The sequence below is a fragment of the Mytilus edulis genome, chromosome 1 (assembly GCF_963676685.1).
Source record: "Mytilus edulis chromosome 1, xbMytEdul2.2, whole genome shotgun sequence".
Taxonomy (NCBI): domain Eukaryota; kingdom Metazoa; phylum Mollusca; class Bivalvia; order Mytilida; family Mytilidae; genus Mytilus; species Mytilus edulis.
Genome location: NC_092344.1, coordinates 37,213,123 through 37,357,301, shown reverse-complemented (window position 1 = coordinate 37,357,301; position 144,179 = coordinate 37,213,123). Strand labels below are relative to the sequence as shown.

General features: G+C 31.1%; 6 protein-coding genes across 7 annotated transcripts; 3 read left to right on the top strand and 3 right to left on the bottom strand.

Moving 5' to 3' along the window:
• Positions 1 to 1,265: 1,265 nt before the first annotated feature.
• Positions 1,266 to 7,984, bottom strand: LOC139513256 (collagen alpha-1(XII) chain-like). Its single transcript, XM_071301628.1, has 4 exons — positions 7,978 to 7,984; positions 7,189 to 7,761; positions 5,860 to 5,901; positions 1,266 to 1,710 (listed from the first exon to the last, which is right to left on the bottom strand). Exons 1-4 carry the CDS (start codon positions 7,982 to 7,984, stop codon positions 1,520 to 1,522), a joined length of 813 nt encoding a protein of 270 aa, XP_071157729.1. The 3' UTR covers positions 1,266 to 1,519.
• Positions 7,985 to 26,948: 18,964 nt separating this feature from the next.
• On the top strand, positions 26,949 to 30,032 carry LOC139512189 (piercer of microtubule wall 1 protein-like). Its single transcript, XM_071299606.1, has 4 exons — positions 26,949 to 27,074; positions 27,730 to 27,829; positions 28,651 to 28,784; positions 29,653 to 30,032. The coding sequence occupies exons 1-4, from the start codon at positions 27,057 to 27,059 to the stop codon at positions 29,719 to 29,721; spliced, it is 321 nt and encodes a 106-aa protein (XP_071155707.1). The 5' UTR covers positions 26,949 to 27,056; the 3' UTR covers positions 29,722 to 30,032.
• A 1,148-nt stretch (positions 30,033 to 31,180) lies between these two features.
• LOC139512178 (transmembrane protein adipocyte-associated 1 homolog) lies at positions 31,181 to 47,130 on the bottom strand. Its single transcript, XM_071299597.1, has 11 exons — positions 47,004 to 47,130; positions 45,394 to 45,603; positions 44,983 to 45,115; positions 44,207 to 44,296; positions 43,701 to 43,773; positions 38,212 to 38,291; positions 37,193 to 37,336; positions 36,035 to 36,095; positions 35,005 to 35,107; positions 32,284 to 32,364; positions 31,181 to 31,776 (listed from the first exon to the last, which is right to left on the bottom strand). Exons 2-11 carry the CDS (start codon positions 45,588 to 45,590, stop codon positions 31,506 to 31,508), a joined length of 1,233 nt encoding a protein of 410 aa, XP_071155698.1. The 5' UTR covers positions 45,591 to 45,603; positions 47,004 to 47,130; the 3' UTR covers positions 31,181 to 31,505.
• Positions 47,131 to 47,162: 32 nt separating this feature from the next.
• On the top strand, positions 47,163 to 61,235 carry LOC139512173 (protein artemis-like). The gene is made up of 14 exons (XM_071299585.1): positions 47,163 to 47,328; positions 49,549 to 49,600; positions 50,503 to 50,587; positions 51,435 to 51,494; positions 52,109 to 52,164; positions 52,523 to 52,627; positions 53,589 to 53,802; positions 54,003 to 54,104; positions 54,547 to 54,807; positions 55,283 to 55,406; positions 55,751 to 55,946; positions 56,642 to 56,953; positions 57,389 to 59,320; positions 61,090 to 61,235. The coding sequence occupies exons 1-13, from the start codon at positions 47,220 to 47,222 to the stop codon at positions 58,989 to 58,991; spliced, it is 3,279 nt and encodes a 1,092-aa protein (XP_071155686.1). The 5' UTR covers positions 47,163 to 47,219; the 3' UTR covers positions 58,992 to 59,320; positions 61,090 to 61,235.
• Positions 61,236 to 71,620: 10,385 nt separating this feature from the next.
• LOC139512151 (beta-TrCP-like) lies at positions 71,621 to 123,848 on the bottom strand. Its single transcript, XM_071299554.1, has 14 exons — positions 123,741 to 123,848; positions 99,715 to 100,452; positions 98,355 to 98,420; positions 92,298 to 92,442; positions 87,495 to 87,655; positions 86,403 to 86,493; positions 84,038 to 84,102; positions 83,326 to 83,451; positions 82,709 to 82,798; positions 81,272 to 81,360; positions 80,789 to 80,867; positions 76,842 to 77,035; positions 75,739 to 75,796; positions 71,621 to 73,039 (listed from the first exon to the last, which is right to left on the bottom strand). Exons 2-14 carry the CDS (start codon positions 100,408 to 100,410, stop codon positions 72,896 to 72,898), a joined length of 2,004 nt encoding a protein of 667 aa, XP_071155655.1. The 5' UTR covers positions 100,411 to 100,452; positions 123,741 to 123,848; the 3' UTR covers positions 71,621 to 72,895.
• LOC139512159 (ragulator complex protein LAMTOR5 homolog) lies at positions 123,799 to 140,731 on the top strand. Of its 2 annotated transcripts, none has more exons than XM_071299566.1 (4): positions 123,799 to 123,923; positions 127,761 to 127,822; positions 129,579 to 129,696; positions 140,509 to 140,731. In XM_071299566.1, exons 1-4 carry the CDS (start codon positions 123,814 to 123,816, stop codon positions 140,570 to 140,572), a joined length of 354 nt encoding a protein of 117 aa, XP_071155667.1. In that variant the 5' UTR covers positions 123,799 to 123,813; the 3' UTR covers positions 140,573 to 140,731. The 2 variants fall into 2 exon arrangements, with proteins under 2 accessions (XP_071155667.1, XP_071155674.1); XM_071299573.1 differs by lacking the exon at positions 123,799 to 123,923 and adding an exon at positions 124,790 to 124,839.
• Positions 140,732 to 144,179: the final 3,448 nt, after the last annotated feature.

Genomic DNA, 144,179 nt, shown 5'->3' with positions numbered 1-144,179 from the left:
TTTCTGCTTTTTGCGAGCTGACGAGCGAAGCATTTTTCAACTGATTTGTAAGAAAGAATGCAAGAAGATAACTAACGGCATAATGTATACCATTATTAAAATTATATAACATTTTTTTATTCTACCTTTTTATGTATTAAATTGAAATATATTACAAATTGCTGGACAAAAACTTGTATTCATATCACCAATAATTGAAAACGCCTCTCAACAAAATAAAACCAAATAAAAAAACAACCTGAAACAACTCTGCTTCTACTGCTACAAAGGTGATACAAATACTACCAAAATGCTCGAATTACATTTTTTCTAATATAAAGGAAAAATAATAGATGACGAATACTCACCTGTGTATTGCGTAGTCTATCATACCATTATTTTGACATTGATTGCTTTTTGTGAATAAATTTTAATGTGCGTTCTCAAAATGTACCTTTCGTAAATTCTGCAAATGTTTTGAAGAAAACTGAAAAACAATCAGGAATTGAAATTCTCAACGCCGTATTATAATCTTATAAAACTTTGAATTTTTCGAAACACTAAGGATTTTCTTATCCCAGGCATAGATTACATCTTTTTCATTTTTAGCCATGGCGTTGTCAGTTTGTTTTAGATTTATGAGTTTGACTGTCCCTTTGGTATCTTTCGTCCCTCTTCTTTTACATTAGCTGTATTTGACACAACTTTTTGGAATCTTGAATCCTCAATGCTCTTCAACTTTGTACTTGTTTGGCTTTATAAATATTTTGATATGAGCGTCGCTGATGAGTCTCATGTAGAAGAAACGCGCGTCTTGCGTATTAAATTATAATCCTGGAACCTTTGATAACTATTAACGGTACGAACAATCTATTGCAGTGCGTATTTGCTTGTTGCACTCTTCTACTTATTTTATATTCCCACTTCGTTTATGCATTGTGATAGTGATAGATATAAGAATATGTGGTGTAAATGCCAATGAGACACCTCTCTATCCAAATCACAATATATAAAAGTAAACCATTATAAGTCAAAGTATGGTCTTCAACACAGAACCGTGGCTCACACCTTACAGCAATCTACAAAGGGTCCCAAAAATTTACTATGTTAAAACCATTCAACGGGAAAACAACAGTATAATCTATATACAAAACAAGTAACAAGAAACACCAACAAACGACAACTACTGATTCCTGAATGAGGACAGATGCAAACAATTGTACATTGTAAGTTTTTTTTTTCATTTATTTTCATTTTTTGTAATTGTAAGTTTATACGGTGTTCATTCTTTCGCCAAAACTAAATAAATTGATGACTCCGATATTACTCAAATATATAATAAGCACATATCTATCGTTAAGCTGACATTACGACATTCTATTCTAATTATTTCTACTTTTATATTGATATGAGAATTTGATTTAGTGTTTATCAATTTTCAATTTTTAACATGATTGTACTTGTTTTTTTAGACAAAATAAGAGCTTGCATGCATAATAAATATACCCATCGGTATAATTGTACATTTGTATGTTAAATTTTAAAAATCCAAGTCATTAATTGTCCTTCTTGGCTTTTCGGCTGCCGTTTTTTCTTTACTTGATGCAGAAGATATTTTTCTTTTGTTGCGCTTTTCTGTCGAGACTTTCAACTTTGTATACCAGCATAACTTAAACATGAACCCAAGAATGAGGCAGCTCCCAAATCCTATTAATATCCAAATCCAAAAATCTGTAAAAGAGATCGTTTTAGATATACCTGACAATAATTGAAAATTAAGAACAAATTAGCGCAAAACTGTATTACGTAGTCAGTTATGTAAAAGAAGGAAGATATTTCTAATTATGAAATGCACCGCAATTGCACCAATGGTTTGACTCTTTACCTAATATTTCGAAGTATGTCCAGTGTACGATGTTTTGTCGATATTGTCAACATCGCAATGTCAACTTTATGGTGTCGTTATTGTGTTTACATTGTATCCTATCAATATGTTCTATACCTTTCTGTTTACATCGTTCACATCGTATACATCGGGATGTTGACAATATCGTGTCGACATCGTGTTTATATTGTATATATATATATATAGAGTCTATAGCTTTCTGTTTACATCGTTCACATCGTATGCATCGCGATGTTGACAATAACGTGTCAACATCGTGTATATATAGAGTCTATACCTTTCTGTTTACATCGTTCACATCGTATACATCGCGATGTTGACAATATCGTGTCAACATCGTGTTTATATTGTATTTATATATATAAAGTCTATACCTTTCTGTTTACATCGTTCACATCGTATACATCGCGATGTTGACAATATTGTGTCAACATCGTGTTTATATTGTATATATAGAGTCTATACCTTTCTGTTTACATCGTTCACATCGCATACATCGCGATGTTGACAATATTGTGTCAACATCGTATTTATATTGTATATATAGAGTCTATACCTTTCTGTTTACATCGTTCACATCGTATACATCGCGATGTTGACAATATTGTATCAACATCGTGTTTATATTGTATATATATATAAAGTCTATACCTTTCTGTTTACATCTTTCACATCGTATACATCGCGATGTTGACAATATTGTGTCAACATCGAGTATATAGAGAGTCTATACCTTTCTGTTTACATTGTTCACATCGTATACATCGCGATGTTGACAATATCGTGTCAACATCGTGTTTATATTGTATTTATATATATAAAGTCTATACCTTTCTGTTTACATCGTTCATATCGTGTACATCGCGATGTTGACAATATTGTGTCAACATCGTGTTTATATTGTATATATAGAGTCTATACCTTTCTGTTTACATCGTTCACATCGTATACATCGCGATGTTGACAATATCGTGTCAACATCGTGTTTATATTGTATTTATATATATAAAGTCTATACCTTTCTGTTTACATCGTTCACATCGTATACATCGCGATGTTGACAATATCGTGTCAACATCGTGTTTATATTGTATATATAGAGTCTATACCTTTCTGTTTACATCGTTCACATCGCATACATCGCGATGTTGACAATATTGTGTCAACATCGTATTTATATTGTATATATAGAGTCTATACCTTTCTGTTTACATCGTTCACATCGTATACATCGCGATGTTGACAATATTGTATCAACATCGTGTTTATATTGTATATATATATAAAGTCTATACCTTTCTGTTTACATCTTTCACATCGTATACATCGCGATGTTGACAATATTGTGTCAACATCGAGTATATAGAGAGTCTATACCTTTCTGTTTACATTGTTCACATCGTATACATCGCGATGTTGACAATATCGTGTCAACATCGTGTTTATATTGTATTTATATATATAAAGTCTATACCTTTCTGTTTACATCGTTCATATCGTGTACATCGCGATGTTGACAATATTGTGTCAACATCGTGTTTATATTGTATATATAGAGTCTATACCTTTCTGTTTACATCGTTCACATCGTATACATCGCGATGTTGACAATATCGTGTCAACATCGTGTTTATATTGTATTTATATATATAAAGTCTATACCTTTCTGTTTACATCGTTCACATCGTATACATCGCGATGTTGACAATATCGTGTCAACATCGTGTTTATATTGTATATATAGTTTCTACACCTTTCTGTTTACATCGTTCACATCGTATACATCGTAATGTTAACAATATATTGTCAACATCTTGTTGTTGTTGTATATACATTTTTTTTTGTTCTTTTTAAAAAAAAAAGTTAACATGGTTAAGCAGTTAGTTATATAGTTAAAATTGTTTTCCATTTTTCATGTCGGCGTCTTTTATTGTTAACTATGCCATATAAACTTTGCTCAATGTTAAAGGCCATACGGTTATCTATAGATGAGCCAGTTGGTATGTATGTACTGGAAATTTTACTTATTTGCAATCATACCACTTCTTTTTTTATAAATACCTTTCTGTTTAAATTATTCACATAACAATGCTAACAATATTGTGTCAAAATCGTGTTGATATTTTATATTAAGTCTATTGTACGTATATAAACGTTAAACTAACTGCATTTGTTTGCACCTGTCCTTAGTCAGGAATCTGTCGTTCAGTAGTTGTCGTTTGTTGAATTGTTCATACGTGTTTCTGGTTTCATGTTTTTTTTTACATTAGACCTTTATTTTTCCTGTTCAAATAGTTTTACACTAGTGTTTTTTGTGCCTTTCATAGCTTGTTACTCGATAAAAACCAAAACTCTGTATTAATGTCAAACCTATAGGGGTATACTTATAAAAGATGTAACTTAAATAAAAAGTTGTCTCATTTGAACCTTATACCGCATCTTCTTATATGTATACATCGCTATGTTAACGATGTCAACGATGTAAACAATATATAAGAGTTCAAAAAATGTTAACGATGTTCAAACGACATCGTTTTAACCTTGTAAACATCACGATGTTAACGATGTCAACGATGTAAACAATATATAAAAGTTCAAACAATGTCAGCAATGTTGACACGACATCTCGTTTACATTGTATACATCGCAATGTTAACGATGTCAACGATGTAAACAATATATAAGGGATCAAACAATATAAACGATGTTGACACGACATCGTGTTAACATTGTAAACATCGCGATGTTAACGATGTCAACGATGTAAACAATATATAAGAGTTCAACCAATGTCAACGTTGTTGACACGACATCGTGTTTACATTGTATACATCGCAATGTTAACGATGTCAACGATGTAAACAATATATAAGGGTTCAAACAATGGAAACGATGTTAACACAACATCGTTTTAACATTGTATACATCGCGATGTCAACGATGTATACATTATATAAGGGTTCAAACAATGTAAACAATGTTGACACTATATCGTGTTAACATTGTAGATATCGCGATGTCGACAATATTGAATAAATATCCTTCACTGGACATGAATGAATATTTCAATTAATGGGGGTCATTATTACACAAATCGACATTTGACGCATGTAGTGCAAAATATGAGTTTACGTATCGGTTTTTGAACGAGTTATATCTGCATCCCTAAGTTTGAGAACTATTATAAGGTATAACCGGTATTATCGCTATTTTGTGCATTTTTCCTTTGATCTTTTTTTTGTAATAATTTTTCATATCATGCTACTCGCATGAGATGGAAAATTATCGCTAGAAGCTAAGTAAGCAATGAAATTGACATGAAATTGACAACGTGTTCATAGGTAAAATAGCGATAAAACAGATTACTATTGTTCATCTCAACTTGATTGCTTTTCTCGCTTTTGCCTTACCGGCTCAAGCGAGAAAATCAACATCGTTGAGATTATCAACGATAATCAATAATTATTGATTTGACATTGAATTTTCATCTCACTAGACCATGTATTCCGAAGGTTTGTGTTTGGAGTTTTGCTTTCAAAATGTAATAAAAATACAATTATAAAATTAAAAATACCACGCTCATAATTTGGTACGCCATACGTGCGTTCCGTCTACAAAAGACTCATCATTGACACTCGAATAAAACAAAGGTTTAACAGGCCATTTATAGTACGAAGTATTAGACGATTGAAAACCTTTAACATAAATGTGTCGGGTTGTTTTTGGAAAATCTGTAAAAATATGAAGTGAATGCAGTTTTGATTTTTATAAATATTCAAAAGAACAGATTTAGATACGTTAATCATCTTGCTGCTCTTAGAACAATCATTTAGTGTATCTATGAAACTGCACTTGAAATTGCAACAAAAAGAAGATCATATGCTGAATGGATAAAAGACAACATTAAGATGGATGATAAACATTCATAGATGAATTATCTTCAATGATTTCATATTAAGTAACTTTTCACCTACCGATTTTGCATAATGAATAAAAATCTGTATCTTCTAAGGTATCTAAAAATAAAGAAAACACAATTAATTATGGAAGATTATTGTTGTAAATGCAAATGTCATTAGTGTAGAAATTTTACCATGGTATGCATGCAAAAGTTATACCATATCTGACAGCAATGCAAAACTCGAAAAATCAATCATTTTTTTAGTAACATATTTTGACGTGATTGTGTTATTTCATTTTTGTGCATATAATCTAGGGGTGAATTAATGCATATGACCCCGTGACTCGAGGATAATACGAGATTAATCTCCTTATCCAATATATCATATGCGACTAAGTATTAAAATTATACAGAACTCGAAGGTAAATGAAAAAAAGGGAAAGTTCATACAAACTGGCAAAACAAATTACTCGACTATATCAACTTACGAAAACAGAAATAATGGAATATAACTGTCATATTCCTGGCTTAGTAAAAAGTAAAATCACATAAATACTGAACTCTGTGGAAAATTCAAAACCGAAAGTCCCTACCAAATGGTAAACTCAAAAGCTTAAACACATCAAATGAATTGACATCAACTGTCATATTCCTGACTTGATACAGGCATTATTTTATGTAAAACTCGTTAATTAACCGGGTTTGTATAGCTAGCTTAACCTCTCTCTTGTGCGACAGTTGTTAAGGATGTATTCTTCTGACATTTCAGTCTCGTTTAGTCTCATTGAAATCTCGTTCTGGAATTATTTCCAAAACTTGTGATATAAGTGGAAAATAGCAAAGAATTTGATAATTATCATAATCAAACTTAACTCTGTGAAAGAATTGTGTATTTCCAATAAGTAGTTTTTGAGTAATGCAATTTTCAAATTTTATTACTAATCAAGTCAGTCTTTTTGAGTGAAATTTTGAGAAAAATGGGGGAGGGGTAAAAAAAATGATTTTACCAGAAACATAAACATCTCATATAACTTTTTCTTTTCAAATTTCCTAGATATGTATTTTTTCAATCATTTATAACAAGGAAGTTGAAAAAATATAAGTAAAAGATGCAGATGAGATTTTTTCACTTATTTTGCACTTGATAAAAAAAAATGTGTCTTTTATTTGTTGTTACATTAAAACATAAAATCTAGTTTTCATAATTGTGAGGTTTCCATATCTATTTGATAATGATTTGTTTCAAGCTTTTGTTTTTACATAGCAGTATACACTTAATGCAACATAGTCGTGCAGTTATTCACGAAATACCTAAAAACTGTTACTTCTGTCGCTAAAACTGATGATATATAATTAAATTGTGTACTGCGTAAAATATTTTGCGTACATAAACATATTTTACCTGATTTTTTCTGACATGCAGCATTTTGAATTTGCGTTTCTATGGTAGTAAGTTTGTCAAAATTTTCAACCTTAACTACATTCTGCTTGTCGCTTGCAATTCTTGTTATTTCAAGTATGTCTACACCAGAGCCAATTCCGACGGAAATCACTTGTGCTCCTAACAGATGAAGTTGTTCTGCTGCTTTCTTTGTCTGATCTGGGATCTGTGACTTTCCGTCAGTTAAAATAATTACGATTCGTTTTATCTTAGACCGTCCACCATTAGCAAAAAGAAAAGAATTTTGTGTTACAAATTCTAGTGCTAAGTGAGTATTCGTGGCTCCTATTCTGTACTTAATATTATCTATCGCATTTATAAGTCTATGTTTGTTCGGATATTCATTCAGAGTAAATTCATTGTTAACTGTATCTGAAAATGTTACAACACTAAACTGAGTTCTAGTGGGACCAATAGAAAACTTGTTGACGAAGTCTTTAACGAAGTCAATCTGTTTTTTGAAATGAGAAAGTCCAACACTTCCAGAGGAATCAAGTGCAAAAACTATATCCGCTTTCAGGTAAGCTTGGCAAGCTTTAAAATAGGAACACTTTATTAAAACAAATAACTATTAATATAACATTCAAATTATCATCTTTCTATAAATAGGATTTCAAAAACATTAAATATTTTGTAAAATCATTTGCAATTCAATTAGAAACGGGGGAAATTTTGAATAGTTTATGGAGTGTATCAATAGCCGTAAGTTAGATAAATACTCCTCGCATACAAGTGTCGTGTTCTATGTACCGGGCATATCCGCTATCCCTTGTTGACAATTTTATATCATTATTTCAAATGATAGCTGTGCTTAATTTTTCTTTTCTCTGCATAAATCTAAGATTGCTACCAATTTGGTTGATGTAGACATTTCACTATTGCTTGAAGTTTTTTTGTGGTTTTAGTTCATGTTTTAATAGATATTTTTTCAATATTGAAGATGGAACATGGTTATTTTTAGCATTAACCACATAAATCCCGCTGAGCGTTGATATTCGTGATACGAAAATTCATAGGGATTCTTGCTTTGGAAAAATATGAAAGTCATGAATACGACTGTAATAAAATGTGAGAGTCCTATTAAACATAAACTGAAGCCTAGACTATACTAGAACAAGGTAACATAGAATAAAAATGCATTCAAGTGTTAGCTAATGATGAATGTGAGCATAACACATGTTTCTAAAATAACATTCATCATGAGGTTGATATATAAAAAAAATCTTGAAACCATATGGATTCTTGCTTATGAAGAAATTTAAATGTTATGAAAAGGACTGAAGTTAAATATGAATTAAAAGAACTATTAAAAAAGAATCTGAAGCCTAAACTAGAATAAGTGTACATTACAATAAAATTGCGCTGAAGTGTTAACTTATGATGTAAGTGACCATAACAAATGTTTCTGGAATAACATTCACTAGGAACGCTCGATATTAAAACAATCTTTAAGACTAACATGCATAAAAAATTTTGAACATGTAAACAAAACGAACAATTAAAAAAATACAAATAAAATGTCACTAGGAATTAAAAGTCAGCAATCACTAAGCCGCAACACAAATATATGAGATCAGCGCCTGAATTGGAAAAAATGAAGTATGAAATAATTACCGAGATGATTATATCTAAAAACGAAACAATTTATTTGAATATTAAGGACACCTAAACTCGTGAAAACTAGTACTACATAAATACATTTATAATTAACTAGTAGCTGCATAAATTCACATAAATACTGCTAAACTAACTTACTTTGTTCTGAAAAACGTAAAAGTGTAATTAAAATAAAAATGTAAAAGGTCCACATGCTTGCGTTAAACCAATCAAAGAATTAACATTTGAAACGAAAAGTCAGTATATATATTTGACTTTATGAAACAAATGTATGTCGTCATATCGGAACGAAAGATATATTTAAGCATCTTGGAAGCCCCGGTTTTAAACTAAACCCTTAATTAATCATACCAAGGTATAATGAAGATGTAGCATATTGTTAGTTTATTATGTTTATTCTATTTATTATGACTATGTCCAATGGGAAAATTAATGAAAATGTATTTAAAGTGATAAAGTATTGATTTCAACTTATTTTGAGCCTTGTCCAGAAAGTAATTGGACTTTAAAGTTATGTTCTATATATTTTCCGACTTTATGTGAACATTAATCATTTACTTTCTATACAGGGAGGGCATAACAGAAATACACTATTAAAACAATCAAAGTGTTCATGACAGCGAGTTAACATATCCAAATTAAAAAACACGCAATAAAAACAAACAGCAATGATGTATTATACAACATTCTAAACATTATAATTTATAATTGGTCAAATTAATGTCCTGTTTAATCTACTCAGTGAACATGTGTAACAGAAAACAAAATATACAAGTATATTAGTTAGACTCAACTAAACATAACACGTTCATTGAATGTAAAACAAATCGAGAGGGGACGTGGGTTGAGTTGTAATGGTCAATCGAGACAAAGGGCAGAACAATCAGCAAATTATAAAATTAAATACCGAACCTCTTACTTACAAGAAAAATCCCTTATGATATACACAAACAAGATAAAAGATTTCTTTAAATATTTGACTGCTTCAACTTGTCATGAAACTTAAATGTTCTATTTGGAACATTTTATCAGATGCTTCAGTGACGCCTTCAATTTTAAAACTTTATAACCATAGTAGTCATTTTAATCCATAAAATATTTATTGTAAAAAATTACGAAACTTAATTCGATTTTGTAATATCAGCTAAAAATTAATTCAAAAGTCACCCTGAAAATATGAAATAATGAGAGTTATGGGTATATGATAATGAGCGTCATGAATTAGTCTAATGTTGACACTACGCACGACTGTCGTAAATGTTGTTTACGTCATGTATCTATGATGAGTATTTGACACTGAACGTTCAGAAACCAACAGTCAACCAATATGTGATGGGTTTGTTAATGCCACAGCAATCGAATAACATAAAAGAGGAGAGAAAGATAACAGAAGGACATTCAAACTCATAAATAGAAAATAAACTGATAACGCCACGGCAAAAAAGAGTGCCGTGTAGTGGTTAGTGCATCGGACTACTAACACAGTTTGAAAATTTCAGGAACTCAATTTCCGGCTCTCCCTTGACACCATCAGCGAGTATGGTCTTGAGGAAACGATGATAGTCCGTCGGAAGGGGACGATAAATGGCTGACCCGTGTTAAGAGAGAGCCATATCTCTTGCACGTTAAAGACACCCTTGTAGATTTCGAAAAAGAGTAGGCTAATGCCGCTACAAGACAGCACTCGCACCTGCAAAGTGGAAAGGGATTAATATAAGTTGCAAAACTTGTTTCCCAATCCACTATAAATAAATATGTTTAAACTAAAAAAAAGAAAAGGACAAACAGACATATCAAGACACAACATAGAAAACCAAAGACTAATCAACACGAACTTCATCAAAAACAGAGGATGATCTCACGTGCTCGGGAAGGGAAAGAAGATCTTGCTCTATATGTGGCACCCGTCGTGTTGCTCGTGTTATTACAAACCCGGTAAATAATATAATTTGGTAGGTCATATTAGTGAAAAGAGAACGGGATTGTAGTTACAAGATAAGGAACATATCCGATATCATTTGTGAATCGGATATTCCGTAACGATCAACCAACTCGTGATGGAGTCCGTAAAATTAACGAAGAATTTTAACTTCACCATTTGGAACTCTTGGTTTAATAGCTCCTTTGTGAGCAGCAACCCTCTATCAATGAAATCATGGTAGGAAATACAAGCCCGGGAATATCGTATCAATTTCGGAAATATTATACTCCGTTGCTGGAATATTGCTACATAGACATGGAAAATTCGCAACTGGGAGGCTGAAATCATCTATTTTGCCGTAAAGTTTTGTTTTCAATCGACCATCATTGTCAATGTATAGATGTAAGTCAAGATGTGAGGTAGACTTCACTGTATCTGTTGTATCCTTTATCTCTAGTTCGATGGGATAGATACGTTTAACATATTCATCAAATTTTGAATTATTTAGTGAGGGAACATTATCTATATAGCGGAAAGTAAAGTTATTCACCAAAAGGAGAATTGCAGCTAATGTAAACATAGTTCGTAATCAAACGAACTAACAGCAATTATCTGTTAGTTTCGTATGATATGCGAGTTTCAGAATAATGGAAGAAAATGGCAAATTGAAAGAACAACACCATACAGAAATCTCAAGATCTAGAGAGTCGAATCCTTATTAGATTTATTTGAAGAAACGCATATACTCCCGACGGATCACCAGTTTCTTTTTCACAAGAAGTTAATCGTGTTGTATATGGCTTTTCAAAATTCGATGCCACGAACCTGTTAGTTATTTTGCGTTAAAAATTAAGAGGACGGGATTGGTAAAACGACAATTTGAACACATCTGTTGATGTCTTTTGCAGCTATATGCTGTACGCATGCTTATTCCACTGAAACTTTTAATTCAATAGTAAAATGATTGTAGAGCTCTTTCTGAAGCGCAATTGTTTGAAAGAATGGAACCCGGTGTGATCGTTGGACATCTTCTCGTGTTATTATTTTTCGTTTATGGCGTGAATTCAAATTTTATAAACAAAATGTACCGATTAACATTTTCTGCCTTCAACTTTTAATCTTAATTTGAATGTTATCAAGTAATTGACATTTTAAGTCGTGGAATAAATATATCAGATACACATGTGTGTATTTAATTTAAAATGATAAACAAAATTTTCACCATAAAACAATAATAATACTGATTTTCAACTAATCGTTGCACTAAAAACGAGACATCAACTTTTACTATATCATAATTCAGAGATAAAAATATCATTAATACAATTTTACTATAAAGCTTTTGAATCATTCCTGAATCCATAATTGAATCTACAAATGCATGCTCTCGTCGGCTGGATTTAGTGTTGTTAAACAGCATTTGGTGGCATATATATGGAACACCTTGCATATCACCTATTTGTGTCAGTCGCAAAGGATTGTTACCATGCAGTCACTATAAACGCTTTTTATGTTGCACATATGTTGCAATTTGCATCAATTAAGAAATAATTCATAGCAGCCGTAGATTTGTTTTCATTTAACCATTGGTTGGGCATTTATATAGACAATAATAGTGCATTGACTTGACATATCAACGATATAAGGATGAGGCTTAGAAACGGAGAAATGCGAGGCTGTGCCGAGCTATTTTCCCGTTTCGTGCAGAATCCTTATATCGTTGATATGTCAAGTCAATCCACTATTATTGTCTTTATACTGCAATCTAAAACAACATTTTCAATGGTTGTTTAATGCGTTAAGTTTATTTATTTGATTTAAATATTGGGAAAATTCCCTTTAAAAAGGCCTCATATCATGCTCGCGGAGAAATATACAACACAATGAAATGTACATATTTACCTGTTGAAACTCACAATCGATGGTGAACGAAATCGTTTGAGTATGAACTTAAATATCAACCATAAGCATGAAGCATAATGATTTATAGGTTACAAACAAAAAATATTAACAAATGAAATATGTTTTTTTCCAATAACTGCAAAAGAAACAAGGTTGGGTCTATGATCCACGCATCGTTGTATGCATTGGAAACAAGAACAGGTTGAAGAGGTCGTATGAATAATTAAATATTATTTCGGCATTTTATATTTAAATATTCATGAGGAAAAGTGATATCGGGTCAGTGACTGTATATGACATAGAAATATACAGTCAACGCATTTTGACTGCTCAAATAGAACGAGTGCAGTATAAATTCGATTATATTACCCTCGATGCCACTGCTGATCTTTTCAATTCAATTTTATGGAAAAGTGAGCAGAAATGCATATGAATTATTTTTTTACCTCTTGATAGATATATGATTTTGGTTTCAGGAAAGATATCACTGTAATTGATTGAACTTTTCCTTTGGACCAGATTTTGGAGACTTTTGTGAAATGTTCAGCCCCCTTTTTTGCAATATTTTGTATCAAATAAATGCAGATTGTTTCCATGGTTACACCAAAAGGATAATATTTCACCATTATAACAAATAGAAATCAAATCTATGGAGGATTCTCTTTCCATAAATATACACATGCATAGCACAAATATCAAGTCTTATTTGTCAGAATAGAACGGAAAGAGGGTGTTTAAAATTCATGATTGTCAATTTTAAGTTTTTTTCCAAACTGTGTATAGCTACCTAATGAACATATCTGATATCATCTGTGAAACGAATATTCCGTAACGGTCAACCAACTCATGATGTAGTTCGTACAATTTATGAAGGGATGATTTCAAATTCACCATTTGAAACTCTTGGTTTAATAGCTCCCTTGTGAGCAGAAACCCTCTATCAAGGAAATCATGATAGGAAATACAAGCCCGGGAATATCGTATCAATAAGGAGATACTAGTATATACTCCGTAGCTGGAATGTTGTTACATAGGCGTGGAAAATACACAACTGGGAAGCTGAAATACTCTTTTTTGCCGTAAAGTTTTGTTTTTAATCGACCATCATTGTCAATGTATAGATGTAAGTCAAGATATGAGACAGACGTAACTGTATCTATTGTATCCTTTATCTCTAGTTCAATGGGATAGATGCGTTTAACATAGGCCGTGTTCACATTGACCTAAACTCGGTGTTGTGTAAGTGTAAGACCCCGTTCACACTAGCATTTTTTTTTTAATCGATCTAATTTGAATTGATCTAAATAAAACCAGTTAGCTTTCTCTATCGGTTTAAACCGATCCACTGCGTTCACACTACAATTAAAAACGCAATCGATCTAACCTTTTTAGCCGTAAAACTGTAAACATTGTGTATAAATAGAACTGATTTATTAAATTCATCTATTGATACTCTGACACACACACACTTGAAAAAAAATGGATAAAGTTATTGTTTCTCCTGAATCAGAAGTAAACATTTTGGTACAGGTGTTTTCTTTAATTTTGAAAAAGAATATCTGTAGTAACGAAGTTATAACACGAAGAAGTATTGCGGTTCCTAAAAAGAAAAAGAAAAATCATCATAAGAAAAGAAGACACATATTTCGCAAATCTATGCGATGGCGAAGACAAAATGTTTTCAGTTTGTTTTAAATGTTTGTAAACAGAGAAATATGGGTTAAATAACGAATCTCTGAGATAGTTTTGGCGCTGTACATGAGCATACGTTTTTTTCGATTCAATCGTACTAGTTTAAACCGATCTCTGCGTTCACATTTAAAGTAAGATCGGTTTACTTTAGATCGATTCAAACTAAACTACCTCTTTTGGTATTTTAGTTTAGGCCGATTGAAGATCGATTCAAAGCGTTCACATTGGCCCTTAAATCGATCTAAAGTGAACCGGTCTAGTTTAAATCGATAAAAATGTCCTAGTGTGAACGGGGTCTAACTCACACGTAAACTAAACACGATTACGTTCCCATTGATAACACTCAATGTTAACATGTAGTGTAAATCATGTTTTGTCTACATGCAGTCAATAGGCAATGTAAGCCTTGTGTAGTTTACGTGTAAACAAAACTAGGCATTTAAAACTTAAATTTTACCAAGTATATTAAAGGAAGGAACGATTTTTGGATAAAATTGATATTTATAAGTTCTTTACAGAAATATTTGTCTCAACTTGATATATTTATTTATTATAAAAAACTTTACATAATTTTTCAACCCCTTACATGTATGAACAGTCAAAGCAGCATCATTGCCGAACACATTATCGTTTGAAAAGGTCTTCCTGAATTGACTGGACGTACACGGAAATATTTGCCATTGGTCTTTATTCCGAAACAACTATTTGCTCATAAATAAATAACTAAAAAAGTGTGAGGTAAATTGTATTGTTTGTCGACCCTTTGTCTAGTATCTCAGATCCGTTAAAACAAACTTAGAAAAAACATGAACTTCTCCCTTTTTTCCTGAATACTTGGAGAAAAAATACCATTTGAAAGAAACAGGCAAGATAAAAATGTAGTGATCCTTAATATCTCAATCCTTTTCTTCGTCTGTAAGCACGCTGCTGCAGCCTACATTTTAATGCGGCGGTAATCGAGACATATTAAGTAAATTTAAAGTACTACAAATCGTCAAAACTTCAAAATAGGGAGGGGGTATATATTTTTTCAGAGTCAGCGATTTTGTTTATCGCGAGCGTTTTTATTCAGTATTTTCGATGCCAGCAATCAAATATCTTTTTTTCAATATTTAACACTGTAATTTATTGGGAAACTCTGGATTCAGAATATTTTTTTTATCATCTCTATGACCAGAATATTTTTTTTTCTGGTAACGGTATATTTTGCAGAAAAAAATCCATTCTCCTTTTTTTTTTAAGTCGGTTGGTTGTTCCCTAAATGCTAAAAAAGTTGTCCGAAAAATTTGCATTCGGTTCTACGTAATAAACATTTAAATGACATAAAGTTTACAATGTGAACAACTCTTATGCACAGGTAATTAAACAAGGTTTATAGATGTGAAACCAGTGTACATTACATTAAATTAAATGTTAACATGTTTACTGTACATGGCGTTTGGTGTTAACACGGCCTCAGTCACCAAATTTATTATCATCTATATAGCGGAAAGTAAAGTTATTTACCAAAAAGAGAATTGCAGCTAATGTGAAAATAGTTCGTAATTAAACGAACAACTCTTATGCACAGGTAATTAAACAAGGTTTATAGAGGTGAAACCAGTGTACATTACATTAAACTAAATGTTAACATGTTTACTGTACATGGCGTTTGGTGTTAACACGGCCTCAGTCACCAAAATTATTATCATCTATATAGCGGAAAGTAAAGTTATTTACCAAAAACAGAATTGCAGCTAATGTGAAAATAGTTCGTAATTAAACGAACCAACAGCAATTATCTGTTAATTTCATACGATGCGTGAGTCTCATAATAATGGAAGAAAATGACAAAATAACAAAAAAAACACCATAAAGCAATCGCAAAAATCTAGAGAGACGAAATTTATTTAAAGAACGCATATACTCCCCACGGATCAACAGTTCCTTCTTCACTAGAAGCTTATCGTGTCGGATATGACTTTTCAAAATCAAATGCCACGAAACTTATTGTGCGTTAAAAATTAAGAGGGCGGGATTGGAACAACGACAATTTGGACACATCTGTTAATGTCGTTTGCAGCTATATGCAGTACGCATGCTTATTCCACTGAAACTTTTAATTCAATAGTCAAATGATTGTAGAGCTCTTTCTGAAGTGCAATTGTTTGAAAGAATGGAATCCAATGTGACCGGTTGACATCTTTTCATCTTTTTTATTTTTCGTTTATGACGTGAATTCAAGTATTATAAACAAAATGTACCGATTCACATTTTCTGCCTTCAACTTTTAAACCTTAATTTAAATATTTATAGAATAACTAATGGAAGAATTCAAATACAGAAAAAAATATTCAACGAGTGACCGACAACACATAATTCACGAATGCGCGTAGCGCATGAGTTAATTATCAGTGTTGCTCGGTCACGAGTTGAATATTTTTCGATATTTGAATTCTTTAATTAGTTATTCTATTTATTACATTGGCAAATGGCTTTTTTAAAAGAAATTAATGTAAAACATGTAAGGAACTATATCTTTTTTCTATGCATTCACAATTTGTTTTGATCCGCCGTTATCGACGTCTTGATAACGCCTATTGTTGCATGACGTCAGAGAGTGAAATAATCACGTTTATTTCACATGTGAAATTATCGGTTTTTATTTAACTGGGAAATCAATGTAATTCATTGCAACCAATGTAATAATATCAAGTAATTGACATTTTAAGTCATGGAATAAATATATCAGATACATTTGTATGTATTTAAGATATGATAAGGATTTATGTACACGTTATGAAAGGTCAATAATTCTACAATTTTAAACAAAATGTTCACCATAAAAACATTAATAATACGGATTTTCTACTAAATAAGGTGTTACACGTTACACTGAAAACGAGGCATCGTTTTTTCCTAAATCATAATTCAAAGATAGCAATATCTTTAATACAATTTTACTATAAACCTTTTAAATCACATCTGAATTGATAATTGAATCTACGGATACATTCCTACGTCGGCTGGATCTAGTGTTGTTAAACAGCATTTGGTGGCATATATATGGAACACCTTGCATATCACCTATTTGTGTCAGTCGCAAAGGATTGTTACCATGCAGTCACTATAAACGCTTTTTATGTTGTACATATAATCCGTGACAACCATAAAACCATTGGATAACCAATGGTATTCAATGGATAATACGACGAAAAGCATTTTGTATTTGCATCAATTAAGAAATAATCATTTAACCATTGGTTGGGCATTTATATTCGATTATGTCACCCTCGATGCCACTGCTGGTGGACGTTTCGTTCCCGAGGATATAACCAGCCCATTAGTCAACACTTTGGTGTTGACATGAATATCATTAATGTAGTCATTTTTATAAATTTCCTGTTTACAAAAGTATCATTTTTTTCAAAATTCTATGGATGTTCTTATCTCATGAATAGATAACCTTAGCCGTATTTGGCATAACTTTTTAGAATTGTTGGTCCTCAATGATCTTCAACTTTGTACTTATTTGGCTTCATAACTATTTTGATCTGAGCGTCATTGGTGAGTCTTGTGTAGACAAAACGCGCGTATGGCGTATTAAATTGTAAGACTGGTACCTTTGATAACTTTAAAAGAAAGTTTTTAATGGGTTTGTTTTTTTTTTTGTTTTTTTTTTATAATTGCAAAGCAGGTAGCCGACCTTTATGATCCTTTTCACGATCATAAATAAATAGCACCCCATCTTTCAAGATCTGATTGTGGTTTTTTGTTTTGTTTTTAAATATTTCCATTTTGCTAAATTTTGATGACATAAAACACAAAATTAACTTTTAAGAACAATTTTTTACAGTAATAATGAGCGGTTTTTAAAGAGAAAAGCAGTTTATGCATTCAAAATTTGAAAACAAATCGTGTTTGTGTACATTTTTTTTTCTTTGAAAATTTCGATGATCAATAAGCCTTTGTAGATTTGTAAAAAAGGCAGCAGTAGTATACCGCTATGCTTAAGTCATAAATCGAGAACGATAAAACAAATCTAGGTTAACAACTAAAACCGAGGGAAACAACACACCAACTTTAAGTGGAAGACAACGAAACAACAGAAACACTTAAGTGCAACAAAACATAAACGACAATGCAACACGCACAGGAACGAACTATAAGATAACAATTGCCATTTTCCTGACTTGGTTCAATGACATTTTAAGAAATAATGATGGGTTGAACCTGGTTTTGTGGCAAACCAAACCTCACGCTTTTATGTCAATGTCAAAAATAACACTAAGCAGCTGACAACATTGACTGTCCCTTTGGTATCTTTCGTCCCTCTTTTACATGACAGGAATACAGTACACATTGATGCAAAGACATAGAAATACACAAATAAACAATACAAAAGTATATTTCGACATAATAATCACAGAATAAAAACGAATACGTAAGACAATAACAATCAAAACCAAGGAGTAAACAAAGACTCACAAACACCAAAGGACATTTACATCAACAGTTATAAATAATAATTAAGAAACAACACAAACTCCACTAAAAACCGGGAGTGAAATCAGGTGCTCCGGAAGGGTAAGCATTTCCTGCACCGTATACGGCACCTGTCGTATTATTTTTTGTTCAGTCGGTAATGATGGAATATTATTATGACTGAGGAAAAATATCAGATATGATTTCTGACACATTTTTGTCATGATGGTCAATCAGTTCATGATGGCGACCGTAAAATTTCTTGAATGATGACCTTAATTTGATTGATTCATTGTCCTGTCTTAGCAACTTTTGATAAAGCAGTATTTCTCGTTCAACAAAATCAGCGTACTTTGAGCTAGCTCTAGAGTAACGTATCAATTGAGACACATATACTCCATATGTTGGTGCCGCTGGGATGTTTCTACACAGAAATGGAAAGTTGACAATAGGAAAATTAAAATCATCGCGTTTGTCATAAATTTTGGTATTCAACCTAACATCAGTAGTCATTTCGAGAAAAAGGTCTAAATATGAAGCAGATTTATCTGTGTCGGAAGTATCTTTAATTTCAAGTTCACTTGGATATATTAAATGTAAGTGATAACTGAATCTATTATTATTGAGCGACAGTACATCATCAATATACCGAAAGGTGAAATTAAAAAACGTGGCTAATTTCTTTTCTACTTTCTGTACAAGCCCTTGGATAAATTCTGCTTCATAGGAATATAAAAACAAATCTGCAAGCAGAGGAGCGCAATTGGTATCCATTGGGATTCCAATAGTCTGTGGGAAGACCAAACCTCTAAATTCAACAAATATGTTGTCAATTAAAAAAAAAAGTCCAGCAGGGCAGTGATATTCTCGTCGTTATATTTGTTCCTTGACTCTGTATGATTTTTCACAAAGTACTCTGAATTCCAGCCCAAAACTAGATATTTAAAACGTCAACACAACATAGAACAGCACACAAAACAGCACAACAGAAGCACGAAATGACCGTCACACGACTGGATTAACGCCACAAAAGTGACGTAAATTTCCACATATGGAGCAGGATCTGCGTACCTTTCTAGAGCACCTGAGATCACCCCCAACTTTTGTTGGGGTTCGAGTTGCTTAGTCTTTACTTTTTCATGTTGTATCTTGTGTATAATTAATTGTCTAGTTGTCTTTTTATTTTTAGCCCTAGCGTTGTCAGTTTATTTTCAATCTGTGAGTTTGAGTGTTCCTCTGGTATCTTTCATCCCTCTTCTTTTACAGGTAAATTTCAAAAAATTGGATGTAAATCAAGATTAGGTTGTAATTATTTTATTTGATGTATTTTATAATAATTACAAGAATATTTATATGGAATTGTGTTAGGAATTGAATAATTAGTTGTATTATCTAGCTATGTCAGCATTTCTTCTAAATCAAACTGTAAAACAAATACATTGTACATGTATAGTTGCTTTAAACTAAAATCGTATAAATGAACTGGGTAATTAATTATCATTACTTTTACATACGAATAGAAAATAACAACTGTTGAAAATTTAGAATAACAACTGCAAACGATAGGACATTTATCGATGTCCGATTAGAATTACAAATACAACATCATAACTAAATGCATGTTAGATAAGCAAATACCTCAACGTGTCTTAAAACAATGCGAATTCACACTCAGCAAAGCAGTTATATTCGGGAATAGTCTTGTTCGGTCCTTAAAAGACCAGACGACGTAAATGTTAAACAACCATCTAAAACGCTGTAAACATGTCCTTAGTTAGTCAAGACACAGATACATCGCATGGATCATCCAATTCGTGATGGTGTCCATAAAATTTACGGAGTGTCATTTGTATTTTTTCCTCCTCATAACTATGGTGATCTTTATTCCTCATAACTTTCTTGATCTTTTCTCATCATAACATATGCATGCAGAAAGTTTTTCTAATTCTAATTTTCTAACAGTGTAATTTTAAAACGTGATTTTCCTCGTATAACGATCATAACGTTGAACCATTTTGATAAACAGTGTGTTCTCGATAAACAGAACGACAACCGTGAAGATATCAATTTGACCAATTTACTCAAGAAAGCTTTTCAAGGCATATCGATTTTATAAGTCGTTTAACACATATCCATGCAGAATGTTTACTTCAACAAATTAGAAAAAAACAGAAGCTTGATGTAATAGCCGTTATTTGCGAATCAAAGCCACCTTTCATAAATAAAATAATCAATAACTGGAATGTCACTTGACTACAAACCGAAAATAACTAAATATGTTTGTTCTAGTACTGTACACTAAGACAAAATAAGATAATCGTATGTTATATGGAACCGACCTTGCAAGAACTGTGTAGCCAGTCGTTAAAAACTTCCATTTGTTCGAAATAAAAAAAAAGTGTTTCCTAATATAGAAAAATGACCAAGTTATTGATATTATTTCTTCATTTTTAACTTTTACGAAACGATTTATGCTGCGTAATTTTGTATTGTTCATGAATTGAACCAGTCTAAAAATGATATCACTGCTGCTTCATATAACCAAATAATTTTAGTCCACGATGCTATTACATCTTTGGAATTCATTTTGCCAATATAAAATGTAGGAAGAACACGATCAAAGTTCTTGTTTTTGTAGATATAATATCTACGTAGTCCTACAGTATCTGAAATATACAAGCTTAATAGTTTCTTCTTAATTTGGTAATGCATGATAATTCTAAAATTTGGTACAATTACACTGTGTCCATCTCTGCTTTGTAAACAATACCCTCCGTCTCTAAATATCGTTGCTTGTCTACATATAATGCATTCAAATCTAAAATCTTCAATGAATTGACCGTTCTTGTTCCTTCCTAATCCAATTTCGAACAACTGTGTTCCAAGTTTCAAACCGACAATATGTGTAAACTCGATGTTTACAATAGTATATATATCCTCGATTGAAGCAACTGACAATAGAACGTCATGAATATATCTGTTGTCTTTTCTGTCGTATAATTGAGTATAGGACGTTGGTCTGTTTGAAAACGTTTTGTTATCAGCAGAAATGTATAAACTTGGATGAAAAGTAGATCTATCGAACTGGATATCATCGTCAGTAGACAGAGACATTGAGGCAGATATTTTTTTTTTCGTTCATGCAAGGCAAACCCTCCAAACAACGAAGACTCTATCTTAACATTTGTTAATTTGTGCAAAAGGATGTTTTCAATGGTCTTAGATATAAATGATATAGTTCCCTTTTCTGGTTAAATTTCAATACTGAATTTTCCTATAATATTATTAGAATTTTCCTCGGCAACAAAAATCTGATGATAAAACACTTTGGGTACCATTATTGATGAATAGACAAACGCTATGTTTAACTGGGCAGCTGCGTGCAGTAAGAGCAACAATACTTGTATCATCGAAGTATTTTGTGTTAACACTTCCAGTTGTTATACCAAATTCAAATAGGACTAGAAATTTGTAATACTCTTCTTCTATGAAATGCGTTTGAAATTTCACAGTTATATCAAACTGATAAGATTTGTCATTTCTAAATTCTCTGTCCAAGAAAACACCTTCATATTTGAAAAATCTATAACTGAGCCACACGTTAGTGTATAGGAAACAGGAATTGTTCAAACTGTTTTGTCGTCAAATGATCTGCATACAAATAAGCTTTTCGGTTTTGTATTAAAAGTTGTATTTCCAACTAAGAGTATAAAAATACTTCTTTAATCTATAAGTCATTATAAAAATAGTGACTTATAAACAATATGAGAATACACATAAAAACACATGCATAGTTTAAAGAGATAATGGAACTAGTGATTACAACTGGTTCTATTAAACACTGGTGGTAAGCGGATGGTCGTAACGTGAAGTAACGGTTAGTCGAAAAAGGGAGACAACTCTAAAGGTCAGAATTTTTCCGATTTTCTTGCAGTATAAGGTATATTTGAGCCAAACCACTTTTCTCTTACATACTTTCGTTAGTACGTTGATATTAAAATAAAATTTGATGCATAAAATCATTCGAATTTTCGTAAAATAGTCATATGAAAATTCGAGAATGATGGTCGTAAGGCAGCAACCATTTGATTTTCTGGGGGGCTATGGTTTTTTTTGGAAAAAAAAGTTTGTTTCCAGGTTTTGGTGAAAAAAATAATTTGTTTTGGACCCTGAGTAAAAAAAATTGTTTGTTTCACCCTCAGCTGCCACTATATGTAATGCTAAAATTAAAAGAAAAAAATTGTCTTCGGTTTGTCGCTAAAAAAATAGATTGTTCTTCGCCGAAGGCGAAAAAAAAAGTTTGCACAGGAAAAAAAAACCATAGCCCCCCCCCCCCCCCCCCCCCCCCAGAAAATCAAATGGTTGCTGCCTAACTAAAACATCAAAAATGTTTAGAATGGTCGTATGGTAAATCTGTGATGGTCATAACTCTTTATTAACTATGTCAGAATACACCTTATCGCTATTTGTCCGCCATTGCTGGAAATCACACAGGTTCCCGTAAAATTTTGACGTCATAAAACAAAATGTCTGACGCCACAATGGAAAAGTGATTGTTGTTGACGTCAAAAGTTCAAGCGGACGGGTCAGCCGGGAATAGCGATAAGGTGTATAAGACAAGACAAGAATTTTTACGATATGTCTTTTATACTATGAATATATTATATGATACATTTGGGAATTATTATTTTACCTACAACGTATTATAAAGCAATTTCGGTCCGTGTAACACTTATCAATTCAAAATTTTTAAAAAGTGGGATTTGGTGAAATTTCAAAATTTTCACCAAATAAAAAAAAGGGGGGGGGTCAGAAGAGCGGTCCCTGTAAAGTGCGAAATGGAAGAAAAGTGGACCGAATCGAACGAAACAAACCAAAATTAAATAAACCTTCACTGTTACTTAAAAGATCATGTATAAAATAAACAAAAAGTATATAATTGTAAGCGGTGAAATTCATAACAAAATAAATATTTCTCAGTAGTAGAGAAACACAGCTAGTTATGATCAGTCCTAGTTTGGAATTTAAAAAAAAAGCACGAAATGTATCAAATCATTTTTTTCTTTCTACAAAATAAAGGATTTAAAAAAAGCGTGTTTTTTTCTCTAAACAAATTGGACATCACATGAAATAACAGTATTCTGATTATTTTTTTTATATAGATTTTGCATCTATTGAATTAAAAACTCTTTTTTGAGGATGTACTCAGGTGATATAAAAAAAAATCTACAATTTAAAATTGATACATTAAGTCGGAATAGCATTAGTTATGAATCAAAATAAGCTAAAAATATTAATAGGTTATGTAGGTCGTTATCAAGACTAGACCATACCCGCGATATCGCGGGTCCATACCTGAAGTTAAGCTTTGCGCCTAGATGTTTATAATAACAATGATAATTCGTATTGTCATTTGGTAAAGACAAATTGATTATAAATTGCACAGTTATTCCCTGTACAAACTTAAAACCCTATTCAGTACAGGAGAAACATTAGTTGCAAAATTCGTTATTGATATCTTAAACATTCGTACACAAAATGTATCTGTTACTTAAAAAAAAAATAACTTTATGCAAAAATGACAGTGATAAATAACTTCCATAGAAAATAATAGATCTTAAATAAAAAAAAAAAAATATCAAAGTGCTTCATAAGCCTATGGAGGCTGGCTGATATTTGTATTGGAAATTGTATAACTATGTATATATTCAGGTAGCAATACACAGTTAGGAGTTTAGTTTCGCATTTTGGCCCCTGTGGATTTTTTAAATAGGACAGATGAGTGCTAATTTAGCCTTCAAAGATGGTTTTTAAGTGCATCAAGATTATTTTTACATGTTTTATGGCCTGTTTTCTGTTTGACAATCCGTATTTTCATAGCTAGAACATACGAGAAAACTAACGACCTATTTTATGTACCAAAAAAAAACGACAAACAAAAATGTTACACAGTAACAAACGACATCCCCTGAATTACAGGCTCCTGACTTGGGACAGACACATACATACAGAATGTGGGTTGGTTAAACATTCTTACCCTCTTCTAACCTAGGACAGTGGCGTAACAGTACAACACCAGAACGAACTGAAAAAGACTTTATTCTTTAGATGAATGCAAATAGAAATATATCTAACAAAAAACACAGAGTGGGCGTGACCGGGTACTTATGCATCCAAACGACAATAAGGTAAAGTAAAGATCGGAGAGTAAAACTTTATGTTTTTACTTATCTATAAATCGAATATACGAAGTTTGAAATAAACATATTTTATTTATGTCGAGTTTTAAACAAAATGTCTTTCTATGCGTAAGTTTATGTAATTATCATGAGTATGTAAATTGTTGAAGCAAAATTAACTTACGTCTACGATATGCAAACATTCAACTGTTACCGATTTGTTGTTAAATGTCCTTCAAAGAGAGAGGTTGTCCGATGAACTTGTCTGAATATAGTCGTACAATATAAACTAATCAACCTTTGTATCAACTAATATCAACTTAGTCAAAAAAAAAAATAACATCCATATCTTATTTCTATGTTAAAAAAAAATTAACTTCTCCTCGTTTGTATACTAAATATAGTAATTGCTCTCGCAGTTCTATCTTCTATAAGTTAAAATTCTTAATAAAATTTACTAAAAAGGTAACACCCCAAAAGAGAAGAAAAACTTCCTTGAAATATCTAGAAAACTAATTATTAATAACAAAACTTTGAAATTTTCGAAAAACTAATGATTTTCTTATCCCAGAAGTAGATTACCTTAGCCGTATTTGGGTCCATAATACTCTTTAAATTTAGACTTGTTTGGCTTTTAAATTGTTTGATCTGAGCGTCATTGGTGAGTCTTATGTAGACGAAACGCGCGTCTATCGAATAAAGTTATAAATCCTGGTACCTTTGATATCTATTATTATAGGTTTCGAGCGAAAATGCAGCCAGCAAAAAAGGTGGCCAGATTGTGTACCACTCTACTACTTACATGGATTGTAAAAAAAAACCTGGCATATGTAAAAAATTATATATATAATCATATACATCTCTTTAAAATCATTTTGATAAGTATGAAAATATATAGAAAACTGTTTCAAGCGTTAGCTGCAAAATTCGAATCCCCGATATAATTACAGAGACGGAGACAAAGACAGAGACAACCACGTGCTATCGTATAACGGCGATTTCTTTTAGGTCTGTACGTTTGATTTGATTTCATTGATTGATTCATTGTTGACATACTTTTCTTTTCTTTTTTGCTAATTGACAATACTTTTAAAATGCGTAACCCATCCACAGCTGAGGTCGGATGAATACGTTTTTGATTAAGTTGCATATTATGCAATTATAAATTGTCTTGCAAGCAAATTATACATTTACGACATTTTAAGCTTATTTGATGAAAGTGAATTACACTGAGTGACTGCATGTTGATAGCTAAATACTATTTCATAATTCGCTTTTATAAAAGTTTAAAACAAAGAAAATTTTACAGTTTATTATAAATGTTTTGTCAAAAGGTAGCTAATGCCTCTCAGTCAAGTACAATCATATAAATAGGCTACCTAATATAAAAAAAATTCAGTGTTGGTTATAACTACTTTCTTATTTTCATACACCTTTGTGATCGTTATACGCGAGTACACGATCACTAGTAAAATAATGGTATAGATTACCAGAGGCGGATTTAGTAAAAAAAAAAATGGTTGCTGGAGCAGACCCTCTCTTAGGCAGTCAGTGGGCCCCCACTTACGAAAAATTCTGGATCCGCCAGTGATTACATTGTAATTAGATAAGCGGATATAAAAAAAATATTTTTGTGTTGCTTTAAACATTTAAAATTATTTGTACCAATAAAGCAAAAACGATAAGGAAAATCTAAATCTGTATTTATTTATTTTTCCAGAATCGGCAAACATGATATGTAGAGACTGTAGAGGACCCCCATAGAGAGTATGTAATTTCAAATAAATGATATTAGGAAATTTTGGTATTTCAATTTTAATTATGAAGATTAAAAAAATAAGAAATACTGTAATTAACAAATTCCCAACGAAGTTTTTCGTGGGGACAAGAAATTACATGTTTTGGAATGACTGTTTGCGATATTCCTCAGAACGCACCTATGATAATATCGGAAGCGGAAGTGTTAGTCGTTAGCAACATACCTTAACAACAACAGTTTAACAAGAGTATATAGTTGCAAGATAAATAGATACCAAATTATCAAACAAATAACAATGGCAGACACTCAGCAGGTAAGAAAAATCTTTAATTTCACAAAAATAATATTAATAGACAATTTCCATCATATATTTATTTAAATGACTTTTTTGTCAATTTTGAAAACCACAAACATGAATTGTTACATATTTTAGTTGTCAATAATTAAACAGTCAGACATGTCAGATATAATGATGGAGTGTTTAACGACCTCGACTGACTTAACAGATGTTCATTATCTTAATCTATAAAAAAAACCTAAAACTACAAAGTACAAGGTCTCCTAAAGTGTACTGTCCATGGTTCTTATATTTTTTCTGCATCATCTGCATGCTTCCTTCTAATTTATGATTGATGATTTTTTTTTAATGGGTTATTTTTGTTTTCAATTTCAATATATTTATAAATGTATATTTGGGGTCACATTTCCTTCCAAACAAACAGTGTAAACAGAATGTTTATATGGTTAATACTAGTCCAAATAATTATGACGTCTGGCAAGGCTATTTTAATTTTTTTCTGGGACGCCTTCCTACGTTATAGGAAGGCGTCCCAGAAAAAAAAATATAATAGCCTTACCAGACGTCATAATTATTTGGACTAGGTTAATACTAAATACAGTTGACAGTTATAATACAAGTGAACATGAAATTCAGAATTTACAGTGTTGTTTTTTTTTTCTTTTCTCAGGAGGCTGTAAATATAGGACCGGGAGGTGTCCCAGACGGAGCAAAAACTTCAGAATACTACAAAACAGATGAACATTTACCACAGAGATTTGACAATCCTGGTTAGTAAACACAATTACAAATGCTACCCATAATGGAGAAACATTGTTTGGAAAAAAAGACACAAATACAATTGAAAATAATACTTTATATACATGTACGGACTAAAGGTTGAGTCATGGAGTTTATAAGTGTCTGTAAAATTTTGTATTAATTCTAAACACACAAAGGTTTCATATCAAAATTTGAAAATACATTTTTCAATTAGTTATTGATGAAGGATTATGAATACATGCATATAGAATAAACTTTGACACAATATAGGATTAGAAGAATTTAAAAAAAACCATCAAATTAAACAACACTATGTTATTTAGAAAGAAGTAATCTAAGGAAATGAAATAGAATTACAAATTCACATAATATGTATTGATTTTTTTTAAATGTTACCATAAATTTTCATGAATGTGTCTAAATCAGCTGGTCATTTAAAACTTATTGTTACACCATTGAATGCCTTAATCCATCTTGTTATTATAATATGTATTTGTATAAGGTTAATTAACGTAATTACCCTTCCTGATTAAATTAACTAAAATATCATTTAAATGCATTCTTGAAATTAGTATCACTATTTTTTGACTTATGGTTATAAATTATCTTTCATTTATTTTTATGGTCAGTTTTATATATTTAAAAAAAAAAAAAATAATTCATTCATATACATTTTGGTGTGGATAAAGAAAAACAAAACATGAGTAGCCAAAATAAAACAAATTCACAATTAAAAAAATGCAATCTTAATTTAAAAAAAGTTCTATTGATGTATCTAAATATGTTGACAAAGTAAAACATATAAAGAAATTTTTCTTATTGATTACAGGATGGTTCCAAGGTTATGGAGGTAAACAACAACATCCAATGTATAGGACGAGTGGTCAAGACTATGGATCACGAGTACCAACAGTACACAATATGCCTAAAAGTTTTCATGGACGAACACAAAAATTCTCAAATGTAAGTTACTCGGTTGATTATGTTACAAATTCTTAACTTTGTTCCATGCTCCAAGATAATGCAATGATTAACTTTACAGATTAATTTAATCTAAATCATATTTCAATTAAAAAATTATTTAACCATGCTTTAGTACAAAAACTACACGTGTTGAATCTCATTTTATATAAGTTATACAGATGATCAAGGTGTTTTCTTGTATAGAGTTACATTAAAAGAGACATCACATATAATTAAGCACATCACCAAATCTATTGTGTCTAAAAAAACTAGATTTTGTGTCAGTCTGAAAGAAAAAAAAGCTTGAAGTCATAATGTTAGGAGCCTGTAATTTCTGCATAATTAGCGTAGCAATTAACTAACTCATCATAGACTCCAGTACTAGAAATCAGAAATATGGGAAGGTGTTTTTAAGTCTAAGTCTGTAATTTTGGCAACAATCGGCAGAGTTGGACCAAGCATAAAAATCAATCTGTTACTCCATTTAGAAAACTCACATACCAATAGGAGCTCAATAAATGTGAAAGTGTTTAGAGCAAAAGTCTGTAACTGTACATGTATAACTATTCATTACAGTATGATAGGCAAGGGTAAAACTCTATGACCCCAACCTTAGTCAGTAGGGCCAACTAAATTAATACATGTACCGGCAACCTTTGTTCTGTATACATGTACTTTTACAGTTGATAAGAGTTAAAATGTCAGTTACATTTGTATGTGTATTCAGAGATGTTTTAGAACTTCTAATGGGATAAATATCAACCAAATATAAAAAAAACAAACATTTTTGTTCCTAATTTTAAAATTAAAATTTATTCATTTTTTTATTACACAAAATAATAATTGTTTTAACCTTTATAATTTTCAGCATCTAGGAAAATGTGGAATGTACAGGAACCACTCAATGAACACTGCTTTGGACCAGAGTAAAGTGTGATAATATTTATTCTAGACAAAAACAATATTTGTGACACTGTAAAAAATTGTTGTTATTGAAGTGTAAATGAGTGAAAATTATATTCTGAATGTAAGGTGTGTGAATGTGTGTGTGGAAGCAACAGAGGTAACAGTGTATGCAAATATTCCTTGAAACACTGGAAAATAACATCATGTTGGAAATCATTTTAATTCAAAAGAGAACACTTCTCAATAAATCTTTGTACAATTGTCAGTTATATACTGTGTGGTGTTTTCTTGTATTGTTGTCTTGTATATCTTACAGAACCAAATAAAACTTGAAAAAAATAACTTTTTTTGTCATTTTAAAATAGTGTACTGCGTCAATGTTAGCTCAATCATCGATTATCACCAAGTGAAAGATTTGTATTGTAAATAGATTTGCCTATTTAAAACTTTGTAGGTGTTTTCTTTTGCTTCCTGAGAAGTGCAAGACCAATGTTTGAATGTCAGTGTATACATCTTTGGTAATAACATTTTTAAAATAATGTTGCATGCACACATTTTCATTTGGCTTTCATATCCTTTTGCATTAATGACATGTAGCATTAAAATTAATATAAGAATAGAATAAATTAAATGATAACAGGAATCACCCAAAATACTGGATACAACATTAAACTGTTGACTCAACACAACAGTCATGTGATAAACCCATAATAATCAATACCACATTTGATTGAATCAACAATCGACACATGAGTACAAGAGTCATGTGATAAAAAAACAGACAAACAACATCTACCAATGCAAGGTCTAGATAGCCTGTCTTATTTCCAGCACAAGTTGTGTTAGGTTAAACCAGTTTTACTGTGTGTTTGTTTATTCAATTATAGGTATAGGTAGGGGGTAGAGATCTCACAAAGTATGTTTAACATAGCCACAATTTGTGCGCTTGTTCCCGAGTCAGGAGCCTCTGACCTTTGTTAGTCTGTATGTGTTTTTAATTTTTGTTCATTTATATGTTAAATTACTTAAGAATCATGTCCATTTTCATTGGACTAGTACACATTTTTGTTAAGGGGCCTGTTAAAGCCTGCCTCTGAGTGCAGGAATTTTTTGCTGTATTGGGCTGTTTTCTGCTCTTTGGTTTAAACGGTTGTTGTCTCTTTGACATATTCCCCATTTCCTTTCTCAATTTTATTATATACACACAAATCTCTATAATCTAGACCCTACTTGTATGTCATAATAACTAAAACACAATTAAAACCTAAACAGTGCAACCACCAAGAGGATGACCACTAATTTGATAAAAAGTCAAATTTATTATATTTCTATTTATTGCCTACTACAATAAATGTTTTATGAAATAACTGTGGCCAAAGTTACTTTTGAAGCTGGTAACACTCTGCTGATATGCATTTCATTTGTTTTAAGGTCACCAAGTGATTAGAATAGAACTTGATTTTGACTATAAGAAGCTCTCAACAAGTATACTTTTAAATATATATTTATTACAAATTCAGCATCACAACATTTACAAACAAAATCAGTATTAAAGCTTCAAAATTGTCTGTCAGTTTTTATCAAGATAACATTTGTTTACAGATGAATCATATTATACTGAAATTTAAAAAGCCAATAATATTGCAACTATTTTGATTTGAAGAACCTCAGGAGTATTATTTGGAAAAAAAGCCCAAAACTATTAATATAAGTATATATCTAGTTGCCATTTGTGAAAACTACGAAAGCCAACATAATTCAAAATGACTGGATTCACTTGGATTTGCGTTAGTGGGAATTCATGACAATATAATACTATGCATTTGCTTGGTACAATGAATTTGATGGAAAACTGGGTGGTCCAAAGTCCTCTGCTATTGCATTCATTGAATTGTCAATCAGTTGGTTCTGAACACTTGTACTTAGAATATTATGGCGATCAAAATGTGTACTGTCATAACTTCCCACAAAACTATCTGTGTCTTCTGCTTTCCTGTTGGCAGCATACGGCATACTAACATTATCGTCTTCTGCTACTTCATCTTGTTGATTTTTATAGGAAAACAATATTCTTGTCTGAGATGTTCTGAAAGGTGTAAATGTTAATCAATTATGTATATATCTACCATAATTAAAACATCCCATACCATACTTAAAACATCCCATAGGTATAAACTCACATTAATTATTCATTTTGCATTTTCATCAATAAAAAGATAGACATAAATACATTTGTGTTCAAAGTCAGCCCAGTTTCATTCTTTCATGTATAATATTTGGTTATGTTTATGAACTATTATCACTTTTCATAATGTTCACAAGAAAATTAAATCATATTTAGCATGTTTAGCTGACCATGACAACCACTAACTTTTCAAAACTTGAAAGCATGCCAATGATAATTTTCCTTACAACACCAATAATATTTAAAATGTAATCTAGTATGCAAACCCTTGTTTCTTCGGAATCCTAATCTTAGTGAACTTCATAATATTTCTTATAATCTTATAAGATAACTGGTAATTGCAATTAATTCTGTGGAAAATAAGCCACATTAGACTGATGAGCTTAAGCGGTTCAACATACAACATACCTTAAAAAATTATGCAGGAACACCATGTAGACTAGAGGTGCAAAACAGGTAAAATAAATATAGGCAGTCAAATCAACCACACTGAAAAATTGATAAGACATATTTATATATGTGTGAACAATGTAGATACTGTAAACCAACTTATTTTCGCGGATACTTTATTTCGCGTTTTACCCTTTCTAGCCCACTTCGCGGCAATTTAATTTCGCGATTTTGTAATTTACCTAATGTAGTTTAATAATGAAAGATCCAAGCTTTACATATCCGCGACGATTTATATTCGCGTTATTTTTCTACTCGCGAAAGTCGCGAAAATAAATCGCTCGCGAAAATAAGTTGGTTTACAGTAATGTGAATAATTTTTAATACAATGATATACATGTATATGTATTTTCTTCTTTCTTAAAATTTTTCTTTATATAATTGGACTTGCACAGTTTTATATTGAAATTAATGTGTATATAATTACAAGATCAGTCTACTTGGCTGAGTGGTCTAGAGCTCTGGACACAGTGCAGGTGGTGTTTTCTCTATATCCTAAGAGCATGAATTTGAATCCCGGCCAAATTTGCAGATTTAACATTGTTTTGCGGATTTTAAGAATCATTAAGAATATAATATCTATTTTTCAGCTGTGTTTCACCTTCACTGGTGATCTAATGAATGTATCTGTCTTGGAGTTGTCACTTGTTAAGATGTACTTATATATTTATATTATATGTATATTTTTTGTTTCAAATTTATATCAATGCAATACATAATGCTGCGTTTAACTTCAACAAATAGTATTTAAAAGAGGAAGAGCCTATACTGATCAAAGTGCAAAACTTGAAATATGTAAAACATGCACAAATCTTTTAAATTATTTAAATTACAAACGAAAGTGAACCAACGCCTGGTGAATCTGTGGTACCGTAGAGTTCCTAAAGTGGATACCTAGGGTATGCAGGGTCGTTATGATAAAAACATAAAATGTAGAGAGTCTTATAACAACAACACTTTAAGGACTGTGGCAGAAATTTTATTGATTAGCACAATGAGCTTTCACTTTCAGTTTCAGCTGCTATTTATAACATTACTTACCATAGTAACATTCTGACGTTTAAATTTTTACAACCCGATGATTTTATACTTCAGCATGATATTATGTATTGTTTTCATACTGATGACGGTGTCCTAGGCACTGAAACATGTCAATCAATAAAATTTCTGCAGCAGTCCCTAAAGTGTTGTTTTTATAAGACTCTCTACATTTTAAATTAATTGTATAATGGACTACTATTGGGATTGAATAATATGAATTTCCATACATGTATATATATTTCCAATTTTGTAGTAAAAGGATATTTCAATTGCTGTCATATTTATAATTTGGTTATCTGGTTCCTGAGATGGCAGGACCAATATCAAGCAAACCATGATAAAACATTCCCTCCATCCCCCCAATAATTTTTCTTTTTAAATAAATTGATTTTTACTGTTTTGTTTATACCAGTCACTGCAGTCAGTAGTATGATGTGATTTGTTTCAATTTTCACAGTCATAATTTATCATTTACTATAATACACTATACCTAAGTTAAAGTTAACAACTTGAATTTCTTATTTATGATTTACAACAACATATAAAGACACAAATATTCATAGTGATACATGTTTTCCATTCGTTTGATGTGTTTTGAGTTTTGACTTTGCCATTTGTTTATAGTCTTTTCATTTGAATTTTACTCAGAGTTTGGTATTTTGTTATTTTACTTTTACAGTGACTTGACTGTTAGTGTTGCTCTCCACCAATTGCAACTCATTCAAAATTTTGACCAAATTGCTATTTGTTTTATAAAATCAAATTGTTCAACTGGTCAGAATATTGAACAAATTGTTCAGTCAAAATGTGAAAGTGCAAGGTGATAAAATAAAATATACTTACAATCCTATAAGACTTGTACTCCACTTAAATGATGTTATTACTAAATTTGTCTATCAATCTGTATAGTTATATTATAGCCATTACCATACTAAAGGTGAACTGTTTTATTTTGAATTGCTATAAAAATGTCCAAACTAAGCTTTTATATAGTTTTTCTTTCGAAAAGGATTTTATATTTATAAGAATCATATATCATTTAAAATAATACATCATATATTCAGTAAAATACGTGTGAAATAACAATATGCTATTGATAAGTTTCCTTGGGGAGATAACCTAAAATACTATTCTTTTGAATAAAGATTTTTTGAAACCAAAAAAGATTATCTCCCCTTCCTACAAACATATTGCAATTTCACAAATATTTTACTGAATATGAAATGTTTTTATTCACATAATGTGTGATTCTTATGAATATAGAATACTTTTCGAAAGAAAAACTATATAAAAGCTTAGTTTGGACATTTTTATAGCAATTAAAAATAAAACAGTTCACCTTTAGTATTGTAATGGCTATAATGTAACTATACAGATTGATAGACTGATTAGGTAATACCATCAATAAAGTGGAGTTAAAGTCTTATAGGATTGTAAGTATGTTTTATTTTATCACCTTGCACTTTCACGACTTGACTGTGGTTTTCTACAGCAGTTGGTTCAAATTTCTGACCAGTTGAACAATTTGGTTTAATAAAACAAATTGCAATTTGGTCAAAATTTTGAATGAATTGCAATTGGTGGATAGCAACACTAACAGTCAAGTCACTGTAATACATGAGAAAATATTAAACTTACCACATGCCATTGACTATATTTTTATACAACAAGCCACTTCCAACAGCCTGTGTCAGGTTTAACATGGCAAGAAAAAAACAATACCAATAAAAGGATTTCTTGGCTGAAATAGAATTTGTCATCAATGAATAATTTAATTTTGGATGTAACACATGTTCTGATTGGCTGACGTTATTTAGTTATGAGCCCATAGACATAATTTAGTCATGTGACCGTGACGTCATCAACGGTTTTTCATGGTTTTCTACGGTTTAAAATGGAATTTAGAATTAAATTATAAGAAATGACTGTAATATTTTTTATCTGTCTATTCGAAATAACATAAAAAATGTGGTGTACACTGTTAAATAACCCGCTACACGCGTTATTCAGTGTGCACCAAATTTTTTATGTTATTTCTTCATAGACATAAAAAAATATTACAGTCATTCCTTAAATCAATTTACAGTACATTGTACTTATTATTTTGTATACAAATATCTGAATTTAAAATCCAACTTTAAATTTCTTATCTATAAATAATTAACATGCAGAATTATTTTTTTTATAATGAACACTGAATCATATTTGATGTGTTACATTTCCACGATGCAATAAATGAATATTTGAATTAAAACTTTCCCTACAATTATTCTTCATAAACTGTGCAAAGGAACTCATTTGAATACTTTTGATTCATTTATTTTCAAATAAATTAATAAAAACAAGAATGTGTCCCCAGTACACGGATGCCCCATCCGCACTATCATTTTCTATGTCCAATGGACCATGAAAATGGGGTAAATTCTCTAATTTGGCATTAAAATTAGAAAGATCATATCATAGGGAACATGTGTACTAAGTTTCAAGTTGATTGGACGTCAACTTCATCAAAAACTACCTAGACCAAAAACTTTAACCAAAACTTTAACCTGAAGTGGGACGCACGGCAGACAGACGAACGAACGGACGAATGGCCAGACGCACAGACCAGAAAACATAATGCCAATAAAACAGGCATAAAAATGCATAATGAATACATAAAACTTACGTGGAAGAGCCAGCTTCTCTTTCAACGAAGTCCACGGTAAAATAAATATACATGTATACACCTTTAAAAGAAATAAAAGGTTAACAATTATGGAAACAGATTTTCTTTTGTATAGTAAAGATAGTTATAAAGATTTTGAAATAATAAGAAGTGCAAAAAAAGTTCTATTATACTGCATGAAAACCTCGTTTTTTAGAAAAACAAATATCTATTATTAGCTAAAGCAATATACTGTTATTTACAAATCAGACCATAATGGTTATGGAAACTTTGAATACACCAAACCTGGTACTGGTAAAAGAGCTGTTCCTTTGCTTTTTGTATGGTTTATTGCTGTGCATGTACTGATTTTGTGTCTTGTTTGGATACCCTATATCCTTTTTTTTCAATTATATATACCTTTTTTCAAATTACATGATTGATTTTCATTGTTTAATACCACTTTCTACACTATTGGTTATATCATGCTGGTAAGTTTTTATTTTAGAAAAAGTATCAGAAGTAAAGCAGACTATTTTAAAGTGGTAGAACTAAAAAGCTTTACCTATTAACACAGATAAATTGTTCTTTTACTGCTTTATTTTACTGTTATTGCTTATAAATTCAGTTCAATATATTGGTTTTTTTTATAGGAGGAGGGCATAATGATTTTTCAAGTCAGTAACATGATAATATTATGGGTGAATGAAGTTTACAATGAAGCTCTGGTCACATCATCTTGAAACTTAGCACACATGTTAAATATGATGTACACTTTTTAAAATGCATGTCAAATTAGGGTTTGGACCCAGATTTAGTAGTTTACTTAAGGTGGTACCCAACACTTTCACTAAAATTAATTTGGCTCGTTTAATTTTCATAAAATTTTGTCAAAGTATTTACTTTGAGACTTTAATAAAAATATAAAAATTTAAAAAATTTTGAACCAACAGTTTTGTCAGAAAAAATACACTGGTTATATAGCAATTTGACAAACACCAATTTTGATCATTGAGAAGCTTAATATTTCTTTTACAACACAACGTAATTAAAGCGTTTAGCTAACTTTACAGAGTTATCTCCCTGTAGTGTTAGGTACCACCTTAACATAATGTAAATGCATTTATTTGCAATGTTTACCTATATCTTTTATTCATTAAACAAACTATCTTCTCTTACCACAAAAAAGAATAATGAACTAGTCAGCCAAAAGATCATGCCTCCATGTCCAAATATATCATAATCTATTGCTGTGACATTTATGCCTTGACCTGGTTTCTGGACATGGAATTTAGGATCCGGACTTGTGAATTCTAGTGTACCCTGAATAATGTACAACAAAACATAAGATAGTTTTTTTACATACAGTAGTTCCAATGATTGATCATAGGATGAACTAGTTACATATGATTAAGGAATTTGATTTAATTAATCAATGGTTCAAGACGAAACTAGCACTCCCATGTTAGTGAGGAGTGGTTAAGTTTTCACAAAAATGTTTGACTTTTATAATCTTTTTTTCCAATGTCAGAAGCTTGTAATTTAGTTGTTTGTGATGACTGCTGTCTGTCATATTTGTTTCATTTTTGTTATCCATACATCAAGTTGTTGGATTTCACTCTTGTTTTGTATTTTGCCCTGTTGAGGTCTTTTTAATCTGACTTTACAGTAGGGGTTATTGTAATTGTCCAAAAAAAAGTTTGGAGATCAATAATTGCTGTAATCCATGTCATTTTGGACTCGGGTGGATGATTGTCCCATTGAAAATTTTCCACTTTCTCCTTATTCTTATACTATAATCTCATATTGTGACTTTTTCTTTATTGCACTAACAACTGAAATCATGAGCTTTCTTGTTTTTCCAACTGTTTCAAACAAAAACTGAAATAAGAATGCAGTAGACTGGAGTCACACTGCCTTATCCATCATTTTCTTTTTCGTCAAAAATGTCTAACATATATTTTAACTTTTATTCAAGTTTTGTTTAATTTATCAAATTGAAACATAAACTTATCAGTTTTAAGGAATTTCAGTCAATTATGACAAAGACGAAAATTTAAAATGGTTTCAATTTGTATTTACACCATACAACATTTTGTAAAAAAAAATAATAAACATTTGAAATCATATTTTTTTTGCTTTTTTTAAACACCAATTAAGACTTGACATTAGTTAACTGCATAATGTATATTTTATACCTGTGTAACTGAATAAATCAAAGCAATACATGTAGTTGCTAGCAAAACTCTCTGGATGCTTTTATTACTGTCAAGATGACCTGAAAAATTAAAATTTACTACATATACAATTTTTAAGCACACAACCAAAGATATTCATTATAAGTTAAGGTTGATTTTTTTATGAATATAGATAAAAACCAGCTTTATATGACTGCAGAGATCGAACCCTGAACAGTCGGGACAAGTATGGACACTACAATCAAGCTTGATATAGCTCTGAATTTGGATTGTGATTAAATAGTTGATACAGCATAGGTTTCTGACACAGAATGAATGTGGTCAAATAAATTTAACAATTTTTATTTTGCTTTTGAGAAATACACTATGCTGTTGAAAATTAATTGAAGATATTTGAAGAAATATTCTTTTTAATTTCTGAAATTTGAAATGAGAAAAATTGTACTCATACAGTCATGGTTAAAATTAATATTAATTAATTGTAACTTCTAAAAATAGTTTTACAGCTAATGATCTCAAGACAATAATAATTTCTTAATTATAATATGTATTTAAAACACAGTATTTGATGTTTCTAGAAACAGTTTAAAAATTTTATACTAGAACTAGTAAACAAATAGCAAAGAGTACCAACATAATGAAACAAAGCTGAAGAAATTGTACTGTATTAACCATGAAACCCTTGTTTTTCCCCTTTTTTGCCTCTAATTCCTAAACAGATTGAGTCATGACATATACTATAACTCCACAACTCCACAACTCCAATCCTAACCATTCTTTTGTGGTGTGGAAAATTGTGATACAATTTCAGGCAATTTTATACACTGTTCCACAAGTTATTGTCTGGACACTAGAAAAAAATGTTTATTTGGGCCCCTTTTATACCCCTTATTCCTAAACCAAAGGACCCATAACCCCCAAATTCAATCCAAACCTTCCTTTTTGTGGTTTCAAACTTTGTGTTTAAATTTCAAAGATTTATATTTACTTATACCAAAGTTATTGGCAAATTTCCAATTATGCTAAAATTATTGGCAAACTTCCAATTATACTGAAGTTATTGGCAAATTTTCAATGGAGTTGATTAAGTACTAAACTTGCATATATTGGCAAATTACAAAATACAAATATTTAAAAGCAGTGTCAATTTGTTCAAACATTACTTGTGAATTACCTCCCTTACACTGCTTTCAAATTGTCTTTACTGTCCTTTAGGCCACGGTTTTTTAATTTGTTGGTTTACGGATTTTCTCCATGAAAAAGTCGGGTTTATCGGTCGGAAAAAAAAATCTTTCAAGACAGAAAAATGTGCAAAATAAATATATTTCACCTTTCTAATAATGTTTGTTATGCTATTTTGTCATCATTTCTTAAATTTTAGTTCGATAAAATATTTAATGCTCAGCTGTCATAAACATCGCATGACATTGTCTTATAATTTTCCGTTAAAAGGGGGGGGTGCACGGACAAAGACGAAATTAAATCGTCACTTCACTAACAAAACAAGAGGCTCTCAAGAGCCTGAATCGCTCACCTTAATTCTTTTGGTTAAATCTCTCATCAATGATTATTTTGGCTTTTCAATTTATTTAAATGTTTTTTGGATCGTCCTATTTTCTTCAAAAGCCAAAAAAAATAATCATTTTCTCCTATGTTCTATTTTAGCCATAGGAGCTATGTTTCTTGACATACAAGGAACTCTCACCCCATATGGAATTTACTGACCCCATATATACCGTATTAGGTCTATAATTTATACTAGATACTCTGAAACTCATTTAGCCTAAGTTTGGCTGAAATTGCTACAGCAGTTTCAAAGGAGAAGATTTTTTAAAGTAAGTCAACATGATGAACAAATTGTGAAAAAAGTCTTTAAAGGGCAATAACTCCTTAAGGGGTCAATTGACCATTTTGGTCAAATTGACTTAATTGAAGATCTTACTTTGCTGAACATTATTGCTGTTTACAGTTTATTTCTATCTATAATTATATTCAAGATAATAAACAAAAACAGCAAAATTTCCTTAAAATTATCAATTCAGGGGCAGCAACCCAACAACAGGTTGTCTGATTCATCTGAAAATTTCAGGGCAGATAGATCTTGACCTGATAAACAATATTACCCACGTCAGATTTGCTATAAATGCTTTGGTTTTTGAGTTATAAGCCAAAAACTGCATTTGACCCCTATGTTCTATTTTTAGCAATGGCGACCATGTTTGTTGATAGATCATAACTTCGGATACAATTTACAAACTAGATACCCTAAGGAACATTCAGTTAAAGTTTGGAAGTATTTGGCCCAGTAGTTTCAGAGGAGAAGATTTTTGTAAAAGATTACTAAGATTTACGAAAAATGATTAAAAATTGACTATAAAGGGCAATAACTCCTAAAGGGGTCAACTGACCATTTCCGCCATGTTGACTTATTTGTAAATCTTACTTTGCTGAACATTATTGCTGTTTACAGTTTATCTCTATCTATAATAATATTCAAGATAATAACCAAAAACAGCAAAATTTCTTTAAAATTACCAATTCAGGGGCAGTAACCCAACAACAGGTTGTCTGATTCATCTGAAAATTTCAAGGCAGATAGATCTTGACCTGATAAACAGTATTATCCAATGTGAGATTTGCTCTAAATGCTTTGGTTTTTGAGTTATAAGCCAAAAACTGCATTTGACCCCTATGTTCTATTTTTAGCAATGGCGACCATGTTTGTTGATAGATCACAACTTCGGATACAATTTACAAACTAAATACCATAAGGAACATTCAGTTAAAGTTTGGAAGTATTTGGCCCAGTAGTTTCAGAGGAGAAGATTTTTGTAAAAGATTACTAAGATTTACGAAAAATGGTTAAAAATCGACTATAAAGGGCAATAACTCCTAAAGGGGTCAACTGACCATTTCCGTCATGTTGACTTATTTGTAAATCTTACTTTGCTGAACATTATTCCTGTTTGCAGTTTATCTCTATCTATAATAATATTCAAGATAATAACCAAAAACAGCAAAATTTCCTTAAAATTACCAGTTCAGGGGCAGCAACCCAATAACAGGTTGTCTGATTCATCTGAAAATTTCAGGGCAGATAGATCTTGACCTGATAAACAATATTACTCCATGTCAGATTTGCTCTAAATGCTTTGGTTTTTGAGTTATAAGCCAAAAACTGCATTTGACCCCTATGTTCTATTTTTAGCAATGGCGACAATGTTTGTTGATAGATCATAACTTCGGATACAATTTACAAACTAGATACCCTAAGGAACATTCAATTAAAGTTTGGAAGTATTTGGCCCAGTAGTTTCAGAGGAGAAGATTTGTGTAAAAGATTAATAAGATTTACGAAAAATGGTTAAAAATTGACTATAAAGGGCAATAACTCCTAAAGGGGTCAACTGACCATTTCCGTCATGTTGACTTATTTGTAAATCTTACTTTGCTGAACATTATTCCTGTTTACAGTTTATCTCTATCTATAATAATATTCAAGATAATAACCAAAAACAGCAAAATTTCCTTAAAATTACCAATTCAGGGGCAGCAACCCAACAACGAGTTGTCTGATTCATCTGAAAATTTCAGGGCAGATAGATCTTGACCTGATAAACAATATTACCCAGTCAGATTTGCTCTAAATGCTTTGGTTTTTGAGTTATAAGCCAAAAACTGCATTTGACCCCTATGTTTTATTTTTAGCAATGGCGACCATGTTTGTTGATAGATCAAAACTTCGGATACAATTTATAAATTAGATACCCTAAGGAACATTCAGTTAAAGTTTGAAAGTATTTGGCCCAGTAGTTTCAGAGGAGAAGATTCTTGAAATAGTTTACGACGACAGACGACGGACGCCAAGTGATGGCATAAGCTCACTTGTCCCTTTGGGACAGGTGAGCTAAAAACAGAGAATCCCTTAGCTCTTAATCAATTCCAGAAAACTTACTGAATAATGATCTTCAAGCACGAAAACTGGTATTAAAGGAAGAAAATGTAAAAACGTCGTACGAAAATATGTTTCAACACAAGTGTCAAAAACGTAATAGACTCGTCCAGTGGAAAAACGAGAACATCGGGTAAATCTGTTGTCATGCATTCCCGTTTTTTATCCAAATGGACGATATTTTTTTTTATTATCTATGAAACAAGAAAATTTCCTATGATCTGTTAATATTCAGTACTTTTAACTTGATGTCTTGAACTTCCACCTGTCCACATTTGGACAAGTCTATTTCTATGAGATGATGCATCTTACGGACTGAAGACAAATAAGGGAAACGAACTTATTGTGTAATTGGTTTTAAACACAGGTTTCGTTCCTCAAACTTATTTCCGCAAAAGACATTTCAAGGTCAGTGATAATTGATTTGTCTATTTTTAGAAATGTAAACTAGAAGTTTTATTTTTTCACAACAGAAAGTGTTATCAATGCTTTTAGTGATTAATGCATTTCTTTCATATTTTAATTATTTTTCAGGGAAAATGAATTTGTAAGGGTTGGCGGGAATAAAAAGCATGAAAAGTCAATTTTATTTTTATTCTGGAAATCGGCGAAATCGGGTCGGCGGATCCGTAAACCAACAAATTAAAAAATCCTGGCCTTAACCTGAAAAAAACCCTTGCTTTTCCCATTTTTCCCCAAAATTCATAAATGGTTTGAGCCATAACCCCCAAAGTCCATCCTAACCATCCCTTACTAGTATGGAATCTTGTGGTATAATTTCAGAAAGATTCATACACTTTTACTCAAGTTAAGCTTCCTTTTGTGGCTATAAACATGGTATTAAAATCTTATTCATTTCTTTTTACTTATAGTAAAGTTATTATCCGGAAACCATCTGTATTCGAATGACGCTGACGACGATGACGCTGCCAATTTGATACCAATATACGACCGCAAAAAAATTTGCAGTTGTATAAAAAATGCATATATAAAAACCTTGCAGATACCAAACAGTAAATCCAAAACATTAAAAGATTGCAACACTATAAAATATTTATCAAAAGTTTTTACAATTTGCTTGAAAAGAAGATTGTTACAGTCAACTAAACAATTTTAGTTTCAAGAGTTTCAATGAGTATGTAGCTTAAGGTAATATCTTTGGTTAGTAGCTTGAAATCTGAACCGTGAAGTCACTGTTCGGCTAGGTGAACTACCCTCCTTTAAGAGTAGACTAGTCAGACAGATAACCAATCTATCTGCCTGTAGGAATACACTACTTCGAAAGGAGGGCAGTACACCTTACCTAACAATGACTTCATGGTTCAGCTAGCAGGCAAGCTAACCAAAGATATTACCTTTAGCTATATACTCATTGAAATCGGCTCTAATTGAAAAAAGTGGAAACTCACTATAACTATTTCTCATTTCTTGTCATGAATTCACATTTTTATGATAATTATTAAACTGTAACTTTCAGTTGTCAGTAATTTAAAAGTGTATTTCAGCATAGGAATATACAAATAAAGAGTTTACTTACCAAATGCAATTCCAAATATAACAATGGACATTTCCATTGCCAACAGAAAAAATCTAAGTATCAACCATATTGCCTGCAAAAAAAATATCATACTTCAGTTATTACAATTTTCAAAAAAACTCTATGAATATGATTGAGTTATCTCCCTTTTGTAATTTTTGTTGTGGCTTTTTTTCAGGTGAGTTCTAAAAAATTTATCTCAGTTAAATGGAATCAAAAGCAAACTTTGTGTTACAAGTACTTGTCTATCCTTCAAATTAAAATAACATTAAAAGAAACATATTTAGAAAAGATAAAGGGGAGATAATTCAAATTTTGAAAAAAAAATAATCTTTTAAATATACTTTTACAGGTAAATATTACTTACATCTTCAAGTGAATAAACATGACTTCCATAAGAATGACCCCTTACTGTTTAACTGAGATAAAAAAAGGTCTACAGTGTTTGTAAATAAATTAAAAAAACATGACTTGCATAAGAATATACATTGTAAATATAGGTGTACCTTGTCTGCATTATCCCCAGCAGGGTTTGCAGCGTTTACTGTCATTGCTACAATACATCGTAACACACTAATAATTGCTACTGTTAAAACCTGGAAAATAAAATAAAATAAACATATATCTTAATACTGTGATAATAACTATTGTCTGAACTTTAAACTACATGTATAAAATACTACAAAGAAACATTGCGAGACCATGACAATAGTCAATAGTACGATTGTTTGCTTAACTTCATAAAGAATAGTTTTAATGCATTATGATATTTTTGAAGCAGAAATACAACTTGCCTTTATATTTTGATAGTATAAAATGACAAATTTAAACAAAACCATGAACTGAACTGAAGATGCATGGCCAATAAACCTGTTCACTGGTTCACCAAATTTTGGAAATTGTTGCTATTTATCACATTTGGTTTCCTAATTTATTTTTTATTACCTATCTTAAAAAGTTTTACATTTTTCATTTCAGGTCCTCAATTAGCTTGCTATATATGCCTTATAAGTTTTGGCTATTTGCTATTCGTTGAAGGCTGTATGGTGACCTATATTGGCTAATTTCTACATCATTTAGTCTCTGGTTGAGTGTTATCTCAAACTATTTCTTCTTATTCTTATATAAAGTCCATCGGATTGAATAAGTTTATGCCAGTTCTGCAAACAATGACAAATATTATAAATTCACTACGTAACCATTCTCCTTAAAATAAAGCTGGACAAAACACTGTTTACTTCAGACAGGTTTCATTAAGAAGATCAATAACTATTTTACATACCATAACATAGAAAGCTGTGAAAATTGGGCTGTCTGTGCTCCTTAGTTTTGTAATGGCAGTTTTCATCTTCCAAATAAGGAACATTAGGAAAAGGGCATTTGGCCCTAAAATGATCAGATCCCATATTCTTATGCTGCAATAGAAAAATTTGCTTTTATATATAAATAATGTCTACACAAAGAAAACATTGTCAGGCAGTCTTGATTTTTCATTACTACGTATTAACCTTGTTATACTTTTTTTTAGTATTTTTGACTTTATTGTGTCAATTCATAAATGGGAAATACAAATACCAATACTGTGTCTATTATGAAAATTCTCAGCCTCTTTACAGTTTTAAAACAATTAAGCACTTTTCCTACCAAAAATTATAACTTTAGCCTGAAACTAGTTATAAATTTATTCATGTACCTTGAATATGAAATGTCATCATACAATATAGCCTGACATATAGGTTCACTGATCTCTACGTCAGGTATATTTGGTCCGTATGGTGTGATGGTAGTTCCATTACTGGACAACAGCTTTAACACATTGCTGTTAAACTTGTTCAGTTGATTGTGTTCTGGGCTTGACTGGGAGAAATGGACTGTACCTGGATCGGACATCAATAAACTCAATCTGTAATTGTAATATCAAAATGACTGCTTGCAAAAGTATTCATTGAGGATGGCTATAATAAATGTACACATAAGGGAACAAAACACTGTTATAAATATATGTATACACTTATTAACATGAACATAATTTGCATACATGTTCATTTGTATATATACACATTGTATATTAATCTAAAGAAAACGTTCAAGTAATTTACATTATGTAACTAAGTCAACTTCCTTGAAGGATGTGATTTTATATTCTTTATTCATGACTGTACATATACAAGTACTATTAATTTTCTTTAAATTATCTCTTGATACATGTATATAACTAATATATTTTTCTTAACAGACCTACCAACTTTATATTCCTATCAGAGGTGTTTACTTGACATGAATTTTGAAATTCTTTGTTTCATAAACTGAACACCTCTTAACATTTGCATATGAAGAGGGTAGTAATGGGGGTACCTTCAAGACATATTATGGTAAAATTTTTTGCCAAATGACGTTAACAGTAATTTTTAGTGCATAACAATAAAATGTACACTTTCTTTTAGACAATAAAAAAATCACCTGAATTTGATTAATCACCCTATTTTTTTCCCAAAAATATAAACAGTAACGATATTAATGTGAGACTTCTGACAAATCACGATAAGGATATTTGGATGAAGTAAAATTTTAACCAATTTGACGCTAAGGGTAAGACTAAGCTGAAAATGACCATTTGACGCCTGACGTGAAATGTCTCTATTTCCTTAAATTATCTCTACCAGGAATATTCATTTCTTAATTTGGCGTATAAATATTGGCATATACGCTTGGACTCAGTTATGCTGTTTCACACATATATATCTAGATTTCGCGCCTTTTCTCTTTGTCGAGAAAAATTTACTGATCAAATCGACATGTATATTTTGCATTCAAGATATGTAATTAAATGCAGTGATTTAACATTTTCATATTTGTAAAGAGATCATTTTTTCAGAGATCCAGAGACCATGATTTACATGACCAGAGTTGTCACGTATTAAACTGATCAGAACAATTTCTCATCCCATGCTTTTTGTTTTATTTAGGTATTATTAAGACACTTTTTATGTTCGTATGAGTAGAGCGAAGAAAAACATAAATAAATATTAAACATGTATTTTATGGGATCCGGTATGATTTTATTTAATGGCAGACAAATTTGCATACAAGTATACTTATCTCTAGTTATGAGAAAAAAAGGTAACTTTTAGAAATGGTCTGGTTAGTACACTGCTGAAATTGAAATTTGAAAAAAGGGGTGGAGTGTTGTCAATTTTAACACTAACATTTTAATGATTTGTACTAATCTTTTCAACTTATTACAGATTTCTCTACATATGCTATAGGTGAATTTTCTTCTATACACAACAAGGACATCCTTACCAAAAAATAGAAACTACAGGAAATAGATAACTAAGTAAAAATAGACATTTGCGTCAAAATCATTAATTTGTTTTTCTACTTGCTCATGAACGTGCTTTACAAGTAACGTATTTGATCCATATGTTTCAAACGCTCAAGAGATGTGTAGTATTACACGCGCGATTGTTAGAGTGTGGAGAGTATCAAGAAGAAAAGTGCACATTGCAGAGTTGCACTATGAGTTGTTTTTGTGGACAGATGCGAGAGTATCGCAATTTGTCAATCGACAGATTTGATGGGAGAAACTTGAAATCCAAATGTTTTTTCCTCTCACACATTCACGAGGGTAATAATACCAGACCATATGTACATTGAATTGTACAGTTGTAACAACATAATCACTGATGTGAATCAGGAACATAAAAAAAGGAACATATACATTATGTATATTGACAAATTGCCAGTTTGAATCAACTATAAAAGCCATATTTAAAAATCCAGTAGACTATATGATTGCCTGTATTTAGTTTAAGGTTTATGTACCCTTTTGTACGAATTTTTCAAACCTCAATTGTATCAAAACTAAAGATATAATAAATAATAGAGATAGGTCATTTAGTACATGTTCCAAGGGGAAACTTGATGCAAAGCATTATTTTTTACTGTTTCATTGCATTTGATAGAAAAAGAGGACTTTGTGGCAAATAAATCAAGATTTTTATAGAAAATCCACAGCCTTTAATACAGAGATTTTTGTTATAAAATTTGAAACATAAATTACTCACTTGATTTTCTATGATGTGCTAGTGTTTATTTTTTACAAAAAGTTCTAAGTAACCTGTAAATTCCAAAACACCTCGTGCTGAGTCACTAAAGTCGAGCGCACCCTAAAAGGTGTACTTGATTTTGGCCATATTTATACTTGTCTTAACCAATAACTACATTTATAAACTTGTTTTAAGGAAATCAATGCTAGCACTGCATGCAACAATCCTATATCTATCAGTCATCAAATTGCCAAATATGAGAGTACAAAGATAAAGGCTGTGGATTTTCTATAAAAATCTTGATTTATTTGCCACAAAGTCCTCTTTTTCTATTAAATGCAATGGAACAGTAAAAAATAATGCTTTGCATCAAGTTTCCCCTTGGAATATGTACAAAATGGCCTATCTCTATTATTCATAATATCTGTAGTTTTGATACAATTGAAGTTTGAAAAGTTCGTACAAAAATGGCTACAGAAGGGTACATAAACCTTAAGGCCAATGCAAGCTGTTAAAGGGGATGAAGTTAAAAGAAGCAGTACCTGTTGTTTCAAATTTGAATGAACCGATATATTTATTACAAATTTTATTTATTACACTATTAGTTGTTACCTTTTTGCTATGGTACAAAAATCAACCCCAAAAAAAATCGATTCATTTTGGCCCCAGATTACTCTTAAAATGTTTATATCATTGAAAAAGCTCCAAATTATCTCCTGTTCAAAATTGAAATATCTTTTTTAACTCATCAGTCAGACAGTGGCCAATATTTTTTTATTATTATTTTTAAATTAGCAGTACTTAAACTTAACAATTGTAAAATTTAGACGATTTCTGAAATTTAGTTCTTTTTTTATTTCGATATTACCTATATTTCTCCTATTAGTTCAACAGAAAAAAGTACCTTCACATAAACGCATGCTTCTTTGGAAATTAGATGAACAGTGACCCCATTTGTTTTCTTTAATTTTTCTATTAAGTATATGATAAAGTTCATTTATGAAAAAAATATTAAAATCATATATTTAAAAAAAAATCAATTTATAACCACAAGTCCCCTTAAAGACAACTACTGTCATGGTTCTTATTAGGTTTCCTGATTTGTGTACCATAGATCTATAAATTATAACAAAAAATATCACAAAGACCATAAGAGATAGTCCCTAAACACTGAAAAACAACTAAATTATAATTAACATATACATGTATCTTACGCATATAAAAAACAGAAGCAAAGGGACATTCAAACTCATTAGTTGAAAATAAACTGGCAATGCCATGGCTTAAAAAAGATGAACACCAACAGATAAACAACAGTACACAAAAAACAATATAAAAATCTAAAGACAGAGCAGCATGAACTTTACCAAAAACTGGGGGTGATCTCAGGTGTTCTGGAAGGGTAAGCAGATCCCCTGGGTGATAAGACGTGCCACTGGAATAAGTCACCTTTTCAAGCTTGAAAATATATGAATAGGTTGTGAAAACTATCCAAAATTTATGATACGGTCAATAAAGTTCCATAACTTCTTCGTCTGTCATCTTTCTTGGTGTTTCCGACTGTATTTTTCATATTCCACTCTTACATTACACACTACTTAAAACCCAAACAATATGGGAAAAGGTTACATATTTACCTACAAAAAATATGAAAAGGTATACATTTTTAAAAATCTAAATTATGTGAAAAGGGTGGCGTAAAAGAATAAAAAAAAACATTAACTGAAATACATCCAAAAAAGTCTATACCTCTAGCTGCTATACCTCTTTATATTTTGTGATGATTTCTAATTTTTTAGATCATACTGTAGGATTAGATAGACCAACTTTTCTTGAAATGTTACAGGCCAGGTGAGTGTAAATATATATTTATCTGCTAACTTTTGATTTCAATAATCTCGAGAATTGCAGCATTATCCTATTCTCTGTTTTTAGACTTTGATTTCCTTTGTTATATTTTGTATTTGTTGAATTGAAAAGGAGGTTGTGCATTAGTCAAAAGTCCCATAAAATACTAGGACATGTAGGAAATGAAAAATATTTTAAAATGTTTGTAACATTAATTTAGAGGCTGTTATAAACAATCTTCTCAATGAACTTTGAAGATATGTTTAATTAAAACCGCATACTTTTCCCATAAATTGCATTCATAATGTTCAATAAAGGGAAACATTTAACGTTTTTTTATAAGAAATCTGTTCATTTTTCTACAATCAAGGTATGAAATGATTTTAAATACCATTCAAAACTAAAAAAAGAGTTAAAGATCAGTTAATGTAGCATTATTTGAGAAACATTGTTATATACTGTAAATTTAGAAATTATTGCAAGGTTTTTATTATTGCGAATAATGCGACAGAGTTGTAAACGCAATAATTAAAACTCGCATTTTGTAATATCTTAACTGAATTAAGCATGACTTTTCTCAAAATCGTAATAATTAAAATCGCATTTAATTTAAAATGACAAAATCGCAATAATAAATGAACGCAATAATTTCTGAATTTACAGTAGTCTTCTTGTAAAACTATGTAAGACAAATAAAATCAAATGACATTACTATTTTTGGTTTGAATATGAAAATTTCATTATTGTTGTTATCATAATTTATATATGTATATTGTATTTTGCTTTTGAATGTGTATTGTAAACTTGTATTTGTTTTAGGGCTTTAGTAGAAAAATAGACAAGCTCTGATTGAATATGAATTACCCTCTTTAATAAATGAATTTATTTTTAAAATTTAATTTCAGTTCTGATGTATTTCTGTACTGTTCAGAAGTTACAAAACTGCTCTTACTAGAAAAACCAAAGTACAGTCATTTGGAGCATTATGTGGTATGCATGTTTAGATTTATTTAAGCTTTATATTTCAGGTATAGTTTGAGAATTCAGCATTTATTTGTTGTTATTTTTTACCTTTATGTTTTGTGTTATTTGTAACTTCAGATTGAGAAAAAAAGTTTGTTACATTACATTCAGTAGGGACCTTGGTGCTTAATTAGTGTTCACTGTAGTTGATTAACAAATATTTCAAATAATACTCTTTATATTGTCTATGCAATATAACTTCATTGCATTACTAAGTCATTTATTTAGCTGTTTCATGTGTTTGTTAGCATGATTATATGTTTCAAAGAGTTATATGTATATGTACCTGTTCCTAAATAGAAGCTGTAATTAAGTGATTATCATTGGTTGTTGTATGTGCTATTTTTTTTTTTTTTTTATTGTTTCATAATAAATCAGGCCATTGGTTTTCTCATTTGAATTGTTTAACATTTTGTCATTCCTAGGCCATTTGTAGCTTATGATGAATGACCTGTTAATGAGCTTATTATATCCTTAATGTTTTTTTTGCCTTTTGTGGATAATTGTCTCATTTACAGTACTTTCACAGAGCATCACAGAAGTCTTTAAATTCATTTACTATGACAGTGTCACCAAATTTTGATTGCAAAAATAATGAACTTCTTGGTAATGTGGAAAACACCTTGTATATCACAGTTCTGTTGTTTCTGCGTATTGTATAGAGTAAAATTTAACACTAATAAAAGTCTATACTAAAAAGCAAAATAAACAATCTCAATTTATTTCTTGATTTGAAACTACTACAGATATATTTTGAAAGAAGTGGTACATTATTTGTTTGTGTTATGAGTATATAAGATGCATTATTTTTCAGAAAGTATTACCTATCGATGTGCCAAATAAGGTTTCAATTCCCCAGCAAGGGTCTTGCAAGGTAAATTAATCATTTATCAATTACGGGTCCAGTGACCTCATTTTTTCTTTTTCTTAACTGAAAGCATACGATTAAAGCTATCTTCTAACATGTTATCTCTAAATTCTATGATGTAGTTTATACTTTATTGCAGAAAATTGGGTTTTCCATGCATAATCTATACAAAATCTGTCAATTTTGAACACCGTGTAGCGTGAAAATAAGCCCCATGACCCATTCTTTTTTATTATTTTTTTTTAAAAGCATGATATAAACTACATTTTGGCAAATTATTAAAAAAATTTATGGATTATAATTTAGACACCCCATCTACCTAAGGCTGTAAAAATTGTATCTGACTGTAGTAAAATTTTATCTATTTTTAAAAGATAAAAGAATCATGACAATTAAAACCTTCGAATTCATATGTTCAACAAATAACAAATTTTCAATGGATTTTTCACGCAGAGATTAGCAAAACCACAAAATCAAATGTCCTCCTCGAAATTACAAGTTTTCCTCATTCTATGAAATTGATACCCAAGAAAATAAATTATTATATAGTACACCATTGCATATTGTCACGTAATCTGATAGGCCAAACCTAAAAGACAGTGCCTTGTGATTATTTTCAGATTGGTTCTGTTGAAGTCACCCTGATTAATGCATCTCATTGTCCTGGATCTGTTATGTAAGTATCTTTGATTCTAGTCCACTCCATCAACTATTTTCAAATGCTTAACTTCATCCATGTTGATACATATATATATTTCAGTTTTTACTCAAAGTTTGAGTTAACACTTTTGGAGTTTTAACTTTTTTTCTGGTTTATGCTTGCTCAAATGGTCTTCCTAAATGTTGATCTCAGTTTTTATAATAAATAATAAATTTTTTCTCTTTTAAGAAATTGTGTATTTTTTTTTATTTTTCAAAAAGTCCTTATTTTAAAAAAGGGTACATAATTGAATTCTCATCAAATTTAGAAATTAAAATAAAATTTCATTTAGATTTGAAGTCTGAACAAGCTGATATTCTTTATGATATTTCAGGTTTCTGTTTGATGGACAAGAAGGTATATGTTTATACACTGGAGATTTTAGATGGGACAGTCAACAAATTACCAATATCCCAGCTCTTCATGACAAAAATGGGAGGTAAGAACAGACAATAAAGAAACATTCAATTACAGAGGCCTAATTATCCCTCTAGTATATTTTGCCTCTGCTTTATTAAAAGATGGTATCTGTAAATTCAGAAGTTATTGTGATGTTTTTATAATTATGAAATGTGTGACAGGGTTATAATCGCAATAATTTAAATTTGCATTTGGATTTAAGTCAATATGGCAAAAATTCCAATTGCATTTTAGTCTAAAATGGCAATAACAAATGCCTGAAATAATTTAAGAATTTAACGTATCTTGTTAAGAGGCTTGAAACAACTAATTTATAGAACTGGAAAAATTTGTATACTGGTATGGCAATGTCTTTGTCCTCATCATTGTTGTCCGAAGACATTTGGTTTCAAGACAATGACTTTAGTATAAGTGTATGGAATCTCTATAATATTATGACACAAGGCTTCATACCAAAATAGGAAGGTTAAAATTGATTTTTGGGGTTATGGTCCTAACCATTTAGGAACTTATGGCCAAGAAGAGTCTAAAACAATACGTACTTAGTATGAATGGCATATTTCTAGACAATTTTAATTAGGTTTGATTCAAAGTCTTGATTACTTGGGTTTCTTATTATGCTAGCTGAATCTAACCTTGTATTTAGATTTTGGGCCTGTTTTCTTATTCATCAATATTGAGGTCCAACAGGTTCAAAATTAAACTTTGTTTGATTTCAATAAAAAATTGAATTATTCGATTTATTTATTTATGTAGATTTTGCATATTGGACCATAAAGGTAAATGTCTAATTTTAATTTTTCTAAGTTCTTAGACCACATATATTAGCCAACGCACACCTATATTCTATTTTATTTTAAAATAGACTAATAACTATACAGTGCCATATTCTAAATGTAACATTGTGCTGATCTTTGTTTTATTTGATAACTTTATTCAAATTTTATTATTTGAGAACATTTTTTTTTTAATGTTTTCAGTGTAAAACATATTGACAGCTTATACATAGATACAACATTCTGCCATGAGAGCTCTATTTATATCCCTAGTCGTGAGGACAGTGCTAATGCTGTTTATAATTTGGTCAAGGAATGGATAGGAAAAGGACCAAATTATGTTGTACATTTTAAAGCACGAACTCAGTATGGACATGAACATTTGATGAAGGAAGTCTGTATAAAAACTGGGCATAAGGTAACTTGTCAGCTACTTTAATAGTTTTATCTCATAAAATCAAAGGAAATAAAAATTAAATCTGTGTGGCTTATGAGTATTACATTCCAATGTTATAATAGTTCCATTTGCTTCTAAAGATATAGATTTTTTACTCCAAGATACAATATAACACGTACAAAAATGAAGAGCCTGAAACATGTCAAATATTATTTTTTTAGGTGTATGTCTCAAAAGAGAAATGTGAAATATATAAACAAATTCCAGATCTTGAAGATATTTTCACCAGTGATCCCTCAGAAACACCAGTACATGCCTGCAAGGTAGGTCCAACAAAAATTTTAAACTCATTTTAGAAGTAAAAGTTCATGTTTCTTTTTAAAAAATATTTATCTACTTCTAACTACAACAATAAAATGAGAAAAGCACAAGTATAGAATACTGTTTATCCTGTTTGTAAGTAGTTCTTGCCAGAAAGAGGCAGTTGGGAGCCAATTTCAGTAGCTGCTTAACAAAATAAATCCATGAAACTATCCAAAATATGTCTCTTATAGTTTTCATTTATTTTGGCCTTTGCATATTTGATGAGTAAAGACTGCTTTGACAGAAAGCATAGTTATATGAAGAAGTCCCATTTTTGGTCGTACTGAAATGCAATCATTCAAGACATCAGTTTACAAATTTATTTATTCTTGTTCTAAGGAATACTTACACTGTTTTCAAATAACAGTACAAGCTCTTAAACAGTGTTTGTCATTCTTTCAGGGGAAATGGCCATCAGATAGTCTACCATGGGGTAAGCCAGCTGCAGAATTGAAAGTAATGGTGATACTTCCATCCACAATGTACTTTACTATGTTGCGGAACTTTGATCTAAGTCATATTGTAATTAAAAAAGGATTTATAAACAGAGTATGTTATTCATTTCATTCGTCATACACAGAGGTCAAAGATTTAGTGACCTATCTTCAGCCAAAATTTGTCAGACCAAATGTGAAGCCAATGATGGATGAGACTATTATGAAGGTAGGTAGAATTAGGTACACAACTTATCATCCTCAAAATGACAGAAAAAAAGTTATATGATTTTTGACCTGGTTTTCATAAGAAAGATCTGGTTATTTATTTGTTGAAGTTCGGCAGGTTGGTGGCTGGTAACAGTGTCCATGCTATATATTTACTGAATGAATGGGAAGAAAGCAACCTTTCTGCTAAGGAAAGAACTTTGCTTGAAATTCAAATAAAAACTAAGTGTCTTCAGATTTTGTGGATTCATTTGGTTCATGTTATAATTAAGTAACTATTTAACAACTTTAGGAAAAACTGTATACAACAATGGCTTTTAAAATTTGGAATGTGAGTTATCATTGTGGAGAAATCTATTTTGTCAAAGTTTCTGCATTTTTGAAAATGAAATAGTACTGAATTTACAGTTTATTGGATCAAAATGTATATTAATTATCTATGTAAAGGATATTATAAATGCCTATATGTTTTACAGGTCCAAGGACGTTTGAATGAATTCCTGAAATTAAAGAACAGTAAGAATATATGTGATTCTCAGAAACCAAGACTACTTGGAAAACTCAGAAGGTCAAAATCCACAAAGAAGAGGACAATTTCAGGTAATATCTAGCATTGTTCTTATAAAGTCCCCCAAACTGTGTAGGTGATACTACTACTTTTCATTAATATTTTGTCTTTAAATAACCTTATATATAAAAATAAGAAGAGGTCACAATAGGAAAATTCCAAAGAGCCCAGGAAAATTAAAATATCATAGTTAAATTTCGACCAATCATTTGCAGGGAAAAGATTTTTCACTATTTAGAAGATACATTTTTCTAAGATAGATCAAGAAATGTGAAAATAGCACAAAAATAAGAGAAATAATAAGCCTATTCATATTAAGTTGTAGGTTATATACTGAACTATTCAAATTATATTATGTTTTGCTACCCTTTTTTAGAAAATTCAAGTGATTCAATTGACCTGAATTTTGGCACCCCAGAAAAGGTTTACCCACCTGCCAAGAAATCAAGAATAATGAGTGAGGCAGAGACAGATGAGGATGAACACAGTTCTTATGCAGGTAGTAACAGAAGCGACAGTGAAATGAGTGATATCTGTGAACTTAGTGGACAGGAAGCTGACCAAAAAAACAGGTAAGAATCTATTATTTTATTAAAAAAAATTTCATTAAATGGAAAAGGGTTTTCAATTTTTGATTCTGCCAATCTAAAATATATAGCTTCTAATTGTATAGCTGTTATTATTGCCTCCACTTCAAGGAAGGAATATTGCTTTGTCTCTGTATATCAGTCTGCCTGTATACATATGTCCATCCATTAGACTTATTATCAGGAACTACAATCACAGATTCCTGAAATCTAGTATCGAGCTTAAAAAGGGCAATTTAATATTGTTATATTGTGTACTGTCTTTTGTTACATTTTGGTACTTTGATATTCTGTAATATAAGACAAATATGAGATTTGAATGGCATTTTTTCTTTTGAACTATGGATAGAATCTTCCTAAAATTTGGTGTCAATCTTTATGTAAATACTGGTTAAAGTTTGGATCATTTATGAATCCATTGCTCATTAAATTCCTGTTGAATGTTTATGTATTCTAACACAGAAATTACCATTATGAAATATTTCTGGCCTTTTTTTAAAGTATCAAGCTATATGTGAGCATGCTTTATTGTTAGATGTGCTTTTACTTTCATGGCTAATAAACTTCTTGTGTAGTTTACCAAATACCTATTGCAGGGGTACCATAAGTGAAACTAGACCCAAAAAATTTGTATCCTTTAATCTTTACCTTTGATTTGAAATTATATTATATTTTTCTAGACCCCAGTCCTTGTCACTACCAGGACAAAGTCTTTTAGATGCATTAGATGAGCATGAGTTCCAAGAATCTCAAGGCAGTAAATCAGATGCTTTAGAGTGCAGAGTATGTATAGATGATGATGATGAGCAGACGACAGCTGTAGTTGTACCAACAAATACACTGGAAGCTGGTGAATATAAAATAGCTGAAGAAGAAGCTAGTGATAACAGTGAGGGTGACACGTCTGGAGCAAACAAAGATGATGTTGTAGACAATATAGACTTTGATCATGATACTACAGATGATGTTCAGGAGCCACCCTCAGTATCCAGGTACATGTACATATTTTTAACAATAGAACTCATTATTCATCAATGTTTTTTTTTAACATGGGAAACATCGGAATAAGATTAAACAGTAAAACAGTGTAAAAAACACTTGCAAAAGAGCAGTAAATGAAGTAAAAAATATATCAGTACCAGTAAAAGATTTTCTAAACGTTTCTTAGTCCTGAACATGCATGAAAAATTTGCCACTGCACCATGAGCAACCAACAATTAATTATCCTTTTTCCTGATATGTTTGTTTCTTTTTAACGAATGAGTTCTTTGAATGTAAACTGTTTTAAAAAATAAAATTTGATGTGTTTTGAATTCTCTTTTGAATGTGAACATTATTATTATTATATTATGAAGAAGACATTGTATGTAGTATTATAATAAACTGCTGTATTTATGCTGCTTGATAGTTAATATTAGTTTTGATAGATGTGAAACTCTATCTACCCCAGGGCAGAGCTTACTAACTGCAGTTGATGAGATGGAGGCTGAGGTCAATGAGAGCGGGGACAGCATTATCAATTCTAATCAGCCAGATAGATCAAATTCTAATGGAAATGGCAGGTGTAAAACTGAACAGAAAAAAGATAAGCCAGATTCTAGTCAAGATGACAGAATCAACACTTTAAAGAAAAATGATGAGCTAGATTATTGTGAAGATGACAATCTGAAAACTGATAAACAAAATAGCTTATATGCTCTTGAAAATGATAGATTAAACATTGATAGGAAAGAAAATAAAACAATTATTATTGGAAATGAAAGAGAAGACACTAAAAATATACAAAATGGATCTGGTTCTTATAAAGACAACTTTATCAACTTTTTAAAAAATGGCAATAAAAATTCCAATGAAAATAGAATATCTAAATTCAATTCTGATTCAGAGAAAGAGATTGATAAAATGCTGAGCAATGAGAGGGAAAGTGAATCATATGTTTGTTTAGAAAGTAATCAAAGTTCTAATAATAGATTAAATACAAGCAACCATGAGGTTGATATAACAGAAAATAAATCAAATGAAGTTGTTACAATCATTGATAGTAGTTGTAGTACAGTGTGCGAAAGTCTACCTCAAGAAGTAATTGTCAATGAACACAATGATGAAATAACCAATCTAGAATCAAACTCTAAAAGCAGCAGGAATAATGAGAAAAATCAAAAAGAGATAAGTTCTAGCTATGATTTATTTGGTTCTGATGAAGGAAGTGATGTTGATGACAGTGACAACGAAATCATGATCACTGAGGTTTGTAGTGATACATTTAATAGTGGAAACAAAAGTGAAAAGGAGGTCAGTAGTATTACTACAAATTCATCAAACAGCAAGGAGAAAGGCAACAAGGAGGAACTATTGGTTAATAAAATGAACACTGTTACTAATTTTGAAACAAATAAGGGATCAAAACAGATAGTGGATTCAAATGGCCGTTACAATGATTGTGTTGTTTTAGACCTGGAATCAGAAGATGAGGAGGAAAGATCATTATTATCAGGAAAATTATCTAGAAGCAATTCATTACAAAGCAAAGATTCTGTGAATTGTCAAATAAGCTCAATAGAAAAATGTGTGACAAAAGCTGTTGATAAATTGTTTAGTGGCAATTGTCAAAACACAGCTATTGACTGCGATGATTTATCGGATAGTGAAGAAACATTACCTCCCTCAGGAAGTCAGCAATCTGATGCAAGCATTGAGACATTATCTCCCTTTGTATCACCAGTCAAATCTAAACCTATTGTGGGTCCAAGGTCATTAGATTCAATGTCATCTGGTTCCCAGTCTAAGAAATCTCCAATGAAGAATCAGAGTATAAAACCATACTTGTCACCAGTAAAGAATCAGTCACCACAGAAAGTTGTATGCCAGATGGGTGGTATGTTTATTATGAATAATGAGAGTGATAAGGGGGAGGAGTCAGCAGAAAGTAGTATGATTGATTTGACAGCATCTGATGATAGTGATGATAACAATGATGACGACAAGAATGGCGCTGATGATTCAACTCAGGATTATTATGTTATTGATTAGTTACAGTTTAATTGTAATAGATTTGTGTCATATGTTATGATTGAATATTGCAGATTTGTTTCTTCAATGAAGAATGCTGGGAAGGGGAGATAAGGTCATTTGTCTATCCATCAGGTTTACAAAATTGCAATTAAAGCATAAATGTGAATGTTTTATGGTATAAAAAATTAATGAAGGCACTTAAGTTTTATGTATGAAGTTGCAAATATTTTCCTTGTTTAAAATAGTTAAAAGTATTTTATCAAAATTAATGCCTATCGCACCTCCTGTCCAAAACTATGAAGTTTGGAATTCTATTATTTTAAATTGATTTTATAGAGGAAAATATTGTTAAAGCAGATTTTTAGCTCACCTGGCCCAAAGGGCCAAGTGAGCTTTTCTCATCACTTGACGTCCGGCGTCATCGTCGTCGTCGTCCGTCGTTAGCTTTTACAAATATCTTCTTCTCTGAAACTACTGGGCCAACTTTTACCAAACTTGGCCACAATCATTATTAGGGTATCTAGTTTAAAAATTGTGTCCGGTGACCCGGCCAACCAACCAAGATGGGCGCCATGGCTAAAAATAGAACATAGGGGTAAAATGCAGTTTTTGGCTTATAACTTAAAACCAAAGCATTTAGAGCAAATCTGACATGGGGTAAAATTGTTAATCACATCAAGATCTATCTGCCCTGAAATTTTGAGATGAATCGGACAACCCGTTGATAGGTTGCTGCCCCTGAATTGGTAATTTTAAGGACATTTTGCTGTTTTTGGTTATTATCTTGAATATTATTATAGATAGAGATAAACTGTAAACAGCAAAAATGTTCAGCAAAGTAAGATCTACAAATAAGACAACAAGACCAAAATGGTCTGTTAGACAACAAGACCAAAATGGTCTGTTGATTTCTTTAGGAGTTATTGCCCTTTATAGTCAATTTTTAACCATTTTTCGTAAATCTTAGTTATCTTTTACAAAAATCTTCTCCTCTGAAACTACTGGGCCAAATTAAACCAAACTTGGCCACAATCATCATTGGGGTATCTAGTTTAAAAATTGTATCCCGTGACCTGGCCAACCAACCAAGATGGCGGCCATGGCTAAAAATAGAACATAGGGGTGAAATGTAGATTTTGGCTTATATCTCTGAAACCGCAGCCTTTAGAGCAAATCTGACATGGGTAAAATTGTTCATCAGGTCAAGATCTATCTGCCCTGAAATTTTCAGATGAATCTGACAATCTGTTGTTGGGTTGCTGCCCCTGAAAAGGTAATTTTAAGGAAATTTTGCTGTTTTTGGTTATTATCTTGAATATTATTATAGATAGAGATAAACTGTAAACATCAATAATGTTAAGCAAAGTAAGATTTACAAATAAGTCAACATGACAGAAATGGTCAATTGCCCCCTTAGGAGTTATTGTCCTTTACAGTCAATTTTTAACAATTTTCATAAAATTTGTAAATTTTAACTAACATTTTCCACTGAAACTACTGGGCCAAGTTCATTATAGATAGAGATAATTGTAAGTAGCAAGAATAGAGATAATTGTAAGTAGCAAGAATGTTCAGTAAAGTAAGATGTACAAACACATCACCATCACCAAAACACTATTTTGTCATGAATCCATCTGCTTCCTTTGTTTAATATTCACATAGACCAAGGCAGTGATATTGTTGACTTTTTTCAAAACTACCTCTACCCTTTTTTATTGGGAAAATGTGTGCAGTTTTCCTCAAATTGGGAAATTTAGAATAAACCATGAATTTGACTGAAACTTTTACCCTTTCAAGAGTCAAGTCCTGCTTTGGAATGAGACTCCTTTTTGTCAGTAATGATACATAGTTAGACCCTCATATCTGCACATATAGTCATTTTAGGCATGAAAAATGTATAAATGAGTGTTTTTCAGTTTGAATTCATGCACATTTACTACTGAGACTGCTCTGTTTGGGGAAAAAGTGGTCTTTTTGGGAATAATTTTAAGCCATTTTTTTTCCAAATTGGGATTCTTCTCCAGGGGAAAAGCCTTCATTCTCCACTAATTTAAGGCAAACAATATCACTGCAAGGTGAGCGACACAGGCTCTTTATATTTTTTTAGAGCCTCTAGTTTTATTCCCCACTTTCTTGAAAAGACCAGACAAATTCGGTTTGGTTCTTTATCCTTAAAATAAAACAATAAAATAACAGGGGTTGCCATGAGGCTTTTATATATTTTACTCTTGAATTAAAAGCAGATTATAAAATGAAAAAAAACAAGAACAGCAAAAACAGCAAAAACTTTCCATAGAATAATTCCTCACTGTTATGTCATCAGTTTTTTTTCTACAAACTAGGGTCTCTATGACTTTCTGCAAAATGATGAAAGTTATGGTCCAAAATATATATTTATATTTCATGTACCCTTGCCAAATAAATTAGTCACTTGAGAATGGAATTTATGATACCTCTGAAGTTATCTCAATATTATTCAGCAATATTAATATTGTTTGTATATTTATATTTTTGTATGAAAAATCTAATATATCAATTCAGACTTTTATATTGTTAAAATGATCTCAAAGGTTTATTTACTTTTAATGAAATAAGTATATATGTATAGATTCAAACTGTAATTTGTTTATGTGGTAATTTTAACCAAAATTGTACATAAAGTGAATATAAATATTGGAAATGTCATAATCTTGGAATCATTGTTTAACTATTAGAAATGTGTCAAAGTCATTTTTTAATTATCATAAATGTGTCACAATCAGATGTTTGTAACTACTCTATTTTTGTTACTCATTATTTTTAACTAGTTCATATTAAAGCCAAACCAAGTAAACTTTTCCTCCTTGAAAACAACCTTGAGTTATGAGAACCAGACAATAACTTTTACTTGGCCTTGAGTGAAATTTACTGTCCATAATTGTCTATAATAAATTAGGCATAAATTTGCATCACACTTACAGTGACTTGACTGTTAGTGTTGCTATCCACCAATTGCAACTCATTCAAAATTTTGACCAAATTGCAATTTGTTTTATAAAATCAAATTGTTCAACTGGTCAGAATATTGAACAAATTGTTCAGTCAAAATGTGAAAGTGCAAGGTGATAAAATAAAATATACTTACAATCCTATAAGACTTTAACTCCACTTTAATGATGTTATTACTAAATTTGTCTATCAATCTGTATAGTTATATTATAGCCATTACCATACTAAAGGTAAAATGTTTTATTTTGAATTGCTATAAAAATGTCCAAACTAGGCTTTTATATAGTTTTTCTTTCGAAAAGGATTTTATATTTATAAGAATCATATATCATTTAAAATAACACATCATATATTCAGTAAAATATGTGTGAAATAACAATATGCTATTAATAAGTTTCCTTGGGGAGATAACCTAAAATACTATTCTTTTGAATAAAGATTTTTTGAAACCAAAAAAGATTATCTCCCCTTCCTACAAACATATTGCAATTTCACAAATATTTTACTGAATATGAAATGTTTTTATTCACATAATGTGTGATTCTTATGAATATAGAATACTTTCCGAAAGAAAAACTATATAAAAGCTTAGTTTGGACATTTTTATAGCAATTAAAAATAAAACAGTTCACCTTTAGTATGGTAATGGCTGTAATATAACTATACAGATTGATAGACTTATTTAGTAATACCATCAATAAAGTGGAGTTAAAGTCTTATAGGATTGTAAGTATGTTTTATTTTATCACCTTGCACTTTCACGACTTGACTGTGGTTTTCTACAGCAGTTGGTTCAAATTTCTGACCAGTTGAACAATTTGGTTTAATAAAACAAATTGCAATTTGGTCAAAATTTTGAATGAATTGCAATTGGTGGAGAGCAACACTTACAGTCAAGTCACTGTAACAGAAACTTGATGTTTGTTCATATATATAATTTTAGTAGAAATTATTTACTGGTTTCAAGAAGAACAAAAAAATCATCTCCCTTGTAAGGTTTTTGTCTTCTAGCTATATATATAGGTGAAATAACAAATCACTTTCAAATTTCCTTCCCATGTAATATTTTTAAATATTGTTTAAAATTCTCTATATATTAATGGTAACATCATTTAATAAATATATTATGAATGTATTTTTCTTTAGTTGTTTTTATTTAATGTATATATTATAATGTTAAAGACTCTAAATGATTATTGTAGAAAATCAGGATTTATAGGGTAATGAATGAAATTGTATATTGTAAAAAACTGTTAAGATTTTATGCAAATAGACTTACAGGTATATTATTTACAAATGCATGACATATTTTTACATGAGTTTGACTGTGATAATTGATATGCATTATTCATTATGCACATCATAATATTAGTTAAAGTATGTGTAGAAAACAATAAGTTGTTTATATTTTTTATACGACCGCAAAAATTTTAATTTTTCGTCGTATATTGCTATCACGTTGGCGTCGTCGTCCGAATACTTTTAGTTTTCGCACTCTTACTTAAGTAAAAGTGAATAGAAATCTATGAAATTTTAACACAAGGTTTATAACCACAAAAGGAAGGTTGGGATTGATTTTGGGAGTTTTGGTCCCAAAATTTTAGGAATTAGGGGCCAAAAAGGGCCCAATTAAGCATTTTCTTGGTTTTCGCACTATAACTTTAGTTTAAGTAAATAGAAATCTATGAAATTTTTACACAAGGTTTATGACCACAAAAGGAAGGTTGGGATTAATTTTGGGGGTTTTAGTTCAAACAGTTTAGGAATTAGGGGCCAAAAAAGGGCCCAAATAAGCATTATTCTTGGTTTTCGCACAATAACTTTAGTATAAGTAAATAGAAATCAATGAAATTTAAACACACTTGTTTATGACCACAAAAGAAAGGTTGGGATTGATTTTGGGAGTTGAGGTCTGAACAGTTTAGGAATTTGGGGCCAAAAAGGGGCCCAAGTAAGCATTATTCTTGGTTTTCGCACCATAACTTTAGTATAAGTAAATAGAAATCTTTGAAATTTAAACACAAGGTTTATGACCATAAAAGGAAGGTTGGGTTTGATTTTTGGAGTTTTGGTCCCAACAGGTTTTTAGGAATAAGGGGCCCAAAGGGTCCAAAATTGAACTTTGTTTGATTTCATCAAAAATTGAATAATTGGGGTTCTTTGATATGCTGGATCTAACTGTGTATGTAGATTCTTAATTTTTGGTCCCGTTTTCCAATTGGTCTACATTAAGGTCCAAAGGGTCCAAAATTAAACTTAGTTTGATTTTAACTAAAATTGAATTCTTGGGGTTTTGATATGCTGAATCTAAAAATGTACTTAGATTTTTTATTTTTGGCCCAGTTTTCAAGTTGGTCCAAATCAGGGTCCAAAATTAAACTTTGTTTGATTTCATCAAAAATTGAATAATTTGGGTTCTTTGATATGCCAAATCTAACTGTGTATGTGATTTTTAATTTTTAGTCCCGTTTTCAAATTGGTCTACATTAAATACCAAAGGGTCCAAAATTAAACTAAGTTTGATTTTAATAAAAATTGAATTCTTTGGCTTTTTTGATATGCTGAATTTAATCATGTACTTAGATTTTTGATTATGGGCCCAGTTTTCAAGTTGGTTCAAATCAGGATCCAAAATTATTATATTAAGTATTTTGCAATAGCAAGAAATTTTCAATTGAACAGTATTCAGCACTAGCAAGAAATCTTCAATTGCACAGTATTGTGCAATAACAAGAATTTTCAATTGCACAGTATTGCGCAATAGCAAGAAATCTTCAATTGCACCGTATTGTGCAATAGCAAATATTTTCAATTGCACAGTATTGCGCAATAGCAAGAAATATCTAATTGCACAATATTGTGCAATAGCAAGAAATTTTCAATTGATTGGAGTTATCTTTCTTTGTCCAGAATAGTAGTTGAATCAACTTAAATCATTGTTTTATACAATACACAATAATGTATATTCACTTTTACTACCAACTGATAAATTAAAACAATCTTTACCATTCAGTGATAACAAGCACTTTTTTTACATTTTAATATTTTATGATGTATTTAAATGAGTAGTTATTGTTGCAAACTCCATTAGAAATTTGAATTGAGATAAATAAAAAGAAAATTTCTTCAAACATTTTTTTGAGAGGATTAATATTCAACAGCATAGTGATTGCTCAAAGACAAAAAAATTATTTTAAGTTCATTAGACCACATTCATTCTGTGTCCAAAACCTATGCTGTGTCAACTATTTAATCACAATCCAAATTTAGAGCTGAATCCAGCTTGAATGTTGTGTCCATACTTGCCCCAACTGTTCAGGGTTCAACCTCTGCGGTCGTATAAAGCTGCGCCCTGCGGAGCATCTGGTTGTATCATTTACCAATCATGAACTTCAGTCAAAGTTAACAAATTTTATTTTTGTTTTGTTTTAATCCCCATATTTGGGCACGGGTCATTTAGTATTTGTCTTGTCCATCGTTGTGGTCAGTTTGGTATTAATACATCTAGTATAAAGCTGCGCCCTGCGGAGCATCTGGTTGTATCATTTACCAATCATGAACTTCAGTCAAAGTTAACAAATTTTATTTTTGTTTTGTTATAAAGCTGCGCCCTGCGGAGCATCTGGTTGTATCATTTACCAATCATGAACTTCAGTCAAAGTTAACAAATTTTATTTTTGTTTTGTTTTAATCCCCATATTTGGGCACGGGTCATTTAGTATTTGTCTTGTCCATCGTTGTGGTCAGTTTGGTATTAATACATCTAGGTCCATGTACAGTGAGGCTTAATTGGCACATTTAAACGTCTAGAACTTCAAATTGTTATTTGATCAAGGCCCTACAAAAACAGAATTTCAAAAACACAGTTTAGTAAATACAAGATAAAACTGAGTTTGCCATTAAGAAACATCCAATGACAAAGAAAATAGCAAAACGTAAAATCACAAAAAATACTGAACTCAAACCACTCTTATGACATCAGAAAAACAATAAAAAATAATTAGCCTTGAACTATATGGTGAGAAAACACAGTATACACATGTAGAGATTTCAATATCTCTCTGTAATTTCATTTGCTGTTTACTCATTTTGACACACTGCAGCTCCCTTCATTCACTATCATCATTTATATTTTAACGTAGTAAGATGTCGACAGATTGCTTTTTTTTCCTCCTATTTTTGTGTTTTCATCATATTCATCAACTATATCAATCAATCCATTTGTTGCCATGATTATTTCTAAAACTTTCAATGGATGAAATCAAGCACTAAATGTCAAAACTCAAGACTAGAAAGAAGTTACCTGCATAAAAAAAAAAATCATTCAATTCATGGCCTAACTTTTATACCAATATATAGGTACCATATTTGAACCTCAATAATTGCTCTAATAATACAAATTTAAAATTGAAAAATTGATGTGCATATAAGCCATAAAAAATAATAATAAAATTAACAAGGTTAATTAGGAGATAGCTGTATTGTATTTTAAGCTCTGATGGCATCAATTGGGGATTTGATGGTCGCAAATTAAGTTTACTGGCGACGCGTTAGCACGTACGTCCCAATAGCATCAATTGTCAATTGATGCCATGTAAGAAAGTGACGTTATCCAATCAAAATGAACGTTACAAACGTTGTTGCATTAGAATGCATAATCTTTAGCTGTAAAAGTGAGTTTGTATTCATTTACTTGTTTCGTTGAAATTGTGATATTAATCATCAGAAAATATTTTTGATGAGATTTTGGTGTTAGTTATTTGCAACATTTTTTAAAGATAAAATTGTGTTATTATGTAATACAATTTAAATGAATAAAAATCTTATTGAACTTTTCAATTTATCCTTGATTTTATTCGGCATAGTTAATTATGGTATATATATATATATATATATATAACTCGTCTAAACATCAACCCAACAATGTTAGATCTGTAAATTTGCTTTCGCAAATTTTTTGTTCTTCCCTCGCTGGGATTCGAACCCATGCTACTGAGATATCATGACACGAAATCGCCTGCACTGCACCCGTCCCGCTAGACCACACGACCACCTGGGCTTCACAATAATAAAGCTTTTGGTGGTCGTGTGTTACCTTTCCTCGTCAGTTTTAATCTAGCGTCGTACAACAGTACATGATATATAAGGCATGGAGATGTTATTGTTACAGATCAGCTCAATTATCTGTAGTAAAGGATCCTACAAATTAATGCAAGATACAGTCACAGAAAATAATTATATTTGTAAGTACGTCTGAGGCAGTGACAACTCTACAACAGATTTATCCATTGGATCACCAGCAATGATGGTGATACATGGTTGTGTACATAATGTATATACAACTCGTCTAAACATCAACCAAACAATGTCAGATCTGTAAACCCATGCTACTGAGATATCCTGACACCAAATCGCCTGCACTGCACCCGTCCCGCTAGACCACACGACCACCTGGGCTTCACAATAATAAAGCTTTCATATATATAAAATAGACTGCAACCCTAAAACACAATAGAATTTAAAATGGCATGTTCACATCATTCATTATCATGACAGACGGACGGATGAACGGAAAAACATACTAATAAAGGAACAGATGCACAGACCGAAAAACATAATGCTCCTTAGTGGGGCATACAATGGACAAATATCAATACCACTTTAGCCCAAGGTTGTGCTGATTTTAGAGAATAGAGAACACCAAATATCTGCCGTTGATACTTAAAAGAGAGATGGAAGATACCAAGACAAACTGCAAACAATATGGAATGTAAAAAAAAATGAAACAAAAGTCTCAAAAACACAACGTTAAATCCTAAAAGACTGAGCAACACAAATCTGTAATTCAGAGAAAAAAGTACTATGAACAAACAATGGTAAACTACATGACCAAGAGAGCCTGATATGGGTACACTTGGTAGGGTAAACTCAGTTTTATTTGAAACTAACCTCCCCATAAGTCCTGTAACACCTTACAGATTTTATCATTACACTGGATTTGTTTAAGTGAGCAGAATTCTGGTTGTCATATGATCATAAATTAATTATGGACATATTTTGGGACACAAAGTAATAACAATAATGCATACTGCATATTTTTATATACTTTGGTTCCACTTCTTTTTATTAGGTACCAATTTTTGGACAAAGAAGATTTGTTTTTGTGTACATTTGAATTTCTGTTTTTGTCAAAGCTTTCATATAAGCCTAGATGGGCCTCAGTGGCCGAGTGGTCTAAGTTGTTACTACTGTAATCACTGGCCAGTCAACACTGAGATTGTGATTTCGAAACCCTGCTTGTTCAGGTGCAATCGACTCCAAACTATATTGACTTGTAACGATTGTAATTTTCCTATCGAAGGTTGTGGTTTTCTCCGGGCACTGCAGCTTCCTCCAGCAATAAAATCTGGCCACCACTGAATAGCCTAAATGCAGTGCTTAAAAGTGGTGTTATAAAACACCAAAAATTAAATCAAAATCATATAAGCCTAAAGATAGTTGTACTTCATTGAATTGAACATTTAAAATTCTTGTTCAGTGATATACAAATGTACTGACAAAATCAACGAAAGTTTGGTACATTTGCATCCCACAAGTATCAATCAATTCACAGTAGATTTTACTTTCCCTTTCTGTACTTCATAGTCAAATTCAACCTGAAACATTAATTATTTTCCTACATAAGAAAACACAACAGAACTGATTTAAATCTGTTTTATTGAAAAAGAATTGTAAACATATAAAATATGGCAATATGTTTAAATAATTACATGGTTACCATGTAAGAGTAATCACAACCGACTTAACAATAACAGTACACACAATAATGATATATGTTGGTTTTAGTACATACAGTGAGGTCAACGAATGGTTTAAATATAAAATCTAATATCGTGCTACACATTTAACATATATATAAAAATAACATTAAAAACACAATTCTGATTGGTTTCTGGAAAGGTTATGAAATGATTAATTACAATTAATTAAATAACTAATACTCTGTTCACAACTTCACACACATGTTATATTTAAATAAGAATGAAATGAGATGTTCATCTCAGTTTATCATATACAAATATAAAGAAGTTTGAGTTCACACTTGGTGAAAGTTGGTTCTAAATATTATTTTGTAATTCTAGATTAAATTCCACTAAATATGAAGATTTATGCATGCATTTGATAGATAAATTATGCATTCACACATATATTTATTCCAGGTTCAGATAAATTATGCATTCACACATATTTTTATTCCAGGTTCAAATCTGATGCTAGATGAAATCAAATGTCAAACTAGCTACTTCAAATCATTTGACCCCCGATTCACAAATATGAATTTAATCCAGAATATGTGTGAACACAAATCAGTATCTTTGTCAAATCAAATTTCTAATCTGATTTTGATGTGAACAGGGTATAAACAACTTTTTCTCGGATCCTTTAAATGGGTGTAGACTAAGCACCACAGAAATCACTACAATGTTAACTATAAAATTCTGATTCTTAATGTCAACAAATGTGTTTCCTATAGTATGTTCTCCTTCACTAGTAAAATGCCTGATTATTTCACTGATTTAGTAATCAAGTTTACAATAGTTAAAAATAAGGAGACATGCCAATGAGACAACCAACCACCAGAGACAAAAGGAGGATGATTATAACAGCTTTAGGGTAATGTATATGGCCTTTAACAATGAGCAAACTCATACCATATAAAAGGTAAAACTGACCATCATGTTCACTTGAGTTCTATTATAAAAACATGGAGATGTGGTATGATTGCCAATGTGACAACTATCCAACAAAGTTCAAATCAATTACATGTATAGGCAACCGTATAGCTTAAACAATGAGAAACACCCATTCTGTTTATTCAGCTATTTAAGGCCCAGACATGAAAAATATACAACAAGTGTTTATTTTATGCCAGTTTGATTTTATCTTAAGTTGACTTGTATACCAGACTATATATACTGCATTTTCAATTGACTTAATGGGACATATAGAAAAAAAGTAACAATGCAATGTATATGAAAGTATTAGTCTACACCCAGTTCATCTCAGTTATTCAGTTTTGATCATTAATTAATAGTAATGTCAGTTGGAAAAATATCTTATATATTTTTACTTTTAATACATGTACAATACATTTTATCATTAAATAAAAAAAACAATTCTTAATAAAGTGGTATAAATTCACACAACCATGTGTTTCTGATACCTATAAATAAGCATGCATTGTATGACTGACCCCTATCCATGTAGTGATTTCAATAAGAAACAAATACAACTACACTGTAGATAAGGCCCACAAAAATTAACTTTCAGGTCAACATTTCCGCCTTCTCTTTAAGACTTTTTCATATTTCACTTCATAATTGAATATTTTTTTATAAATATTTTTTAGCGATTTTATTGAAATACCAGTAATTTTCTTAACACAAAAAAATCATGTCTGCACTAACCTAGTCTTTCTTAAGAAATCAGAACTACTAAGTCGTTGACAGCTTTTTATATTAGAAATAATTTGTGAACATTACAAGCAGTAAAACTATTATACAGCATCTCAAAGATACTGCAGAAGACATAATAACATTAATAAAAAGTCAAATATCAAATTAAGTATCTATATGTCATTGGAAAGATGAGCATTAATATTTTCACTTATTATGCTTATTATTTCAGCCTTACGATAAAAAAATGAAATTCTTTGAAAATGGCCTTAAGTTTTTAATGAATTCATTAATAAATTCATTTACAACAATTACTACAGTAAGTGAAACAGTTGACCATTTGAAAATATGTTGTGTAATCTGTTCTCTATGTGAAATGTTGAGATGTGAATATAAAACACAAGATAAAATTTCACATGGACAGTTATTACTCCCTTGGTTATCTAGATTATTACTATGTCTATTCTAAAACGAACTGACAATATAGTAAAAATCTTGTTCTTTTTTCTTTTAAAAATAAAAACATTTGAGTGATATTTCTAGGTTACATAGATTAATTCAAAAGGAAGTGATTATATTTTTTTATCATTCTAATACTTTAACAAGGAAATGTTCCCTAGGGATATTTTGTTTTTTTATCAACTGTTTTTTCTGTTAAATTTGATATTTAGTGATAAAAACGTATAATGTATAAGTTTTGTCAAATCCCATGACACATTTATATTGAGAAAATATTTTCTCCCTCACAAAACAATAAAATAAATTGAGACAATCTAATATGCCATCACAGATCGATCTTCTTCACTAAATGGGACTAAATATATATATTTGTGTCAATTTAGCATTAAATCATGTTTTGTGTTGGATTTAATCTAAGTGATATTTGAAAAAAGTGCCTTTCAATGCAGCTCAAAGAATATCTGTCATTTGAGAACATTTAAAATTTAAAATGCAAACCTTTTCAACACGTCAAAATATAAGTATGTACTGGTAAAATAAAAACTGAAAAATTTTGTATTCATCTAGATGCAAGACTTGAGAATAATTATAATGATACAGCTAACCAAGTTTTAAGGTACCAAAAGTCCATTACTAGTTAAGGGACTTGTATTTTTGGTAAAAAGAATTCAAAACACTCAATCTCCACTGAAAAATATAAATCTTGCAATGAACAGGAAATTTCGAAGAAAAAAAATCTTCTTATTTCATTAAAAAAAAATATAATATTTTATCTGTTATGAGCAATTATATTATATGAAATCTAAAACTAAAAGGCCATGAAAATTGAGCATACTCTTCATGGGTACTATGCATGCACAAGGAATTCAAATTAGTACCATTTTATAACTTAAACACAATTTCTTTGTACCATAGCAAAGAAAATTATTTCTGCATGCATATAAAAAAAGAATGTTAATTATATGTAACCTTAACCTTTGAAAATAATAATCTAAAATAAAAAATACTTTAAGACAAGAAATTAGTATATGATAATGTATCAAGAAAATATTACATGACTTTAGTTTACAACATATCTTGGTTTAACCTGGACTAGATTTTAGACGCCTAATGCTGATGAATTTGATCAGTGTTTGTCATCACAAGACTTGTTTTACTGATCTAACAATCGTATAAAGTTCAACTTTTTCTTTCACAGCTAAACTGCCTCTTTTTATTAAATAACAATGCCAAATGTAAAATATACCCTGCTTCTGGCTAATTTCTAGCTATCTAGAATCCAGTTGTCAGTACATTTTCCTATTACATTGTACTTAACTCCAATAAGCTTAGGTAATATATTTTCTGTAAAAATGTTTTGCAAAGTTGAAAGATTAATTTGAACTCGTTTTATAATAATTTTCCCATATTACTAACCGCATAATGTCTTGGCTATTAGTGGCCTGCAGTCTCCATATAAATAAAATATCATATAGTTGTTAAATTCTTATCTGGATACTGCAAAAAAAATATTCATAAAGGATATTCTGGAACTATTCTAATTTTTCATTTTACATTTCAAGAGCACATGTAATTTTCCATTTTACATTTTAAGAGTACATGTAAAATCATAAACATTTCATATTGTCCAAACACCACAAAAATCTTTTAAGTAAGGTGCATGTTAATTGTAATCATTACTGTTGAGAACATCCTGGTCCTTAGCACTATAGTATAGATAACTCTCTCTTACAGTTGTTATCAATTTAGTTTTAACTTTGAATATTATTAACTTATTTAAAAATGAAAAAAAAAATCAATTAAGACCTGTGTTTTTGAAGACTGCTGATTTAAAATAACTTGTTTTAAATAAGTGGTTTATGTGTTTCACTACTAAACAAATTTTAATTCAAACCTGTGTGAGGTCACTAGGAGAAAAAGTTATATTTTTTTATGGCAGTATTACATTCAAACAGCAGCTGGAGTAAGTAGTCCAAAATGACTGGCTTTAAATATTTTTTGATTTGTATGACAGTATTTTTAGCAGCAGCTAAAATCCCACAACTTAACAGTCTTATCATATGACCCTGAAACAATTATAAAATCATTGAACTGTAAACATGTAACACCATCTGTGTGATTGCGCAATGTCACCAATCGTTCACCAGTCTGTAGATTCCATACCTGTAACAAGAAATTGAATGTTCACAAATTTTAATGAACTTGCAATCAAAAGGTTAAACAATCAACTGTAACCTAAAGATATCTCTTTATCTCTTATAATTAAGATTCCCACAATTGGTACAATAGGATAACTACACAGGCACTCGTCTCAGAATTTTTTCCCCATATGTACCTTTATATAACACAAGGTACTGAACTCACGATTTAGAAAAATGTCAGGGGGTGATGAAATTCTGTTATATCCCGATTTCTCGGCTGTCAACCCCACTAAAGCTTGTTATGTCGTAAATTTAAATTGATTTATCTTCACAATGGTGTATAACACACCTACTTTTGTTGTCGGAATCATCCGTAGCAATCCTACTCAAGTATGTCAATCGTAAGTATTTCGACTACTGACTATATCGGTTGACGAAATAATTACTATTGACATACTTGGGTAGGATTGCTATGGATGATTCCGACAACAAAAGTAGGCGTGTTATACACCATTGTGAAGATAAATCAATTTAAATTTACGACATAACAAGCTTTAGTGGGGTTGACAGCCGAGAAATCGGGATATAACGGAATTTCATCACCCCCTGACATTTTTCTGAATCGTGAGTTAAGTACCTTGTGTTATATAAAGGTATATATATAAAATAATTCTGAGACAAGTGCCTGTGGATAACTACTGTAAAATCAGAAATCATTGTGAAGTTTTAATTATTGTGAAAAATGCAACAGGGTTATAATCGCTAAAATTTAAGCTCCCATTTTGAAATTTGTTATATGAATTAAACAGGATTTTTCTCAATATCACAAAAATTAAATGAATTGCATTTTAGTCTTAAATGGCAAAATCTCAATAATAAACGCAAACAATAATTTCTGAATTTGCAGTATTGCTATTTTCAAACATTAATGCCAATTTATTTGGACATAGAAAAACTAGAGGCTCTCAAGAGCCTGTGTCGCTCACCTGTTACTGTGTTTACTGATGCCGTCCATCTTTGTTGGTAGGCAGGGTCATTAGACACTTTTTTTAAATAGATATCCTAGTATTATGATTGTGGCCAAGTTTGGTTAAATTTGGCCAAGTAGTTTTAGAAAAGATTTTTATATAAGTTACAAAAATGACAAAAAGTTTTTCAATATTGACTATAAAGGGCAATAACTCCTTATGGGGTCCTCTTACAATTTTGATCATGCTGACTTATTTGTAGATCTTACTTTGCTGAACATTATTGCTGTTTATACAGTTATAGTTTATCTCTTTCTATAATAGTATTCAAGATAATAACCAAAAACTGCAAAATTTCCTTAAAATTACCCATTTTAGGGCAGCAACCCAACAACAGGTTGTCAGATTCATCTGAAAATTTGTGAGGGGATATATCTTATTCTGATGGACATTTAAATCTTGAAAGATTTGCCCTTAATGTCTTAGTTTCAAAGATATAAAGCAAAAACTGCATTTTACCACTATGTTCTAATTTAAGCCATGTCGGCCATTTTGTTTGGTAGGCTGGGTCGTCGGACACATTTTTTAAACTATAAACCACAATGATAATTGTGGCCAAGTTTGGTTAAATTTGGCAAAGTAGTTTTAGAGAAGAAGATTTTTAGAAAAGTTGCAAAAAATGACAAAAAGTTGTTAAAAATTGACTATAAAGGGCAATAACTCTTTAAGGGATTGACTGACAATTTTGGTCATGTTGACTTATTTGTAGGTCATATTTTGCTGAACATTATTGCTGTTTACAGTTTATATCTATCTATTACAGTATTCAAGATAATAACCAAAAACTGCAAAATTTCCTTAAAATAACCATTTCAGGGGCAGCAACCCAACAACAGGTTGTCCGATTCGTCTGAAAATTTCAGGGCAGATAGATCTTGACCTGATCAACAATTTTACCCCATGTCAGATTTGCTCTAAATGCTTTGGTTACAAAGATATAAGCCAAAATATACATTTTACCCCTGTGTTCTATTTATAGCCATGGCGGTCATCTTGGTTGGTTGGCCAGGTCACGCCACACATTTTTTAAACTAGACACCCCAAGGATGATTGTGGCCAAGTTTGGTAGAAATTGGCCCAGTAGTTTCAGAGGAGAAGATTTTTGTAAAAGTTTACGGACGACGGACGCCAAGTGATGAGAAAAGCTCACTTGACCTTTCAGGTCAGGTGAGCTAAAAAGTCATTACAGTTTCTAAACTGGAGGCTAGAATTAATATTGTCCTTAACATTTGATTTGTTTATTTTTGATAAAAATCTTAAAAAATATTCTAGAATCTGAGAGTCTAGATTACAATAATCATGACATTTGAAAACCATGACCTCATACATTACAACTAAACACCGTCAGACTGTCGAATATAATATGAAGTCATCTGTTTAGTATCACCTTGGAAATGTGCAATGAAAATTTTTGTTGGACAAACAAACATACATGGTTTCAGTGTTAGACCAAGGCTCTGTGTTGAAGGCCAAACTTTGTCCTATAATTGTTAACTCTTTATACATTGCGACTTGGATGGAGAGTTGTCTCATTGGTACTGATACCACATCTTGTTTATATATGGTGATTACAATATAGACCTCACTCCAGAGCAGGATATAATAATTGCATCAAACACTTGCCCTGTTGATCATGTGAGAACATAAAAAGTACCAAATAACTTGTACTTTCAATATTATCTTATAATCTTACTTTGATAGTCTTATCATCTGCTGCACTACAAAGTCTCCAACTATCTGCTTGTAAACATCTATAAACAAAAATGGTTTTATTTCTTTACAAAAATGAATTCTACATTCAAAATAAAAGAAATATATATAATTGTGTACCCAATAATCAATTGTGTACCCATGCAATACTGTAAATTCAGAAATTATTGTGTGCATTTATTATTGCAATTTTGTTGTATTAGACTTAAATGCAATTTTAATTTTTACGATTTTGAGAAAAATCCTGTTTAATTCATATAAAATATTTCAAAATGCGAATTTAAATTATTGCGTTTTCAGCTCTGTCGCATTTTTCGCAATAATAAAAACCTCGCAATAATTTCTGAATTTACAGTAATCAAGTGCAAATCATTTTAAAATATGACAGTGGAAAAAAATCATAAATGGTTATTTGGAACCTGGTGCCTTGTCTGTGATAGCTGCTGTCATGTAAAAGTGTGATGTTGACAGCCAAAAACTAATCTTATATATCATTAACCAGCTTCTGTGATGAAGTCACAGGTGAGACAAAAAAGTAATGCATATATCATTGAATTCATAATACATTAAAGTTGAAATATGAATCTAATGATTTTCTTGAAGATAACCAAAGGAACTACATTTGTATTCCTCTTCTTTTAAGGTGGTACCTAACACTACAGGGAGATAACTCTGTAAAGTCAGCTTAACGTTTTAATTACGTTGTGTTGTAAAGGGATATTAAGCTTCTCAATGATCAAAATTGGTGTTTGTCAAACTGCTATATAACCAGTGTAATTTTTCTGACAAAACGTTTGGTTCAAAATTTTCAAAATTTTTATATTTTTGTTAAAGGGTCAAAGTAAATACTTTGACATAATTTTATGACAATTAAACGAGCCAAATTAATTTAAGTTAAAGTGTTGGGTACTACCTTAAGTAAACTATTTTTGGACAATACATTAAAATTTATCAGTCTTGATGTTATTTTTTGAACATGTAAACTAATTAGAATGCCTTCATTATATTTAACATCCTTAATGCTATGGATAAATGAAAAGCCAATTTTGTATATCAAATGTCAAAAGATTCTAAACTATGAATTACCTGACAACACCTGTATGTCCTTCCGATGCTTTCCAGTCCATGGTATTTATACAGTCACCACTGTGTATGTCCCACATTTTTAAGTTACAATCCATTGATCCACTAACAATTCTCGTAGAATCAAACTGTAAACAGGTAACTGCATCCTGATGACCGGTCAAGGTTCTAATACAGGCTCCTTCATAACTCCATATCTATATCAGACAAATTAAAAGTTTAATTAAAGACATTCAACAATGGTAAACAAGCTCACATACTGGTGTGTACACAGATTGATTTATTAGTTCAGATCTTTTACTGTTATCCATTATATTTTCTATTTCTATACAGCAGTATTTGAAAGTCTCATAAAAACTGAATACTTGACAAATTGAAATTTCTTCTGGTTTGAAACAACAAATTCAAGTTCCCTTTACAGCTTTTACATTAATGCTAGCAAAACAAATCTTTGTTTGGCTTGCTTGCTTTGCTTGTATCAATGTTTGATCAAGCACATCAGTTAAGATAGGCAGGGCTTCAAATTGTATACATCATACTTAAGGTGGTACCTAACACTACAGGGAGATAACTCTGTAAAGTCAGCTAAACGTTTTAATTACGTTGTGTTGTAAAATTACTATTAAGCTTCTCAATGATCAAAATTGGTGTTTGTCAAATTGCTATATAACCAGTGTTATTTTTCTGACAAACGGTTGGTTCAAAAAATTTTTAATTTTTATATTTTTGTCAAAGGGTCAAAGTAAATACTTTGTCAAAATTTTATGAAAATTAAACGAGCCAAATTAATTTGAGTGAAAGTGTTGGGTACCACCTTAAATCTTATTGGACATTATCAAGTTATGTTTGAGGTTAAGGACACTAAATTTTAAAACATCACATGACAAATATCATTCTCACATGTTTCCTTACCTGTAAATATAAGTAATGAAAGAAAAAAATATACTTTTTTGTATGAAGCTGAGCCCTTCCACAGTTTTGCGCCGAGTACAAAAAAGTTTATATTTCTATGACATTGACCTAATATTGTTTTTAAAACTGCAACTCAAACAAATACATCGATAGCTTTTTAAATAGTAACACAATTGCCAAACTTATTTTCATCCCTTAATGAACCCCTTATTGTGGAGACAGTGTTCCATGATGAAATTGACATTATACAAAATATATTTATGCTACTATATTTAGGAAATAAACAGAATTAGTTGCAGTATAAAATAAAATATGATGTGTGTGATTACAATAAGTGAGGGAATTTGATGTTTGCTATACCATGGCTCATGTGAACCTGTAGACCGATTTTACATTGAATTATTATGGTCCAATATCTAAAATCTAAATACATGGTTAGGTTCAGCATATCATAGAACCCCAAGAATTCAATTTTTGATGAAATCAAATAATGTTCAATTTAAGACCCTTTAGACCTCAATGTGGACCAATTTGATAACCAGGCCCAAATATTAAAAATCTTAATACATGGTTAGATTCAGCATATTGAAGAACCCCATATATTCAATTTTTGTTGAAATCAAACAATGTTTAATTTTTGACCCTTTGGACCTTAATGTAGACCAATTTAAAAACGGGACAATACTGTGCAATTGAATATTTCTTGCTATTGCGCAAAACTGTGCAATTGAAAATTTCTTGCTATTGCGCAATATTGTGCAATTAAATATTTCTTGCTATTGCGAAATACTGTGCAATTGAAGATTTCTTGCTATTGCACAATACTGTGCAATTGAAGATTTCTTGCTAATGCGCAATACTGTGCAATTGAAGATATCTTGCTATTGCGCAATACTGTGCAATTGAAGATTTCTTGCTATTGCGCAATACAAACCTTCCTTTTGCGGTCATAAACCTTGTGTTAAAATTTCATAGATTTCTATTTACTTATAATACTAAAGTTATTGTGCAAAAACCAAGAAAAATGCTTATTTGGGACCTGTTTTTGACCCCTAATTCCTAAACTGTTGGGACTAAAACTCCCAAAATCAATCCCAACCTTCCTTTTGTGGTCATAGACCTTATGTTAAAATTTCATAGATTTCTGCGTACTTATACTAAAGTTATTGTGCGAAAACCAAGCAAAATGCTTATTTGGGCCCTTTTTGGTCCCTAATTCCTAAACTGTTGGGACCAAAACACCCAAAATCAATCCCAACCTTCCTTTTATAGTCATAAACCTTGTGTTTAAATTTCATAGATTTCTATTTACCTTTTACTAAAGTTAGAGTTCGAAAACCAAATATCTTCGGACGCAGACGACACCAACGTGATACCAATATAAGACCAAAACATTTTCAATTTTTGCGGTCGTATAAAAAAGTTTAATTAATGAACTTGGAATATCTGTCATTTTCCCCCTACCCAGTTTATCCCTATTACTTATTATGTCCATTGTTATTGAATATTTCGCAATTTGATTGGATAAATTTTCGCTTGTAAACCTTCAAACTGATTTTTTTTTATACATGAACATTTTTAGCAAATCAGAACGTTAATGCATGTGTACAGTAAAGCTGGACCTCCAAACTGGACACTGGAGGTCAAACTCCATATCATTTTCAATCTACCAATCTTGTATGGCACTACCTTGCTCTAAATGTATACAAAGTCACAACTGAATCAATGCATTCAGAATTTCCTATTGTTTCAAAGACACTTTAACCCCCCTTTTTCCCCCGACTTTTATAAACGGAACGAGTTCGATATTAACGATGTTTTGTTAACATGAAATTCATTTGCAAGCAAGTTATGTCTGTATATCATTCAAGCAAAATTGAATTCAAAAAGTTTATTGTTAAAGCGAAATAAAAGTTGGAAATGAAGAGGGCAAAGGCTGATCATTTTTACAAATCTGGAAAAATACAAATTGAAATAAGACATGCAATTATAGTCAAGAATTTTGATTATAACTTGTGCTTTAATTATTTTATGCACTTGTTAAAACTGTTGAAGATATCCTTTGGTATCCAGTCCGTTCTATCATCAATTTTGCATCAATTAGTTGTACCACGAATTCACTTTAATTTCTTGTTAATTTTATTTTCAAAATTTTTTAAGTATTTTGTTTTTTTATTAAATATGTGTATTTATTTATAATCAGACAAATATTCTCCATATAATCTTTTTACCGAATTCCTTCTAAATGCTAAAAGTCAAATATGTGAAGGGACTTTCCCTCTGATTCATTTCAAAGATTGTGTATTGTTTTGGTAGTAATTTTCGATGTCATTCAGTGTCCCATCACATCCAGTGTATACTATACACAGGCTGAAACGCCGCCCCTCTGTGGGTTACAAATGTCAATCTTAATTACAATGGTTGAGCAAACATTTACACAAACAAAGCAAGCAAGCCAAACAAATAATTGTCTTGATAGCATTGATGTAAAAGCTGTAACCAACAACTTTGCCGCTAACATTGAAAGTTAATATGCACAGTGGAAGCACTTTAAAAACGTTATGCTTTATTATAAGTTAAAATATTTTCTGAAGTCTTAAAAGGAAATAAATGCTCTTAGTCGCATGGTACATCATTACTGTTGATAACCCATAAAAAAAATTGTTGTTCTTTCTTTCGTTATTATGGTTCATAATTTTAAAAGAATTCACTTGACTAAAACCTTCTGGGATTTCTCCACCATCATTCTATTATACAGTAAAAGTCTTGTATTTAATGTATACACAATTTTACAGAATTAGGCTACAGTGTAAGAAAAGATCTGTGGTAAATGGGAGATTTCTTATTGGTACTTCATCGAAAAAGACATGGGAAAGTAAGACTCTCAGTGATACCCAAAATCCCCCCACAACTTGAATATATCAAATAGACATGCAAACATAACTGGTGCATGATGACCCAAGTACCAAAACATATTTTCCTTTCCTACCGTCATTTATTCAATGAAATGGCCTTATAATTAATTGAACTAAAGTTACCTTGATTGCTTTGTCACATGACCCTGATACAATCTTTGTCTCGTTAAATTGTATACATAAAACAGCTGCTTGATGCCCTCTGAAAAAAATAGAATTAGGAATAAGGTAAAAGTATATATTCACCATTTCCCAATTTTTAATAGAAATCCTTGGTAATGAAATGTAAAAAGAAGTTGCATAAATGTATTTTCCCTTTTCCAGAAATTATCCTATCCAACATTATTCTAACAATTTTTCACTCCATCAAATTGTTCAAAAAGTAACTCATATAAATACCACTTGACAATACTTGGCTTATATAGTGACAGAAAAAGTAAGGAAATGTGCCTGAATTGTTTTCCTAACAATTAGAGTTATAAAGATCAACACTATTTTGAGTATAATGAACATTGTTTAGGAACTTATTTTTCCCTCTTTTTGTACTTTAAAAAAATTAAAAATAAGGAAATTGTTATATAACAATATGTTTTTTTGTTCTTATACCTTAAAGTGTTTCTACAACTGCCTGTCTTCAAATCCCACACTTTGATAGTGAAATCATAAGATCCACTGATTACTTTATCATCATCAACCTGCAAATAAAAGTAAAATATTTAAATCAATAACATGTATTTTGTAAATCAGTTCAAACATATAGTCTACTCTTGTTATCTTGAAATCAAATAGGGATAAAAAGAGTAGGTCTAAAAATTAACTAATATGCTAAAATTTAGAAGATTTCAGTAATTTAGCATTACTTAATGATGCTAGTACCTGATACATGTACATTGTATTGTCAAAAACAGCCCATATTTATGTAGCAGAAGTATTTTACTGTTTACTGTCCAATAAATATCTAAAAGTTTTCATTTTAACAATTTTGCAAAACTGCTATATTTTGAGGCTAAAAAGGGGTCTTACTGGATCTACTCATTTTTAGTCAACCAAGTTCAACTCAAGAAGAGCGAAAATGATACCAATCAAGGGTAAACAACTATAATTTACACAATATAAAACAAGCTTTTGCACATCCTGATGATTAGATCATACATTGATTGTACTTGTTAATTTCATCATGTTTGATTCAAATCATGTATTTCATTATAGACAGTGGTTTTGATTTCAGTACTTGATAAAAACTCCTTTCTCCCTAATTTTGCAACTTTTTACTTTTTGTGCTGAAGTCCCTAGTTGTTGAATGTATTTTATCATTGTATTTCAAGTACTACCAGTATTATTTTTTTATGTAGATATCTCTTTATTAAATAAAGAGTTAAATAAAATCTCTAATTTGTATTACTTTGTACTCAATTCATGAATTTAACATTTTCAGCATGGAAACCAAAAAATATAGCTGGTTTGTTTGATCCCCCTGTCTTTTTAACTACCAAAAAGTGCACACGATCTGTAAATTTTGAGAGACAACTGTAAACATATATATTCAAAAGGAAAAAAAGTCATTTGGTTTGCAGATTCTTGAGGTATTTTTCAAGTTTGACATTTTTTATAGAATATAATTTACTCAAATTTACCAGATTCTAATAGCCAAATCATTATATTTTTAACAAGAATGTGTTCATATTACATGGTCACCCACAACAAGAATGTGTTCATATTACATGGTCGCCCCACTCGCAATCTCATTTTCTATGACATGCAAATTAGAAAGATCATATCATAGGGCACATGTGTACTAAGTTTGAAGTTGATTTGACTTCAACTTCATTAAAAACTACTTTGGCTAAAAACTTTAACCTGAAGAAGGACAGACGAACGAATGGTCGGAATAAAAAACAGACATACATGTGAACGGATGGAAGAACTGACGAATGGACGCCCAGAACAGAAAACATAATGCCCCTCTACTATTGAAGGTGGGGGATAAAAAGTTTACATCATATACATTGTAGGTCTAAATCTGTTAAATCTCAATAACCATACCTGAATACATCTAACAGTATCTTCATGTCCAACCATGGTTACTTTACAGGCAATGCTGGACCAACTTTCTTGGGTAGATAAATCCCATACCTATCAAATAGATCATAGTACATGTATTATAAGAATTGTAAAAGACTATAAATAGAAAAGGAATTTAAGAATATGTATTTTACATTAAATTTTTTCTCACTTTATGGCATCAGTGATTATAAGTAGTATTGAAAAAAATTCATGTCCTATACCAACAAAGGGGGACTGCAAAATAGAAATATGGTCACTTAAGTCTTCTTAAGATTTGCAGTAAAACCTTTTCTCAAGTTGGGCAACTGTTTGGCTCTGCAGGATGTACAAGTTTGCATACACTTCTGTTCAGAATATTCAATGCCTCGTGTAAAGAGAGTGCCACTATTTTTGGTATATTAGGAATCAACCAATTATCATTCCTAGTACTTATTCTTGTGCATCAACAACCTTTAATCCATAGATTTTGACATGGCATTTTTATATTGCTCTTGAAACTTTAGTTATTTGTATATGACTGGTAATCATAGCCTTTAGATTTCATTCATTGATTGTATAGTCAATGCCCATTACACATTTGTACTACTGGTACTCACTTTTATAGTTTTGTCTGTAGACCCACTGACTAAACGTTTTCCCTCCAGATGTAAACACCTAACCGTACCACTGTGGCCAACCAAAGTCTGAACTGACCATGGTGCATTGGTTCTAATATTCCAAACCTGATTCAAATAATTCAAGATAAATTATCTAAAGAAAATTTGGATTAAAACAAAGATAACAATTCATTTTCACTAAGAATTCTAATTTCAAGATACTTTTCTGTCATAATCATTTAAAAATCTAGAGTTCTTTTTAATAACTAAAGCTACAGCAATTAAAAATATTTTTTCTATTTGACTACCATAAATATTTTTAAAATGAAATATGCTTAATTGTTGAAAAAAACGGAAACATGAGGTACAAATCCAGGAGACAGCAACCCAACAAGACAACAAACATCAGAAAGGTTTCAGATAACTTTTTTCAAAAATATAGAAATGCATATCATTCTTATTTGAATTACTCCAGCCGTATCATAATTCTAGGTTTTTGCTGAAGCATACAAACAAGCCTTTAGAAAATTTGTCATTCTTAAAACTTTTAATTTCATGGTTCACTTGTACCCACAAAATCCACAAAAATTGGTATCCAACGAATAATGAATAATCCACAGAAATAGCTTAGTAGGGGAGATGTATAGCTCTTTAGCCACCTGATGACCATTACAATAATAAAATATTATTCTATTCTTGTTCCTTGAATTACCTTGATTGTCTTATCAGATGAACCACTCACAATTCTAGTGTCGTCAAACTGTACACAAGATATACCTAAAATGAAAGATTGGACATATAAAAAATTATAGTTTAAATCATGCAGCATAATAATGTATTTCCCATTAAACAACCTCTATATACAACAAGAACCAACATATCAAAAAAATTATCTTTTTGTCGAGCCTTCGACTTTAGTCGAAAAAGCGAGACTAAGCGATCCAAAATTCCGTCGTCGTCGGCGTCGTCGGCGGCGTCAACAAATATTCACTCTGTGGTTAAAGTTTTTGAAATTTTAATAACTTTCTTAAACTATACTGGATTTCTACCAAACTTTGACAGAAGCTTGTTTATGATCATAAGATAGTATCCAGAAGTAAATTTTGTAAAAATAAAATTCCATTTTTTCCGTATTTTACTATAAATGGACTTAGTTTTTTCTGCGGGGAAACAAAACATTCACTCTGTGGTTAAAGTTTTTAGAATTTTAATAACTTTCTCAAACTATCCTGGGTTTGTACCAAACTTGGACAGAAGCTTGTTTATGATCATAAGATAATATCCAGAAGTAAATTTTGTAAAAATAAAATTCCATTTTTTCCGTATTTTACTTATAAATGGACTTAGTTTTTTCTGCGGGGAAACATTACATTCACTCTGTGGTTAAAGTTTTTAGAATTTTAATAACTTTCTTTAACTATCCTGGGTTTGTACCAAACTTGGACAGAAGCTTGTTTATGATCATAAGATAGTATCCAGAAGAAAATTTTGTAAAAATAAAATTCAATTTTTTCCGTATTTTACTTATAAATGGACTTAGTTTTTTCTGCAGGGAACCATTACATTCACTCTGTGGTTAAAGTTTTTAAAATTTAAATAACTTTCTTAAACTATCCTGGGTTTGTACCAAACTTGGAAATAACCTTATTTATGATCATAAGATTGTATCCAGAAGTAAAGTTTGTAAAAAGATTACTCTGTTTTTTTCTGTAATTTACTTTCAAATGGACTTAGATTTTCTTACAATCATAAAATAGTAACAAGAGGAATATTTTTATTGATTTTTTTCCTCATTGTTGTTGAGCATGTGATTTACAGCAAAAATAGGCGAGACACTGGGTTCCGCGGAACCCTTACAAATTTTTTATATTTTCTGGTAGGATTTTTTCCAGTAGACAAAAACAACTGTTTGATTGGATACCATTCAAACAAAAAGCACCTTGGCTCAAAATTACTATTCTGTAATATAATAACAAATAATGATTCACTTTCTGTTTTTATGTTTTTGAATTTATCTTATCTTATGAATTTTTAAAATAGACTAATATTAAAATGAAACAAATAATTAATGATTTCCAATAAAATATTAACATGTTACCTCATATAATCACCTTAATTCTCAAGTTAATTATAAAATGCTATTCAGTCATTCATTTTTCAGTTTTGTAAATAATTTAATAAATGGTTGTTCATTTTATTCAGGTGTATCAAAGTGAAATATTCCCTTGTTGTTACAAACTGTATAAATAATCAACATTCTAAAAGGAAAATGTATGCAGATTTAGCTTTTTATTACAGGAATTTCCCATGGTATCTGTGGCTAATTCAAACTTAAGGGCATACGATACAGTTACAGGGGAGGTAATGACGTTGCTAACGCAAAATGTTATTTTCGCGACGTCAAACTGTGACATATCGGGAAAAGATGCATTTTTCGACTGGTTTTTATCATTCAAACTGATTTGATTTGAAAACGAGTGCATGGACCCCTATTTTTTAAAATGACATTTTGTTTCATTTTCCAGGTAGATTATGTGGACCAAATTTTATAAAACTGTAAATAGTGCAAATTTTTTATTTTTGATAAATGTACAGCAAAAAATGATGTTTTTTTCTAACTTCATGACCATTTGATAAATATGAGTTATTTCTGAATAAAAAATGCATAAATTTTTAGAATACTTATAGAATACAGAAATTACAAATTATTTAACAAAAAACAATTTGTGTTTATCTTTTAAAACAAAAAAGTTACGTCTTTCTTTCGAAAGAAAAAAATAAGGCCACAAATCCGAATTTTGAGCAAATATACAAAATTTTGACCTCAAAAAGTAGCACAAGAAGGTATATTTTTTATTGCATATTTGATTTAATCAGGTAAAAAATAGACTATATGGAAATTTTCATCAAACTGTAAATACAGGATCAAAACTGTATTGTATGCCCTTAAATTCTCAGAAATTGACCTTGAGAGAAACTATTCCAAGAAGCAAAGTTTCATTATATGAAATAAAATATTAATACCTCAACTAAGGCAATTTTATTCATCTGTAGCTAATTAAACTTAATAAAAATACCTTGACTATGGCCTTCAAAGGTTCTAACAGTACATCTACCATTTAACCAATTCTGTCTCAATCTGTATCTCTCAGCAAACACTTTCTTCCACTGAAATAAACATTTCCTTATGTACAACAACAACAATAATACTTTATTTCAAAAGAATTACATTTAGTTATACAAGCAAACTGTCCTATAGCAAAACAACAACGGGATGCCTGATTGGTCTGAAATTTTAAGGGCAGATAGACTTTGACCTAACGAACAAATTAATCTCGTCAGATTTGCTTTAAATGCTTTGGTTTCTGAGATTTTAGTCAAAAACTGCATTTTACCTTATGTACTATTTTTAGCCATGGCGGCCATCTTGGTTCGCAGGCAGGGTCATCGGACACATTTTTGAAACAACATACCCTAATGATGATTGTGGACCAGTTTGGTTAAATTTGTCTCAGTAGTTTCAGAGGAGAAGATTTTTGTACAAGATAACAAAAAATTACGAAAAATTGACAAAAATTTACTATAAAGGGCAATAACTCCTTAAGGGGTCAACTGACCATTTTGGTCATGTTGACTTATTTGTAGATCTTACTTTGCTGAACATTATTGCTGTTTACAGTTTACCTCTATCTATAATAATATTCAAGATAACCAAAAACGGCAAAATTTCCTTAAAATTACAAATTCTGGGGCAGCAACCCAACAACGGGTTGTCCGATTCATCTGAAATTTTCAAGACAGATAGATCTTGACCTGATGAACAATTTTACCCCATGTCAGATTTGCTCTAAATGCTTTGGTTTCAGAGATATAAGCCAAAAACTGCATTTGACCCCTATGTTCTATTTTTAGCAATGGCGACCATGTTTGTTGATAGATCAAAACTTCGGATACAATTTATAAACTAGATACCCTAAGGAACATTCAATTTAAGTTTGGAAGTATTTGGCCTAGTAGTTTCAGAGGAGAAGATTCTTGAAATAGTTTACGACGACAGACGACGACAGACGACGGACGACGACGGACGCCAAGTGATGGCATAAGCTCACTTGGCCCTTCGGGCCAGGTGAGCTAATAAAATCATGTACTGAAATTAATTTCAAACAAACCTGGATACTTCCTTCTGGTGACATGTGACTGATGACTTGTTTGTGTTCTGCGGCCTTTGAAAGCCGCCATTTTTGTTGACAGCAAAATTTTCTCCATAGTGATGGTTCTTCTGTCAGCTGTCCCCAGAGACAACAAACCTGGGCAGCCTTACATAATGTTACTGTACCAAAAAAATAATAGCACTGATTACCAGAGAATAATTTTAGAAAAAAAGATGAAGAAAAACATAAAATTTTGTTGTTTGGAGCTGGATATTTTTGATATATTATTGTTTTTTGTAGAGTAAATAATTTTACTGGATGATTTTGTTTTAGAAAGACAACAGAACTTATATATCAATCTTTTGTAGAAATGATATATAACTTCATTGGAAAAACAATGCTTTCTTATAATTACATTATATGTTACATAAAAATCCACTTGGGTACTTTATTCAAAATATGCTTCGGACAATTCTTTTACACTCCAATAAAATTACAAACTTAAATTAGATTGTTTGTATTTTTCATATAAATCCATTTGGTTGCTTTATTCACAAATACACTTCAGTCAAATCTTTTTCACACCAATAAAATTACAAAATAAATTAGATTGTTTTGTATTTTTCATATAAATCCATTTGGTTGCTTTATTCACAAGTACACTTCAGTCAAATATTTTTCACACCAATAAAATTACAAAATAAATAAGATTGTTTTGTATTTTTCATATAAATCCATTTGGTAACAGTGCTTCATTCACAAATACACTTCGGTCAAATCTTTTTCACACCAATAAAATTACAAAAATAGCATTAAATTCTTAAATAAAAAGACCAAGTATTAGTCTTAACTAGAGTAATCAAGTATATACTTACTTATTACATTGACTTAAATCAATAGAAAATGAAACTATGTTTTTCGGTTTAGATTATCAAATTAAAGACCCAACAAAAAATCTTAATCAAACTTTTGCTTTATTTTTGTGCATGTTTTGTGTGGGGTTTCAACTTTTATTCAAATGGGACAACATCCCTAATGTGCCTCGAAATAAGGAACTCAAAAGTCACGTGTAAAGAAAAAATCTCTGTGTAGTGATATTGGACATGTTTCTATTTTTTACAAATGACTGAGCTTAACCGTGTGTGGTGATTAGGAAAGTAGAGGAACATAGAATAAATGTGTAACCAGATGCTCCGCAGGGCGCAGCTTTATACGACTGCAGAATTGAACCCTGAACGGTTGGGGCAAGTATGGACACAACATTCAAGCTGGATTCAGCTCTAAATTTGGATTGTGATTAAATAGTTGACACAGCATAGGTTTTTTGACACAGAATGAATGTGGTCTAATGAACTTAAAATTTTAGTTTTGCCTTTGAGCAATACACTATGCTGTTGAATATTAATCCTCTCAAATAAATGTTTGAAGAAATTTTTTTTTTATTTATGAAATCTGAAATGAGAAAAATTTAATCCCCCCCCCCCCCCCCCCCCCCAATTTTTTTTTTTCACATCCCCCTTTCTCTTATCCGAAAACTGATCTCAATTCAAATTTCTAATGAAGTTTGCAACAATAACTATTCATTTAAATACATCATAAAATATTAAAATGTAAAAAAGGTGCTTGTTATCACTGAACTTGGTAAAGATTGTTTTAATTTATCAGTTCGTGGTAAAAGTGAATATACATTGTATATTGTATAAAACAATGATTTAAGTTGATTCAACTACTATTCTGGACAAAGAAAGATAACTCCAATTTTCGAAAATTTCTTGCTATTGCACAATATTGTGCAATTAGATATTTCTTGCTATTGCGTAATACTGTGCAATTGAAAATTTCTTGCTATTGCACAATACTGTGCAATTGAAGATTTCTTGCTATTGCTGAATACTGTGCAATTGAAAATGTCTGCTATTGCACAATACTTAATATAATAATTATGGATCCTGATTTGGACCAACTTTAAAACTGGGCTCATAATCAAAAATCTAAGTACATGTTTAGATTCAGCATATCAAAGAACCCCAAGAATTCAATTTTTGTTAAAATCAAACTTAGTTTAATTTTGGACCCTTTGGACTTTAATGTAGACCAATTTGAAAACAGGACCAAAAATTAAGAATCTACATACACAGTTAGATTTGGCATATAACAGAACCCCAATTAATCAATTTTTGATGAAATCAAACAAAGTTTAATTTGGACCCCGATTTGGACCAACTTGAAAACTGGGCCAATAATAAAAAATCTAAGTACATTTTTAGATTCAGCATATCAAAGAACCCAAAGGATTCAATTTTTGTTAAAATCAAACTAAGTTTAATTTTGGACCCTTTGGACCTTAATGTAGACCAATTTGAAAACGGGAACAAAAATTAGGAATCTTCATACACAGTTAGATTCGGGATATCAAATAACCCCAATTATTCAATTTTTGATGAAATTATGAACAAAGTTTAATTTTGGACCCTTTGGGCCCCTTATTCCTAAACTGTTGGGACCAAAACTCCCAAAATCAATCCCAACCTTCCTTTTATGCTAATAAACCTTGTGTTTAAATTTCATAGATTTCTATTTACTTATTCTTAAGTTATGGTGCAAAAACCAAGAAAAATGCTTATTTGGGCCCTTTTTGGCCCCTAATTCCTAAACTGTTGGGACCAAAACTCCCAAAATCAATCTCAACCTTCCTTTTGAGGTCATAAACCTTGTGTTTAAATTTCATTGATTTCTATTAACTTATACTAAAGTTATGGTGCGAAAACCAAGAATAATGCTTATTTGGGCCCTTTTTTGGCCCCTAATTCCTAAACTGTTGGAACCAAAACTCCCAAAATCAATCCCAACCTTCCTTTTGTGGTCATAAACCTTGTGTCAAAATTTTATAGATTTCTATTTACTTAAACTAAAGTTATAGTGCGAAAACCAAGAAAATGCTTATTTGGGCCCTTTTTGGCCCCTAATTCCTAAAATTTTGGGATCAAAACTCCCAAAATCAATCCCAACCTTCCTTTTGTGGTCATAAACCTTGTGTTAAAATTTCATAGATTTCTATTCCCTTTTACTAAAGTTAAAGTGGGAAAACTAAAAGTATTCGGACGACGACGACGCAGACGACGACGCCAACGTCATACCAATATACGACCAAAAAATTTTCAATTTTTGCGGTCGTATAAAAACTATGGAGCTATTAAATGTGTTCAAAGTATTAAATTTTCAAAGAACTTAATTATTGTGTTAAAAAGGGGATATTTTAGCACAAGGAGCCACATCACGAAAGGATGTTCCGGGTATGCTAATTTATGGAAAAAGTAATCTCACTTAGTACCTCGAAAATTTAACCACATATGTGAAAATGTATTTTGAAACGAGCTATCATACATATCCAAGTTTACGATATGGACTGCGCTACAGGAAAAAACGTTACCATTACCGCCTATGTAATCAAAGAGCAGATTGCTCTGAGGGATATGATTGCCATTGTTTTCATTGACACATGTATAGCTGGATAGTATATTTTTTCAAAACTAATTCAACTGCACATGTAAAATGTAATTTACGTAATATGAATAGTTACTCAACCTTAAAAAATAGCCAATCCCGGATACAAGGGTATGAACAATGTACTTATTGTGTTTATTTTTTGTACTATCAATTCCAAGTTTACTTTCCACAGCAGTCGCTGAGAGTGAGAGAAGGTATTTCACTTTGTATCTTATCACCTATTCCCATACGTTAATTCTAGGAGGAACCCCATTCCTAACTCTTTAAATATTTAATTTCCTTTGGGTCAGTGGGCATGACTCCTTTCCATACACTCCTCTGTTAAAATTGCGATCATTTTTAATATACGGTAATACGACGTTTATCGACATATAGGGGAGACAAGCTGGAAGGGTGTTCTAGTTACACCTTAACGATATGGACTACATATATCCTAATTTAAATGATGCATATGATTTAAAATATGCAACAACAATAACCCTCAATAGCAGACAGACAGAAAGGATCCCATGAGTTTCAAATTAATCAATGGAGTGGGGAATCCAGAGCAACCATTCAATCTGATACCCCTTGAAGTCAAGAAAACTATACCCATGCGCATAATTACCTAAACAAACCCTACACTTGTGATTTGGAGCAAGAACGTACATTAAATGTTAATTAAATGACCTAGATGGTTCTCCATTTCTTTATGAGAGTACAATATCAAATATCAGTTTCATAACGGTGACATATAAGAAAAACTCCACTCCAGTTCTTATATGACAGAAATAGATTTATCGGAATTCAGAGAACTCTCACATTTTATTAAAGCTGGGGAATTCCCCCTGGCGTTTTTCTAAATTTATAAAAACACTAAATATAAATACTGCTTGATTCTGATTTTCCGTGTTGTTAAAAACACCCATATCAGTCAAGTGAAATATCAAACATGAAGATTATGAGAAGAACATTATAGGAAATTTGTTAAAGTTCAATCCTTTTGTTTGTTTTTACCTTTTAAAGAAAGACAATCATACGAATCTGAGATGTTCCTTAATGTTTAGAATAAAATGGTTGACGTGAGGGCATGGCCCTGACTCAATGGTATAAGTCTACAGATTGCTTGAAAGCAATCGTATCCCAAAAACAATTAAAGATATTGACCCAACTGCCCATGACACACACATTTGCATCGTTACCCATGTAAATGTGATATAGGCTTAATGATGAAACTAAGAACCCATGGATCCATCAACCTAGAATTGATCCTTACGACATTTGAATTTACACAATAATATGTGTTTTACAACTGATACAACTAATTAAACTTACCTGGATCAAAATAAGACATAATTTTATGAGCCAAGCTGGTTGGCAGCCATGTAAGAATATCTTGGCAGTTGCTTGGACAACCTCTGTGGAGATTTGGAGCCATTTTAACCGACAGAAGATGCATTTGGGGTAAATCACAGTACATCTGTAACAAAAATACATTTCATCAGTAATTGCATTTAGACTTGAGTATCTTTGAATTTGTAAATGCCAGAATCTAATGCATTCTTGGTAGTATTTTAAAATCATACACCCAAAACGTTGAGATTGGTACAAAATGTTTTAAACAATGGAAATTGAACCAATGATGTAACATTATTTTAATTTTGGTGTACAAACATTGAGATTACCCATAGTTCTTTTAAAAAAGATGCTGATACAGTGAATTCTAGCCTATGACTTTGCTTGTATTAATTTAGATTCCATGGGATGACACATGCCACCACGTCCTTCTCTCTTTAACCTTTACTCAGTACTAAAGGTAAAATATTTCTGCTCCAAAAACAATAAATGCAGTATTTTAATTGGTTGAATTATGAGTTTCAGTTGTAAAATGAGTGAAGGATACTCCATGAAAAGTAAGACCTCAAGAAGAAAACACTAGCAATATCTCAAGGAACCATTGCTTCACCCAACCTTAGGACTTTGGATAAACATATGCATTTGTTCTTCACCCCATCTTCAATCATCTTATTTTAAACAAGAATTTGTCCTAAGTACACAGATGCCCCATCCACACTATCATTTGCTATGTTCAGTTGACTGTGAAAATGGGGTAAAAACCCTTATTTGGCATTTAAATTAGAAAGATCATCATATCATAGGGAACATGTGTACTAAGTTTCAAGTTGATTGGACTTCAACTTCATCAAAAACTACCTCGACCAAAAACTTTAACCTGAAGCGAGACAGATGAACGAACAGACGAATGAAAGGATGGATGAACAAACAGACAAATGGATGCACAGAAAACATAATGCCCATACAATGTAAATGGGGCATAAAAATCAAAGTAGTTTATTCCTTGTGTCATAAATTAGAGTAGTATTAAATTCAAAATAAGTCATTATGTTAAATGAAGCCATCAATCAAAACAATTGGGGCCAAAATGAAGGCAAGAATTTCAGGCACCATCACAAATATCTGCATAGATAAACACAACAGTCTCAGCTTTTCACATTAAGCACAATAACAAACTTGAAGGATGCTGAACAGATATGTAAGCCATCAGCAAACAAGACAAACTTTATACAAAATCACAATTAAATTAGGTCACTTATTCAAAAGAACTATTGCACTTTAAAATAATGAGTTGAAAAATATAAATTAAAAATTGATTTCAATGAAAATTTACAATGATAACAAAAATATGCAAGGATCCATATTCTATCTCAGTCATATTAACTAAATTATTGATAACTCCATCAAACAAATTTATTTAAATGAAAACTTTTGAAAACAAAACAATAACAAAAAATCCTAAATTGTTTTCTGTGGTAACATGTATCTAAATCACATACATACACATACAGATCTGTAAGAGTACAATGAAGGTATGATGTATCAAATTCTGTTTAACTATTTAAAAAGTATTAGTGGCAACTTATTGGAATACTCCTGGGACTATCAACGGAGATACCAAATGCTAAACGTCTTTCTCACAATTGCCCTGATGAATAAAATATGAAAATAATCTATTTAGTGAAATGGGTCTGTCACATAATGTTGGTATTAGGATAGTATGACAGTAGAAATCCATACCTAAAGTGATATTTTCAATGACTAGAGAAGATCATTAAATTAACAGTGTTTTTTCTGTACATAAGAAAGTCATCAATCATTAGACGAGCTTGTGAAAGGATCCAATGTTTACTGTTTCATTTCAACACAATCAAATAACAGGTTGTAACTTCAGAATTTAATATTGTCTAAAGGCAGTAAACATTTGGTATTGACACAATCAAATAACAGGTCATAACTTCATTTGAAGAATAAAATGCTTTGCTGAGCGCAGCCTGATACGACTGCAGAGATTGAACTCTGAACAGTTGGGGAAAATTTGGACACAATATTCAAGCTTGATACTGTCTGAATTTGGATTGTGATAAAAAATTTTACATAATATAGGTTTCTGACACAAAACAAATATCAAGATCTTACAAATCTATTGCCCAATACTTTGCAATTAAGGATTTCTTCTTGAAACTTTTCAAAAAATTTGAAATTTGAAAAAAATTTGAAAAAAAAATTGCCCCTTTAAAAGGTTCCACTTAAGTCAAAATATAGGACACTTCATAAACATCTAAACTTTGCCTGTATTTTTCAAACTATAATGATAAAGTCCTAAACTATGAGAACATATATGTTCATTTAAACATACTTAACATATACATGATATACACACTGTGTAAATTGTAACTAAACTTGAAATTGTTATGGTATGGCCAAACCGGTTCTTGAGGTGAACACTAAATTTTTCCCAAAAATTTACTTAAAATTGGTATGGACGAATACTGTTACATGTAATGCAGGGCAAGCTCATGTTGAACTAGACTTGTCATATACTTATGTTTTAATGGCATATTTGTCCTATTTCTGTATTATACCTTCGATATTCATTTACCTAGATACATGAAATTGATTGAAACTCGAAAAATCAATTCATTTTCTGAAAAATCAACATGAGCTTGCCCTGCATTAGATATATAAGTATTCTTCTATACAAATTTTAAACAAATTAAGTTGTCTCGCAGGCCTCCAGATTTTTTGGAATATTTAGTGTTCTCCCCAAGAACTGGTTTGGTCACAACATAACAATTTCAATAGATATAGGAAGATGTGGTGTGAGTGCCAATGAGACAACTCTCCATCCAAATAACAATTTATAAAAGTAAACCATTATAGGTCAATGTACAGCCTTCAACATGGAGCCTTGGCTCACACCGATCAACAAGCTATAAAGGGCCCCAAAATTACTAATGTAAATCTATATAATTCTAATCTACAGAAAAAATGAGAAACGAGAAACACGTATAAATTACATTACGTAACTACTGTACAACCGATTCCTGACTTAGGACAGGTGCAATTTAAAATTTACACGTTTTCTGACAACGACATAGACGACAACTACATCAAACCCATGATACCATTATAAGATCCAAAAAAAAATTTGCGGTTGTATAAAAACAGGACAAAAATTAAGTTAGTTGTAAACTGTTAGGATTATATTGACAGAAGCAAGAATTTTAAAAATAAATTGGGAATGTGTCTATACACAGATGATGCCCCCGCTTGCATATAAAGTTATAAAGGAACATAACTTAACCAGATGCTCCGCAGGGCGCAGCTTTATACGACCGCAGAGGTTGAACCCTGAACGGTTGGGGCAAGTATGGACACAACATTCAAGCTGGATTCAGCTCTAAATTTGGATTGTGATTAAATAGTTGACACAGCATAGGTTTCTGACACAGAATGAATGTGGTCTAATGAACTTAAAATATTTTTTTTGCCTTTGAGCAATTCACTATGCTGTTGAATATTAATCCTCTCAAAAAAATGTTTGAAGAAATTTTCTTTCCCTTTTTCCAAAACTGATCTCAATTCAAATTTCTAATGGAGTTTGCAACAAGAACTACTCATTTAAATACATCATAAAATATTAAAATGTTACAAAAGGTGTTTGTTATCACTGAATGGTAAAGATTGTTTTAATTTATCAGTTGGTAGTAAAAGTGAATATACATTGTATATTGTATAAAACAATGATTTAAGTTGATTCAACTACTGGACAAAGAAAGATAACTCCAATCAATTGAAAATTTCTTGCTATTGCACAATACTGTGCAATTGAAAATATTTGCTATTGCACAATACTGTGCAATTGAAGATTTCTTGCTATTGCACAATACAGTGCAATTGAAGATTTCTTGCTATTGCTGAATACTGTGCAATTGAAAATTTCTTGCTATTGCACAATACTGTGCAATTGAAGATTTCTTGCTATTGCTGAATACTTTATCAGTTGGTAGTAAAAGTGAATATACATTGTATATTGTATTAAACAATGATTTAAGTTGATTCAACTACTATTCTGGACAAAGAAAGATAAGTCAATCAATTGAAAATTTCTTGCTATTGCACAATATTGTGTAATTAGATATTTCTTACTATTGTGCAATACTGTGCAATTGAAAATATTTGCTATTGCACAATACTGTGCAATTGAAGATTTCTTGCCATTGCGCAATACTGAGCAATTGAAAATTTCTTGCTATTGCACAATACTGTGCAATTGAAGATTTCTTGCTATTGCTGAATACTGTGCAATTGGAAATTTCTTGCTATTGCACAATACTTAATATAATAATTTTGGATCCTGATTTGAACCAACTTGAAAACTAGGCCAATAATTAAAAATCTAAGTACATGTTTAGATTCAGCATATCAAAAAAGCCCAAGAATTCAATTTTCATTAAAATCAAACTTAGTTTAATTTTGGACCCTTTGGACCTTAATGTAGATCAATTTGAAAACAGGACTAAAAATTAAGAATCTACATACACAGTTAGATTTGGCATATCAAAGAACCCCAATTATTCAATTTTTGATGAAATCAAACGAAGTTTAATTTTGGACCCCGATTTGGACCAACTTGAAAACTGGGCCAATAATCAAAAATCTAAGTACATTTTTAGATTCAGCATATCAAAGAACCCCAAGGATTCAATTTTTGTTAAAATCAAACTAAGTTTAATTTTGGACCCTTTGGACCTTAATGTAGACCAATTTGAAAACGGGACCAAAAATTAAGAATCTACATACACAGTTAGATTCGGCATATCAAAGAACCCCAATTATTCAATTTTTGATGAAATCAAACAAAGTTCAATTTTGGACCTTTTGGGCCCCTTATTCCTAAACTGTTGGGACCAAAACTCCCAAAATCAAACCCAACCTTCCTTTAGTGGTCATGAACCTTGTGTTTAAATTTCATAGATTTCTATTTACTTATACTAAAGTTATGGTGCGAAAACCAAGAATAATGCTTACTTGGGCCCCTTTTTGGCCCCTAATTCCTAAACTGTTCAGACCTCAACTCCCCAAATCAATACCAACCTTCCTTTTGTGGTCATAAACCTCGTGTTTTTAAAATTTCATAGATTTCTATTTACTTAAACTAAAGTTATTGTGCGAAAACCAAGAATAATGCTTATTTGGGCCCTTTTTTGGCCCCTAATTCCTAAAATGTTGGGATCCAAACTCCCAAAATCAATCACAACCTTCCTTTTGTGGTCATAAACCTTGTGTTAAAATTTCATAGATTTCTATTAACTTTTACTAAAGTTAGAGTGCGAAAACTAAAAGTATTCGGACGACGCAGATGACGCAGACGACGACGCCAATGTGATAGCAATATACGACGAAAAATTAAAATTTTTGCGGTCGTATAAAAACAGTTAAAGTGAAGCTACCCAAATTTGTACACAATCTGAGTTTGGTGGTAATAAGCATTATGTCAAAATTTCATATTATTTGGTAATTCAGCATTTTTTTCATTTGTTAATGGGCATAACTCTAGAATGGTAGAAGTGACGCCACCAAAATTCAAATTTGATCTGTGTTTTGTGGTTATAAGCATTGTGGATTAGTTTCATAAAAAATGGTTGAAGCAAACTAAAGTTAGAGAACTGAAACCACTTTTGGTTAAAGCAAATCAAAAGTTAGAGAACGGAAACCGATTTTGGGATGTACAGATGGACATACAGATGAATAGACGGACAAACCTATGGACGGACGTACAGACAGATAGACAAGGGTAAGACTTTATGACCTCTCTGCTATGCCAGGGCATAAAAATGTATTTCTTTGATAAAAGTTTTTTCTCTCAAATTGACAAATACAGCAAACAAAGGTAATTGAAAATGGTAATTGAGCTAAAAATCTTTGTCCTATGAAGGATTAAGAAATACAAACGAAAAGTTAAAATCATGGAAACCAAAGATCATTAAACATGAAAAATCGCTATCAGCAATAAATTACTCTAAAGCTTACCAGTAAACCTTTTAATACTGTGTTCTTCTGGTCATCACTACACTCAGTAAACCATCGTAAAATTGTCTGAAAATATACAATAAATTCCATTGAATATCATTATATCTAAAAAAAAATATGTAAACAGTTTGTACCTGGTGTTTTGACTATGATAATGCTGCTGTTATATGCATTGTAAAAGTGAAATTGTGACTGCCAAACATTAATTCAATGTTTTGGTAATAAAGTATGAAAAAAATAAAATTCAAACTTTTTCTTCAGATGCTATTTCTTGAATATAATTTAAAGAAGCTAAGAAGATGTGGTAAAGTTAAAACCATTTACATTTCATCTGTTCATAATTTTTGTCTGTGTTGTTTTTCTTATTGTTAATGGATCATATTTAATAACAGAAAGAAAACCTGACCTTTAGATCATGAAAATTTTAAGGGAAAAAATGGAATTTATACATTTGCAGCTGATGATATTAAATATTGGTTAACTTTTCTATAAATTCAAATAGCAGCCTTACATATATGTACTCATCATATAAACCACATGATTAAAGATTGGAAAAGCCATCTTCAAATAATTGCAAATAAGAGCAAAAATAACTAAAGATAATGGCTAAGACATATATTTGTCTTCTGTTTCATTTATAACAATGCAAACAATTTTTTCAGTAGCTCATTCAATATGTACTTTTGCGTTTAAATGAGTCAAGCCTGTTTTCTATGATTTTTCAATTGTTCTTATTTTGTATTAAATATTTTTTTTAAACAACTCTCTCTGAGACTCAGCTTAGGGTATGGGTAGAGCACATTGAAAAAAAAAATTAAACCCACCAATTTAAACAAACACACATATAATTTTTATGTATCCTGTCCTAAGCCATAGGTCTGAAGTCAGTGGTTGTTGTTAGTTGTTTTTGTCATATTATGTTTTCCATTTCATGTTATTGAGCTTAAAAAACTCTTACTAATAATTTCACATTTTGTTATTCCAGGTTTTACTATAAATATGTAATTTGCTGGAGATGATATTGTCATTTATCTATTATTACAACCTTGACCTGTAATTAAGTCTTTGATAAATATTGGTCTCATTGTCAATCAAATCACATTAAATCTTCTTATTTTCATAAAAATATGTTCAAATGGCAATCATCTTCTTGAATTGTGGACACAAACCTGCAATAAAAGGCCTTACAGTGACCTATATGAACTTCAATTTGGTCTCTGGCGGAGTGTTGTCTCATTTGCACTTTTACCACATCTTCTCATTTTTATAATCAAATGTATTATTGCTGCAACTTACCAAAAACTTTACCCAGACACAGAAATACATCAACTTTATCAAGACACAGAGAAACAATACTTACAGCAAACTTTTCTTTGAACACATGAGGTTTAATACCGTCTTGTGGACGAGATGTAAGGTTTTTCAGGAGGTCTGTCTTAGATGTACCTTTTACCATGTTCACAACTGTTTTTAATGGTACATCTGACAGACTATCACAAACAGGTAAATGAGATCTTGGTTTTCCACAACCATCTGAATCTGGACTAATTTGGTTAAACCTTGGGACTGATTCTTCGTCACTATCACTAGAATAGTCACTTCTACGATATTTATATAAATCTCTACGACTTTGACAAAAGTGTCCCCAAGAGTTTATGGCGCAAGGAGACTGGAATTTCCATTCCATTTGATCTGAAGGACAAGCCTTGCCATCATGTAAATACTGTGGGGTAGACTGTAAATAATAAAATTCCTCATCACTTTTCCGACTACAACCTTTGCAAACACATGGGACTTCATTAATGTTTATTTCACTATCTGATTCTGAATGATTGTCATCGCGGGAGTCCATAGACCCTATCCCTCCGTCATTGGACTCACTACTAAAGTTGTGATCTGCTGAATTTTTTTGACATAAATACTTTTCCCCTGGCATGGATGATAGTTTACGTGAACATGGACGCCTTTTTGCTGCTCTATCATCAAAACATGTGTCGTCACTTGAGGAGTCGTTTGTACATCCAGCCACAACAATCTTCAACCCCCTTTCGTCCATTTCATCTATATCTCATGTCTTAATCCATTTTATTTCCTATCCCTAAAAAAATTAAAAAATATATCATAAGTTGACTTGTTGCTATTTGATGTATTTTTCCTTTAATCTTTGTTTGTGATTATTTTTTCACATTATGCTTCTCATTTAAGAAAGGAAATTATCTCTAGAAACTAAGGGTGCATGTGCCATTGTCAATGTTAACATCAAATGTCATAGGCATCATCTTTTTCATTGTTGGAAAACTTTAGTTTCAAAACAGAAGTACAAGATCGAATATTAGATCTTGATTTGCAACTCAAGTTTATGACCTATTGAAATATCAAAGATATCCTAGATCTATTTGATATCCATTTAGGAAGATGTATAGGTATATATACATTGCAAAGTGCAGTATAAGCAAGGCAATAAGATGATATGTATTTTGTCATATAATTGTTTTGACCTACATGTACTAAACACAATAGATGTAAAATGGACAAATGGATAAATTTCTAAAAACTATATAATATCTCATAGGGTTTTGATATTGATTTTAAAGAAGGTTACAAAACGATGAGAGATGTAGCTCCCTTAGGATAAATTTATTGTTTAGCAAAGAGAATGGCAATCTAATCACAAAAAAAGGTTTTACCAGTATACAACAATATGATATAATTGGAAAAAATGTGTGCAAATATTTACACTAAACAATACCCTTGTTGAAGGCCGTACAGTGATTTATAGCTGTTAATTTCTGTGTCATTTGGTCTCTTGTGAAAAGTTGTGTCATTGGCAATCATACCACATCATCTTTTTTTATATAACATACATGGCAAACAGAACGCACTTATCATACTGTTTAACTATGTAATTGATGTTTTCAAATGGAAGCAGAAGAAAATAAATTAAAAATTGTTTGCAAAAATTCTTAAACAAAATATTATTGTGTTCATCATTTTACACTAAAAACTAGGAGCTGTTTTTCTACCTACTCTAATAAACTAATGTAATTTCTGAATTTCAACCAATTATTTTCGTATACATTTCTGATGCAAAAAGAGCTTACACCACCTGCTGTTTATCAAAATGACTGAGTGGTCAGGAAAAGCATTCATCAGCATTCAAAGAATCGTAATTTAAGCTTTATAGTCTACATTTAATACAGACATAATGGAATAAAAAATGCCTTAATCCTTTTTAATTTTCACAAAAAATATATGTCTCAAATCAATATTTTCACAAGATTCAACATGCATCAAATTGTATAAAGACAAAATTTCTGACACATAAAACATTACTACTAACTATTCTTGAATAAAAAATCAATTTTCTGTCTATAGAAATAAGAAGATGTGGTATAAGACATCTCTCCATCCAAGTCACAATGTGTAAAAGTAAACAAGTACACAGCCTTCAACACAAAGCATTGGCTCACACCCAAACAAGCTATAAAGAGACCCAAAATGACTTGTGTAAATCAATGCAAACAGGGAAAAAAAGAGTCTAATCTATATAAAAACCAGGTGCTCCTCAGGGCGCAACTTATACGACCGCAGAGATTGAACCTAGAACAGTTAGGGCAAGTATGGACACAACATTCAAGCTTGATAAAGCTCTGCATTTGGGTTGTGATAAAATTTTTGACATAATATGAGTTTCTGACACAAAACCAATGTCAAGATCTTACACATCAATTGCACAATCTTCAAACTTTGAGAAATTTGGAGAAAAAAATTGAAAACTACTACATGTACCAGCCCCTTTTTTTTTGCAATTAGTCTAAAACCTGACATTTCTTTATACATAATTTACAAGTAGCGTAAAGAAGGTAAATCTGAACATACCCAACATTGTATGTTAAATGTACTCGAGTTACCTCCCTTACACTACTTTTTTACATTGTCAAAATTGTCCATTGACCTGAAAAACCTAGTTTTTTTCCCTTTTTTTTTTGGCCCTTTTGATCATAATTCCAAAACAGTTTCAGCAATAACCCCCCAAAGTCAATACTAACCATCTCTTCATGGTATGGAAACTTGTGGTATAATTTCAGAGAGATTTATACACTTAGACACAAGTTATTGTCTGGAAAATACAAAAATGCTTATTTGGGCCCCTTTTGGGCCTCTAATTATAAAACAGCTGGGACCATAACCCACAATATCAATCCCAACCTTCCTTTAGTGGTATTGAACCTTCTTATTAAATTTCATAGAGATCCATTAACTAAACAAAAGTTATTGTCAAGACAAGTTATTGACTGGAAACTACACAAATGCTTATTTGGGCCCCTTTTTGGCCCCAACTTCCTAAACCATTGGGACCAGAACACCCAAAATCAATCAAACCTTCTACCTGTGGTATGAAACATTGTGGTACAATTTCAGAACAATTAAAATACTTATACACAAGATGATATCCTGAAAGTAGAAAAATGCTTGTTTTGGGCCCCTTTTGGGCCCCTAATTCCAAAACAGTTGGGATCATCATCCCTAAAATCAATCCCAGCCTTCCTTTTGTGGTATTGAACCTTCTTAATAAATTTCATAGAGATTGATTCACTTAAACTAAAGTGATTGTCCGGAAACCAATGTGTCTTCAGACGACGAAGACGACGACGACGCAGATGACAACGCAGACCACATCATACCATTATACAAACGCAAAAATTTTTTGCGGTCGTATAAAAATAGAAACGAGAAACACTTATGAACCACATTAACAAACAACAACCACTGAAGGAAGAACAGTCCTGACTTATGACAGGTGCATACAAATGTGCATGTATATTTGTAGGACTCGGGAGGTGCGATGGTGACGTGGAAGTGTGATGGTCACGCTGAAGTGTGATGGTCCATCCTGAGGTATGATGGTCTGTACGCTGAGGTGTGATGGTTTTGAATAACGTTTGAATACAACATGGATTCGAAAGCAGGATGATAGGGTTGAAGATGAAGGTTTCATGCGAACTGAGGAAAGGGAGGGAAAAAGAAAGTAACAAAAGTTTCAGGTCCTGGAAAGTTTTTTTGCATTACATGTGGAGGCAATTCATGGGGAGCAAAGCGCATGAAAGATAAACTTGCTCAGTAAATGAGCTAACCAGTGTTCGCGGAATTATGCCGCAAACTTTTTGCCCTAATAATAAAGTATATTTATCTTTATATGATAATTTTGATTAATCTTTAAGTAAGCGTCACATGATTTCATCACGGTGGACAACGTAATAAAACAAATGCCTGTATTAGCAATGTTTTGTTAATTCAACTTAATTCAAGTTGATATAATTTTGTTTTATTTCCGAGATAAATCTTAATTTGTAATATAACACCGTCGCTCTGGTGTTATTTTATTGTTGCTACTGTGATAATTGTCTACAACATATTAGGCATTTTAAATAAAACGACTGGTCCCTACGTGTACTTCCCAATTAATCATCCTCAACTAAGTTGAACACCATATTTTCTGAACCTATACTAATGCATGTTAATCGAAAAATTGGCATATTTGAAATTAGATTTTAAAAAAATTTAACCAGGTGCTCCGCAGGGCGCAGCTTTATACGACCGCAGAGGTCGAACCCTGAACAGTTGGGGCAAGTATGGACAAAACATTCAAGCCTGATACAGCTCTGAATTTGGATTGTGATAAAATTTTTGACATTACATGTTTTTTTTTTACACAAAACAAATGTCAAGATTTTACAAATCAATTAAAGATTTCTTCTTCAAACTTTTTAAATCTAAAATTAAATAGTTGACACAGCATAGGTTTCTGACACAGAATGAATGTGGTCTAATGAACTTAAAAGTTTTTTTTTGCCTTTGAGCAATTCACTATGCTGTTGAATATTAATCCTCTCAAAAAAATGTTTGAAGAAATTTTCTTTTTATTTATGAAATCTGAAATGAGAAAAATTTAAACCCCCCCCTTTTTTTTCACATCCCCGTTTCCCTTTTTCCAAAACTGATATCAATTCAAATTTCTAATGGAGTTTGCAACAATAACTACTCTTTTAAATACATCATAAAATATTAAAATGTAAAATAAAGTGCTTGTTATCACTGAATGGTAAAGATTGGTTGGTAGTAAAAGTGAATATACATTGTTTATTGTATAAAACAATAAAAAAAACTTCATCAGCAACATTTTATATTGGCAAATTTCCAATGAAGTTATTTACATAAAGTTATTGGCAAATAAAAATAGAAAATGACATCATAGTCATGTCTGGCAAATGTCCAACATACATTATCTAAAAACATTTTAGATAAGATAAGGAAAAAAAGCTTCATCAGCAACATTTTATATTGGCAAATTTCCAATGAAGTTATTTACATAAAGTTATTGGCAAATAAAAATAGAAAATGACATCATAGTCATGTCTGGCAAATTTCCAACATATATTATCAACTACTATTCTATACAAAGAAAGATAACTCCAATTGAAAATTAATTGCTATTGCACAATATTGTGCAATTAGATATTTCTTGCTATTGTGCAATACTGTGCAATTGAAAATTTCTTGCTATTGCACAATACTTGATATGGAATCCTGATTTGGACCAACTTGAAAACTGGGCCCATAATAAAAATCAAAGTACATATTTAGATAAAGCATATCAAATAAGCCCAAGAATTTAATTTTTGTTAAAATCAAACTTAGTTTAATTTTGGACCCTTTGGACCTTAATGTAGACCAATTTGAAAACTGGACCAAAAATTAAGAATCTACATACACAGTTAGATTTGACATATCAAAGAACCCATTTATTCAATTTTTGATGAAATCAATCAAAGTTTAATTTTGGACCCCCATTTGGACCAACTTGAAAACTAGGCCAATAATTAAAAATCTAAGTACATTTCTAAATTCAGCATATCAAAGAACCCCAAGGATTCAATTTTTGTTAAAATCAAACTAAGTTTAATTTTGGACCCTTTGGACCTTAATGTAGACCAATTTGAAAACGGGACCAAAAATTAAGAATCTACATACATAGTTAGATTCGGCATATCAAAGAACCCCAATTATTCAATTTTTGTTGAAATCACACAAAGTTCAATTTTGGACCCTTTGGGCCCCTTATCCCTAAACTGTAAGGACTAAACCTCCCAAAATCAAACCCAACCTTCCTTTTATGGTCATAAACCTTGTGTTTAAATTTCATAGATTTCTATTTACTTATACTAAAGTTATGGTGCAAAAACAAAAAATAATGCTTATTTGGGCCCCTTTTTGGCCCCTAATTCATAAACTGTTGTGACCTCAACTCCAAAAATCAATCCCAACCTTCCTTTTGTGGTCATAAACCTTGTGTTAAAATTTCAATGATTTCTATTTACTTATACTAAAGTTATTGTGCGAAAACCAAGAATAATGCTTATTTGGGCCTTTTTTGGCCCTTAATTCCTAAAATGTTGGGACCAAAACTCCCAAAATCAATCCCAACCTTCCTTTTGTGGTCATAAACCTTGTGTTAAAATTTCATTGATTTCTATTCACTTTTACTAAAGTTAGAGTGCGAAAACTAAAAGTATTCGGACGACGACGACGCCAACGTGATAGCAATATATGACCAAAAAATTCAAATTTTTGCGGTCGTATAAAAATTGATTTGACCTGAACAGATGTTAAAAGATTTACCAAATACAAGGCTAGCAAACTACGGTTGTCAAATCTAAGGGAACGACTGACAAAAAATATATTTGGAACCCAAGTTTTCCCAGTACCTTATAGTGTTATTTCTGAATTGAAAGCGTCGAGAACTTAAATAAAATGTTACCGTATTGCTTAAAAAAAATCTGACAAATACCATACCCCTCCTCTTTTAGAAGTTAAATGGTTGCTCCTTTAATGTTTCATTTAAACATCTTATGCCTATTTTGCTTGTATAGTCAATGTCACAGACACACCATCACACGTCAGCGTAACCACCATCGCACGTCACCGTAACCACCATCGCACGTCAGCGTAGCTATCAACAAAGAATGTCACAATGTTACCATCGCACTTTAGCGTAGCTTTCAACAAAGAACGCCACGATGTCACCATCGCATTTCAGCGAGTTAACCAACGCACTTCAGCGTGGACCATCACACATCAGCGTGACCATCCCGGTTCCGAGTCCTACATATTTATCTTGGAGATGAAGCTATTATCTGGCTATTGTCACTATTTCATTTTTACTCTTGAGTCTCTTCTAAAAAGTTTGGATGTCTGGCACACGGTAATATTTGAAATTCTACTTTTTTATGACCGCTGAAGTTTTTACTGTATTCACATAAGGGCATAGTTTTTTTATAATAATAAATCAAGGGGGAAAATATTTTATCTTGAGAATAAATAAAAAATTAATCCAGTTTAATATCTCAGGAATGATAATAGAATTAAATTATCAAATATAAAAAAAAAAGAAATTAAAAGAAGCATGCCTTTTTGTAGAACATGTAAAATCTACAACTTATATACATTGTAAATACCAATGTCATAAAAGTGGATTTTCATTTTTCTGCATTTTATCTTCAAGAAGGGATTATACAAGAAATTACTATTAATTCAATCTTTATTGCTGCCATGGAACACAAAATGACAACAATATTAAATTATACTTTTACAAATTTATGGAAAATCAATTTTCAACTGATGAAAGTTGATTCCAGATGGAATATTAGGCCATAGTATGACAATATGATGGTATATAAATACTGTCACATACAGCAGGTTTTGATACCTTTTTCTCCTGTCACAATTATCTATAGAGTTATAAATGATGTAGTTTTTTACTCTTAAGCAATTGCTGCAGCCAAATTTACTGATATATGAGTTTATACACATGTTAGCCTCAAATCTATGTTCAGACTCATATCTATATTGCGTCATAGATGTCACAAATGCCCTTTAATTGGCAAATATGTGTCTTTTTCAACACAGTATGCACTGTCCATGGGTTGACGTCATAGTCATCAAAAGGTCTTTGAGGAAATGTTTTTGCTGTCAAGAACATCATTAAGATTTTTATATTCCAATTAAATTGAGATTAGTCAAAGCCATTGGAAAGTTAATGTGGTTTGCACTATGTACATGGAGGGGCTCAAAATGAATAAGGAAACCTGGCAATAAAGGACAGAATCCCAAGTAAGGAAGGGAACCAAAGACACAAGGGGGTGGAGCCAGGAGAACAGAGACTTACAGGTTCTCTCATATAAAAAAGTGTAAAAAAAATACCAGTAATTAACAGTTTTATTTTTTCATTATTATTAAGTCATATTATCAATGTTACTTTAATCGTTCCTGACGAAATAATTTTTGGGTAAAAACAGTTTTCTCTCTCAATAAAGAAACATTGGTCATAACTTATTTTAAGGGTTTGTCCATGTAGAATGAGTAAAGAAGTCTTGAAGGTCAAACAAATGGTAAAATTGATTTGTGCATTTTGACTTTTTTGTGTTCTTTTTTTTTATTAAAAGAACTTATAATGAGGTCATAGGACACAGATCTGAGGATCTATGATTGGTGCTGTCTGGTTTCTGATATTTACAATGCAAACCATGCATGTGTTCACCATCAGAGATTGGACAAGTCATTTTATTTCAATGTTATCAAAGAAAACCAAAAAGATGTAAATGAATGTGAAATCAATATTTCTCATGTGAAACAGAGATATTTTTAACCTATTCTATTCTAATGGAAATTAAACGTAATTAAGTGACCACTTGTAAGAGTTCAGGTTTTCACACATCTAGTTTATACTGTTTAAAATCTTTAAATTTAAGCATTAAGACTTGATTGGTGAAACAGATACAGGGTTTAAAGGATACAGATACATGTATGTTATTTCATAATACCGTACATATTTTGCCATAAAAAATCGCAATTGAAGATATCTGATAATTTTACTACTGATACAAGATTTGAAAATGTGATATGATTGCCAATGAGACAATTTGCCACCAGACACCAAATGATTGAAGTTAACAACAATAGCTATAGGTCACTGAACAATCTTCTACAACAATAATAGTCTTTTCTCATATTGCTTCGAACCTGTGGATTTTTTCATATTGATTAAGACATTCAATACCCCTTTGATTCATTTCATTCCTACAAATATTGTTCTTTTATTTTTCCTATCTATAATTAACTAAGATTCATGTCAATGGCAAAATTAAATTTTCAAGAAATGCTTATACATAATTTATCATTTTTAGAAACTGCTTGCGAGTATTCAGAATTCATTAGTTAATTAGACCTATTCAAGCACAAACTATTATAACAATGGATCTATTTAAGTTTGTTCTTTGGTCTCCTTACATTGAATAATTTCCTGTCGTTACTATAAGAGGCAGCCGTACCTGGTATCTACTAGAACAATGCAGAAACAGTACTTCACTTTATTATAGGCTTAAAAAGTCAATATCAGTCACTAAATGCAACGAATATACCCAAAGATTTTTTTTATATTTTTAAATAAAATAATGTCAACAATTTCAAAGAATTGGAACATGCAATATTGAATGAACTTGAAACTCATTTTACATAATAAATATATTATATATTAAATATATTTAATAGAAAATGATTGTGATAATCATAGACGATTATCGGTATATGACATTTTCCATATATATATATCTACAATTGTATCATTACATAAACTCCCCCATCAATCCTAATACATGTTTTGCCAGGGTCAAGGACAAATACATAATATCAACAATTAGCAATATAACAGTTGGCTATAGCTAATGACAAGAAATATAATTAGTTTATCGCATATTTTTAACACTGTCAGCAAGAAGTTAATTATGCATAGGCTTAGCATCTAAATATATGTAAGCAAGTTAGAATTCAGCGACCAATGACCATATCATTATTTTACATCATTAACTTATGTACCTATATCATTTATATACTACATATACATCATTTAGTTTTTTAAGAAAAATTTTTGGATTTGAAATTTTAGATACTCAAGATAAAGAAGTTATGTGCCTTCTATACAAATCATTTTTAGTAAGCATTGGCAGATCCAGATTCTTTTTTTTTTTGGCCGATCAATGCATTTGAATGGGGAAATATAGTTGGAACCCCCCCTTTGTCCTGGGTTGGGAACCCCCCTTTTTAAAATGGCTGGATCCGCCCCTGGTAAGCAAGTTAGTAAGTAAGAAAGTAAGTAAATTTTATTAAGAGTCGGCATATATATATATACATAACAGACAAAACATGAGCTCTGGTGAGCTCTTTAACCGACTATCACATAAAAATTCATGCAGCATCATGCAAATACTTACAAATAAAAATGAAAAAGCATGCAAATATAATGAAAGCCAATCTATTTGATTTATTAGCCTCCAGAGTCATAGCTCATGTGGCAAGCGCCTCTATGTGCATTGAAGGGGGAATCAGCCAATCACTTGAATATCATGAAATAATAACAAACTAAAAAGCATAAAAACAATAAATTATTAAGCACTAGCATTTAATAGCAGATATATTTAATAAATGCATAAAAAACAGAGCAAAAGGCCATTACTTTAACTTTAAAGATTTTAAAAACAAGTAATATTTCAGTTCATAGCAGAAATAAACACATTACTTTTTCAATTTTCAATAATAGTTCAATAATAGTTCAGTAATAGTTCAAGGAGCCAAATTATCAACATTTACAACCAATCTTAGTCTTAAGTTTTTGTGAAACTCCTAAACTGTCAAAATATATCAAATGATGATTAAACATTCACAAAATTATTTTTCAAAGATTTTCAGTCCATTGGGCCTTACCTGAAAAGAGGAAAAACCACTAGAAAGCGAGGAATCTCAAGAGCTTTGCTGATAATTACTGAATTTTATGATGAAGGAATTTGATATCAAGGGTTGACTATATGTATCACAAACACTTATCATTATAAATGTTCTACGAAAAAATAAGTAGAGTCAATTCAAAACCTTGTGAAATGAACATGTACTCCTTTCAACCATTCAATATAGAGACCATATACAATTGACATATTACTTATAGTATCAGAGAATAACAAGTACCTTAAATTTGAGATCAAGGTGAAGTGAATCTGGTCAAATTTAAACGATCATCTTACAATTTACAAATATATTATGCACTATCAATAATACTAAGCATATATATATAATATAGTTATTAATAAATTACTTATAGGATCAATCAGATTAATTAATTGATTGGCAGGTGTTAAACACCACGTTCAGCACTATTGTACTATTTAACGGCAGTCTGTTTTTATTGGTGGAGGAAGCAGGAGTGCTAGGAGAAAACCACTGACCATCAGTTAAAAAACTGACAATCCTATATAGTCAATTAAAATAAAGAGAAACAACCTACCAAAAATACTGAACATTAACTAATAAACCTTAAAAATAAGGTCATGGTCAACTGATAAACACTGTCAGATTGACAAGTACACCTTATTATAATTCCCCAGGTAAAGTCAAGTACACCTTATTATAATTCCCCAGGTAAAGTATTCATTTTGAATAATTTCTATATTTTAATTGATTTTCTATGTATATCTTCTTATGATGCAACCCTGCTTACATGTACAAGGATTCAAATACAATCTTTTTTTAATTAAAATAGAAATGTGTTAGCAATAAATTTATGGTTAAAATATTTTGGAAGTCTATAAACATACTTACATGTACAGGAACATGTTTAACAAATATAAATATCATAGAACAGTTGAACTTTTTCATCCTTTTAACTAAATTTAGTTATTATCACATCAACTTCTTTTTTTTCATTTTTTTTTTAGATTGGTTGTTTTGTCAATATACATTGTATATTTGTTTCCCCTAAAAGAAGTTTCAATCGAAACTTTGTTATAAACATTGGCATAATATCTATACCTGTTGGAACAAATATTCTATACCATTTATTTCGTTAGGAACATATACTGTTATATTTATTCCTGTGGAAATAATATTCCAGAAGATTTTTTGCCTTTTGGAACTTATATTATGAAGGAACTTCTATTCCATGACATTTCTAATACAAAAGCAAAACAAATAATGTTCAGTCATAAATAAGTATTTCTATTCTTAAAAATAGACTTTTATATAATTTCACTTATTCTTTATAATTAAAGACTAAGAATTTCAACAAAAATAACTCATATTAGACAAATAAAATCATTAGAAAATGTTAGATCAGCAAATTAGCATTGAAATTCAATAGTGTAAAAATATATGTGTTAAAATCACACGATAATGATCAAGATTATGTTTTTTGTACTGAACAAAGATTACTGTAAGTACATGTACTGTTAAGTACTGTAAGTTCAGAAATTTTTTTGATGTTTTTATAATTGTGAAAAATAAGACAGAGTATTTAGACACCCATTTGAATCTATATGAATTAAACAGGATTTTTCTCACTATCGCAAAAATTAAAATCGCATTTTAGACAAAAATGATAAAATCACAATAATAAATGCATGTTATATTATATGTTTGAATTTCCAGTAACCATCTCTAAACATTAACAGGTAATGACATAGCCTTCAACTAAGTTCAGCACCATTACAGGGAATTAAAATTTAGTACATGTACATAAATTTTGGTTTAAACATTTTAAAAAATAATTCTGTAAATTTGGTAAAATTCACTTATCAAAAGAAATATTTTAATTTAATTTAGGTTTTGAATGTTTTTCTCTAAAATTTATTTAAAAATGCATATATTTCCAATTCTATAAAAAAAGAAAATAACACACTATCATGTCTTTCTGAAAAACATACAAATTTAAATGAATGTTTTTATTTACTATACCTGCTATGGAAATAATATCCAGTTAAACTTGTTGAAATTATCCACTATTATTGAATTATTGGAATTTTTCAGTGTTGTTGAAGATCAAATGATAGCATTAAATAAATTGTGCTTCCGAAGCCTAAGCTCTACGACAATGCTTACCTGTCTTAATACAATATTGATCAGTCGATGAAGACAGAAGTACACAGCTTCTCAGCGAAAGCAATTGTGTCCATGACATTGGTGGAAAACCAATAAAATCACAGACAATATACTACGCTAATGAACCATTTCTGCTATATTATTGTCTTTGACAATAATAAAAAGTATAAACTCTGAGGCTCTTCGTAATCTACCATTAACCAGACAAATGCTATGCCTGAAGTATTGTAATAACTGGCCAAACGGGTGTCTTTTACTTTGCTGCCACCACCTGTGTTTCAGGTACACAGGGAACCTCAATAGACTAGAACAAGCTAGTCTAAAACAGAGAATGGTTTTAACAGGGGTGTTCTTTATATTACTAGACCAACAGGGTTAAAATACTTCTGACACATTAACTTCACTTTATATTTAGAGCAAGAAACTCAAATAGCGAGAACAATAGGGGTAAAGAATATTCAAATACGTAATAGTCTGTGTATCTAAACGCACTTTCTATCGTGTAGTTTATAGAACAGCATTACACTGTAAAATAGAGGCTGCACCTCTATAAACTGGAATCGCATATAAACTAACACTCAAGAAGTGGAAACTTCCAGGACAGTACCATCAGACTATTCCACAAATGAATATAATCTATCTGACAATCGAAGAGTCTCTTGTCTCGGTCTAACAAGAAGATCTATTCTCTCATGAGACAGTGTAATGACAACAACCAGAGACCAGTTGGACAACTATGGCGTATTATGTGTTTTCAGCAAGGAAAAGTAAGATAAGTGTGAGCATAAAGATGTTTCATCAGTAAATTCATCAATTGTTCAGTCAACAATATTACACAGTTTTTATCTAAACTATTTGCTACAGTGTTCAATCAACTATTAAAAATGCTATAACATTAACATATATTATATCTATGCCTTCTAATAAATTATATATTACAAATAACCTTAACTTGTTATATTTAATACTATGACTTCAGCCTCCTGGAGTAAGCACAGGAAGACAACTTCAATCGCTGAGATTGAGATTATTTAAGAGAAATCTAATTATTCTAGCTTCTTACAATTCCTAACCTAACAAATATTCAGGATTTACAAATATTCTCTCTGAATGCTGGAAAACTCAGCAAACAGGATACTTAACAAAATGTCCTTAACACAATGGGAGTGGGAATGGGGAAGGCATGTAACTTTAATCCTTTTACCTCAATGAAACAGGTTAGCAAATGAAAGCTATCCTGAATAAATAGACCAGCTATTTACATGTATATGTACTTGTACAATTATATTAACTTCATTTTTGATTCTGATCTAAGCCTTAGAAAACAAAGACTTAAAATGAACAGAAAACGTCCAAAATGTTCTAAACTGCAGTATAAAACTGCTTAAACTACATGAAAATCATGATAGAAATATGATAAACTTCAGCTATCAACTGACCGAAAATCTGGCAACATATCCGTAGGTCTGACAAAGTAGGAAGAGCCCCTGACAAACAGGTGCAAGCTTTATATACCCGACGAAGCTATCGGGGTAACGAACTGGGAACTGTGAACGGGCCTGACAAGAACGAAAATAATCCCCGATTGCTAGAATTAAGTACATAAAAACGTTTACGGAACAGAAAAATCATCTTAGTATCATTTACAATCACAAACAATATCGTTTTAATACAATAATCCTGGAATAATCAATCTACAGCCGCTATAGTATTCATACACTGTTTTACGCTAGTGGTACATAAAGTTCACTGAGGTTACACACAGATCACCTCATTTGCATAATCAATACACAAAAATCATTGTGCCGGAAATGGCGACTGAAGTGAAAGTGAAAGTTTACTACAAAAGTTATCTCGTTTATACAACAATAAAAATGGTTTTACACTTGGAAAACGGATTACATAGAACACTGAAAACATAATGAATTGAATTAAACAGGTGAGAACCGGTGTCAAACTTTAAAATAGCCAAACATCGAATCATAGGCGATAACAGGTGCTCGACACGAAAATACACATGTTTTCCAAGGAATTTCGCTTGGCCAAGTCATTACAGTATAGCTTACATTGTTGATTTTACTTTTGAAAATAAATTCTACTATATTATAAATCAAATAACACTTCATAACAGAAGTTTTAAAAAAAAATGCTTTAAGAAATCTCAATCCAAAAAAATAAAATAGGAGCTGTATAACAACAGTATTATTTAAGGCTATTGAGAAAGTTTCACTGAAATTCAACCAGTGGCGAGGAGAAGTACAAGAACTAACAGGAATTCATTTTCCATAAAACTTTACTAGTGGAAGTGCACTGAATGCCATTAGAAAACAAAAATTCTCTTTCCAAGTCCAGCCAGTTGTGAAGATTTGCAGGTACATGATCTCTTTATACAACTGTATAACAAAATCTATGCTTTGCCTTGAAAATAAATTCACCTCAGGCTGAAACTTGATACAACTACAGAGGTCAAAACCATGATCAGTTATGGCAATTAGGACACAACATTGAAGCTTCATGCTCTGAATTTGGATTCTGATTAAATATTTGACACGTCAAATTGAAATTGGGCATTTAACTATTACGATCCTATATCCAAATCTATGATCATGATTAGATTCAGCATATCAAAGAACCTTAATAAGAGTTTAATTTTTAATGAAATCAAGCAAAGTTTAATTTTGGACCAATTGGACCAATTTGATAACAAGGTCCAAAATCTAAATTCACAGCATATCAAAACTGGGTCCAAAATATTTTTTTTTAATCTAGATTCTGAATTTTTTTTTTTTACCTTTTAAACCAATTTTAAAACAGGGCCAAAATGTAAATACATGGTTCGAATCAGCATATTAAACAACTCCAAAAACAAAGACTTTGAATTAACCCCAATTAAAATTGGTCATGAAATTTATTATATACTATAAGCAATTTATACAACATATTACAAAAGTATCATTTTTGGTCCCTTTTCTCTAAATAGTTTGGGCCATAACCCTAATCAAAGTGATGGATATCACTCATGGAAAGATTGGAAGAGTAGTTTGAATAATTTCATATCAAGGTATGGCGGGGACAAAAAAAGAGCACTAATGCTGAAAATTACATAAACAGCAGGTCTTAAGAAGGAAAAGTGCTTTTCCAGCATGAAGATAAAATGATCTCAAAGAGAATAACATGGGTCTCAAAAAATTGCAAATCTAAAATTCTCCTAGTAAATTTCACAATCAATTCTTTTAAAACATAAGACCAACAGAGCTAAGAACTTTAAAGTGTCAACAAAAATAATCTAAAAATGTTGTTTTGGGGCATTTTGTAAGTTTAAACATAGGTTATATGACATTGAAGATTAAAAGTTGTAGAGTGCCTTTTGATCAATTTATAAAGTATTTGCCAGCACAGAGCATTGATATATATGATCTTAACATTTCAAAACGACAAAAGTAGTACAAAAATGAGGAATTGCAAAAGTAAAAGTATTTAAAATTGACTCACATATATCTTACCAAAACGTAAGAAATAAAACAATAATCTACTTATCATAGAAATGACATCACTTAAAATTTGTTCACCATTATGATATTAAGGTTCTCCTCTAAAAAATAAAATCTTCTCTTAATCAATCCCAGGGGAAAATTTCTTACAATTCTAACAATAACAAAACTTATTATATGTGATACTTTACTAAGATATTCTGTTTAATAGTTCCACTGAGAATTAGTAACATTTGAAAATCTGATATAGAAGCTTAACCATCATTTATCAGTGGGCGACTAATAGAAATTACTGTTCTGATTGTAGCATATAAGCCATCTGTCACCAAATCATATAAAAAATTCTACAGTTATCGCATGTGCATATACATTGTATATATTATACTGCAATCATAAACAGTAACTTCTATTAGTTGACTAACAACTAAAGGGAGGTGATTGAAAGATTTGGCCTTTATAAAAAGAAGTAATACTAAACTTTTCATCCAATTTTTTTAAGTTTAATTTTTGCCATTTGTTTGCAAACAGCACCACATAAAATAAATGTTTAGGCTCTGTTAAAAAAGGGGAGGGGCAGATGAGGATCCGGGGCTGCTTTATTTAGTTATTGCATAAGAATTATGATCTTTTTCATGCAAATTAATTTTTTTCATTTTAGAACTGATTTTTTCGTTAAATTAAACTATTCATTTTCCGGTATTCTGATAATTCTGTTTTACCATTATTGTTAAAGTTTGTCTCAATTAAGATTCTTTCAACTTTTGTTACGTAACTAACAGTCTTGTCAACACTTGCTCTGAGGGTACAGATGAGGTGGACTAGCTTAAACTTGTTAAGTCAAAATTGTTAAGACTAAGTGCCTATTTTCAGAGAAATTTCAAATGACATTTAAGCGCAAAAATTTGAAACACATTTTAAAATATTGACTAATCAAAGATTGAATTTCCTGACAGGGCTCTCAATAAAAAACAATAATATTTAAAGAAGGGAACAACATTTCAACAGAAAACTGATAAGTTGTATATCATTTTGGCATTCAATGAGGCTACGTTCTTATGAGCGTTACTCTAATACTCTACTACTCATTTATCTCCCTTACAACCATGATAACAACAGTGTGATAATTAATCCCTGATATCGAAGGCCAAAATCACAAATTAATTTGTTAGGTTTGAAGTAGTCTGTGTAATATAATTTGATCTTGTAATATAATTAAAGGATACATAAAACTTGTTATTACACCTTGTTCTATAATGTTTAAAGTCCACGTCTGTCACTCTAGTATTAAAAAAAAAGTACTTACAATGCAACTTGAATCTTCTTTCAAAATTACACATATAAAATAATTTTTTCATAAGACTAAGGCGTCAAAGCAAAAAAGATGTTGTAATTATTTAGACTTATCTTTCTATGAGATAGAAATTTGTCAAATTCAGTCAGATTATATGTAAAATGTACAAATACGTTAATGATTATCTGACATGTTCATTAAATGCCTTCATCATACATTTTGTACATTGAACATGTACATGAATAACAAACATATTTCAATTGCATCGCTAAATATTTTTTATGAAGGGGTATTTATTCCTTTTGATGAAACAAGATAATCCTTATTTCATGCCAAGAAAACTGAAAAAGAGTTTTACATGTATGCATATATCAAGTCACAGTCTTAAGTTCAACCACAAGTCATACGGCTCAAGCTTGTAAAATTGATTTCAGACTTGTACAATTCTTTTCTACAAGCCAACAAAATCCAACTTAAGTTTTCAAAGATATAAGCTTTGGGCTTGTGGACTAGTTTTATCGTGAATGCTTTTAATCACCAATATAAGTTGTTTATTGCTCGTTCCATTGATTGATAACGTTTGATTTAGTCAGTAATTATGGACATCCAGTTTTTAAGTTTACCTTGTTGGAGTTCTGAATTTTAAACACCTGTTATATTTTTTTGCTACATATAAATGTATATATACATGTATGACTATAGTTTCTTAGTTTCCTTATCTACAATGTTACATACATGTGTATAAAATGTATATGAAAAAATTTGTTAGGGTTCCATCACTTCCGTGGAACCAAGTGTCTCGCCTACTTTTGCTGTTCATCGCAGGCTCAACAAAAATTAGGAAAAAAAATTAATAAAAATATTACTATTCCTTTCGATATTTTGATTGTAAGAAGCTTCTGTCCAGGATAGTTTATGAATCTAATAAAATCTTTAACTGCAGACTGTAAGTAATGTTAACTGGAAGAAAAACTATGTCCATTTATAAGTCAAATATGTATAAACAGGTACAAAATTTTAACAAATTTCCTTCTAGATACTAGTTTTGATCATAAGCATGATAAACAAGCTTCTGTCCAAGTATGGTACAAATCCAGGATAGTTTAAGAAAGTAAATATTTGTGGACGCCGCAGCCAACAACGACAAAATGTGGGATCACTATGTTTCGCCTTAATGACAAAAGTTGAAGGCTCAACAAAAATAATATATGATAAGAAAACATTGAAATGCTTAGTTGAAACTGGGTGTAAATTGATCACTCAATGTTTTAATAACACTTAATCTGTTTGTATATAGCATCCAACATTTTCATATCTAGATTTTTAAATGTTTTCATTATTGTAATACATTTTGTACATTTAGTTTAAATGAAACGGGATCATCCTGTTCTACTAACATGACTAAACACATTTTCAAACCATATCAAGATGATTATAAAATATTTGAATTTTCTCTAAAAATATTATTGTTCATGTATAAATTGATAAAAAAGACAATAAATTTCCAACCTTTAACTGTGGGTTATTAATTTGGCCTGTACAAATGAAGTAAACACAATTTAGAAATAAATAAATTTGATAAATTATCTTATTCTTTCACTAATTCATTACTATCTAACAATGAAACACACATTAATCTATTAATACATTCACACCTTTTGCAACTGACAAGTCCATTATTGTGTTTGGACATGTTTACTCATTCATATTGGTGGTCTGGACATATCTAATTACATATTTGACACTTTAATTTGATAATTTGATTATAAGCTGTATTTTGAATTATTGTAGTTCAAACAGAAGTTATTTCATGCATGTTAGATAATAGACCAATTTCAAGTTCATTGCGTTTCTGTCAAAATTTGTGGTTTAAGTACATGTACTAGTTAACATGACATCATTCATGCTGTTAGGGGCATTGTCACTTCCTTCCCATGTTGAGCTAGCAGTTGAAAAAATATGATGCTACATGTACATGTATTTGTAAATGTCACAGATTTTTTGGCAAATTAAATTCTCATATATGTACATTTGTATCATATTCAACAGCATTTTGTCCAAGGTCAATATTAAGTTGTCCTTTTGATTTGTTTAACATCCTACTCCAGTTTTTATTAATTTTGTATTTACATTAATATTGATGATAGATCAAATTTATTTGTTCAGTGTATGTTTAATACTTGTTTTTGTTAAGCATGTTAATATGTCTTTTGATTGATCATTGAGTTAAGACATATTTCAATTGATATTTTACTTATGTGAAGTTGTGTTGTTTCTGTCCAATGTAGATGTTACACTATTATTTCAGGTTAGGGTGTAGGTTGGCACCTGTTCAAATATTTAAACCCCTTTCATTTCAAAGCTTGCCCTGCTTTTTAAATATATGAAATTATTTTTTTTCTGTTGGGAGTGGAGAAATATGGAAATACACAAGTGATAGTACAAAAAATGTATTTATGGTATTGGAATCCTTTTCTCTAATGGTTTTTATCCCTCCTTTTCAAAAATTTGCAGAAATTTGTGTTCTTTATATGTGAAGTCATATGACATGGTAGCCTTTTTTCATGATGTCACGATAGGAAAATTCAAAAGAAACAAGAATATTTGACCAATCATTTGCCAAGAATATATTTCACAATAAGGAAAAATATTTTCTCACATTGATTAAGAAATGTGAATTCAAAACGGGCTAAAAGATTAAAAAAATATGATTACACCATACACAGTGTAAGTACATACAGAACAAACATTATTTCTAGTTTATCCTGAATAAAGATCACATAGACCCTTGATGAACTTTAAAAGTGCAGGGATACAGACAGACCCTCAATCTTGTAAATGAAGTCATAAAGGCTTGCATAGTGGATGAACTTTTACCAGTGAATGACAATACAATGTACTGGAAAGCGGTATGTCATTTGCATGATTTGTTGAAAGGACTAGAATTTTCTTATATAAATAATGCAAACGGGTGGTTTGGACTGTATTCCTATCCACACTGGGTTGTTTTGCTCTTTATAATTTAGCCCTGAAAAGTAAGAAAGAGTTGTTTTGCTTACTGTATTTGGCCCAGGATTTGCGAAATAAATATATATATATCCTACTTATTCTTTCTCTAAAAAAAAGGGAGAAAATATCATCTTCATTAAATGAAGAAAAACTGACAAATGCCATAGCAAAAACCGAAAGACAACAAAGGCAACAAGTCAGGGAGATAATAAAACACTTCATTCAAAAATTATATAACATATACCATGTATACATAAAAAAAAAATTGTACATGTTATTTAGGGCATGGTTTGTTTATTTATAGTGATAAAATAAAGAAAGTAAAAATAAAAAATTATTTAGTAAATATGTTCATGATGTAAGGGACGACATCAAAAGTTCAATGTAGGATAAAAAAACTTAATTCACATAGTTTTTTCGCTGACCCCCCCCTACCCCCCTTCTGAACTTAATTTGGGAAAAATTGATTTACCTATATGGATATATGTAAAATCGATTTTAGATTAACAAAACTTGCAGCAATGTTGACCCCCCACCCCCAAACTATTCGATTTAAGTTTTTTATCCTACATCGATCTTTTGATGTCGTCCCTAAATCATACACTTCTCTGCAAAAGAAAATGTACAACTTTTTGACACTTTTAATTTGTATTTTATTGCTGCCTGCGCTGTTGTTTCTTGCAGCTAATGAGACTGCATCATAATAAAAATTTAATGAACATTTCATCCTACAAGTAGGTATTTCAATAAATCAATAAGGTGTTAACATTAATGTTTACCAATTATTATTAGATAATAAAAAATTTGACACATTTGACCAATCCCTTTTTCATCTTATTAGTGACTTGTTTGCAGGTTCATGATTTGTTCTTACATGTACATCAAATACATGTAGGTTACAGTTGTTTTTCTTCTTGGCCAAATCAAATTATTAATAAAATTGTGTTAAAATGAACCAGCTGAATATGCCAAAGAGAATCAACCAAATTATCTAGGATATTCGGAATCACGTCACAACTAAATTCCCTAACAATATAACGGAAACCTTACAGTATTTCCGTTTCTTTTTTTTAACATATTTGAATTAATACAGACTTTGTCCCCATTTACAGGTACATTGTAATACCTGCCTCATATTAATTTTTACAGTATGATATTACAGGGTTCTCATTAAGGTGAGTCAATGAGTCCTGGACTCATCAAAATCTGTCTGGACTCGCCTTTTTCAAAACTGGTGAGTCCACAGATGCATCATGATTGAAATATTTTGTATAAACTGAACACAGTTAAACACAAATATCATTTTATAGCAAAAGTTTAAAAGTGATCTGAATTTAATGTCATTGCATTGCTTTGTTAGGAAATGGAGACTAAAATATTACATTATATTGCAATAAAATATTATCTTCTTGCTGTTGGAATTATCATGGCTAAAAATGATGAGTCCCTGGACTCGCCTTCAAAAATCCTTAACGAAAACCCTGTGATAATACTAAAATACATGTACATGTAGCATTAAAATTACGTGAATTTCATATCTTACAAATTGATGCTTAGGGGGCTGATTTAATAGTCCATATATATTGATGGTGTCTTGGAAGGCTAATTTAAATTCTTGATTTGACGCTTTCCAGCAAAATAAGGCGTTAAAGAAAAAAAATATAATAGCCTTTCAAGACATCATCATTATTTTGACTAGGGGGCTAAATGTATCACATGCAGTTCTGTAAAGATTTTATCATACAATGTATGACATTCCTGTCAAATCAAATGCATCTCAAAGTGAAAATGTACAAAGATGCTCATATGATCCCTGTTGTAAATATGTGTCCAGAGTACCACTGGCACTCTGTCTCTACTAGAAACAATGTTATGATGAAAACTATTGAATAAACAACCCCATCTTAGTTAAGAATTGAAAGTTTTGATAATAATTTCCAATTAACATAAAGAAAGTGGACCAAATTTCCTAGGAAAATTAGTCTTAGGAAATATTTTATTTTAAATCTAAATACATAACTCTTTAACAATATCAAAACAACACTTAAAAATAACAAACATGGACGTTTCTACCTAGGAATAATAAGAACATGGACATGATTTCCTAGAAATATTAGTCTGGGGAAATATTTTTTTCTTCATAATATCAATACACAATTCTAAAACATTATTAAAACAAGACAAGCCATGTTAATTAACCTTTAAACATAATTATTATGGGTGTCTTTATCGAGGAATAATAATGACATTAACATGATTTCCTAGGAAAATTAGTCTGGGGATATAACTTTAAAAAATATTAATACATAACTCTAAAACAATATTAAAACCATTTATGTAAATAAACCTTTGAAATTAAATGATATGGATGTTTTTATCTAGGAATAATTATAACATGGACATGATTTCCTAGGAAAATTTGTCTGGGTACATATTTTTTTCATATAATATTACATAACTCTTTAACAAAATCAAACATGAAAGGTACTGGAAAAAGTTAGTTTGGTTAAAAATAAGTTTTAAACCTTAATTAAAATTATAAAATCATGGACATGATTTCCTAGGAAAATTTGTCTGGGTACATATTTTTTTCATATAATATTACATAACTCTTTAACAAAATCAAACATGAAAGGTACTGGAAAAAGTTAGTTTGGTTAAAAATAAGTTTTAAACCTTAATTAAAATTATAAAAATCATGGACATGATTTCCTAGGAAAATTTGTCTGGGTACGTATTTTTTTCATATATTATTACATAACTCTTTAACAAAATCAAACATGAAAGGTACTGGAAAAAGTTAGTTTGGTTAAAATTAAGTTTTAAACCTTAATTAAAATTATAAAAATCATGAACATTTTGCCCTATTAATATTAATAACACGGACATGATTTCCTAGGAAAGTTAGTCTGGTTACTTACATTTTATCAACATGGACATTTTTACCTAGGATTATTAATGACATGGACCTATATTCCTAGGTAAATTAGTCTGGGGACAAAATTTACTAACATCAGACTATATTTACTAGTAAAATTTGTAACCATGGACATTTTATACTAGGAATTTGGGTCCGCCCGGACATATTTTACAAGGACAAATTTATCGCTTACATACACACCAAGTCCCAAATGTAAATCTTAAAACAATGTTTGTACAGTTTTCCACTAGAAATTTTTAGGGCCCTTTAAACCATTCCAGTGTAAGACAAGGCTCTGTGTTGAAGGCCGTACCTTATTCTTTATTCGTTTACCTTTATTACTTGCTACTTGGATGGAGAGTTGTCTTATTGGCACTTATACACATGTACATGTACCACATCTATAAACTGACAAAGATATAATTTGACATACGACAGGTTATTGTTAAGTGACATCCTCTTTCTGAGAAGGTTTAAATGTATACACATTAAGATATACATTACATGTATTCAACTTATATCTTGCAAAATTTATAAAGTTATTACAATTATTCACAACATGACAACGTCAACAACTGAACAAAATCAAAATAAGTTATTTACATAACCCATGGGAACAATTGTACACATATCACTGTGACTGAGTATCCACGGGTATAACTATTCTCATATTTAAATATAATGCTATTTGTTACCTGTTGGTCTCATGAAATGAAAAAGAGTTTGTAAACAACCTGTTCCGTTTGGCTATCCCACTCTTCTGTCATTATGGAAAGGGAGGTAGAAAATGTGTACTATATCCGGCGGAGAATTCTACTTCCGGTTGCAGTCCAAAGACGAAACATGGAAAAAGTCCTGGAAAAGCATTTAGACGAAACGTACGGTAGCATGTTAAAGGCTTCTCAGTGAAATTTCATACATTGATCATTACAGAGATAAGAGTCAGTCATATCACAGCCACAGGGGTCGATATACATATAGCCTTTCTACTTAAGGTTCATCATAAGGAATTGAAAAATATGGCCGTGTTTTCACCTCCAAAATTACTATGAGTACAGACAAACTGGTACATCCAGGAAAGTTTTAAGGCATGGCAGGAACTAGATATATAAAAGTTATATGAAGTCTACGTTTCAGAAAATTAAAAAGTTACCTGGATTTTGATGTTCATTTTTTTCCAGTCTGCAGAAGATAGCAAAATAAACAAACACCCGAGTTTCATTTGATACGGTCCACTCAGTTACACAGTTTAAACCTGTTAAATAACCTATTGTTTACAGGTGTCTATTGTCCATCTATTGTCCATTTAAATCAATACTACTCACAACATTGATTATATGAGGGGAGCTTCTCAATCGTTTTCACTACTTAGTTAATTTTTGCACCTTCTGCAGGAACGAAAAAAAATGGATAGCAAAATCTAGAAAAGATTATAATTTTCTGAAACATAAAATGCATTTAAAATTTATATATCTAGTTCCTGCCATCCCTTAAAACTGTTGCAGGTGTATAGGTTAGTCTGTACTCAGAGTAAAATTTGGGGTGTAAATACGGCCATTTTAGCCAAAAGGTTATGATGAACCTTAATAATATGAGGCAGGCAGTACCTGTGAAATTTTTGGGGACGAAGTTTGTTTAAATTAATTTTTTTTGTAATTTAAATATTTGTTAAAAAAAAGATACGGAAATACCGTACCGTTTCCGATTTTGGTTCTGTTGTTAGGGATTTTACTTGTGACGTTATTTAAGTTATGACGTCATGTTCAATGTAAACAAAGAAACGCAATGTATCAGGTACATGTAGGCCTAACGTTTATTCATACCAAAGACAAAGAATGATTAAAAATGAAATATTGGTATTGTGTTCCTTGACTTTCTATATTTTACTAGACTAATCAAAGTCTCACGACAACAAGACTGGAAGAAGGAAGTAGAGTTATGTGTTCTGCGCAGATCCGGAAATTAAAAAACGCGACAAAAAAAAAATTGGACGATTTTGACTTCATTAGTACAATGAAAAATTCTGGTCTAAGTGTTACGCGGGATTGCTGATTTTTTGTAAGCGTGACACCTGAAAGTCAAATTATTGTGCCGTGAAAACGGGAAGTGAAGGCTAGCGGGACACAGGAAATTAGAAAAATATGAGAATTGCTAACATACATGTACATAGTGTAAGCGGTGATATGGGAATCTGATAAAACAGTACTGTAAGCGGGATCCGGGATCCAAACCCCCCAATGAGACCCCCTATGAAGTCAAAATCATTATCTTTATTTTTTAGACTTGTTTATTTTCATGCAAAGGTCATTTTTGGAATCATGTCTTTCACCGGAAAAGATCGTCAATTTCGAACGCCTTTATGACGTCATTCCAGCACTTTCATAATCGTCATTCTGTAGGGTAGTATAGAAATAATTAATGTTCCATAAGTACATAATCGTGATTGCCATATGACCGAGGGAAGGTGACCATCCTTTTAGATTTTAATTTCCAAAATATTTTGTGCAGTTTAGAATAAAACTTTTTCACCCTTTTGCTCAACATGTATTTGAAATTTCTATGCATACATTTTTGTCACCTGGTGATGGAAGTCACATGACAGATTGGTCTGTAAACCGTATCCCAGAACTGGCCTATTTGAACATAAATCTACTTCCTTCTTCAGGTCTCGTTTGTCATGAGACTTTGAGTAAAATATTTATTTATCAGTCCAGAAAAATATATATATACATTTGTAGAAACACAATACCAATTTCATTTTTAACAATTCTTTGATATAAAAAACACATTACCTGATGATAGTGTTTCTTTGTTTATGTACATTGATCAATATAAAGTCATAACTTAAATAATGTCACAGCTAAAATCTCTAACAACAGAACGAAATTGTGAAATGTTACTTGATACATTTGTACATGTATATTTGTTTCTTTTTTAAAAGGGCACTAGCTGTCAATTTCATGTTCACCAATTTTAATCAAATTCTCATATTTGATTTAAAACAATGTTAAACATTTATCTACACTATTAAATGTGTAAAATAAACAATTAACAGGGCATGGGCATGAAAATACATAGCTTTGTTTCATGTGTATTTTAGTCTAGATGCCATCTCATTAACTATTGTGTTGACCTCAAAAGTCATCTGATGACCATATAATCGATGTTAACATATATATATAGATATAAATAGATTAAGCAAATTTGTGCTGTTGGACTTTTCTAGGTCTACTTTATTTCATATTAAAGATGAAAAATAAATGTTTATCATCGTTTTTACCTGTATAACACAGATTTTTTTTGGATTGAATCAGTCAATCAAATGATTTACCTTTGTTTAACTTTTAATGTTGACATTTTTTTCCTTTAAATAACTTTACACATACAATTCATGTGTTATTAATCTCAAGCTAAGAGGTTAAATCGAAGTTCACATGAATACGGATTCAATGACAATGAGGTCAAATTTTTCACTTGCAGGTGAATAATTCATATAAATCAATATATTTAGCATATAATGACAAAATTAAACCATACTGGCTGCTAAAAGCAGATTGTTATTTCACTATTTCCATTTCATTAATGATTTAGCAAAAAAAAAATATATTAGATTTTTTTATATATATATCTAATAGCTAACTGCCCCTTTAACAGATTTTGAAGTTAAAATATGTTTGAATTAAAAAAAAATAATTCATACAGACTTGGTCCCCTTTCATAGGTAATGCCTGCTCCATATTACAAGGATATCAGACTAAGCGTAAAATTCAACCTTTGAAAAAATAAATGATTCATGAATAAGTAACTACATGACTGAGCAGTCAAACTGTGTCATTAGCATGAAAACGCTTTGATGAATATTTTTCAAATTTAGATATTTTGTTTCCTTTGACTAAATGAAGGTTATAATTAAATTTCACAATTTTAGCTGTTCTAGTTGTTAAATTGTAGACGGTAAATACCTTTCAGTACTTAGTTAAATTGGTTTTCATTATTAATACATTGTATATACATTTGAGTTATTCCCCTTGGAACAGATATTGATAACTAATTTCAAATTACAATGTCATTTGTTGGTTTGTTGATTATTTTAGGTTATTTCCTTTTGACATGTTTGAGCAGATACATGTATGGTTTAGTTAAGTATGTATAATTTCATCAAAAGTTGATTCTTGGAGTTCTTTCATAAGCTGATTCTAACAATATACATGTACCTAGATTTTGGATTCATGTTGTGTCACATACCTATGCTACATGTCAAATATTCAATCACAATCCAAAGTCAGAGTTGTTATAAGCGTAAATGTTGTATAAAAAAGAAAATGTGGTATGATTGCCAATGAGACAATTCTCCACAAGAGACCAAAATGACACAGAAATTAACAACTATAGGTCATCGTACGGCCTTCATCAATGAGCAAATGGGTTTTAAGCCCATACCGCATAGTCAGCTATAAAAGGCCCCGAAATGACAATGTAAAGCAATTCAAACGAGAAAACTAATGGCCTTATTTATTTTAAAAAATGAACGAAAAACAAATATGTAACACATAACAAAACGACAACCACTGAATTACAGGCTCCTGAGTCAATACTTGTTCATCTGTTCAGGGTTTGACAATTGTAGGAAAATCTTTTTTGCTGTCACTTTGACAGACTCTTGTTTTTATTTGTTTAACTTATTTATTACCTTTTGTGTTCATGTATAATTACAGATTCAGACTACCAGGTGTTGCAGGTGTTCTTTGTGCAGATGAAAATGGACTTTGTTTAGCAGGTTAGTGAAACCATCAATAAACATTATATTATTAATATTATTTCCTACTGGTATTGACAAATTTTCTTTAACTTTTCTAATACACTTACATTGTGAAAAGTTACTCTGACATATCATATCAGAAATCACATAACAAACAGTTACACACTAGCCAAATAAATAGAGATTTCTCTGAGGCGAAATGTTAAAATATTTCATGGGTCATTTCAGTGTACCATAAATTAATCTGTTTTTGTCAATGGATACTTTATAGTATGGTCTATTTGGTATCTGTGATGAAAGTATTTACACTAAAATAGAATGTTTACAAAAAAATGTTTACAAATAAAATGTTTTCAAAAATTAGAAAATCAGCTGCTGATACATGTAAATGTATCTTTAGGTCACCAAGTCACTTTTAAGGTGGTACCCATCTCCTTCATGTCCTTGACTAAAATTTATTTTGGCTCGTTTAATTTTTATAAAATTTGGACAAAATATTTACTTTGACCTTTTAAAAAATATATGAAAATTCCAAAAAACTTGAACCAATCACTTACTCTGAAAAAAATCATTGGATATATACAGCAGTTTGGCAAACACAAATTTTGATCTTTGAGAAGCTTAATATTTCCTTAACAATACAATGTGATTAAAATGTTAAGTTGATTTCACAGAGTTATCTCTCTGTAGTGTTAGGTACCACCTTAAGCAAACTATATAATACAATTGTAAACTGATCTAATTATTTGTTTTGAATATATTTTTATTGTCTGTTATATAATCTAGGTACAAAATGTATACACGCAGGGAGTACTGCTTGTCATATTGTCATAGTGCATTGGTTCCGATGAAGCTTTTCATGATTCTTAAGTCCAATCATTAGTGATGGACCAGAAATTGATAAAAATTAAAGATGAACTTGCTATCTGTAAGATCTTTCTTTGATTTAACATGACCTATTCAATTGTCAAGTTACCAACTTTTTGCAACTTTTTAATTTCAAAATTACTTATTAATATCCCCTGTTAACTTTGCTATGTATAGTTTAACCTTGAGCTCAGTACACCCGTATTGATAGAGTCAGATATAACATTTTTCTTCTTCTTTTTTTGTCACTTAATAAATTTTAACTTTAATTTTAAAACATGTTTATGATTACAACTTGAAGGTAAAATTTTAGATGGTCCTTGATTTAAATGTAGATGGATTTGTGAGAGAAAAAAGTAAAATCACAAAAAATACTGAAATTCAAGGAAAATACAAATCGGAAAGTCCCTAATCAAATGGCAAAATGTCAAACACATCAATGGAATGAATAAGAACTGTCATACTGCTGTACAGGGACTTTCTTATATTGAAAACATTGGATTGAACCTAGTTTTATAGTTAGCTAAATCTTTCACTTGTATGACAGTCGCAACAAATTCCATTATATTGAAAACAATGTGTAAACAAAACTATCAGACACAATAGGTAAAAATGTCACAAATAGGGGTACAGCGGTCAACATTGTGTTATAATCTTAAAACAACAAAATATATAACAAAGAAGCACAAAAAGGCATTTTCATGTAGAAAAAGCACATTTGCAAAAATGAAAGACAAGAATACAAAAATTTACCATAGCACAATAACACAATGATGGGATGTTTAAGTATAGCGACAATTTAATTGTCCACTTTATAAATATCACTAATGCAGTTACATAAGATTTGCAATGTTAAAGGATAAAAGTACTGCACATGCATGTACCTTTTTTCTTTGTTTGTTTTTAGCTAAAGGAGTAGCAGAAAAGTCTGCTGCAGGAAATATTGCCAGTATTGCCAAACAAGCGGCTCAGTTACATCCAAATTCTTCTACTCCTCCAGTTATCTGTATTGAATCAGAAACAGGGTTTGTATTCTTATTTATTGTTATACTGCTGTCTGCATTAAACCATAAATTACAACTAAAATATCTGTGCTGTCCTGCATTCCTTAAGTTTCAAGTGACAAGTATAAATAGCATTTTATCACCAATTGGTGTTCATTGTGTGTTTTTATGCCTTACTCACAATAAACTGATAGTAGGCAGGTCATTATATTTTTTTATTGTCCTTTATCACATTAATACATTTGGTTAAGGTACCCGGTACTTTACCTTAAAGTTGTGGTTAAGTCAAATTGAAACTTAGCACACATAATAATGTATTTAATGAACTATATAGATTTAGGAAGATGTGGTATGAGTGCCAACGAGACAACTCTCCATACAAATAACAATTTATAAAAGTAAACCAACATAGGTCAAGGTAGGGCCTTCAACACGGAGCCTTGGCTCACACCGAACAGCAAGCTATAAAGGGTCCCAAATATAACTAGTGTAAAACCATTCAAACGGGAAAACAAATGGTCTAATGATTAGACTCTAATCTATATAAAAAAAAAAAGAGAAACGAGAAACATGTATGAACTGCATAAACAGACAATAACTACTGTACATCAGATATACCGGTATGTCTTACTGTAAATAAATAACTGTGACTTTATTTTATTTCCTTTGTACATGTACCAATTTGTGTGGATTCGAGGAATATTTGTATTATTGTATATGATTGATTAAGTGGTTTTGCCAAAGTCTGCATACATACTTCAAATTTGTACTTCATTGAATTTTCATTTTGTGGTTCACCTTTATAGTCCAGTCATTCTAGCTCAAAATTTACCCGACCTCAAAGTAATTGCAACAGAAACTATTTTATGCTTACAAGGCAGTATCACCCCATATCTTTGACATAGAAAAAATCGGCAAGTGTCAGACCATGGGAAAATTGTAATTTTAGGGTAAATATTGGCTTTTTGATGAAAAATCGCTGAAAACCGGAAAATATTATTTTTTTTCTAATCTGGCATAATTTTTGAACACAAGTCTCGTAAAATTTGCAGAATAGAGTTTTCTATGACATAAAGAACGATAAACATCAATTTCGTTAAGAAAATTGTAATTTTGGGGTAAATTGAGACTTTTTTGGTGAAAAATCGCTGAAAACTGGATTTTTTAAAAATTCTCTTTTAATCTGACATAATTTTTTACATGTGTCTCGTACAATTTGTAGAATAGAGTCTTCTACGTTTAATAAAAATGATAACATCAAATTCGTTCAGAAATTGTAATTGTTGGGGTTTAAAATTGAACACTTTTAGTTAAAAAATAACAAGTATAACAGATGTTGAACGATCTTGTCTTTTGAGCAATATAATAATGTAATAAAAACGAACTTTGATATCAATTATAGTTTTATTCGTTTTGGTCTTCTTCAAATACTATCTTTTCTGCGTTAGTACATAAATGTCCTTTGCACTCAGAACAGGCGATTGTGCACTCTAGACCATGTTTTCGACATGTACACCTACGTGTGTCACAATTTGTTTTACACTTGCATCTTATTATGTTTAACAGTTTATCCGGAGCTGCTGGAAGGGTAGTTTTTATAGGTGTCAATCTGTCATTTGTGATTGACCAACCCCAGTCCAAAGGATTAAGATTTGTTTCTTCTGTCCACTCTATTATTTGGTAGAACACTCTCTTACAGTGTTGTTCTGCTGCAGCTGATATTGGTGGTAGCGTTTGAACTTGTAGAAATGTAACTGAGTTCGACAGTACTTTGTTTGCAAATTTTCTGTAGCGAATGATGTCTAGACTTTCGTGCGGAACGCCACCATACAAATAAGCAATTATCTGCACACCACAATTTACAATGTCTTTTACAGATGAACACCTGTTAAGAAATGGTAATGCTAATTTACGAAGTTCTTCATTTTCGGACATCTTTTTGAGTACGGGACCTTTTCCAATACCATACAGTCTTGAGGTCGTGTCACATCCTGTAACTGAGTGTATGAACGGAAGTAATTTGCTTACTTCTGGTCCCAACAACAGCTTAGTTTTTTGAATATCCCAAACTTTGTTCGAACTGAGTTTTCGATTGCTCTGATCAGATCTGTAAAAAAGTCCATGTGAACTAAGTGTACAGTGAAATATAAGAAGAACTAGAACATCTGTGTCTTCCCCGATGACCACTGTAGGGTGTGATATTGATTGATTGACACCTGTCTTTGCTATTAGAACATCAGCATCAGCATCTGCATGTTCTGTCTGAAAGTCGTTTTTTACTAAGGCATCACTTAGCATATTTATGAAACTTTGTTTATTTTCATTGTTAGTTAGAAAATTTTCTTTTTTACTTCTGAAAGGGGTCGTTTTTTTTAAAATGATTTTAGCTCCTTCCACTCCTTTTGTCCGGCGCATATGTACATGATCTTTTGTGCTAGGCCCTGATGTGTAGCCGTCAAATACGATAACTGCATGGTCATATCGTCGTTTTATGTAATCCACATATTGTTGACAGATCTCTCCGAAAGTTGACCCTTTATTCCATGGTAGGCGTTGAATAAAAGAACCTCCGTCAATGACATAATGTAGCTCAGAGTCAAGTTTTCTGTTTACAGCACAGTCTCCAATGGTCCATAAGGCATCACCTAATGTTGCCTTTTGAGCTTGTCGCATTAGTCCTGACGGTTCGAATAATGCCGCTGGAGTACTTGACAGTTCAAACTTGAAAACTTCAGAAATATCAGGAAAAATGTTGTTTGCCGCTGCAACAAGTCGTTGAAATAGCAACTGGGGGTCAACAACCACTTCTTCGCCATCAATCTTTATATTGGTTTTACTTGCTAAAGTTACCACCTGTTTGTTCTTTTTGAAAACAAAATCGTCTGCATACTGATCCTCCATAGACTTTAATATTTCTTTTCCTATATCCACTGATCTTTCTACGTTAACTTTCTCATCAGCTAGTGTACCAGTTTCAATATTCCGTAAACTAATATCAGAACTGAAAGGATTTCTTTCCCCCAAAAATGACTTAAATATTTGAACGTCTTTTTTGTCTTGATCTATCCTACTTTTCCCAAGTTCTTTGTGCTGCTCACTTGTATTATAGTTCACATCAGTAAGTTTCTGCATTGTTTCATTCATTTGTGAACATTGTGGCATTGATAACAGCCATAGAAGTCTTTGCGATTCGCTCAAACCACGCCCTCTGGTCAGACCACCTGTTGTCTTTAAACTTCTCATAAGGGCTTGCTCTATTACCAGATCAGTAGACAAACCGGCCCAAAAACGATCAGTTCGTCTAATAACATGGTGTCCTGTTTTGAATAAATTGTCTAAGGCAGGATGCGTTGCAGGCAGATTTTGCATTTGTTGTAAATAAATGTGAACTGATTTTGCATATAGGTTGTGTCCTGAAGCAGCTAAATAAGGGAGCATCTGCTGGAGACTTTTCAAGTGTAAGTTCCAGTTTCCTGTCCTTTCAGCAGTGATAAATTGACGGAGAAGTTCAACCATATCCATATACTGGAACCAAAGGGAAGCAGTGCGGCAATTTTTTAAAGATTTTCTAAATAATCTGATGTTCAGTTCCAGGTGTATATTGTGGAAAATCATATATTTCTGATGTAATGAGCAGAGTCAAAGCTGTTTGAGTAAGAAAATGACCACGAACAACACGGGAAATGGCTTTACCACTAAGCATATGACCAACAGCAGTAGAAGCATAAACAGTTTCTAATAGTTCTGAAAGACCGGAGCTATTCATAATGTGTCCTATAGATCCGAGAAAACTCATCTCAGTGTGAAATCCACCAAGTCGAACAACCATAGATTTCAAGGTACTACTTTCTGCTTCATTCAGGATAATATTTACCCCGGTACTGCTTTCCAGTATAAGGGCTGATTGAATGTAACAACAGGATCTGCATTGTGTCGTCTTGCTTCTTTAGAGATGAAATGCAGCGTTGAGTTTATGCATGTAAGGTCACTCGGGTTCATGTCAATCATTGGCAAATAAACTATGCTTGATTTTCCCGGAAATACTCCACCATATACCATTTGACACAATGCTGACCATCCAGTACTTTTTATTGGCCAAACAGTCCTAGAGAGTAGACTTAATGATTCAGAATAACTGGTTGCATTTACTTGGTTTAATTTCATGAATTTCAATGATGTGTGAGTTTCTTTATCCAGTTTATATGGTCTAATATCAATTTTTCCAATTTCTTTGAGTTCTTCTATCTTTACATCTGTTCTTGGTATACAATTTGTCCTCATAAATCCTGGTGTGACGCTGGCTATAATTCCCATGCCGTGAAAAGTACCATGACCATCGATAGTTCTTAAATTATGATCAATATTGTCTGCTATGTACTGAAGATTTCCTTCTTCTGTTACTTCCGGTAAATCAGTTCCTTGGGACATTGCAGCATTCATTTCATACCTTTGTACTTCTGAATACGATGATGAGAATCCCATATTGTACAGAGAGTCTATCAAAAATCTGGAACCGAAATGGTGATGCATTTGTACAGCAAGGCCTATTTGTAAAGGTGCTATTAATGATCTTGGTCTTGTAGCTTGAATTATTGTTTGGCCAATAGCAGAAAGTTTCAGACTGTGATTACAGGTACTTATTAAACTATTCAGAAACAACCGTAAACTGTCAGGTAGGTAGTGTTCATTGCATTCCAAAGATTCAACATCGGAAACTGATGGATACTCGGTTTTCGTGCCAATTTTTGATTTGATGTCAGATTTTAAGAGACTTGCTGCTGCTTTTATAATGTTCATTTTCTCTGATTCAGGGTCACTTGCATTTTGCTTCTGATGAAAATCATGAAGTATTGATGTTGCAGTTTTGCGGAGTGTAATAACATTTGGTTTCCCATTTATTTCTGTTATAATCACATCATCTCCAAAGTACTTTTGGATTTTTGATTTCATATGAACAGTCGAATAAGCTGCATCTCCGCAGTAATCTTTCATTTTTTCTACTAACTCAATAACCGTAAGTTGTTCATCCTCGTTTTGTAGGAGATATTCAACAGTTTTCTGGAATGCAGCTTGTGCCTGTTGATGCTGGGGTCTGCCGGTGTTATTTTTGCTCTGATTAGGTGTTCCAGATGGACTGCTTTTTCCTGTTCGAAAATTTACACTGCATCGCTGATGGTAAACTGCGTCTGCAGCATGCAAATCATGTACAAATACAATTCTGGTTAATACATGTGTAGCCCATTCATCGTTTCGCTCACGGCAGATTTTTTCTATATTGCTCTGGAAATCCTTTGTTCGGACTGGAAAAACATCAGTACCTTTCCTCTTATCCTTAACATCTGCAAACTGTCCACAGAAAAGACAGTTATCTCGATAGTTGAACTGTTCTTGTGATCTTAAAACCCGATTTTCAGTAGTCTTGTAATCTAGTTCTTTTTGTTTGACAGACTTAGCATTTGTGTAGTCCCTGCGACAATCCTGGTGTACTACGTCCCCAGATTTAGCAACTTTGGTATCATTTCGTAGCTTGCTGAACTCGTTAATATTTCGGGCTCCTTTTTCTCTTAATGTTACAGTTGCTCTTCCGTCATTTATGGATAATTTGCAAATAAAGCACCCTTCCATTGGTACCTGCAAAAAAGAAAACTACTTAAAAAATAAGCTACAACAAAAGCTATCACACTCATGACATAGTCATGAATACATACATTTAAAGAGATAGAGATAATTTGTGTGTTGGTGTGTCATATGTTATACTACATTGTGTCGAATGCAACACTTCATAATTTTTAAGCCAAACACGTATATTTTGATTTACCCCCTTTATGACTGCTTTATCACAAATATCTAAAGCCAACGTATATAAATACCCCAAAACGTGAGAAATTATATAACCAAAAAGTACCTGAAATTTTTTAATGTATCAGCAGTTTATTCAATAAAAAAGCATACAGTTGGGATGGATAACCCCTTAGTAAAGGTCTATACTTATATTTTTGCAACAATTGTTATACTGTTTTAGAAATTTAAAAAGAAATATGCATTATGGATCGGACTTGTGCTATTACGTTTACGATTTATTTTCTGTCGGTTATTGTTTTTTTTGTCATTCATTTTCCAACAATTGTTCAACAGTTCCCGTATCGTAAGTTCTTCCCTTTAAAGGAATTTTAATTTTCTTCCAAATCCAATAAGATTTTATTTTTATACGACCGCAAAATTTGAAAAATTTTTCGTCGTATATTGCTATCACGTTGGCGTCGGCGTCGTCGTCGTCGTCGTCGTCGTCGTCCGGCGTCCGAATACTTTTAGTTTTCGCACTCTAACTTTAGTAAAAGTGAATGGAAATCTATGAAATTTTAACACAAGGTTTATGACCACAAAAGGAAGGTTGGTATTGATTTTGGGAGTTTTGGTCCCAACATTTTAGGAATTAGGGGCCAAAAAGGGCCTAAATAAGCATTTTCTTGGTTTTCGCATTATAACTTTAGTTTAAGTGAATAGAAATCTATGATTTTGACATAAGGATTATGACCACAAAAGGAAGGTTGGGATTGATTTTGGGAGTTTTGGTTCCAACAGTTTAGGAATTAGGGGCAAAAAAAGGGCCCAAATAAGCATTATTCTTGGTTTTCGCACAATAACTTTAGTATAAGTAAATAGAAATCAATGAAATTTAAACACAAGGTTTATGACCACAAAAGGATGGTTGGGATTGATTTTTGGAGTTGAGGTAACAAGAGTTTATGAATTAGGGGCCAAAAAGGGGCCCAAATAAGCATTATTTTTGGTTTTTGCACCATAACTTTAGTATACCGTAAGTAATTAGAAATCTATGAAATTTAAACACAAGGTTTATGACCATAAAAGGAAGGTTGGGTTTGATTTTTGGAGTTTTGGTCCCAACAGTTTAGGAATAAGGGGCCCAAAGGGTCCAAAATTGAACTTTGTGTGATTTCATCAAAAATTGAATAATTGGGGTTCTTTGATATGCCGAATCTAACTATGTATGTAGATTCTTAATTTTTGGTCCCGTTTTCAAATTGGTCTACATTAAGGTCCAAAGGGTCCAAAATTAAACTTAGTTTGATTTTAACAAAAATTGAATCCTTGGGGTTCTTTGATATGCTGAATTTAAAAATGAACTTAGATTTTTAATTATTGGCCTAGTTTTCAAGTTGGTCCAAATGGGGGTCCAAATTTAAACTTTGTTTGATTTCATCAAAAATTGAATAAATGGGTTCTTCGATATGCCAAATCTAACTGTGTATGTAGATTCTTAATTTTTGGTCCAGTTTTCAAATTGGTCTACATTAAGGTCCAAAGGGTCCAAAATTAAACTAAGTTTGAGTTTAACAAAAATTAAATTCTTGGGCTTATTTGATATGCTTTATCTAAACATGTACTTTGCTTTTTGATTATGGGCCCAGTTTTCAAGTTGGTCCAAATTAGGATTCCATATCAAGTATTGTGCAATAGCAAGAAATTTTCAATTGCACAGTATTGCACAATAGCAAGAAATATCTAATTGCACAATATTGTGCAATAGCAATTAATTTTCAATTGGAGTTATCTTTCTTTGTATAGAATAGTAGTTGATTTTATATGTTGGAAATTTGCCAGACATGACTATGATGTCATTTTCTATTTTTATTTGCCAATAACTTTATGTAAATAACTTCATTGGAAATTTGCCAATATAAAATGTTGCTGATGAAGCTTTTTTCCCCTTATCTTATCTAAAATGTTTTTAGATAATGTATGTTGGACATTTGCCAGACATGACTATGATGTCATTTTCTATTTTTATTTGCCAATAATTTTATGTAAATAACTTCATTGGAAATTTGTCAATATAAAATGTTGCTGATGAAGTTTTTTTATTGTTTTATACAATAAACAATGTATATTCACTTTTACTACCAACCAATCTTTACCATTCAGTGATTACAAGCACTATATTTTACATTTTAATATTTTATGATATATTTAAAAGAGTAGTTATTGTTGCAAACTCCATTAGAAATTTGAATTGATATCAGTTTTGGAAAAAGGGAAACGGGGATGTGAAAAAAGGGGGGGGGGGGTTTAAATTTTTCTCATTTCAGATTTCATAAATAAAAAGAAAATTTCTTCAAACATTTTTTTGAGAGGATTAATATTCAACAGCATAGTGAATTGCTCAAAGGCAAAAAAAACTTTTAAGTTCATTAGACCACATTCGTTCTGTGTCAGAAACCTATGCTGTGTCATGATCAACTATTTAATTTTAGATTTAAAAAGTTTGAAGAAGAAATCTTTGATTGATTTGTAAAATCTTGACATTTGTTTTGTGTAAAAAAAAACCATGTAATGTCAAAAATTTGATCACAATCCAAATTCAGAGCTGTATCACGCTTGAATGTTTTGTCCATACTTGCCCCAACTGTTCAGGGTTCGACCTCTGCGGTCGTATAAAGCTGCGCCCTGCGGAGCACCTGGTTATTTCTTACCTTTACTTAGTTTAAACTAGTTGGGATCATTTGTTTGGTACACACACTGGTTTGCTTTCTACTGAAATCTGTGGACATACTCTGCAAAGAATGAAACTAGTTTATTTACCTTATAAAGCGTAATAATGAAAGTAATTGTTCAGGATGAGAGGGTCTTTTCAAGTGTTGAAAAGACAAAAGTGGAACAAAATTGTAAAAGACCATGGAAAACAATAAACGTTTATATTAAACAATGTGTACACATTTTCTGACAATATTTTATGCTATTTCGTTTCAGTTGATTACACATTCAATGATAAATATAATTGTATGCAATAAATATAAATAAAAGGAGATTTGGATAAATTTCACACTTAACGCAGTCTTTTAACACCAGCCAGCTTAAATTTCAAAGTAGAACTTTGAAAGTTATTGTAAGTACAAAACATTGTAATCGTGCTTATATGAATTAATCTACGTTTATTGCACTAACGGCGTTCCATAGATTTTTTTCTGCGACAAAGTAACGTATAAAATCATTAAAAGATATTTTTTTCTTTCTCAAGATTCTTTATATGTTAAAATATAAGTGAAAATCAATACATAATTTGTCTTTCCTTAGGTTTTTTGTTGAAAAGAGTGAACAGTCAATGTTTTAAAGGAAATATTTGAGTCTGAGCGCTGACATACGAAAAATGTGTTAAATGACATCTTTTAAAACTTTTTTTTATGTCATTTTATAATGTTTCCACCTTAATAATTATAATATACATTATTTCTTACCGTGAATTAAGATATATCCATATTATTAGTTGATATTCACATAAATTAGAATTTGTTTGACAAGTCTGTTTGACCCTGAGTGACGAGTTATCTCCCATAACACGTATGGCGCGCTGAAGCTGTGACGATTTTACAAGGTATCATGTAAAAAACAAAAGGTGAAATTATAACACTTTCCCCTTTTCCGATTTTGTCCAATTTTTTCATGGTTCTTCTTTAGTAATGTGCAAATAAAAAAATAAAAAATTAATTTCTGTTGCAATTACTTTGAGGTCATCCGTTATATTGACTGGACTATTACACATGAAATCCATAAAAAGTTGGTATCCAACAAATAATAATGAAACAACAGTGTTATGGTTTTGACCCTGATTTCTGTTGTTCATATACATGTAACATGAAAAGAAAAAGGGTCTATAATAATTATTTAAGGTGTAATCTATTGTACAAAGTACACAATACCGGGTACATAAAAGAAGGATATAAACAGAACTAAAAATGTGATATTTTAGCTTAGGCGGCATACCATTTTTATGACGTCATAACAAGAAAAGGGCATGAGATAACCATTAAATCCTTGATGTTTTGTAAGCTCCATATTATAGATATAAATTGAAAGAAATATCAATAGATTCAAAAGTGAGTCCTATTTTGCTCCTTACTGCCCCTTCTCCTTTAGTGCAAGTGATACATGTAGTCTCTTATGGAATATCTGTATGACCAGCTTTGAAATGAAATGGCATGAATCATTAAGGCTGGGCTTCTTTGAAATGGTCTTTTGACCCTACCAAATAATACAGGGATGATGATATTATTACTTTTGAGTAATGACATAGGCATTTTGGACCAAATGTTGCTAAAATCTCTGAAATGGTCATATTATTACACTGAAATATAGACACCTTAAGCATTTTGATATTTGGTTGTTTCACTTTTGGGAATCTGCTTGGTTTTAGTGAGTTCTGTTCCAGACATTAAATGTACATTGGAAACTTCTTTATATGAGGAGATGTCTATTAAATTTAAGACAGTAATCCACCAATTATCAATAAGAAATAATTGCTAAATAACTGACCGAATATTGTAGCTGTCAACAACTATAGGTTGCTGCATAGCCTTCAACAATGGTCAAAACCCATACCACAAAGCAATTTATAACAATCTACAACATATCAAAATAAGAAACAAATCAAATGAGAAAACCGTTGGCCTATTTAAATAATGTAAAAAAAAACAAATATGGTACAAATAATATATCTGAATAATGAATTACAGGCTCCTGACTTGGGATAGGCATAGGGGAACATTTTTGGGACACCAAAAATGCCCCATATCTAGGACAGGGGCCCCCAATAGCAAAACACAAGAACTAAATTATCAAATCAATACACACAATCAACTTTAATCTACAGCAACCAAACAATGATAATGTTTTAGAGGTAAAATTTGAATGCAAGACTGTACTTGTTTCATATCATTTTATATTTTAAAATCAAGCACAAATAATTAAAGATGCATTTTGTTTTTGATTAAAAAAAAATTAATAATACATAATTTTGCAATTTATTTTATTTTTCAGGAGTGTTCTTATTAAAAGTGAAGATGATATTACAATGGCAATATATAAATCATCCCCAACATGAACAAGAACCTTAACTGTGTTTTATAAATATAACTGTATGTAGATGTAGAGTTTGTTTGACAAACAAGAACTATTAGGACATTGTGCAATGTTTATGAATGTTTTAGTCTGTAAACTTTTCTTACATTATAATTTAATAAATTAATATATAAAATGTGTAGTGAGAAATACATCTTTATTGATATCTTTATGGCCCAGTCATAGATAAATGGGGGCATTAAGTGTTATCCTTCCGTCTTCTGTCCATCCCATGTATTTTTCATACTCACTTAAGCTCTCCTACTTTAAATATAATGAAACCCATACACAATGCTAAGAACCAAATCTCTTAGACAAGAGTAAAATTTTGGACATGTAAAATTTACAGTTCTAGAGGTATACCCCTTTATAAATTTGGAAAATTGCTTATCTTTTTATTTCCACACTCTAACTTATGTTTTCTTCATTCAATTTTTTTTTAAATCATACAAAATGCTAAGTTTCAAAACAAGCAAATACAGCTGGATGATATGTCACTAACTGTTTTAGCGTAATAAAGGGGCATAGAGTTATGCCCCTTTATTACTTGGAAAATTGCAAATTGTTTTATTTCTACACTTCAACTTAAGTTTTCCTCATCTAAAAAATATAACGAAACTCATACACAATGCTAACAATCAAGACAGGTAAATAGAGCTCCAATTTGGGTAGTGAGTTTCTCACTGTTTTAGAGTTATACTTCTTGGATATTTGCAAAGCTTTAGCGTTTTTGTTGAGAAAGCGAGACATAGTGATCCTACATGTCGTCGTCATTGGCGTCCACCAATATTCACTCTGTTGTTAAAGTTTTTGAAATTTCAATAACTTTCTTAAACTATCCTGGATTTCTTCAAAACTTGGCAGAAGTGTGTTTATGATCATAAGATAGTATCCAGAAATAAATTTTGTAAAAAAAAATCTATTTTTTCCAGTATTTAACTTATATGGACTTAGTTTTTCTGACAGGAAACATAACATTTACTCTGTGGTTAAAGTTTTTTTAAATTTAATAACTTTCTTAAACTATCCTGGATTTCTACCAAACTTGGACAAAAGCTTGTTTATGATCATAAGATAGTATCCAGAAATAAATTTATAAAAAAAAAATCATTATTCCTTATTTAGCTTTTAAATGGACTTAGTTTTTCTTCCAGTTAACATTACATACAGTCAGTAGTTAAAGTTTTTAAAAAATTTATAAGATTCATAAACTATCCTGGATTTTTACTAAACTTGGACAGAAGCTTCCTTCAATCAAAAGATAGTATTGAGAGGAATATTATTATTTTTCCCCCTCATTTTTGTTGAGCCTGCTATTAAGGGAGTTCGCTTCTCAGTTTCAAAGTAATAAACTTTTCAAAACACTAGTTTATATAGATAGGGGATTAATAAAGGAATCCAAAGAGCAAAAAAAATATATAGGTCACCGTGCTTGTTTTCGAGATAATATCCATTGAAATTTTTGCGGGAAAATATTCTCTCTTGACTTTTCATAGCTTTATCATTGACAAGTTGAAGTTCTCAAAAACTGTTGAAAAGTAATTAAAATTTTATAAGACTTTAACAGATGGCATATCATTATCCATATAAAAGATTTACAAAAAGAAAAATGGGGGTCACCGGGCAAATTTTGTCAAGGCATTCAAATGGATAAAACCAGAGGACTCCGAAAATCTTTCAAAAAATCTAAAATATGACAAGCCAGCTTCCTTAACAGCAAAGTAGTAGACGAGACACTGGGTTTAGTGGAACCCTTACAAATTTTTAAGCTAGAAATGAAAGTAAAATCTAAAAGCAATTTCACATTAGTCTAAGATGAGGGGGGCAAGGGGTTTAACTGTTATGCTGTTATGGAGCAATTTAATTCTTTGTTATCTGTTATTCTGAAAATATATTTGCTGTTAGCTGTTATTGTCTTATTCATTGTTAGCTGTTATTGGACTATTAGGGTTTTTTGTTATCTGTTATTGTGATAATATATTTGCTGTTAACTGTTATTGAAAATTGGAATGTTAGCATTTTTTTTTTGACAGCCCATATTCGGTAGAAATTGAAGATTATTGCACATTGGGGTCTACCACTAGTAATATGGTGGTCCTGTATTCGTTTAAGGATTTCATTAATATATACCCATCACAGATCATAACATAAACATATTAATATCAGTGAGATCCAGGACAATTCCAGTATTGGAAGATCGACCTCGAAATTTTCTGGTACTAAGTGGCAAGTTTTGGAGTATTACACAAAATCTTGTATTAATTTTGTACTTATCGGCCTAATAATTTAAAGAATTATATATCAGAAAATCATTTCTTAAGCTGCACCCTCATCAAATGAGTGGAAATGCTTTAAATTGAATGAATTCTTAACTTGTTTACTTTTTTTTCTATTTCTCTCCGCTTCGTTAGTACCCAATTTCCAGTGGCGATGATACACAGTGTTAATTGCTCTATAATATTTCGTAGGGCTTATATTTGGTATATACAAACTCTGTCTTTTTCTAAAGCCTGCTTGTTCTCTTAATTTGTTGTCAATTGCCAAGATATCAATGCTGCCTAATGTGATCTACGAAAGACTTCTGGATAGAGACTACAGATAGAAGGGTTGTCCATCTTAAATTGTAACAGATCTTTATATGTTGCCTTTCTTTGTGAGTATTACAGTTGATCCTTTCTGCCAGTCCAAAGGAATAGTCTCTGATTACGAGAAATTTAGAGGTTGTTAATAACTTTTATTGGTGGATTTATATTTGATTTTAACATTTCAGTATGTTTATATTCAATGCAAGAGGTCTTCTTATTTTTAGCTCACCTGGCCCAAAGGGCCAAGTGGGCTTTTCTCATCACTTGGCGTCCGTCGTCCATTGTCTGTCGTCGTCGTCCGTCGTTAGCTTTTACAAAAATCTTCTCATCTGAAACTACTGGGCAAAATTTTACCAAACTTGGCCACAATCATCATTGGGGTATCTAGTTGAAAAAATGTGTCCGGTGACCTGGTCAACCATTCAAGATGGCCACCAGGGCTAAAAATAGAATATAGGGGTAAAATGCGGTTTTTGGCTTTTAACTCAAAAACCAAAGCATTAAGAGCAAATCTGACATGGGGGTTAAATCGTTCATCAGGTCAAAATCTATCTGCCCTGAAATTTTCAGATGAATCGGACAACCCGTTGTTGGGTTGCTGCCCCTGAATTGGTAATTTTATGGAAATTTTACTGTTTTTGGTTATTATCTTGAATATTATTATAGATAGAGATAAACTGTAAACAGCAATAATGTTCAGCAAAGTAAGATTTACAAATAAGTCATCATGACAGATATGGTCAGTTGACCCCTTTAGGAGTTATTGCCCTTTATAGTCAATTTTAACCATTTTTCTAAAATCTTAGTAATGTTTTACACAAATCTTCTCCTCTGAAACTACTGGGCCAAATTAATCCAAACTTGTTCACAATCATCATTGGGGTATATAGTTTGAAAAATGTGTCCGATGACCCGGCCATTTAACCAAGATGGCCGCCACAGCTAAAAATAGAACATAGAGGTAAAATGCAGTTTTTGGCTTATAACTCAAAAACCAAAACATTT

What these genes read in the sequence shown, in the direction of transcription:
- LOC139513256 (XM_071301628.1), bottom strand. An exon ending in TGCATGTCAGAAAAAATCAG is followed by an intron (nt 5,902 to 7,188) that starts GTAAAATATGTT and finishes CTTTATTTTTAG; the next exon opens with ATACCTTAGAAGATACAGAT. An exon ending in TTATTCATTATGCAAAATCG is followed by an intron (nt 1,711 to 5,859) that starts GTAGGTGAAAAG and finishes TCTCTTTTACAG; the next exon opens with ATTTTTGGATTTGGATATTA.
- LOC139512189 (XM_071299606.1), top strand. An exon ending in ACAGAGATTTGACAATCCTG is followed by an intron (nt 27,830 to 28,650) that starts GTTAGTAAACAC and finishes TATTGATTACAG; the next exon opens with GATGGTTCCAAGGTTATGGA. An exon ending in GAACACAAAAATTCTCAAAT is followed by an intron (nt 28,785 to 29,652) that starts GTAAGTTACTCG and finishes TATAATTTTCAG; the next exon opens with CATCTAGGAAAATGTGGAAT.
- LOC139512178 (XM_071299597.1), bottom strand. Translation starts at nt 45,590, where the DNA reads ATGTCCGATCCAGGTACAGTCCATTTCTCCCAGTCAAGCCCAGAACAC. An exon ending in AGAGAAGCTGGCTCTTCCAC is followed by an intron (nt 35,108 to 36,034) that starts GTAAGTTTTATG and finishes ATTCTATTTCAG; the next exon opens with CCAAGAAATCCTTTTATTGG. An exon ending in AATATAGTCAATGGCATGTG is followed by an intron (nt 32,365 to 35,004) that starts GTAAGTTTAATA and finishes TCAATTTTTCAG; the next exon opens with TGTGGTTGATTTGACTGCCT.
- LOC139512173 (XM_071299585.1), top strand. Translation starts at nt 47,220, where the DNA reads ATGAGTTGTTTTTGTGGACAGATGCGAGAGTATCGCAATTTGTCAATC. An exon ending in GTCATTTGGAGCATTATGTG is followed by an intron (nt 50,588 to 51,434) that starts GTATGCATGTTT and finishes ATTATTTTTCAG; the next exon opens with AAAGTATTACCTATCGATGT. An exon ending in GAGCCACCCTCAGTATCCAG is followed by an intron (nt 56,954 to 57,388) that starts GTACATGTACAT and finishes TAGTTTTGATAG; the next exon opens with ATGTGAAACTCTATCTACCC.
- LOC139512151 (XM_071299554.1), bottom strand. Translation starts at nt 100,410, where the DNA reads ATGGACGAAAGGGGGTTGAAGATTGTTGTGGCTGGATGTACAAACGAC. An exon ending in CAGTATTAAAAGGTTTACTG is followed by an intron (nt 92,443 to 98,354) that starts GTAAGCTTTAGA and finishes TTTTTGTTACAG; the next exon opens with ATGTACTGTGATTTACCCCA. An exon ending in ATACTGTTAGATGTATTCAG is followed by an intron (nt 81,361 to 82,708) that starts GTATGGTTATTG and finishes TTTTATTTGCAG; the next exon opens with GTTGATGATGATAAAGTAAT.
- LOC139512159 (XM_071299566.1), top strand. Translation starts at nt 123,814, where the DNA reads ATGGAAAGGGAGGTAGAAAATGTGTACTATATCCGGCGGAGAATTCTA. An exon ending in AAATGGACTTTGTTTAGCAG is followed by an intron (nt 127,823 to 129,578) that starts GTTAGTGAAACC and finishes GTTTGTTTTTAG; the next exon opens with CTAAAGGAGTAGCAGAAAAG. An exon ending in TGTATTGAATCAGAAACAGG is followed by an intron (nt 129,697 to 140,508) that starts GTTTGTATTCTT and finishes TTTATTTTTCAG; the next exon opens with GAGTGTTCTTATTAAAAGTG.